This window comes from Bombina bombina, chromosome 4 (genome assembly GCF_027579735.1).
Source record: "Bombina bombina isolate aBomBom1 chromosome 4, aBomBom1.pri, whole genome shotgun sequence".
NCBI classification, from domain to species: domain Eukaryota; kingdom Metazoa; phylum Chordata; class Amphibia; order Anura; family Bombinatoridae; genus Bombina; species Bombina bombina.
The window spans coordinates 190,050,992-190,195,170 of NC_069502.1; positions in this window are offsets into that span (position 1 = coordinate 190,050,992).

The window sequence follows — 144,179 nt, forward strand, 5'->3', positions numbered from 1 at the left end:
AGGTTAGATTAATTTTATTTTAATATAGTTTAATGTAATTTTAATTTAAAAGATAGGTTGGATTTTTCATTAATTTAATATAGTTTTAATAGGGTAGGTTAATTAATAGTTTAATGTAATTTTATTATAATAGTTAGGGTAGATTAATTAATAGTTTAATATAGTTTAATTTAAATCTAAAGGTAAGCTTAAATTTATTATAAGATAGGGGTGAGTTAATATATAATGTAAGGTTAGCGGGTTGTTAGGTTTAGGGGTTAATAGTTTAATTTAGTTTATGGTGATGTGAGGCTGGCGGTTTAGAGGTTAATAACTTTATTTAGTTGCGGTGGGCTCTGGGAGCGGCAGGATAGGGGTTATTAACTTTTATTTAGGTGGCGGCGGTGTAGGGGGAGGCAGATTAGGGGTTAATAAGTATAATGTAGGTGGCGGCGGTGTAGGGAGCGGCAGATTAGGGGTGTTTAGACTCGGGGAACATGTTAGGGTGTTAGGTGTAAACGTTACTTTTATTCTACCATAGGAATCAATGGGATATCTGGCAGTATCGAACATAAGCTTTTGCTGCTTTCAGACTCCCATTGATTCCTATGGCATCCACGGCCTCCAGGGCGGTGGATTGAAAACCAGGTACGCTGGGCCGGAATAGTAGCGAGCATAACTGGTAGATTTTTGATAACTAGCAAAAGTAGTCAGATAGTGTTGAATTTGCATTCGGAGCATCTGTAGTGACGTAACCATCGATCTTTTGCCGGTCTGTAGGCTTTGATAAATACGGGGAATCAAGCTCTGCACAATTACGCTGCGGAATTGCAGTTGATGGCTTGATAAATAGGCCCCTAATAGTTTCTTAACATGAAACAGATTTTGGCATGATGTTTTACTTTCGTAATTCCACAGCACTATTCTGACTTCAGCTACTGTTTTAAGATGATTGCTTCCATGTACATGACTAGAATGGGTTATCATGCAGATCTCTAACTGTCAGCGTTTGACTACACATTCTCGTCATGCAGGTGGATCGCTGTTGTCAGCGACTCTCCATACCTCAGATAGGGGTCAGCACTCCCAAGGTTACAAGGGAGTGCTGGTGATGTCTCCACAAACGTGTGTGGTGCAAAGCAAAGCGGGGGAAACCAGGAAGTGACAGGCAGACAAGAGGGCTGGATGGGGGAGTTTGTTCAAATTCCTTAAACTCTGCTCCCTTACAGACCTCCAAGACCCTTGTAATATCATTGAATGTCAGACATTGCTTGGGAGCTAAGTGGATGAGCTCTGAACTTTAAACTGAACTATCTGTATTGATTGAATCTTTATATGGCGGTCCTCCTTTCTGAATAATAATTGAAGTGTACCATGTATATATTTTATCTTTCTTGCTTGATACCTCATATATTGAGGGTTACACATGTGAGTGGTATTCCACTAGTTTTTAGGATATTTGATTTTATCATTAAAGTATACAGTGTTGCACTATGAATTCTTTTCTGGTTCTCTTCCTTGTATATATATGACTGGGAGTTTCATTTGAACCTGCACACAAGCTGTAAAGCAAGACAGACAACCAGGTGTTAATACAGAGTTTACCACAACTGACATCAGGGGGAGATACAGCTCCGGTGATCCAGTTTCCATACTCCAGGAGGTGCCACTTTTTCGCTGAAACTAATCATCCTTACCTCATATGATTGAGGATTTTTAAGTGCACATCTGAGTGGGGGATATATAGGAGAAGATCCCACACCTGTCTACATCATCTTACATTTTCATATGAACTTTTTTTCTGTTAAAATACATATGAGATGTATATTTTAATTGTTCTAATATATGTACACCTATCTAGGCTATACATATATAATTTGAAGTTGATTTTAACATCATTATTAATATTATCAATACGATTTGCCTAATTTCACTTATATTTATATATAAGCGCCATCCAGGCTATTTTTTGTATTTATCTTTGAAAATAAGCGTGAGGGATGGGTAGTGCACGGACAACAGAGTCAAATCACCAGGGTGCAGAATATGCTCTATACATCCAAAGAAAGTCCACACTCTCTGAGTTTAAGTAGCTGACTCAAAGTTTTATTATGTGACAATATCTATCTATCTATCTATCTATCTATCATCTATCTATCTTTCTATCTATCTATCTATCTATCTATCTATCTATCTATCTATCATCTATCTATTTATCTATCATCTTTCTATCATCTATTTATCCACAGTATATATATTTACTATATCCCTTCTATTCCATTTTAAAACCTTTTTATCATTAATAAACCTTTGTTTGAATTGTGTTATTAATATTATTCTTTATTTATAAAGCGCCAACAGATTCCGCAGTGCTGCCAATGGGTACACGGAAAACAGTACAATGGAGAAACAATACAAAAAAAACTAAATTTTACAGACAGATACAGGGGGAATTGAGGGCCCTATTCCTGTGGGAACTTACAATCTAGATGGGTAGGAGAATGTGAAACAGTAGGTGGGGACTGCAAAGGTGAGAATGAAATTAGTGAGGAAATAGATGAGGGCAACTGTTAGTTAAGTGAAGTTAGTTTGTTAATGAGTCAGGTGATAAGGGATGGGTAGTGCACGGACAACAGAGTCAAATCACCAGGGTGCAGAATATGCTCTATACATCCAAAGAAAGTTCACACTCTCTGAATTTAAGTAGATCACTCAAAGTTTTATTGTGTGACAATATCTATCTATCATCCATCTATCTTTCTATCTATCTATTTATCTATCTATCTATCATCATCTTTCTATCATCTATCTACAGTATATATATTTACTATATCCCTTCTATTCCATTTAAAACCTTTTTTTATCATTAATAAACCTTTGTTTTAATTGTGTTATTATTATTATTATTTATTTATAAAGTGCCAACAGATTCCGCAGCGCTGCCCATGGGTACAAGGATAACAGTACAATGGAGAAACAATACAAAAATAACAAAATTTTACAGACAGATACAGGGGGAATTGAGGGCCCTATTCCCGTGGGAACTTACAATCTAGATGGGTAGGAGGATGGGAAACAGGAGGTGGGGACTGCAAAGGTAAGAATGAAATTAGTGAGGAGATAGATGAGGGTAACTGTTAGTTAAGTGAAGTTAGTTTGTTAATGAATCGGGTGATAAGCTTCCCTGAACAGAAAGGTCTTAAGCGAACTTTTAAAGGAGGAGAGGTTTTGGGCAAGTCTGACAACTTGAGAACGTGCGTTCCAGAGGGTTGGTGCCGAACAAGAGAAGTCCTGTAGTCTAGCATGAGAGGAGGTGATGGTAGAGGACGCAAGAAGCAGGTCGTTGTTGGATCTTAGGGGGGGGGCAGGAGTATATTTGTTGATGAGTGAGGACAGGTAGGGTTAGGCAGTTTTGGTGAGGGCTTTGTAGGTCAGGGTGATAATTTTAAATTTAACTCTGCTCTGAATGGGGAGCCAGTGAAGGGACACACAGAGAGGTGCAGCAGAAACAGAGCATCTAGAGAGGTGGATTAGCCTGGCAGATGTATTTAGGATGGATTGGAGGGGACAGAGGCAGGAGAGAGTGCGGCCAGTTAGTAAGTTGTTACAGTAGTCAAGTTGGGAAATTAACAGGGAGTAGATTAGCTGTTTAGTAGTTTCAGCACTCAGAAACGGACACATTTTGGAGCTATTGCATAGGTAGGTTGCGGCAGGATGAAGAGAGCAATTGGATGTGGGGAATGAAGGACAGATTTGAGTCAAGCGTGACTCCGAGGCAGCAGACTTGGGGTGATGGGGAGATAGTGGTGCCACCAACAGTGATGGAAAAATTAGAAACTTGAGTAGAGTTAGAGGGGGGAATTATAAGTAGTTCGGTCTTGGACATGTTTATTTTTAGGTGGTAAGAGGCCATCCAGGAGGAAATGCCAGAAAAGCAGTCGCTGATGTGAGAATTGAAAGAAGTAGAGAGTGCAGGGGTGGAAAGGTAGCTCTGGGTATCATCAGCATAGAGGTGATAGCTGAAGCCATAGCTGTTGATACGTTTACCCAGTGAATGTCAGGGTGCCAAGAATCAGACTGAGACAAGAAGTGCAAAAATAATCACACCTTTATTAATAACAAAAAATAGTAAAAAGTCCACAAGTCAAACAACAAGCCAGGAGTCAAAGCTAGAGCTGGTAGTCAGACGAGCTGAGTCAGGAGCCAAAGCGAATAGTCAGACGAGCCGGAATCAGGAACAAGGAGAACAGCAGAGTCAGGAACAAGCCAGGGATCAGGAACCAGGAGGGATGTCAGACAGCCAGGTAATACACAGGAACTGGAACTCACAAATAGGTCTGGGACAACACAAGGGCAAAGCATACTGAACAGAGGACCTTTAAATAATAATTGATGACATCACAATTCTGAGACTGCAACCTGTCTCACACGGATGATGTACACCAGTCTGGCCATAAGAGGGACAGGACAAAAGGACAAAAGGCTTTTTGGGGAAACGGACATGTAAGGCACGGAGGAGGGCAGGAGTATGAACATCAAAGGAGGGAACCCATGAATGCTCATGAATCAAAATTCTGCTGCCCCTCCCCCTCTAGGTTTTAGGCTGTTTTAGGCCATAATATTTTTTGGTCAGGGTATAATTTGACTTTTCCTTAGGAAATGTTCACAGGACTTGCATGTGTGTACAAATTTATGTATATACTGTGTATATATATATATATATATATATATATATATATATATATATGTACACATATATATATATATATATATATATATATATATATATATACATACATACACACACACAGTATATTTATATATAAATATATATACATACACACACACAGTATATATATATATATATATATATATATATATATATTATATATATATATATACACAAAGTATATATATATATATATATATATATATATATATGTTACGGTACCAACAGTGTACCAAGGTTAATATCAGATGAACAATGTCCTGCATAGGGAATCAGCAATTCACAACCCAGCCAGTTTTCAGGTTTAAAACAGAATGACATTTATTAAAAGGCTATGCCTAGTATTTATGCAGGTCTGACCCCCCCCCCAGATGGGGGTTGAAAAGCTGTTGTACATTACATGGAGGGAACAAGCCCTTTGACATGATACAATAGAATTATATTACTTAAACACTTCAACCACAATACACTCTTGGCCCTTCTTATCACTTAGGCGTTTTCTCTCTGGAGGTGATCAAACAATAGAATGCTTAGCACTAATTAGATTATAGCTGGAGCCAGCAACTCTGTCTTTAGAAATTAGTTTCTTAGCTAAACACAATTAACTCCTTCAGTCCTGACAGAAGGATCTGTCACATATCTCCCCCCTTGTGGAACACTCCGGCAGACCCGGCTTGACCCTTTGGCGGGTCAACCTGGGGATGACCGGACTAGGAGGTGGTAGGCATGTCAGTTTGCCAGGACAATCCATCTGTATTCCCGTTATGAGAGAGAATTCCTGTCCATACAAAGAAGGGTTCAACTTCCTCAGTGCCCAGACTAGGGCTAAACAGTCCTTCAAAATCCCATCAGCTTCTTTACGAGTTTTCTGTACCTGCTCTTTATAGGTATCCACAATCCCTTCATACTGACATAGGGTGCCCTTGAGTTGCTGCACCTCACTATGAGCCAGCGTCAGCTTCTCCTCAAGTGTCGCTAAGTTTGTCTTTAATGTTTCATGTCCCACTCTCAAGCTGGTGTTTTCTGCAGTCTGTCGGTGCAGCTTGTCTAGCAGAGATTCACGTTCTAAACGTGCTTTTTCCTCTGCGCTCCTCTTCTCCTTCATCAGCGCATTGTAACGGGACTTCCACGTATCAATAGCGGATAGAGATTTACTGAGCTCTGCGTCCTGGGGCTTAGCAGCAGGGGGGTCAGTCTCTGCTGCACGGGTAGTCACAGGGTTAACATCAGCGGGACCCATGGGAGCATAGGCAGAAACAAGGGGAGCCAAGTCATTTCCAAGAAGAACATCAGCAGGTAAGTCCTTCTTGACCCCCACATTCACAGGTCTAGCGCCCACTCCCCAATCCAAATGTACCCTGGCAACAGGTAGGCTGAACACATCGCCCCCTGCTACCCTCACAGCCACAGTGTCTCCAGTGTACTGTTTCTCAGACACCAAGTTCTTTTGAAGCAAGGTCATGGTAGCACCAGTATCCCGTAGACCACTGACCTTCTTCCCATTCACTTTAACCAGTTGCCGGTTATTCCGGTGGGCAGCTTGCACGGGGTCTGCTTCATGTAGGATGCCCCAGCATTCTTGCGCCTCTACGTAGCGGGCCGCAGGCTGAGAGTTACGTGGGATTCCGCCGGCGGGTCTTCTCCAGGACTGTGCTTGGTTCGCTGCATTTAGGGGACACTCTGGTCTTTTGTGCCCTAGTTGCTTACATCCAAAGCACCAAATAGGCTGTGAGTAGCCCCGTGAATTGAACCGGGCTCTCTGAGGGTAGTTCGTGGCCGGAGGCCGTGTGGTATAGCGGTGTGCCGGGGGTTGGTAACTGGCAGCTGCTGGGGTGACTGGGGGTCTGTACTCCACTCTAGCAGGGGGCTTAGTGGTAGCAGTGTCCAGTTTGCGGGCATCCATATACTCATCTGCCAGGCGAGCAGCTTCATGCAGGGTGGAGGGTTTACGGTCCCGAACCCACTCTCTAACTCCTGCTGATAACTTGTCAAAGCAATGTTCCAACAGGAATAGCTGCTGCACCTCTTCCCCAGATACGGCTTGGCACCCCGCTATCCAGTGAGCTGCTGTGCGGTGCACCTTACATGCCCACTCAACGTAGGAATCACCAGCTAATTTAACAGTGTCTCTGAACCGCCTCCGGTATGCCTCCGGTGTAACCGCATACCTGGAGAGCAGAGCCTCTTTCACAGTATTATAATCCCCAACCTCCTCATCTGGAATGGCCCGAAAAGCCTCACTGGCCCGGCCGGATAATTTTCCGGATAATATCGTGACCCAGTCCTCTGCGGGTACCTTGTGTAGTGCACATTGCCTCTCAAAATCCGCAAGGAACCCATCAATCTCTCCTTCTGTTTCCAGGAAGTTTTTAAAAGCTGCAAAATTTACTTTTCTCTTTTCCACTTGGGCTGCTGCAGCGCTGCTTTGGCGAAGTAGGTTGGCCTCCACAGCTGCTATGACCCGGTCGATAATTTCCGCAGATGGGTTGGGGCCATAATATGCCAGTCTTATTTTAACCGCCCGATCAAAGCTTGCTTCTTCAGGGGTTCTGTCTGATATGCTGGGCCCATTGGTTCCTTCTGTCCCTGGTACTCTTTCCATCTTAGTCAGTATTGTAATAATCCCCCTCTTCCTGAGGTTACTGGCTTGTGTAGTTGCTCTTCTGGGCGATAAGGTTCATTCCGTCGCTTGCCACCAATTGTTACGGTACCAACAGTGTACCAAGGTTAATATCAGATGAACAATGTCCTGCATAGGGAATCAGCAATTCACAACCCAGCCAGTTTTCAGGTTTAAAACAGAATGACATTTATTAAAAGGCTATGCCTAGTATTTATGCAGGTCTGACCCCCCCCCCCCCCCAGATGGGGGTTGAAAAGCTGTTGTACATTACATGGAGGGAACAAGCCCTTTGACATGATACAATAGAATTATATTACTTAAACACTTCAACCACAATACACTCTTGGCCCTTCTTATCACTTAGGCGTTTTCTCTCTGGAGGTGATCAAACAATAGAATGCTTAGCACTAATTAGATTATAGCTGGAGCCAGCAACTCTGTCTTTAGAAATTAGTTTCTTAGCTAAACACAATTAACTCCTTCAGTCCTGACAGAAGGATCTGTCACAATATATACATACACACACACAGTATATATATATATATATATATATATATATACATACAGTATATAATGTGTGTGTTTGTATATACTTATATATATATATTGTGACAGGGTGAGGGAAGGTATGTACATTAACAGGTGCTTAGAGAGTGCAATTTTCCCTTGCAACTAAAGAGTTAAATCACTTGGGTCAGTTTCATAGCTGCTCCCTCTTAAGTTAGCTCAGGCCTTTATAAACCGCTATCTAGGAATAGTTTGTGTCTCAGGGAGCAGGCTGTTTTCCCAGAGTAAAAGAGAGGCTGGAGACTTTTCTATGAAGTACTAAACTGGGTTCAGGTTGGCTGACCAGTTTATCATTAGTAAGGGAAATTATATGTATAGTTAGGCTCCTGACAGGAGTAGGCTTTTTATTTGTGTGCTTTGTTTTGCTGGCTGCTTTGAAGTTGCTGTATTTAAAGAGACAGTGCACCTATTATATTAAAAGAATTTCGGCTAGATTACGAGTTTTGCGCTATGAGGGGTGCGTTGCTAACTTGCACGTTATTGTCACCGATCACTTCCCTACCTGGTATTACAGGTTTTTGTGAAGAAAAGTGTGCGCAAGAGAGCACCAGGCTTCCCCAACCCTATAGTCTCTAACACATAGGGAAAAAAGAGAAATGTTAAAGAAAGTGTGTATGGGGAAGCGCTAAAAATCTAAAGGTGCACAGGTAAATCACAAGACAGATATATATATCGTAAATGGCTATGTCAAAATTTAATAAAACATATTCAAATAAAAGACATAAGGTGTAAAAATCGGACGTCTCTGATATAGATTAAAAACAAAAGTAAAACTGAAATTAGTACTGTTGCCACTTTGGGAGATAAAGTCTCTGATATAGTTCTGAGAATAGCGAACACAAAGAAAGTCTCACCAAACGAGATCCAGAATAGGGTAAAAGTAATACGTGTTACCTTCCTCCCAAGAGCTGTCTTTAATTCAACCGGCTTTCAGACTTGCACCTCCGTGAGGCGCGTGTGTGGCTTGTGATGTCACAGAACATAGGGGTTGTCTCCAGGCTAGGATCCTATTGGTCAGGATCGCTGAGTGTGAGATATAGCGGCCGCTATATTGTAGAGAAGAATTGAACAGGTATCAGCTCTTAGTGCAGGTATGCACGCAGGATCAAACTAGTCTTGTCACAAACGCCTTACAGCAGCTTTATGGGAACTTACAGCTTACTTTAGTTCCGATTTCTTCTGGCTGGTATTAGGCTCTGTGCTCCAGTGTCCAAACTTTATCTTGGACAATGTCCTTCTCAGCATAATATCAGTGCTTTTCTGAAGATATAATAAAACATAGGATAGCTGTGGCTCTTATCATCAATGCATTTCTCCCTCTTACAGGGCTTTTTCAAGATGATCTATCCTATGTTTTATTATATCTTCAGAAAAGCACTGATATCATGCTGAGAAGGACATACACGTTTATCAGGATTGAAAATCAGCCTAGCTTTTGAAGCACGACCTCCTGCTGTGTAAAATACAGACATTTTCCAAAAGGAACTAACTCAGTGACCATGCTCATTTGACTATATGCAGAGTTTTATGACTCTAAGACATTTGGTATACCCAATTTAAAACAATCACTTAAAAGGATAAAATCTAAAATAGTTGGATAAGCATAGTACTTACAGGAAACCCCTTTGATTATTTAGAATAAATTATCTGTGTTTTGGGTGGAGAATATGCTTGGGAGCCCTCTGGAATTTGTCACCTAAAGCTTTATAGGTTCAAAGTAAGACATACGTACTGCAGACCCACAGCTGGGGGGAAGGTGACACAAATAGAATTAAATACATTTTGCAAAGGGAACAATGCCAGTTTTCCATGTATGTTTTAAATTATTTATGATATATATATTGAAATTAAACACATCATATTAAATAGATAATTGCTGCAGGGGATATTTGTGTAGGAAATAGATTCAGAATTGGTATAGATTGGATAACCATTTTTATGGTCCCATATTTGGAGTACATATATATAAAATACTTAATCTTATTTCATATGGACCATAGACATATGAATGCTTTGATCATTTCTAACGGTTGTTTCCATTTCTATTGCAGGCATCAATTCATGTGTGCAGAGATTGTCGAAGACATAGAGCATGCTATATCATATGAAAATATATTAGATATATAAATGCCATAAATTTCAAAATAATTAGTAATATTAAATTGCCTTAATATTAATTAATATAATACAATATAAATAATGTTAGACACATGTTTCATATCAAAATGACCAGAGAGGTAATGTGATCTTACCCAGCTGCGATTGGTATTGCGAACTTATTAATATGAAGAAAATTATGGTAGTCATTACACATTTTAAAGAAAGATGTTTAAATGTATAGCTGTATTTTTTTTTGTCATGCTGCATTTATTCTGTGCTGTCTGTTTGTAATACTGCCACCCGATGGACAAGGTACGGTGTTGCAACACAGGTATTACAGCCAGGAGATGATTGGCTGTTAAAGAATGCATCTCCTTAGCAACGCACACTCACAAGGTGAGCCAATAGCAGGGACAAGGTTTCGAAGGGCCACCCATATTTCACACCAATGATTAGACAATAAGTTGTATGCAGAAGGGAAAAAAGAAACACTGGCTGCTGAGTTTTGGAAACTGACTGAAACTGTTTGCGTGGGACACAGTCAAACTATAAAACAAAGTGGGCCATACTTCTCCTCTTCCATTGCAATTACACTTATTTTATATGAGGTGGGAAAAGTCTTGAAGCTGAATATCATTTTGGTAACGTATATATATAAAAAGAAAAAGGGTTGCAATTAATATTTTAACACAGATATATGCATAATAGCTGTAATTTATATTGTTAAATATATTCCCTGCCATATACTCACACACAGTTTAGAGAATACTGCTAAGATTTTCATAAATATACTGATATATTGTAAGGAGGCACTGCTGAGATATTATAAGTAATTATCATATTGATATAGTATATTTGTGGTAAATAGAAATTATTATAGAGAGAGAAGAAATTTCATATTTCGAATTGATATTTTGAAAATATAAAAGTTTTTTTTTTGAAAATTGAAATATTGATTTTCGTGTTCAAGTTTGATATTAATATTGTGAAATATTATTAAAACTTAATTTTTGAAAAATTAATAAAAATATAAATTTTTCATATTAAAAAAAAATAATCAAAAATATTAATTTTCATATTTCAAAATTCATAAAAATATTAATTTTTCATATTTCAAAATTCATAAAAATATAAATTTTTCATATTTCAAAATTCATAAAAATATTAATTTTTCCTATTTCAAAATTCATAAAAATATAAATTTTTCATATTTCGAAATTAATCAAAAATATTAATTTTTCATATTTCAAAATTCATAAAAATATTAATTTTATCATATTTCAAAATTGATATTGATATTTTGAAGATATCATTTTTTTTCTCCCTCTCTCTTATTGGTCAAAATTGTATTAGCGTTTTACCTTATTAAGTACAAACACTAAAATAACGATGTCTTCAGCAAAAAGTAATGCTAGCGTTTCTGTGCAAGATGAAATTGTGTCCTCCCCAATGTCCTCCGTCAATGAAGTGATTCAGAAAAAAACGCTCAAATTAGATGCCATGAATCACATCATGACTAGACTTGATGTTGGGGACGATGTCTCCAGGTATATCAATGAGTGTAAAGATAAGGCCAAAGATTTAGTTAAAGATATGTTGTTTGAAGATGGGGAATTATACCAAATGTTACTGCAACTTAATAGATGCACAGAACTTGGGGGGCATGATGAGTTAATTTTCGAAACTTGGCAGATCCTAATGTATTTGAGTTGTGAGATGTCTAACCAAATGGCAGGACAGAACAGACAATTAGGGAGGCTAAGGGATGAAAATAATTCATTACGAGACTTTCAAGATGCATTTATTCAGGCAAAGACAGAGGTTTTCCATGCTAGCCAAAAGGCTTCTGATAAAAATAATCAGGAATTAATGGCTGATTTTAAAACTTTTGAAGAAGAATATCAAAAGTGCCAAGATGAAAATAAAACTTTAAAAGCTAGATATCATGAGGCTGAAAAAGCATACGAGCAGGCAATAAATAAATTACATAGACAAATTAGCAGCTATAAGGACTGGGACAGAAATGAGAGTCAAGATCCCAGGCGGGAGGATAGACAAAGATACCCAAACTATAGCCCTAATTCCGGCCCAGAGGTAACTTTTTCCCCTAGGCAACTACATAACTCTGGGGGACCAGAAAATTATTACGCCTCAGATGAAAGGCACTCTAGCTCAAACAATAAGTCCCCAGTAAGATCCAGTGATGTACCAAATAAAGTGTATGACACCACCACAATAATTAAATTCCTAAAGAATACAGTACGCCCATTTTCTAAAGGGGGGGCCACTTCCATAATTGAACACTTAGAGGCCTTTGAAAACGCATTATCTATAATGAGTGTTACAAGTGAGCAATTAAAAATTTAATTTCTACCCTGGGTATTTGAAAGTAAGCATCACAAATTCTTTGCTTCACTAAAGGATATGAATATTCGTTCCTGGAGTGAAACAAAACGACAATGCAGAAAAGAATTCGGACAACATCGCACTAAAACGGCAGCGAGAATAGCTGTATATGGTTTAAAATGTAGTGCGAATCAAAGTCCAATCGAATTCCTTTCTATATTGAAGAATGCGTACAGCATGGCTGAAGATGATCCCATATTTGAAGGTTCAGAGTTTGTGAATATATTTTTTGAAGCACTACCCACACCCATCAAAATCAACTTAGCTAGAGATTTTGAGGAGAACTGTTCATTGGAATGGCTGATCAAAGAGAGTACGAAGTTATACTCTATTCAGCAGTCCAGTGAACAGGGGGATAAAAGGGAGAAAAAGCCCAATCCTAAAATAGTGGCCAAAACTAGGGTGTCACCTGAACCCCTAAATTTGGAGTCTAAAAAGAAAACCTATGCAGAAGAGGCCAGAGAAAACGGGCCATCTCCACAGAGGTTTAACTCTACCCCTCCCCCAACACGGAATGAGGCGCAGAGAGACTATAACCAAAGGGGGGAACATACTCAGGCGAATAATTACGCCCAAAGAGAATACCCACAGAATAATGGGTACCCCCGAAAAGATACAATAGATGACAAAGGTATTCTCAGGATAAGCAGACACCCCAAGTAAATAATGCTTCCCAAAATAATAATGCAGAACAAATTGAACCCCAGGGGCAACCACGCCAGGATAGAAATAGCAGCTCTAATTCTGAGGGGAACCAATGGTCCAAGAATCATTATTATGGGGAATCAAGAGATAGGCCCAGGAGTAGGGGTAACTTGTACAATCAAGTAGATCAGCTTAGTACCCAGCTAATTCGGTTGAGCGAACAAGTCGCTAATATGAGTCAAAAACTTACGGCTCAGCAACCGAACAATACTTTTTTAGGGGTACAGCCAATGGTCAGCAGTGGACCACAGGCACAGTCATAAACACTGCGGTATCACCTGAAAGGGAGGGAAGAGATATACAAAATGAAATAATAAATGTCAATGATACTAATCATGTTCTCTCCCCACAGACCGGAAACGGACGATTTAGCCGTGATGACAAGCAACCTCATCCGGGAAAAATTAACAAATCTCTTCCTTTGCAGCACTCTCTTAACCTTATTTCCACAGATGCAGTACAAAAGAATCCAGCCGACCATGTCATAGAGGAAACAGGTAGGTATGAAGCTTCCTCTACACAGGAAAACGTGGCGAATTCAGGTAACACGTGGCGAAGCCCACAGATGTATGAGAATGCCAATTTTATGTGTGAAATGGTAGAAAATGCAGGAAGATATTATGTGTTAGTTGAGGTGCAAGATTCAGTCTCCAACCCTATCATGGGATTAGTCGACACTGGATCTCAGGCAACTATCTTATCCCACAGGTACTACACACAGCTAAATGAGCTAACACCCCACAAACCTAAAATAAGAGAATTTGACGGTTCTCTAATAGGAGTTGGGGGTGATTCTCTAAAAGTCTACGGTATGGCCTGGTTAAAATTTAAATTGGGGAACAGGGTCATAAGACACCCTGTCATTATAGTGGATCTGCCAACTGATCGTTTAATTATTGGGAGTGATCTCCTGAAGCGATTAAGCACCATAATTGATTGCATAAGTAATGTAATTTGGTCACAAGTTAAAAGGCCTATAAATTATGAAAAATCTGGTATATATCGCACCCGACATAGCTGTCACGTGCTGTGGAGATTCATTTCAGGAATAACTCTATACCTGAAATCACTATTCTACAAATAGATGATCAGACTCCTTTAAGTGGCTCTGATGGTAATACTTTTAAAATTTTGCCTGGAAAAATAGCGAATATTTCCCTAGATGGCGATGTGTTAACCATATCACTCCACAAGGGGGATCATAAAATCCCTAAGGGGGGAGGCCACGCTCAATACCTCACAGGGATTGAGAGATTTAAAGAGGATTTATTTATCCCTATACAAGTGCATGACCTTAGTAAAACCAAGTATGCTAAATTAAACTTAAAACAGGAAGCTAGCTATATAAGCGAAGGTTTATTAGCGCAAATAGCTGAACCTAAAGTGATTAAATATCTTTCTCCCCAAGACCACTGTGTCCACAACCTGGATGACAGGTTTGAAAGCTATAACATCACAGCTAAGTGCTTATTATCTATCTCTATAGGAAATAAGTCAGTGAAGCACCTGTTTTTAGTTTTAAATACTCCCCATAATCAAATATACATTGGCAATGATATCTTACATAGATATGCCATACAAATAGATTTGATTAACTCCTGCCTCTGGAGCAGGTTAAAGGGGGACCCTGAAGTATTTCAGGATGAAAATGCAGCCCTGAAGTCAAACCAGCAATTGCCATATGCTGTGAATATGCAGGTATCTAGCGATATTATAATTCCTGCTGGGGCTGATAAATTTCATTTACCCTTACAGGTAAAGAGAGGTCAGAAATTAAAAACTTCTGAAACACTGATTTGCCTCTCCCATAGAATACAAAATCTGGGTGTCACAGTAACCTACACTCCTATGGTGAATATTGGAACTGCTCCCATACATATTGTTGTGCATAACATGACCCCACAGGATATAACATTATCCAAGGGAACTACCATAGGATATGCACTGGAATCAAGTTATTACACTTTTGGATTCCAGAATAATGTAATTGGGCTAATACCTGAAGGATACTTAACTGACAAACAATTAATAGAACAATCCTTTGCATCTATGCCAGAGGGTCTATTTAATATTCAGTCTATTTATCCCTTCAGCTCAGAGGAAGGCATCTGTAAAATTGAAGAAGCCTCTCTAGTGTTTGATCAGCCAATCAAACAGCAAGATTACCCCAACACCCAGAGTCATGGGAGCAATGTAAATTATAACCAAGGGGATCTCACCTCTAGGTTGGAAGAAGCCTATGAAATAGGACAGCCTGAAATCTTTCCAGGATTTCAGCAAATAGTCGAAGAGCAAATATCCTTAGCTAATGGCTGTTCCAGCGATGATGAACGCCAACAGCTGCGAAAACTCCTGATGGAGTACAAGGATATTTTTGCTAAGGATTCTTATGACTGTGGTACCACAGACTTGCACATTGCAAGAATACAAACAGATCCCGATGCACCCCCTGTATTTGTCAAACAATACAGACTTCCCTTAGCCTCATATGATTCTCTTGCAGAGATCATAAGGAATTTGGAAGAAAGAGGTATTATCAGACAGGTGCACAGCTCTTATAATAATCCTATTCTAGGTGTCCTTAAGCCCAATGGACAATGGCGTTTGTGTGCTGACTTAAGACAGCTAAACAAACGAGTATACATGTCTGGCTGGCCTGTACCATACATTGACCAGTGCCTAGCACAAATGCAGGGATCCAAAATATTCACTGCCATTGATTGTGCACAGGGATACTGGACCATAAAGGTACATGAAGAGGACCAATATAAGCTAGCGTTCTCTTTCCAAAAGGTCCAATATGCATTCCAGAGACTTCCATTTGGATACATAAATTCTGGACATGAATTTGCTGTATTCATGCATAAGGCTATGCCTGATGCACTGGAAAGGGGGACCTTATCTTATGTTGATGATGTTTTAATCAAAAGCACAGACTTTGAAAAACACATTGCAGAGCTTAAACACGCCCTCAGCCAATTTAAAAGGGCAGGTGTCAAATTATCCCTACAAAAAGCTCAATGGTGCCGCACTTGTGTAAACTTCTTGGGACATGAAGTTACTTCTGAAGGATTAAATCCCCATAAGAAAAAGGTTGAAGCTATAGTAAATTCTAAAAACCCAACTTACTTAAAGCAATTGAGATCATTCCTGGGTATGACGAATTATTCTCGCAAATTCATTGATAATTATGCAGAGTTAGCTAAACCACTACTACTTCTTCTAAAGAAGGATATGAAATGGCACTGGAGTGAATCTCAAGAGACAGCCATCAAAGAGCTGAAGAGAAAACTCACACAAGCACCTTGCTTAGCATACCCTGAAGGTGGTAAACCTTTCTACTTAGAAGCAGGGTACACAGATGAAAGCATGAGTGCTGTTTTATACCAAAAGCATGATAATTTGAACAATGCCATTGCTTATGCAAGCAAAAATCTATCCCCAGTAGAAATAAAATTTAGCGATTGCGAAAAAGCCCTCTTATCTACTGTATGGGCTCTACAAAATTTCCGCAGCTATATACAGGGCGAGAAAATTAGTGTAGAAACGGCCCACCAGCCTTTGTATATATACAAAGTGAGAGAATAAGAGATGGGAATTTGTCAAATAGCCGCATAACAGCGTGGACTCTTTCCTTACAAGGCTGGCCATTAGAAATTCGTTACAAGCAGAATAAAAAGTATCCAGTCACACAAGGGCTTGCTGAACTCCACGACTGTACTGCTAGAGATCCTGGTGAAGAATTATCAGAAGATGATTTTCTGGAGGAACAATTGCTTTCCCCATATAAAATATACAATGAGGACCATTGTCAAACATTACCTTGGGTGTATGTTGATGGTTGTTCTTACCATGCCACTATAGATAATGAGCGCAGATTAGTCGCTGGCATTGGTATAACTTGGGCAAATGGATTCTCAAATATATCTATAGGTTTCAACATTGGACCAAGATCCAGCCAAGTTGCAGAACTAACTGCTGTTTTCAAAATCATTGAAATGGCTATTGAACATGGTATTCATGAATTTGTGATCATAACTGACTCAAATTATGTGCGTGACAGTTTTGTTGAATACCTGCCAACTTGGAAAAGAAATGGCATGCAGAAAAGCAATAACAAACCAGTCAAGCATGGCAAGTTGTTCTGCGAGATTGATAATCTGGTGGTGTCCAATGATTTAACCATACACTGGAAAAAGACCAAGGGTCATTCCAGGGTTCTAGGTCCGCATAAGGAAGGCAATGACCTTGCGGATTCATTAGCCAAACAAGGAGCCATAACTGGAGAACTCCTTAATATTGACCACTTAATGGGTGCAATTCAGGTAGAAGCCATCACCAGAAACCAGGCAAAACAACAGAGTGAGCCTAATTTGGTACAATGGAGTCAGGATTCTCATAGTGAGGACTTGATCACTAGCCAAAAGAAAACCCCCATTGTAGGCACCTTCTATAAACACATAGAAGATCCTGAAGGCAACCCCATCTCAAAAGATGATTGTATTTGCAAAGAAGATCTTAGAATCTTAATGAAATCCAGATCACAATTCAAGTTACAGGATGGTTTGTTAATTAGAACCTCCAAAACTGGCATTCAGCAATGGGTAGTACCCACCAAGTTCAGAGGTCTAACGCTTCAACATGCCCATGATGCTCCCACATCTGGTCATCGTGGTGCCAAACTCACGTACGAAATATTGCGTGACTACAATTTTTGGCCACACATGTTGAAAGATGTTCAAACCTACTGAAAATGTTGTTTAATCTGTCCATAGTTCCAACCCACGGCACCAATGAATAGAGCGCCATTGCAGAAAAGGGGGATGGTAATGCCATGGTCAGATATACAAATTGATTTTATTGGTCCGGTAACAAGGTCATCAAGAGGTAACAAATACATGTTAACAGTGACATGCCTGTTCACTAAATGGGTAGAATGCATTAGTGCACCTAACAATAGTGCTGAAACATGTGCAGCGTTGCTCATCAACCATGTATTTTCCAGATTTGGTTTACCCCAAAGAATTGAGTCAGATCGGGGGACCCACTTCACTAGCGAAGTGATGACCAAAATGTGGAAAATACTAGGGGTTAAAAGAAAGCTCCATATTGCTTATAGAGCTGCCTCAAGTGGTGGTGTAGAGAGTTACAACCAGTCCATTGTTAAAATCCTCAAAAAGTTTGTGAGTGAAACGGGTAAAGACTGGGATGTAAAACTACCTCTAGTCTTAATGGCATTAAGAGCAACTCCAAGTAATGCTACCAAGATGTCACCTTTTGAACTGATGACTGGTAGAAGAATGGTTCTACCTCAGCATCTGCTGTACCGTACATCAGACCAAAACTTGATAAACGCTGCCAATACACATCAATATGTGGAGAACCTAAGAAAGCACCTGCAATATGCATTTGCATTTGCTCAAAGGAATTTAGAAAGAGCCGCAACTGCCACTAAAACCTATTATGATCTCAAAACGTCCAAAAAGGAATATGAAATAAATGATAAAGTTTATCTTTATAACTTTGGAAGAGATCAGGTTAGGGAGAAGAAATTTCTTCCCTCATGGAAATGTCCTTTTGTCATTACTGACAAAATATCTCCAGTGGCTTATAAAATAAGGATCCCCAAAAATGAAAGTTTCATAGATAAATGGGTCCATATCAATCAATTGCGGGCATGTCATCCCAGATCCCAACTACAAGTCATAGAGGGAGAATGAAGTGTCATATCCCCAAATGAACTAAAGACATACTGTAGTTTAAAGATGCCCAACTGATAAACATGAAGGCTCAAAATAACAAACTTTCTACATAAGAGACTGTCTATGAGGTATACGGTTGATCCTCATCAAATACCACTGACTTTAAGCCAATTCAAATACATGTGTCCTATATCTATTTGAAGTTGGAAGGGGGATTTATGTCAGAGTATATGAATAGTATGATGAATATTACATATGTATACATATATATGTATATATACTGTATATGTATATTTTATACACTGTATATGTTAAATGAGACCTCAGGATTAATTGAACATGAGTTTGTTGAACACAGCTTCTAATCCACTGTGGTCCCAACCCCCTACCAAATGGGAGCTGGGTGAATACACGTTTATCAGGATTGAAAATCAGCCTAGCTTTTGAAGCACGACCTCCTGCTGTGTAAAATACAGACATTTTCCAAAAGGAACTAACTCAGTGACCATGCTCATTTGACTATATGCAGAGTTTTATGACTCTAAGACATTTGGTATACCCAATTTAAAACAATCACTTAAAAGGATAAAATCTAAAATAGTTGGATAAGCATAGTACTTACAGGAAACCCCTTTGATTATTTAAAATAAATGATCTGTGTTTTGGGTGGAGAATATGCTTGGGAGCCCTCTGGAATTTGTCACCTAAAGCTTTATAGATTCAAAGTAAGACATACGTACTGCAGACCCACAGCTGGGGGGAAGGTGACACAAATAGAATTAAATACATTTTGCAAAGGGAACAATGCCAGTTTTCCATGCATGTTTTAAATGATTCATGATATATATATTGAAATTAAACACATCATATTAAATAGATAATTGCTGCAGGGGATATTTGTGTAGGAAATAGATTCAGAATTGGTATAGATTGGATAACCATTTTTATGGTCCCATATTTGGAGTGCATATATATAAAATACTTAATCTTATTTCATATGGACCATAGACATATGAATGCTTTGATCATTTCTAACGGTTGTTTCCATTTCTATTGCAGGTATCAATTCATGTGTGCAGAGATTATCGAAGACATAGATCATGCTATATCATATGAAAATATATTAGATATATAAATGCCATAAATTTCAAAATAATTAGTAATATTAAATTGCCTTAATATGAATTAATATAATACAATATAAATAATGTTAGACACATGTTTCATATCAAAATGACCAGAGAGATAATGTGATCTTACCCAGCTGCGATTGGTATTGCGAACTTATTAATATGAAGAAAATTATGGTAGTTATTACACATTTTAAAGAAAGATGTTTAAATGTATAGCTGTATTTTTTTTTTTTTTGTCATGCTGCATTTATTCTGTGCTGTCTGTTTGTAATACTGCCACCCGATGGACAAGGTACGGTGTTGCAACACAGGTATTACAGCCAGGAGATGATTGGCTGTTAAAGAATGCATCTCCTTAGCAACGCACAATCACAAGGTGAGCCAATAGCAGGGACAAGGTTTCGAAGGGCCACCCATATTTCACACCAATGATTAGACAATAAGTTGTATGCAGAAGGGAAAAAAGAAACACTGGCTGCTGAGTTTTGGAAACTGACTGAAACTGTTTGCGTGGGACACAGTTAAACTATAAAACAAGTGGGCCATACTTCTCCTCTTCCATTGCAATTACACTTATTTTATATGAGGTGGGAAAAGTCTTGAAGCTGAATATCATTTTGATAACGTATATCTATAAAAAGAAAAAGATTGCAATTAATATTTTAACACAGATATATGCATAATAGCTGTAATTTTTATTCTGTCTGTATATGGTTAAACAAATCCTTGCTGCTAAATTATTTTATCTGTACAACTATAGAGTGATAACTCAGAATTGGGTTTTTACATAAATAATATATACAATTTCTGATGTTTTTAATAGAAGTGTATATTGTACTATTGCTTAAATTAGTACTGTAAATCATATTGCTGAATGTTTGTAACTGCTATTTTAGGTCTCATTGTAATATTTTAAATGCAGCTCTGAATGAAAGATTGGTTTTAAAGTAAATTGGCATGAGCTTTGCATAGCATATTTTAAATAGTTTTTGTTTTAACGCATATAATATTGACTCATATTCTAATCATTACAAATATTTATGTATCAACATGTTCATAGTTATTTACTAATAATAAAGAATTCAGATATTTAGATTAATTTTATTGTCTTAGCAAATGTATGTTTGATTGCAGGTTTAGTTTAAAGGAAGATTGTTAAATATATTCCCTGCCATATACTCACACACAGTTTACAGGGAGTGCAGAATTATTAGGCAAATGAGTATTTTGACCACATCATCCTCTTTATGCATGTTGTCTTACTCCAAGCTGTATAGGCTCGAAAGCCTACTACCAATTAAGCATATTAGGTGATGTGCATCTCTGTAATGAGAAGGAGTGTGGTCTAATGACATCAACACCCTATATCAGGTGTGCATAATTATTAGGCAACTTCCTTTCCTTTGGCAAAATGGGTCAAAAGAAGAACTTGACAGGCTCAGAAAAGTAAAAAATAGTGAGATATCTTGCAGAGGGATGCAGCACTCTTAAAATTGCAAAGTTTCTGAAGCGTGATCATCGAACAATCAAGCGTTTCATTCAAAATAGTCAACAGGGTCGCAAGAAGCGTGTGGAAAAACCAAGGCGCAAAATAACTGCCCATGAACTGAGAAAAGTCAAGCATGCAGCTGCCAAGATGCCACTTGCCAACAGTTTGGCCATATTTCAGAGCTGCAACATCACTGGAGTGCCCAAAAGCACAAGGTGTGCAATACTCAGAGACATGGCCAAGGTAAGAAAGGCTGAAAGACGACCACCACTGAACAAGACACACAAGCTGAAACGTCAAGACTGGGCCAAGAAATATCTCAAGACTGATTTTTCTAAGGTTTTATGGACTGATGAAATGAGAGTGAGTCTTGATGGGCCAGATGGATGGGCCCGTGGCTGGATTGGTAAAGGGCAGAGAGCTCCAGTCCGACTCAGACGCCAGCAAGGTGGAGGTGGAGTACTGGTTTGGGCTGGTATCATCAAAGATGAGCTTGTGGGGCCTTTTCGGGTTGAGGATGGAGTCAAGCTCAACTCCCAGTCCTACTGCCAGTTTCTGGAAGACACCTTCTTCAAGCAGTGGTACAGGAAGAAGTCTGCATCCTTCAAGAAAAACATGATTTTCATGCAGGACAATGCTCCATCACACGCGTCCAAGTACTCCACAGCATGGCTGGCAAGAAAGGGTATAAAAGAAGAAAATCTAATGACATGGCTTCCTTGTTCACCTGATCTGAACCCCATTGAGAACCTGTGGTCCATCATCAAATGTGAGATTTACATGGAGGGAAAACAGTACACCTCTCTGAACAGTGTCTGGGAGGCTGTGGTTGCTGCTGCACGCAATGTTGATGGTGAACAGATCAAAACACTGACAGAATCCATGGATGGCAGGCTTTTGAGTGTCCTTGCAAAGAAAGGTGGCTATATTGGTTTTTGTTTTGTTTTTGAATGTCAGAAATGTATATTTGTGAATGTTGAGATGTTATATTGGTTTCACTGGTAAAAATAAATAATTGAAATGGGTATATATTTGTTTTTTGTTAAGTTGCCTAATAATTATGCACAGTAATAGTCACCTGCACACACAGATATCCCCCTAAAATAACTATAACTAAAAACAAACTAAAAACTACTTCCAAAACTATTCAGCTTTGATATTAATGAGTTTTTTGGGTTCATTGAGAACATGGTTGTTGTTCAATAATAAAATTAATCCTCAAAAATACAACTTGCCTAATAATTCTGCACTCCCTGTAGAGAATACTGCTAAGATTTTCATAAATATACTGACAACCCCTAAACCTAAGTCTAACCCTAACCCTAACACCCGCTAACTATTAAATATAATTAAAATAAATCTAAAGAAAACCTACTATTAATAACTAAATAATAGCTTGCATTCTGTTGGCTGATTGGAACAGCCAATAGAATGTGAGCTCAGTCCTATTGGCTGATTGGATCAGCCAATAGGATTGAAGCTCAATCCTATTGGATGATTGCATCAGACAATAGGATTTTTTCAAATTTGATTCCGATTGGCTGATAGAATTCTATCAGCCAATTGGACTCTAAGGGATGCCATCTTTGATGACGTCACTTAAAGGAACCTTCATTTGTCGGGTAGTCGTCGGAAGAAGAGGATGCTCCGCGCCGGATGTCTTGAAGATGGACCCGCTCCGCGCCGGATGGATGAAGATAGAAGATGCCGTCTGTATAAAGACTTCTGCCCAGCTTGGTTGAAGACTTCTCCCGGGTTGGTTGAAAACTTCTCCCGGCTTCGTTGAGGACTTCTTGCCTCTTCGTTGAGGACTTCTCCCGGCTTCGTTGAGGATGAATGTCGGCTCTTCAAAACTGTAGATGGATCTTCAGGGGTAAGGTTTTTTTAAGGGATTATTGGGTGGGTTTTATTTTTAGGTTAGGGTTTGGGCAACAATGGAGCTAAATGCCCTTTTAAGGGCAATGCCCATCCAAATGCCCTTTTCAGGGCAATGGGGAGCTTAGTTTTTTTTTAGTTAGCTTTTTATTTGGGGTGTTTGGTTGTGTGGGTGGTGGGTTTTACTGTTGGGGGGTTGTTTGTATCTTTTTTTACAGGTAAAAGAGCTGATTTCTTTGGGCCAATGCCCCGCAAAAGGCCCTTTTAAGGGCTATTGGTAGTTCAGTTTAGGCTAGAGTTTTTTTTATTTTGGGGGGCTTTTTTATATTGAAAGGGCTATTATATTAGGGATTGTAATTTGTTTTTGATTTTTTTTGTAATTTAGTGTTTGTTTTTGTAATTTAGGTATTTTGTATTTAATTTTGTTAATTGTATTTAATTTAGGTAATTTATTTAATTGTACTGTAAGGTTAGGTGTTAGTGTAACTAAGGTTAGGTTTTATTTTACAGGGAAATTTGTATTTATTTTAGCTAGGTAGTTAGTAAATAGTTAATAACTATTTAGTAACTATTCTACCTAGTTAAAATAAATAAAAAGTTGCCTTTAAAATAAAAATAAACCCTAAGCTAGGTACAATGTAACTATTAGGTATATTGTAGCTAGCTTAGGGTTTATTTTATAGGTAAGTATTTAGTTTTAAATAGGAATTATTTAGTTAATGATAGGAATTTGTAGTTATATTTATTTTAATTATATTTAAGTTAGGGGGTGTTAGGGTTAGAATTAGATTTAGGATTAGGGGTTAATAAATTTAATATAGTGGTGGCGACGTTGGGGAGGCAGATTAGGGGTTAATAAATGTAGGTAGATGGCGGCAATGTTGGGGGCGGCAGATTAGGGGTTAATAATATTTAAATAGTGTTTGCGATGCGGGAGTGCGGCGGTGTAGGGGTTAATATGTTTATTATAGTGGCGGCAATGTCAGGAGCTGCAGATTAGGGGTTAATAATTTTATTTTAGTGCTTGCGATGCGGGAGGGCCTCGGTTTAGGGGTTAATAGGTAGTTTATTGGTGTTAGTGTACTTTTTAGCACTTTAGTTATGAGTTTTATGCTACAGCGTTATGTTACAGTGTAAAACTCATAACTACTGACTTTAGAATGCGTTACGAATCTTGCGGGATAGGCTGTACCGCTTACTTTTTGGCGTAAAAAAAAAAAGCTTGTAATACCGGCACAATGGAAGTCCCATTGAAAAAAAAATTATGAAAATTGCGTAAGTTAATTTGCGGTACCGCCAAGGGACAGCTGTACCTACAAGACTCGTAATAGCAGCGGTAGTAAAAAAGCAGCGTTAATGAGACTTAACGCTGCTTTTTTACTCATAACGCAAAACTTGTAATCTAGTCGTTTGTTTGAAAATACAGTTACCACACCATTGAGACTCTTCTTCCAGTGACCTTACCACTATATATATATATATATATATATATATATATAGTATATATATATATACACACACACAGTATATATATATATATATATATATATATATATATATATATATATATATGTAATGTGTGTGTATATATATATTTTTTTATATATATATATATATATATATATATATAGTATGTGTGTATATATATATATATATATACAGGGAGTGCAGAATTATTAGGCAAGTTGTATTTTTGAGGATTAATTTTATTATTGAACAACAACCATGTTCTCAATGAACCCAAAAAACTCATTAATATCAAAGCTGAATAGTTTTGGAAGTAGTTTTTAGTTTGTTTTTAGTTATAGCTATTTTAGGGGGATATCTGTGTGTGCAGGTGACTATTACTGTGCATAATTATTAGGCAACTTAACAAAAAACAAATATATACCCATTTAAATTATTTATTTTTACCAGCGAAACCAATATAACATCTCAACATTCACAAATATACATTTCTGACATTCAAAAACAAAACAAAAACAAATCAGTGACCACCTTTCTTTGCAAGGACACTCAAAAGCCTGCCATCCATGGATTCTGTCAGTGTTTTGATCTGTTCACCATCAACATTGCATGCAGCAGCAACCACAGCCTCCCAGACACGGTTCAGAGAGGTGTACTGTTTTCCCTCCATGTAAATCTCACATTTGATGATGGACCACAGGTTCTCAATGGGGTTCAGATCAGGTGAACAAGGAGGCCATGTCATTAGATTTTCTTCTTTTATACCCTTTCTTGCCAGCCACGCTGTGGAGTACTTGGACGCGTGTGATGGAGCATTGTCCTGCATGAAAATCATGTTTTTCTTGAAGGATGCAGACTTCTTCCTGTACCACTGCTTGAAGAAGGTGTCTTCCAGAAACTGGCAGTAGGACTGGGAGTTGAGCTTGACTCCATCCTCAACCCGAAAAGGCCCCACAAGCTCATCTTTGATGATACCAGCCCAAACCAGTACTCCACCTCCACCTTGCTGGCGTCTGAGTCGGACTGGAGCTCTCTGCCCTTTACCAATCCAGCCACGGGCCCATCCATCTGGCCCATCAAGACTCACTCTCATTTCATCAGTCCATAAAACCTTAGAAAAATCAGTCTTGAGATATTTCTTGGCCCAGTCTTGACGTTTCAGCTTGTGTGTCTTGTTCAGTGGTGGTCGTCTTTCAGCCTTTTTTACCTTGGCCATGTCTCTGAGTATTGCACACCTTGTGCTTTTGGGCACTCCAGTGATGTTGCAGCTCTGAAATATGGCCAAACTGGTGGCAAGTGGCATCTTGGCAGCTGCACGCTTGACTTTTCTCAGTTCATGGGCAGTTATTTTGCGCCTTGGTTTTTCCACACGCTTCTTGCGACCCTGTTGACTATTTTGAATGAAACGCTTGATTGTTCGATGATCACGCTTCAGAAGCTTTGCAATTTTAAGAGTGCTGCATCCCTCTGCAAGATATCTCACTATTTTTTACTTTTCTGAGCCTGTCAAGTCCTTCTTTTGACCCATTTTGCCAAAGGAAAGGAAGTTGCCTAATAATTATGCACACCTGATATAGGGTGTTGATGTCATTAGACCACACCCCTTCTCATTACAGAGATGCACATCACCTAATATGCTTAATTGGTAGTAGGCTTTCGAGCCTATACAGCTTGGAGTAAGACAACATGCATAAAGAGGATGATGTGGTCAAAATACTCATTTGCCTAATAATTCTGCACTCCCTATATATATATATACATATATACATACATACATACATACATACATACACACACACACACACACACACACACACACACACACACAATGCACACAGCATAAGTAATATTTCAAGCAGCCCATCACCTCTGGGAGCAAAGAGGTTAAAAAAAAACCCTGTGTTCTGCTGTTAGCAGGAGTGTGGGGGCTGGGGGTATTTATGACCTGTCCTGCAGCAGCAGACATGAATAACAAAGGACTTTCATCCCCCTCTTACCTTGTTCACTACTACAGACAGTACATTCTCCACTGCCCTGTCTTCAGCTGTGTGCAGATCCTTTAGCACCGCACTCGGGGGAGCCAAGAAGGAGGAGGGAAGGAAACGGCTAGATCTTGTCATGAATATTTATGAGTGCTGCTGACTTTAGCACTCAGTGTAACATGCTGTTAATCTCAAGTAAAAAGATTCTGTTTACCTCCAGTGTCCAGTCCCAACTAATGTGCAGAAAAGCATTAAGACACCAGTGGAATGCAACCCTACACCAGAAGGTCTGTGGTTGTGTCCCATGATATACACGGAGCAGAGCTGCAGACAGATACAAAGTAACACTGCCTGGGAACGTCAGGCTTGATGTTAGAAGCAGGAAATCAGAAGTACTTTGAATCACACAGATACAGCACAAGCACAAATGTACCGCTCGGCACATTAGCCATTAGCCACATATTCAGTGCAAAATCTGTCGCACTTGGCACCGGCCTTGTTGGCCTATGCCCTAATACGCCCCTGTGCTGACCTCATATTCTTCATTGTTGTCAACAGAGATAGGACGGGGACGAGGCAACACAGTGGTAAACCGATTACAAACCAATTGTTTCAAGAGGGAGACATGAAAACATTGGAGATGTGCATTGCAGGAGGAAGGTCAAGAGCGTAGGGCACAGGATTGACCCGTCGGAGTATTCAAAAAGGACCAACATAATGGGGAGCCAGTTTATTGGAAGGCACATGAAGGTTCAAGTTGCGGGAGGACAGCAAAAATCTCTCACCAACCTGGAAGGCACGGGCAGACACCTACGATCAGCCTGGAACTTTTGGCACTGCATAGAACGATGAAAGCAATCCTGAATTTGCACCCACGTGGAACGGAGTTGCCGGAGATGCTCCTCCAAAGCCGGAATACCTGGAGACATGAATGAATTGGGCAACAAGGATGGTTGAAACCCATAATTTGCCATGAACGGGGATAACTGGGAGGAAGCATTAATAGCACTATTACGAGCAAACTCTGCCCAAGGTAACAGTTCAGACCAATTATTGTGGTGATATGAGACATAGCAATGGAGGAACTGTTCCAGAGCTTGATTAGGCTGTTCTGCATCCCCATTGGATTAAGGGTGATATGCCGAGGAGATGGAAAGCTGAATCCCCATTTGAGCACAAAAGGAACGCCAAAATCTGGAGACAAACTTGCTACCCAGGTCTGACACTATCTCCTTGGGTAACCCATGTAAACAGAAGACCTCCCGGGCAAAAATTGAAGCAAGCTCCTGAGCGGTAGGCAGCTTCTTCAAGGGAATGCAATGTGAAATTTTAGAAAAACGGTCAACCACCATAAGGATAACAGTATTGCCATTGGAAACAGGGAATTTGACAATGAAGTCCATGGAAAGATGTGTCCAAGGACTCTCACCTTTAGCAGTAGGTTGAAGAAGACCCACAGGAAGACGTAGAGTAGTCTTATTCTGTGCACAAACTGAGCAGTCAACATACGCAGCAACATCAGAACAAAGACGTGGCCACCAGAATTGTTGAGTGACAGACCAAATCATTTGGTTCTTGCCCGGGTGACCTGCGGCTTTAGGAAAGTTGTAAGTGTGCAAAAGTTTAGTTTGAAGATTCTCAAGAACAAAACACTTACCACTAGGTTTCTCAGGTGGTGCATTGGTTTGTGCAGCCAGGATCTCCTGCCCCAAGGGAAAAGTCAAACTAGTACATATGGTAGCCAAAATATGGTCAGGAGAATAAACTGGAGTAGGTACAGACTCCTCTTTTGACAGAGGCGAAACTTGTCGAGAGAGGGCATCAGCCCTAACATTCTTACTACCAGGCAGGTATGAGACCACATAATTAAACCGAGAAAAAAATAGCACCCATCTGGCCTGTCGGGGCGACAAACGTTTTGCTTCAGATATATAAGTTTAATTCTTGTGTCAGTAAGAATGAGCCTTGATATACTAGTACCCTCGAGAAGATGCCTCCATTTCTTGAGTGCCAAAATTATGGCCAGTAATTCCCTGTCGCCAATTTTATAATTGCACTCCGCTGGAGACAATTTCTTAGAGAAGAAACCGCACAGATGCAAGGAACCATCAGGCATAGGACGTTGAGACAAGAGGACACCTACTCCAGTCTCAGAGGCATCGACCTCAACAACGAAACGCAGGACAGGGTTAGGATGTGCCAGAACAAGAGCAGCAGCAAAGGCAATCTTAAGACTATCAAAGGCCTTAATGGCAGTAGGTGACCAATGGAGTGGATCATTTTCTTTAGGGGTCATGTCTGTGATAGGTTTGACCAAGGAAGAAAAGTTTTTAATAGACTTTCTAGACTAATTGGCGAAGCCCAAAAAACATTGAACAGACTGAAGACCAACTGGACAAGGCCACTGCAGAACTGCACACAACTTGTCAGTATCCATGGAGAACCCTGCAACGGAGATAACATAACCTAGGAAAGTTACTTGAGTCTGATGGAACTCACATTTCTCGAGTTTACAAAACAGGCCGTTCTCACGTAGTCTCTGAAGAACCTGTGTAACATCAGAACGATGAGCCTCAAGTGTGGGTGAGTGTATGAGGATGTCGTCTAAGTATACCACAACACACTGTTGCAACATATCTCGTAGGACATCATTAAAACATTCCTGGAAAACTGCAGGAGCATTACATAGGCCATAGGGCATTACAAGATATTCATAATGCCCGCTCCTGGTGTTAAATGCTGTTTTCCATTTGTGACCCTCCTTCATCCTAACGAGATTGTACGCTCTTCTCAAATCAGGTTTAGAAAAGACCGTATCTCCCTTGAGGCGGTCAAAGAGTTCTGTAATGAGCAGAATAGGGTAAGCATTCTTAATGGTAAGATGATTAAGACCCCTATAATCGATGCATGGGGGTCTAGCTATCAAGTTCCGAATGGAGCTTGACGGCCCGTGTTTCTGGCAAGTCTTCAGACTCGCCAGAAACACAAGTTATGGAGCAGCAGGTCACAAAGACCGCTGCTCCATAACCCTGTCCACCTGCTCTGAGCAGGCAGACAGGAATCGCCGGAATTAAACCTGATCGAGTACGATCAGGTTGATTGACACCCCCCTGCTGGTGGCCTATTAGCCGCGAGTCTGCAGAGGGTGGCGTTGCATCAGCAGCTCTTGTGAGCTGCAGGTGCAATGCTGAATACAGAGAGCGTATTGCTCTCCGCATTCAGCGATGTCTTGCGGACCTGATCCACACTGTTGCATTAGGTCCGCAAGACATTTGATAAATAGGCCCCATGGTCTTAACTCGCCACCCTTTTTCTTCACAAAGAAGCCAGCCCCTGCAGGAGAGCAGGATTTGCGGATGATCCCCCGCGACAGAGCATCGGCAACATACTCCTCCATAGCACAATTCTCTGCAACAGACAGAGGGCCCGGCCCCGGGGAGGAATGGTTCTGGGTTGCAGGTCTATGGCACAGTCGTAAGACCGGTGAGGAGGCAACTTACCGGCACGCACCTTGTCAAAAACGAGAGAGTTGAAAATGGAGAAGAGTCTTTTAGGGTTTGAAGAGTGAGTGGATATAAGAGAAGAGAAGTAGGTTTGCTTAGCTAAGCAAAGGGCAGAGGTGTAAGAATAAAGAATGAACTTACAGTGCATAAAATAAGGTTAAAAGCGGGATTTCCTCCAGGCACATTCAGCAGTGCAGGAGCATTTTCGTAGGTGGCGTTTTTGTTGGGAGTGCCAGAGCTGGAGCTGACGACGTGGAGCTTTGCGAAGTTGGGGCGGAGCAAGAGTGTCAAGTGCAGCGGAGAGAGTATTGTTATAGTGGGTTATAGCAAGTTCATGGCAGGATATCATGGAAATGTGGGGGAGGCGTATTTGAATACGATTGAAGAGTTGGGGAGGGTCTACAGTGCGCAGATTTCTACTGGTGCGGGGGTGAGGGGGGGAGTAGGTTTAGCATGTATATTAGGATAAAGGTGAGCAGATGGTGGTATGAAATGGGAAATGGGCGACAGGCAACATCAGAGAGAGAGCAGAGATAGGAGAGTACCAGATCAATTGAGTGTCCATCATGGTGGGTAGGGAATAGGGTGGATTGTGAGAGGCAAAAGGAGTTAGTAAGTGAGAAAAGTTTAGAGGCAGCAGGGGCAGATGGGTTGTCAATGGGGATGTTGAAGTCCCTCAGAATTAGGGTAGGTGTATTTGTAGAGCGAAAGTGAGGAAGCCAGGCAGCAAAGTTGTCAAGGAATTGGGAGGTTGGTCCAGGGGGGCGATAGATAACTGCCACTCTGAGAGAGAGGGGGATAACAGGCAAATGCAGTGGACTTTATAGGAAGAAAAAGAGAGAGATTGAAATGGAGATAGGTAGTGATAGGAGCAGGAGGGGGAGCGTCTCTCACCTGGCCTAGGTGTGTGGCTAAAGTGAAGACCACCTTGAGTGAGAGCAGCAATGGAAGCAGTGTCAGAGGAAGATAGCCAGGTTTCAGTAATTGCTAAAAGGTTGGAAGCATTTAAGTATAATAATAACTTAAATTCTTTAATCCATATCATTTTCAAATGTTATGTTAAGCACTCTGTCTAGTGCTAATGGTTTACTTCAGGTTTCCAAAAGCACTAAATTTTACAGAAGTATTTTTGTATTGCACTCGAGAGAAACACTGAAAGGGACAGTCCACTCCAGAATTGTTATTTAAAAAGATAGATAATCCCTTTATTACCCATTCCCCGTTTTGCATAACCAACACGGTTATATTAATATACTTTTTACCTCTGTGATTACCTTGTATCTAAGCCTCTGCAGACTGCCTTCTTATTCAGTTCTTTTGACAGACTTGCATTTTAGCCAATCAGTGCTGACTCCTAGGAAACTCCACGGGAGTGATCACAATGTTATCTATATGGTAAATATGAACTTATGCTGTCTAGCTTTAAAAAAAAAAAAAGTCAAACTGCACTGACTCTGAGAGGGTCCGCTGGGCTATTAGAGGGTCTGCTGCCTTGATTATCTGTTAAAGTAAGATTGTCTGATGAACTAAGCAGTTAGCTAAACAGGTTAATTTTTACATTGTTTGCTGTGCAAGGGGTGGATTTAAAAAAAAAAAAAAAAAAAAAAACAACCTGTTTTTGATTGTTTCTACCCTTCATTTTTTTGTTTTTTGTTTCCTGTGTGGGTAATTAATAGAGGGATTATTTTCACCTGTTTGGGCCTACCTGTACTATAAATCAAGCACAGTAACTCTGCAAGCCTGCTCTGAGAGGGTCTACTGCCTTGATTATCTGTTAAAGTAAGGTTGTCTGTTTAAGTAAGCAGTTACCTAAACAAGGTAGTTAGGCACTCAAGGATTTACCAAGGGGAAATATAATTATTTAATATTTTTAAGTTAACCTTTTAGTAAGTATGTGTGAGAATCTCATTCAGTGTACAGCTTGCCACATGTTTGCATCACTGGAGTAGCCACTTCAGGGATTATATGTCTGTGGAAAATGTGAGCATATTGTCTATTTAGAAACTCGTATTGGAGTTCTGGAGGAACGAATTGCAAAACTGCATGAAATTCAGAGACTTGAAAGGGAAATGGATATGATTGAGCTGGTTCTAGCAGTGGGAATGGGGAGGATTCAGATGAGGAGACTCCAGAATGTAGCTGGGTCACAGTTAGAGAGCAAAGTAAAGGTAAGAGGAAGAAACAGGCCAGTTCTGAGCTGGCACACCCCAACAGATTTGCCAGCTTAAGTGAAGATGTTGGGGATATTCAGGGGTGACAGTGTCAGAGAGGGCTGTTTTGCCTAGTATAGTGAACACTCCTTTAGTTGTGGAAGAGGAGCATACTATGGTGGGCAGTCCTTCAGACATGGAAGAGGGACATACAAGTCAGGGCCTAAGGCAGATGTTGGTGGTAGGAGACTCTATTATTAGGAAGGTTGATAGGGTAATTTGTCATCCAGACCCTTTAAATAGAACAGTTTGCTGTCTTCCAGGGTCTTGTGTTAGACATATTGTGGAGCGCATTGGCAGATTGTTAGAGGGATGTGGGTCTGATCCTGCAGTCATGGTACATATTGGTACAAATGAAAGAATCAGTGGGAGATGGAGAGTCCTAAAAAAATACTTCAGGGAGCTTAAAGCAAGGACCTCTAAAGTAATATATTCGGAGATATTACCAGTGCCGTATGCTAACTCAGTAGGGCAGAAGGAGCTATGGTCTGGTAATTCATGTTTAAAACATGGTTTAAAAATGAGGGGTTTGAATATTTAGAGCACTGGGCTTACTTTTCACTTGGGTACAATTTGTACAGTAAGGATGGATTGCATCTGAATGACATGGGTGCAGGTGTGTTGGGGGAAAGGATGGTAGCACGTTTAGAGAATCTTTTAAACTAGGCAAAGGGGGGAGGGTCAGTTAGAACACAATAGAACAGAGAGATAAGTCTGTGAATATGTCTCTCCTATAATATCTTGAGGAAGGCATGACTTAAGAAATGTCACATTAGAAAGTATAGAGAAAAGCACACCAACTAGCAGCAGAAAGCACATGAAAATTCAATGTATGACAACAAATGTAATAAGCATGACAGGTAAAATGGGGGAGCTGGAGCTCTTAGTTGCAGAAGAGGACTATGATGTTATCAGTATAACTGAAACTTAGTGGAATGATTCACATGACTGGGCAGTTAACTTAGAGGGGTATACTTTATTTAGAAGGGACAGGAATAATAAAAGGGGTGGAGGAATCTGCATGTATATTAAACCTAACCTTAAACCTACAATAAGGGAAGATATTTATGATACAGGTGACAATGTAGAGACCATGTGGGTTGAAATAAAGAGTGGGGGGGGGGAATCCTATTTTTTTTTTTTACTTGGAACATGCTGCACGCCCCTCAACATTAGTGACCTGGAGGAAACTCAACTACTAATGCAAATAAGTAAGGCTGCTAATAACAGTGCTGTAATTATGGGAGATTATAACTACCCTGATATAAACTGGGCAAATAAAACTAGTAATTCAGCTAAGGGGGATAGATTTTGTCACAATTAATAGAGGAGCCAACTAGGAGTAAAGCTATTTTGGATTTAGTGCTATCAAACAATACAGATATAATATCAAACATAGAAGTCAAAGAACATTTGGGTAACAGTGATAATAACATGGTCACATTTGAAATCTCTTTTCATAAGCAGTGTCTTAAAGGTTTAACTAAGACTTTTAATTCTAAGAAACAAAACTCAGCAATTTAAGGAAATCATTTAATAACATAAATTGGAAAAAAGTATTCTCTAATAAAAATACAGAGGATAAATGGATAACATTTAAAACTTTGTTAAATAAATATACATATCAACAAATACCATATGGTTATAAAAATAAAAAAATCCAAGCCAATGTGGCTAGATACAAATGTGTTAAGAGAAATTAGGGAAAAATGTAGGGCAATTTAAATTATTCAAAGAAAATAGTACAGACTCAACATACCATATTTATAAGGAATATAAGTATGCAAAAAAGCAATCAAATTATCCAAAATTGAAAATGAAAAAATAAATTGCAAAGGATTCTAAGTCTAACCCTAAAAGGTTCTTTAAGTACATAAATAGCAAAATATCTAAGAAGGACAATATAGGTACATTAAAATGCATGGAGGGTAGTGACAGGGAGAAGGCTGAGGTACTAAACAAGTTTTTTTCTTCAGTATACACGAGAGAGGAACCAATGGACAATACTTTGGAACAAACTAGAACATGCCAGCCCATACCATTAACTGCATTATGTATAGAGGATATCAGAAAAAAACTGGATAATATTAAGGTAAATAAAACTCCAGGCCCAGATGGAATACACCAAAGGGTGTTAAAGGAATTTAGCACTGTTATAAAAACAAAACTCTACTATTAATTTTTCAATACTTATTATCCTCAGGCATCGTACCCCCAAATTGTCATAAAGCTAATGTGGTGCCACTCTTCAAAAAGTGAAGCAGGGATGATCCAGGAAGCTATAGACCAGTTAGTCTGACATCAATAGTGGGGAAGATATTTGAAGGGATTATAAAGGATTATATTGATGAGCATATTCGTGAAAACAAGATTATGAGTTTAAATCAGCATGGTTTTATGACAAATAGATCATGTCAAACTAATCTAATAAGATTATATGAGAAAGTAAGTAAAAATATAGATAAAGGGGAATCAGTTGTGCCACATGAGATATTAATGCACAAAATTAAGGGACTGGGAATAGCTGAAAATGTTAGCTCATGGATAAATACCTGGATAAAAGATAGGGAGCAACGAGTAGTAGTGAATGGATCATACTCAGATTGGACAAAGGTAATCAGTGGAGTCCTAATTAGTTGTGGTAGGTGGCGCAAACAAAGTTGCTATTCCCAATGTGTCTTACTGTAAATATGTGTGATAATATGTGGGCTCAATATATGTTAATGTTTTGATGAATACTATTTTATATTCTCTTATGGAAAAAATTGGATGTCGAAACTTTTTTTAAAAAAATATATATTATACTTTATTTGATTCCGGTAAATTTACCCAATAATAGTGATGCTAAAAGTACAATTAAACAAATATTATTACAAATTCCTTCAAAGTTTAAAAAAATGACACCGGTGTCTCTATATATCTATGTATAAAATGTACGTAATATATAAAAATATATGAATATATAAAAATTAAATTCAAATAATATTGTTGAAATCTTGCAATTTATACAGTTATAGGTTTATCACAAGTTGTAATTTCTAACAAAATGTTTGTAAATACAATTTAATAGTGGAAAAGACAATAGTTGCTGTATAGTTCATATAGGATACTTTGTTTCAAGTTCAGCTGTGCAATTGAGATCTTATCTTAGGTAACTATATATCAAATGTAGAGGTATGTTGGTGCGATTTTTATCACACTGTGATACAAGTATACAAATTAGTACCTTGAAGTGTATCTGTTTGATATCACTTTTGTGAGATGATTGTGGTTAAACGCCGCTATGCCAATAATTTGCTGGTGGCAGTTCTATATGGGCTGCTGGCAGTTAAATAAATGCCGCTTTGGTTTCCTCTTGTTAGGTGGGCTTATCTGTTTGCTGCGATAAAATTCACTTCTATATAAATGCTTGTGTAGTTGCCGTGGCCGCTTTGTTATCTTGTCCTTTGTCGGTCAGTGACCGATCGCGCTCTTAAGGATTTCTTGGTGGGATCTTCGTTGCGGTTAGGTGCTAACCGTTTGCTGATGTTTTTTAAGTATCTCCGGTTTTTCTATTCTGTGGCTTGTCTGTCGGTCAGTGACCGATCACGATGGTATGGTTGTTGGATGACCTCCTGATGTGGAATATTTGCGTGCCTCTCCGGTCCGTTGTTCCCAGGTTTCTTTGATGTCAGTTAGTGACCGATCTGGGTACTGAAATGTGGTTGTGGGATTAGTAGAAAGTTTGTGGGATAAGTAGAAAGTTTGTAGGATAAGTAGAAAAAGGAATTCTAGTTATCAATGTGATTTTTGCGGTTAAATATATGCCGCTAAGTAGGAACTTGAATATTTCACCAGGGTATAGCTGGTATTCTCTTTGTCTTCTCAAATCCTTTGCAGGTGTGCTCTGGTATCAACGCATTTCGGCTGGACAGCCTTTTTCAAGATACCAGATGTGGGGATTCAAGGCTATTTAAAGCCTCTATAATTTAGCAATTAAATCACTAATTGATGATATCCATAAAAATCAAAAAAGTTCAAGAACATTTAAAATTCTGCTTTATTATATAACATAGGTATCCTTGGGTCTTAGTTATAATATAGTAGGGTGACTTTATGTAACGATAAACATTTTATATGATTACTTTTAAAATAGAGAGAGATATTATATATCTTAATGTCAATCACTTTCAGAGTGTTTATTTTAATCACTCTATATAACAAAGGATATTGTTAAAAGGTTTCTGTAATTAGAGCGTAATATTAGAGTGAAATAATTTGCCTATACTTATCGTTGTATGGATGTTTAACCATAAAGTATAGTTAAAAACGGGGCCAATGGTGAATAAAAATTAGAAGGGCCAAAAGAGAATATAAAACTATAGTAAAGAACTATATGGAATCTAAAATAGCACTTTTAGACCATATTTAGATACATGTGTTTTAATAATCTTCTAATATGTTAAATCAATATATAGCTATACGTATTAGATTATCATGATCCAATGAGTGTGTTGTACCAATATTTTTCTAGTTTTTGTGGATATTAGTATTATCGGATGGGAGATTAGCCTTCTTGTATGAATTTTTAAAATTATTGTAGGAATTTTTAAAATTTCAAGTTGTGTGTCCTTAGACTGTAAAACTAAGTGGTAATTTTGTCAAATATATATATATATTTTTTATTTTAGAATTCTATTGTATTTAATCAACTTGGTTTGTTAGTGTGATGGCTTGGTTTTTATGATCTTTATCTTTAAAAAATAGCCTATGTGTTTGTTTGAATTTCAAGTGGTGTGTCCTTAGACTGTAAAACTATATACTTATTTTTTCTTGTTTTTTCTTGAGTAGTTTTATTATGTTACATCAATATGTTTTAATGGTGTCAAAAATATGTTTTAAAAATTGGATGTCGAAACTTTTTAAAAAAAAAATATAAATAAATAAATAAATGCCGCCAGCAGCCCATATAGAACTGCCACCAGCAAAATATTGGCATAGCGGCGTTTATTTAACCGCAATCATCTCACAAAAGTGATATCAAACAGATACACTTCAAGGTACTAATTTGTATACTTGTATCACAGTGTGATAAAAATCGCACCAACATACCTCTACATTTGATATATAGTTACCTAAGATAAGATCTCAATTGCACAGCTGAACTTGAAACAAAGTATCCTATATGAACTATACAGCAACTATTGTCTTATCCACTATTAAATTGTATTTACAAACATTTTGTTAGAAATTACAACTTGTGATAAACCTATAACTGTATAAATTGCAAGATTTCAACAATATTATTTTAATTAAATTTTTATATATTCATATATTTTTATATATTACGTACATTTTATACATAGATATATAGAGACACCGGTGTCATTTTTTAAACTTTGAAGGAATTTGTAATAATATTTGTTTAATTGTACTTTTAGCATCACTATTATTGGGTAAATTTACCGGAATCAAATAAAGTATAATATATATTTTTTTAAAAAAAGTTTTGACATCCAATTTTTTCCATAAGAGAATATAAAATAGTATTCATCAAAACATTAACATATATTGAGCCCACATATTATCACACATATTTACAGTAGGACACATTGGGAATAGCAACTTGTTTTGCGCCACCTACCACAACTAATTATAACTCTTTAAACTTTGGGATAAAGTTTACTTCAGGTGTGCTAGATTCCCCACCAGCTAGACAGTCTAACCCTACCAAACATTTATTACTAATTATCCCCAGACTGTCCAAACTGGTATCCTCTACGTTTTATACACAAGGATAATATACAGCATATATCAAGTCCATACAAACTCACTATGGATATTTTTGGCACTAGAGATAGCATATTGGATGATATACACAAAAAGATAGACCCATCAGACTCAACATATAATAAATACAAAAACGACACCATAAATGAAAGAGACACATTAAGGCCTAGATTTGGAGTTTGGCGGTAGAAGGGCTGTTAACGCTACGCGGGCTTTTTTCTGGCCGCACCATAAATTTAACTCTGGTATCGAGAGTTCAAACAAATGCTGCGTTAGGCTCCAAAAAAGGAGCGTAGAGCATTTTTACCGCAAATGCAACTCTCGATACCAGAGTTGCTTACGGACGCGGCCAGCCTCAAAAACGTGCTCGTGCACGATTCCCCCATAGGAAACAATGGGGCTGTTTGAGCTGAAAAAAAACCTAACACCTGCAAAAAAGCAGCGTTCAGCTCCTAACGCAGCCCCATTGTTTCCTATGGGGAAACACTTCCTACGTCTGCACCTAACACTCTAACATGTACCCCGAGTCTAAACACCCCTAACCTTACACTTATTAACCCCTAATCTGCCGCCCCCGCTATCGCTGACCCCTGCATATTATTATTAACCCCTAATCTGCCGCTCCGTACACCGCCGCAACCTACGTTATCCCTATGTACCCCTAATCTGCTGCCCCTAACACCGCCGACCCCTATATTATATTTATTAACCCCTAATCTGCCCCCCACAACGTCGCCGCCAGCTACTTACAATAATTAACCCCTAATCTGCCGAGCGGACCTGAGCGCTACTATAATAAAGTTATTAACCCCTAATCCGCCTCACTAACCCTATCATAAATAGTATTAACCCCTAATCTGCCCTCCCTAACATCGCCGACACCTACCTTCAATTATTAACCCCTAATCTGACGACCGGAGCTCATCGCTACTATAATAAATGGATTAACCCCTAAAGCTAAGTCTAACCCTAACACTAACACCCCCCTAACTTAAATATAATTTAAATCTTACGAAATTAATTAACTCTTATTAAATAACTTATTCCTATTTAAAGCTAAATACTTACCTGTAAAATAAACCCTAATATAGCTACAATATAAATTATAATTATATTGTAGCTATTTTAGGATTAATATTTATTTTACAGGCAACTTGGTAATTATTTTAACCAGGTACAATAGCTATTAAATAGTTACGAACTATTTAATAGTTACCTAGTTAAAATAATAACAAAATTACCTGTAAAATAAGTCCTAACCTAAGTTATAATTAAACCTAACACTACCCTATCAATAAATTAATTAAATAAACTACCTACAATTACCTACAATTAACCTAACACTACACTATCAATAAATAAATTAAATACAATTGCTACAAATAACTACAATTACATAAACTAACTAAAGTACAAAAAATAAAAAAGAACTAAGTTACAAAAAATAAAAAAATATTTACCAACATTAGAAAAATATTACAATTTTAAACTAATTACACCTACTCTAAGCCCCCTAATAAAATAACAAAGACCCCCAAAATAAAAAATTCCCTACTATATTCTAAATTAATAAATGTAAAAGCTCTTTTACCTTACCAGCCCTGAACAGGGCCCTTTGCGGGGCATGCCCCAAGAAAATCAGCTCTTTTGCCTGTAAAAAAAAACATACAATACCCCCCCCCAACATTACAACCCACCACCCACATACCCCTAATCTAACCCAAACCCCCCTTAAATAAACCTAACACTAAGCCCCTGAAGATCTTCCTACCTTGTCTTCACCATCCAGGTATCACCGATCCGTCCTGGCATCCGGTGCTGAAGAGGTCCAGAAGAGGGTCCAAAGTCTTCCTCCTATCCGGCAAGAAGAGGACATCCGGACCGACAAACATCTTCTCCAAGCGGCATCTTCGATCTTCTTCCATCCGGTGCGGAGCGGGTCCATCTTGAAGACCTCCATCGCGGATCCATCCTTTCTCTCTGACGACTAGACGACGAATGACGGTTCCTTTAAATGACGTCATCCAAGATGGCGTCCCTCGAATTCCGATTGGCTGATAGGATTCTATCAGCCAATCGGAATTAAGGTAGGAATATTCTGATTGGCTGATGGAATCAGCCAATCAGAATCAAGTTCAATCCGATTGGCTGATCCAATCAGCCAATCAGATTGAGCTTGCATTCTATTGGCTGATCGGAACAGCCAATAGAATGCGAGCTCAATCTGATTGGCTGATTGGATCAGCCAATAGGATTGAACTTGATTCTGATTGGCTGATTCCATCAGCCAATCAGAATATTCCTACCTTAATTCCAATTGGCTGATAGAATCCTATCAGCCAATCGGAATTCGAGGGACGCCATCTTGGATGACGTCATTTAAAGGAACCGTCATTCGTCGTCTAGTCGTCGGAGAAGAAGGATGGATCCGCGATGGAGGTCTTCAAGATGGACCCGCTCCGCACCGGATGGAAGAAGATCGAAGATGCCGCTTGGAGAAGATGTTTGCCGGTCCGGATGTCCTCTTCTTGCCGGATAGGAGGAAGACTTTGGACCCTCTTCTGGACCTCTTCAGCACCGGATGCCAGGACGGATGGGTGATACCTGGATGGTGAAGACAAGGTAGGAAGATCTTCAGGGGCTTAGTGTTAGGTTTATTTAAGGGGGGTTTGGGTTAGATTAGGGGTATGTGGGTGGTGGGTTGTAATGTTGGGGGGGGGGGGGTATTGTATGTTTTTTTTTACAGGCAAAAGAGCTGATTTTCTTGGGGCATGCCCCGCAAAGGGCCCTGTTCAGGGCTGGTAAGGTAAAAGAGCTTTTACATTTATTAATTTAGAATAGGGTAGGGAATTTTTTATTTTGGGGGTCTTTGTTATTTTATTAGGGGGCTTAGAGTAGGTGTAATTAGTTTAAAATTGTTGTAATATTTTTCTAATGTTGGTAAATATTTTTTTATTTTTTGTAACTTAGTTCTTTTTTATTTTTTGTACTTTAGTTAGTTTATGTAATTGTAGTTATTTGTAGCAATTGTATTTAATTTATTTATTGATAGTGTAGTGTTAGGTTAATTGTAGGTAATTGTAGGTAGTTTATTTAATTAATTTATTGATAGGGTAGTGTTAGGTTTAATTATAACTTAGGTTAGGACTTATTTTACAGGTAATTTTGTTATTATTTTAACTAGGTAACTAATAAATAGTTCGTAACTATTTAATAGCTATTGTACCTGGTTAAAATAATTACCAAGTTGCCTGTAAAATAAATATCAATCCTAAAATAGCTACAATATAATTATAATTTATATTGTAGCTATATTAGGGTTTATTTTACAGGTAAGTATTTAGCTTTAAATAGGAATAAGTTATTTAATAAGAGTTAATTAATTTCGTAAGATTTAAATTATATTTAAGTTAGGGGGGTGTTAGTGTTAGGGTTAGACTTAGCTTTAGGGGTTAATCCATTTATTATAGTAGCGATGAGCTCCGGTCGGCAGATTAGGGGTTAATAATTGAAGGTAGGTGTCGGCGATGTTAGGGAGGGCAGATTAGGGGTTAATACTATTTATGATAGGGTTAGTGAGGCGGATTAGGGGTTAAGTACTTTATTATAGTAGCACTCAGGTCCGCTCGGCATATTAGGGGTTAATAAGTGTAGGCAGGTGTCGGCGACGTTGAGGGGGGCAGATTAGGGGTTAATAAATATAATATAGGGGTCGGCAGTGCTAGGGGCAGCAGATTAGGGGTACATAAGTATAACGTAGGTGGCGGCGCTTTGCGGTTGGCAGATTAGGGGTTAATTATTGTAAGTAGCTGGCGGCGACGTTGTGGGGGGCAGGTTAGGGGTTAATAAATGTAATACAGGGCTCGGCGGGGTTAGGGGCAGCAGATTAGGGGTACATAAGTATAACGTAGGTGGCGGTCGGCAGATTAGGGGTTAAAAAATTTTAATCGAGTGGCGGCGATGTGGGGGGACCTCGGTTTAGGGGTACATAGGTAGTTTATGGGTGTTAGTGTACTTTAGGGTACAGTAGTTAAGAGCTTTATGAACCGGCGTTAGCCCAGAAAGCTCTTAACTCCTGCTTTTTTCAGGCGGCTGGAGTTTTGTCATTAGAGCTCTAACGCTCACTTCAGAAACGACTCTAAATACCGGCGTTAGAAAGATCCCATTGAAAAGATAGGATACGCAAATGGCGTAGGGGGATCTGCGGTATGGAAAAGTAGCGGCTGAAAAGTGAGCGTTAGACCCTTTAATCACTGACTCCAAATACCGGCGGTAGCCTAAAACCAGCGTTAGGAGCCTCTAACGCTGGTTTTCACGGCTACCGCCGAACTCTAAATCTAGCCGTTAGTGAGTTAGAGAACATCCTTTTTAAAGAAATCAAACACAAATTAGAACTAGCTTTTCTTAAAAAGTATATTAAAGAAAATATGGTCCCAAGGGGACTTAGGCTAAAAAAAGACTGCACCTTTGAACTTAATGAAGAACATCAAAAAGAGTGGTATGATATTCTAGAAACAGCTTCCAGCAAACTTATAAATGTAATCATAAAATCCAGAGAAGCCACCACACAAGACCTAGGGATAAAAATCCAAAATTGTAAAGAAACACTAGATAAGACAACACTGAACGATACACTAAATTCAAAACAACAAGAAATAGCTAAAAAAATTAGGCGATTTAAACAAAGATATTCTTGAAGTAAAATGGAGGAAATTCAACAGAGATTTAAGTGACATTAAGGGAATAGATAATCAAGACCCTGATACTAAATCCGAGAACCATAAACATCTAGTCAGCAGTAGAAAACCAATGAATGATATAGAAGCTTCTAACAACACAACATACCAAACTTCACGAAATGACCAAAGAGAAAGAATCACAAATAGAAACACTATGCAAAATAGGAATCCTAATGAGAGACAATATACTAACAACGATTGCAATAGAAATAATAGAAACAATTTCAATAGACAACATGACACTGATAACTACTATAACAATTACAGAGATCACAAATCACATAATTATGAATATAGAAACAACCACGATTATAGGAATCAAGGACACTGGAGATATAATTATAATCACAATAGAAATTATGATTTAAAAAATAGAGAACAAAGACATTTCTCTACACACTACAGCTATAGACATTTTAATGATAATCAACGAGACTATCAAAATCAAAACAATGATCAATATAGAAATGATGATTTTAGAAATGAAAGAGACTACAACAAAAATTCACATAATCACAGCAATAGGCGTTTTGATAAACACAGAGATATGAATAATAGACACAATGATGATAATATGCACACGAATTGGAGATACCAACACACAGAACAAAAAGATTGGGAAACACCAACTAACCACAGAGATAGGAATAACAGGCACAACGAAGACAATATGCACACTAACTGGAGATATCAGCACACAGAACAAAAAGATTGGGAAACACAGATAAATCACCAGAGGAAAACACATTCACCTAGACACAAAGAATCACACAACCACCAGACGGAAAGAAATATTGAAACTAATAACAGATACAGTTCATTAACCCACAAAAATGAAGATCACAGAACACCAGCAGTTCCAGTAAAAACACACAGTTCTAGGTTATCTTTTTTAGACGAGGGCCCAATCCAAACCCACGACCCCCCCAAAAGGCAAAAGAAGATTAGAGGACACAGAGGAAGAGGAGGTAGAACCAAAGAAAGCCACAAAAAAAATCCAAATAGAACCAAAGGGCATTTTTAATCTCAGTAAAACAGCTCTCAACAATGAACAGAAATCTGTATTAAGTAAAGGACTATCCTTCGCACCAACCAATAGAATCAACAAATTTGAGACTCTAATCCATGTCAACCAGTTCACAAGGAAACTAGCACTTAAAAAAAATATTTTCTAAAAAATCCTTTAGAAAGCATTATTAACTATACTTCCACATACATTCATACCAATCTCAAACAGAAATCTGATTTCAACCCCACACAAGAAAAAGGTAGTGCAATAGAAATATTCAAAAAAAAGGTAAAAGAAGATATTGAAAAAATAGATGATAAAAAAGACTTAAAATGGAATCTAACCAAAAAAGAAAATTTAGTTTTAAAAGATCTAAAAGAGAACAAAGACATAACGATTAAACAAGCTGATAAAGGTGGGGAAGTGGTTATAATGGACACTGTAAACTACCTTAATGAAGCATATAGATTATTGGGAGATGAGGCAACATATAAAAAATTGACTGGGAACCCCTTAGAATCCATGAAGAAAAACTTGGACAAAATGATACTTACAGCAAAAAACAAAGGTATTCTTAATAACCAAGAAAGTAGATTTCTAGCAATTGATCACCCAAGGACACCAGTCTTTTATTTCCAGCCCAAAATCCATAAAAGCATCACCAACCCCCCAGGCAGACCAATCATCTCAGGAATTGACTCCCTAACATCCAACCTATCGCAATACACAGATTATTACCTACAGAAATATGTGAAATCTATACCATCACATCTCAAAGACACCAAACATTTTTTAAATCTAGAGACAATGGTAGTCAGTGCACCCAGGTAGGTAAAGGAATACAAAGTAAATAGTATTTGATCCAACTCCTTTATTTGTAATGAATCACATTACAAGTGTATAGGCAGGTATATAGGCATCAAAAATAATACGGCTGGCAGCTCAGGTCAGGAAAAAACAACAATGGTCAGACGCGTTTCCTAGTGCATTAAGCACATTGTCAGCATTAGCTCCTCAGTGACCATAACGTGCACCCATAATTCCTAGGTTTATATGCACAGGTAAACTCCTCCTGGATAATTGCTTAACCAATTATGTGTAAGCAACAATGCACATGTAGGAAAAATTGGGTGCACACTAGGGGAAAATGTGAAAAAATAATACGCAAAAAATGCTACAGTCCCTAAAATAAAAATAGCCAAAAAAAGTTTTTTTACTACATGAATATATATATATTGATTAATATCTATAATATGCTGAAATTATTTGGGATCTGTGCACTATTAACATGCGTATAATTATTTACAAAAAAAAAAAAACAATTGAAGTCAAATATCATTAAATGCTGAATGTGATGAAAAATTTAAAGGTACAGCAATGAACAAATTAAATTTAAAGATTGAAAAAAAGTTTTGAAAAATAAAAATAAAAATAAAAAGGTATGCATAAATAGACATTCAAATCTGGCTTACTATTGATCCACATATAGCTTAACATCCCACTCTGAATTAAGACCAATTGGCATTCGAGTATCTAAATGAAAAATCCAAAAAACCTCTCTTTTACTGAGGGCTATCCCTCTATTACCCCCTCTGGGGTGTCTTGGGATACATTGGATACCCTGGAATGTCAAGAGGGAGATGTCAGAGTTGTGATATTTTTTGAAATGCAAAGATATTGGGGTAGTGGACTCAGAGTCCTCTATAGAGCGTAAATGCTCAAGAAAACGATCTTTCAAGGCTCGTGTAGTTTGGCCTACGTACTGCCTCGAACAACCCTTGCATGTCAAAAGATAGATGACATAACAAGAATTGCAAGTCATATGTTCCCGTATTTGAAAACTCTTATCATTCGCAGAAGATACAAAGCTTGTCCCAAAAGAAGCATAAGAACAAGATTTGCACCTCCTGCTACCACATTTGAAAAACCCTGGCTTAATTGAAAGCCAATTTTGTGTATGTGGTATCCTTGGCAGCATAGAAGGAGAGAGAAGATTCCCTAAAGTTGGTGATTTGCGTGACACAAAGCATGTACCATCTCTTGTAATGCTCTTAAGGCTCTCATCTGTGTCTAGAATTGGTAGAGCTTTCCGTACTATATCACAGATTTGCCCAAATTCAACACTATACGTAGTGATGAACTTGAGTTTGTTAAATCTACTCATTTTGGTTGATTTTTCTGATTGAAAGAAAGTTTTCCTGTCAAACTGGTCAACTTCCTGTTTGGTCCGTTCAAGAAGGTCCTTAGAATACCCTCTCTCAATGAGTCTGGATGTTAATTGTGCAGAGAATTTTGAATAAGTCTGTGGGTTACTGCAATTACGTTTGACCCTGATGTATTGGGACTTGGGTATGGAATTTATGGTATGTCTAGGGTGACATGACCGGGCATTCAAGATAGTATTTCCAGCACTGAATTTGTGAAACAATTGTGTTTCAATAGTGGAGGTTCACCTCCACTATTGAAACACAATTGTTTTGCAAATCCAGTGCTGGAAATACTATCTTGAATGCCCGGTCATGTCACCCTAGACATACCATAAATTCCATACCCAAGTCCCAATACATCAGGGTCAAACGTAATTGCATTAACCCACAGACTTATTCAAAATTCTCTGCACAATTAACATCCAGACTCATTGAGAGAGGGTATTCTAAGGACCTTCTTGAACGGACCAAACAGGAAGTTGACCAGTTTGACAGGAAAACTTTCTTTCAATCAGAAAAATCAACCAAAATGAGTAGATTTAACAAACTCAAGTTCATCACTACGTATAGTGTTGAATTTGGGCAAATCTGTGATATAGTACGGAAAGCTCTACCAATTCTAGACACAGATGAGAGCCTTAAGAGCATTACAAGAGATGGTACATGCTTTGTGTCACGCAAATCACCAACTTTAGGGAATCTTCTCTCTCCTTCTATGCTGCCAAGGATACCACATACACAAAATTGGCTTTCAATTAAGCCAGGGTTTTTCAAATGTGGTAGCAGGAGGTGCAAATCTTGTTCTTATGCTTCTTTTGGGACAAGCTTTGTATCTTCTGCGAATGATAAGAGTTTTCAAATACGGGAACATATGACTTGCAATTCTTGTTATGTCATCTATCTTTTGACATGCAAGGGTTGTTCGAGGCAGTACGTAGGCCAAACTACACGAGCCTTGAAAGATCGTTTTCTTGAGCATTTACGCACTATAGAGGACTCTGAGTCCACTACCCCAATATCTTTGCATTTCAAAAAATATCACAACTCTGACATCTCCCTCTTGACATTCCAGGGTATCCAATGTATCCCAAGACACCCCAGAAGGGGTAATAGAGGGATAGCCCTCAGTAAAAGAGAGGTTTTTTGGATTTTTCATTTAGATACTCGAATGCCAATTGGTCTTAATTCAGAGTGGGATGTTAAGCTATATGTGGATCAATAGTAAGCCAGATTTGAATGTCTATTTATGCATACCTTTTTATTTTTATTTTTATTTTTCAAAACTTTTTTTCAATCTTTAAATTTAATTTGTTCATTGCTGTACCTTTAAATTTTTCATCACATTCAGCATTTAATGATATTTGACTTCAATTGTTTTTTTTTTTTGTAAATAATTATACGCATGTTAATAGTGCACAGATCCCAAATAATTTCAGCATATTATAGATATTAATCAATATATATATATTCATGTAGTAAAAAAACTTTTTTTGGCTATTTTTATTTTAGGGACTGTAGCATTTTTTGCGTGTTATTTTTTCACATTTTCCCCTAGTGTGCACCCAATTTTTCCTACATGTGCATTGTTGCTTACACATAATTGGTTAAGCAATTATCCAGGAGGAGTTTACCTGTGCATATAAACCTAGGAATTATGGGTGCATGTTATGGTCACTGAGGAGCTAATGCTGACAATGTGCTTAATGCACTAGGAAACGCGTCTGACCATTGTTGTTTTTTCCTGACCTGAGCTGCCAGCCGTATTATTTTTGATGCCTATATACCTGCCTATACACTTGTAATGTGATTCATTACAAATAAAGGAGTTGGATCAAATACTTTTTACTTTGTATTCCTTTACCTACCTGGGTGCGCTGACTACCATTGTCTATGTTTGAATTTGGAGCACAGGTGGAACGTTCCTGTCTTCGCACCAGTCGGGTGAAGTTGTGACGTAATCACGACGCATTGGAGGGGGTGTGACTCTCTACGTGAAGGCCACTGCAGGGTTCCTGGTAACCTTTGCCGCTTCGAGTGCTGTGTCTGAGCGCTCCCTGGAACTTTTGACTATTTTTTAAATCTAATAGAAAATTTAAAATGGGAAGATAATTACATCCTAGTCACGTGTGACGTGCGTTCTTTATATACTTGCATAGAACATCAGAAAGGTCTAGAGGCTACTCATTCCTATCTATTAAGAGATACAGAAATGTCAAAAGTACAGCAAGAATTCATATTAGATTGCATGGAGTTTATTCTAAAGAATAACTATTTTTCATTTAATGGGCATTACTATTTGCAAAAAAGGGGCACAGCCATGGGCACGAGATTCGCACCCAGTTACGCAAATTTGTTCGTAGGGCACTTTGAAGAACTATTTTTGTCCGGAACACCGTGGGGTGCGAATCTCGTGCTCTACAAAAGGTTTATTGATGATATATTCATTATCTGGAAAGGTGATGAGGAACTACTAGAACAATTCATTTCAGATTTTAACACCAATGATTTCGGATTAATATTTACATATGAATATAACAAAGTAAAAAATAATTTTCTGGATATAGAAATATCTATAATAAATAATGAAATAACTACAACCACCTTTTTTAAAAAAGTCGATGCCAACAGCTATATTGATTTTAAAAGCTGCCATCACAATAAATGAAAAGAAACATACCAAAAGGGCAATTCTCAAGAATTAGAAGAAACTGCACACACCTTGCAGATTATGACTCACAAGCAGAGATCTTACACAACAGATTTTTAGAGAAAGGATACCACCCTAAACAACTACTAGAAACCAACAAACTAGTTAGACAAATAGATAGGAGGTCACTACTAGAAGACAGCAATATGACTAACAAGGCAGAAAAAGATCCATATGACATTCCATTTATCACATCATTTTCTAGTCAACATAAACTAATTGAGAACATTGTAAAGAAACACTGGCACATAGCCAGAAGTGACCCCATAATAGGGAAAAGACTAAAACATCGCCCTGATGTTATATTCAGAAAGGCCACCAATTTAAAGAATATCCTAGCGCCAAGTGAATTTAAATCAAAAACAGGTCCTCAGCAATACAACTTAAACAATGTAAAGCTATTAGGATTTTTTCCATGTCATGTATGCAAATCATGCAAATTTAGCACCAAAACCAAAAAGGTAAAATCTAATGTAACCCAGAAAGAACTGAAGATTAATGACACCATAAGATGCACTGACACCAATATAATCTATTTAATTCAGTGCTCATGTAAACTACAGTACCTAGGTCAAACAGGGAGGAAACTGAAAGAAAGAATAAGAGAGCATATCAGATGCATAGAAAAAGAAAAAGACAATACCAGACTTTATGCCCACTTTAAAGAATTCCACAAAGGTAACCCAAATGACATGAAATTCTGGGGCATTAAGAAAATAAAGACAGATGGTAGAGGTGGAAATATGGAAAAGAAGCTACTATACCATGAAGCAGAATTGATTTTCAAAATGAAAACTCTACACCCAAAAGGCCTCAATAGCGAACTAGACCTCAATGCAATTCTATAAGATAAATATCATAAAAACACACAAACACACCATTAAAACATATTGATGTAACATAATAAAACTACTCAAGAAAAAACAAGAAAAAATAAGTATATAGTTTTACAGTCTAAGGACACACCATTTGAAATTCAAACAAACACATAGGCTATTTTTTAAAGATAAAGATCATAAAAACCAAGCCATCACACTAACAAACCAAGTTGATTAAATACAATAGAATTCTAAAATAAAATATATATATATATTTGACAAAATTACCACTTAGTTTTACAGTCTAAGGACACACAACTTGAAATTTTAAAAATTCCTACAATAATTTAAAAAATTCATACAAGAAGGCTAATCTCCCATCCGATAATACTAATATCCACAAAAACTAGAAAAATATTGGTACAACACACTCATTGGATCATGATAATCTAATACGCATAGCTATATATCGATTTAACATATTAGAAGATTATTAAAACACATGTATCTAAATATGGTCTAAAAGTACTATTTTAGATTCCATATAGTTCTTTACTATAGTTTTATATTCTCTTTTGGCCCTTCTAATTTTTATTCACCATTGGCTCTGTTTTTAACTATACTTTATGGTTAAACATCCATACAACGATAAGTATAGGCAAATTATTTCACTCTAATATTACGCTCTAATTACAGAAACCTTTTAACAATATCCTTTGTTATATAGAGTGATTAAAATAAACACTCTAAAAGTGATTGACATTAAGATATATAATATCTCTCTCTATTTTAAAAGTAATCATATAAAATGTTTATCGCTACATAAAGTCACCCTACTATATTATAACTAAGACCCAAGGATACCTATGTTATATAATAAAGCAGAATTTTAAATGTTCTTGAACTTTTTTTGATTTTTATGTATATCATCAATTAGTGATTTAATTGCTAAATTATAGAGGCTTTAAATAGCCTTGAATCCCCACATCTGGTATCTTGAAAAAGGCTGTCCAGCCGAAACGCGTTGATACCAGAGCACACCTGCAAAGGATTTGAGAAGACAAAGAGAATACCAGCTATACCCTGGTGAAATATTCAAGTTCCTACTTAGCGGCATATATTTAACCGCAAAGATCACATTGATAACTAGAATTCCTTTTTCTACTTATCCTACAAACTTTCTACTTATCCCACAAACTTTCTACTTATCCCACAACCACATTTCAGTACCCAGATCGGTCACTGACCGACATCAAAGAAACCTGGGAACAACGGACCGGAGAGGCACACAAATATTCCACATCAGGAGGTCATCCAACAACCATACCATCGTGATCGGTCACTGACCGACAGACAGAATAGAAAAACCGGAGATACTTAAAAAACATTAGCAAACGGTTAGCACCTAACCGCAACGAAGATCCCACCAAGAAATCCTTAAGAGCGCGATCGGTCACTGACCGACAAAGGACAAGATAACAAAGTGGCCACGGCAACTACACAAGCATTTATATAGAAGTGAATTTTATCGCAGCAAACAGATAAGCCCACCTAACAAGAGGAAACCAAAGCGGCATTTATTTAACCGCCAGCAGCCCATATAGAACTGCCACCAGCAAATTATTGGCATAGCGGCGTTTATTTAACTGCAATCATCTCACAAAAGTGATATCAAACAGATACACTTCAAGGTACTAATTTGTATACTTGTATCACAGTGTGATAAAAATCGCACCAACATACCTCTACATTTGATATATAGTTACCTAAGATAAGATCTCAATTGCACAGCTGAACTTGAAACAAAGTATCCTATATGAACTATACAGCAACTATTGTCTTATCCACTATTAAATTGTATTTACAAACATTTTGTTAGAAATTACAACTTGTGATAAACCTATAACTGTATAAATTGCAAGATTTCAACGATATTATTTTAATTTAATTTTTAGATATTCATATATTTTTATATATTACGTACATTTTATACATAGATATATAGAGACACCGGTGTCATTTTTTAAACTTTGAAGGAATTTGTAATAATATTTGTTTAATTGTACTTTTAGCATCACTATTATTGGGTAAATTTACCGGAATCAAATAAAGTATAATATATATTTTTTTTAAAAAGTTTCGACATCCAATTTTTTCCATAAGAGAATATAAAAGAGTATTCATCAAAACATTAACATATATTGAGCCCACATATTATCACACATATTTACAGTAAGACACATTGGGAATAGCAACTTAGTTTGCGCCACCTACCACAACTAATTATAACTCTTTAACCCCTTAAGGACCAGCGATGTACCCTGTATGTCGCTAGCCTTTTTTTGGAACTTGATTGTTTTATAGTGCGGTCTTGCCACCAACGTTGAGACTGCTCTATTCCACAAAGCCTTCTGGAGGGAGGGCATTAATAGCATGTTCTTGCTAGACTTGTGCTTTTATGTCCTGAAAAAACCCTTAACGACCAGTGACATACAGGGGACATTGTGGTCATTAAGGGGTTAAACTTTGGGATAAAGTTTACTTCAGGTGTGCTAGATTCCCCACCAGCTAGACAGTCTAACCCTACCAAACATTAATCAGTGGAGTCCCCCAGGGATCAGTACTGGGCCTTGTTCTTTTTAATATTATTATAAATGACTTGGAGCAAGTATTAAATTGCGACATCTCTATTTTTGCAGATGATTCTAAGTTAAAGGGACACTGAACCCAAAATTTTTCTTTCATGATTCAGATAGAGCATGACATTTTAACCCCTTAATGACCGAGGACGTGCAGGGTACGTCCTCAAAAAAAAGGCAGTTAACGCCTGAGGACGTACCCTGCACGTCCTCGGTGTGGAAAGCAGCTGGAAGCGATCCTGCTCGCTTCCAGCTGCTTTCCGGTTATTGCAGTGATGCCTCAATATGGAGGCATCCTGCAATAACCATGTATGGCCATCCGATGCAGAGAGAGCCACTCTGTGGCCCTCTCTGCACCGGAGATCGGTGGCTTCCTTCGTTGGTGGGTGGGAGCAGGAACGGGAGGGGGGGTGGCGGCCATCGATGGCCCTGGAGATGTGCAGGGGGGCGGGATCGTGGACGGGGATGCACGGGGGCACGCACGGGCGCGCACGCGTGCGCGATATGGAGGGGGCGGGCGCGTGCACGGGGAGGGAGCGGGTGGGAACGCTGCACTATGGAAAATAGGATTAGTAATAGGATAGGTAATCAGGTATTAATGTTAATAACATTTTTTTAAAAAAGCTAAATCAGGGGGTGTTGGGTTGGTATGTGGGAGGGAAGCTACACTACAGAAAAAAAAAACTGTGAAAAAAACCCCCAGAAAACATTTTTTTCTGCAAACTGGGTACTGGCAGATAGCTGCCAGTACCCAAGATGGCCCCCAAAAAGTCAGAGTGGGACGGTTAGAGAGGTGTTTGGGGGGGGATCAGGGAGGTTGGGGGATAAGGGGAATACTACACAGCAGCATATGTAAATATGCTATACAATTTAAAAAAAAAAACAACAAAGATTCCCTTTATTTTTGTACTGGCAGACTTTCTGCCAGTACTTAAGATGGCGGGGACAATTGTGGGGTGGGGGAGGGAAGGGAGCTGTTTGGGAAGGATCAGGGGTTGTGATGTGTCAGATGGGAGGCTGATCTCTACACTAAAGCTAAAATTAACCCTGCAAGCTCCCTACAAGCTACCTAATTAACCCCTTCACTGCTAGACATAATACACATGTGATGCGCAGCGGCATTTAGCGGCCTTCTAATTACCAAAAAGCAATGCCAAAGACATATATGTCTGCTATTTCTGAACAAAGGGGATCCCAGAGAAGCATTTACAGCCATTTGTGCCATAATTGCACAAGCTGCTTGTAAATGATTTCAGTGAGAAACCTAAAATTGTGAAAAATATTACGTTTTTTTAATTTGATCGCATCTGGCGGTGAAATGGTGGCATGAAATATACCAAAATGGGCCTAGATCAATACTTTGGGTTGTCTACTACACTACATTAAAGCTAAAATTAACCCTAGAAGCTCCCTACATGCTCCCTAATTAACCCCTTTACTGCTGGGCATAATACACGTGTGGTGCGCAGTGGCATTTAGCGCCCTTCTAATTACCAAAAAGCAACAACAAAAGCCATACATGTCTGCTATTTCTGAACAAAGGGGATCCCAGAGAAGAATTTACAACCATTTATGCCATAATTGCACAAGCTGCTTGTAAATAATTTCAGTGAGAAACCTAAAGTTTGTGAACAAAATTGTGAAAAAGTGAACATTTTTTTTTATTTGATTGTATTTGGCGGTGAAATGGTGGCATGAAATATACCAAAATGGGCCTAGATCAATACTTTGGGGTGTCTTCTAAAAAAAAATATATACATGTCAAGGGATATTCAGGGATTCTTGAAAGATATCAGTGTTCCAATGTAACTAGCGCTAATTTTGAAAAAAAGGGGTTTGGAAATAGCAAACTGCTATTGGATTTATGGCCCTATAACTTGCAAAAAAAGCAAAGAACATGTAAACATTGGGTATTTCTTAACTCAGGACAAAATTTAGAAAGTATTTAGCATGGGTGTTTTTTGGTGGTTGTAGATGTGTAACAGATTTTGGGGGTCAAAGTTAGAAAAAGTGTGTTTTTTTCCATTTTTTTCTCATATTATATAATTTTTTTTTATAGTTAATTATAAGATATGATGAAAATAATGGTATCTTTAGAAAGTCCACTTAATGGCGAGAAAAACGGTATATAATATGTGTGGGTACAGTAAATGAGTAAGAGGAGAATTACAGCTAAACACAAACACCGCAGAAATGTAAAAATAGCCTTGGTCCCAAACGGACAGAAAATGGAAAAGTGCTGCGGTCATTAAGGGGTTAAGCAACTTTCTAATTTACTCCTATTTTTCCTAAATTTTCTTCATTCTCTTGGTATTTTTATTTGAATGCAAGAATGTAAGTTTAGATGCCGGCCCATTTTTGGTGAACAACCTGGGTTGTTCTTGCTGATTGGTGGATAAGTTCATCCACCAATAAAAAAGTGCTATCCAGAGTTCTGAACTAATAAAAAAGCTTAGATGCCTTCTTTTTCAAATAAAGAAAAATTGATAATAGGAGTAATTTAGAAAGTTGCTTAAAATTACATGCTCTATCTGAATCACAAAAGAAAAAAAATGGGTTCAGTGTCCTTTTAAGTAAGGTCATTAGGTCAGAGCAGGATGAACATTTCGTTACAAAGCGAAAATGAGATTTAATACGAGAAAATGCAAGGTTCTACATTTTGAAAGTAAAAATAAGCAGGCAACATATTATTTAAATAGAACAAGACTTAGCCAAACAGAGGAGGAAAGGGATTTGGGAGTAGTAATAGATAACAAGCTAAAGATGGGTGCACAATGCAGGGCAGCGGCTACAACGGCTAATAAGATACTAGCATGTATTAAAGAGGCATTGATTCAAGGGAGGAAAGATTAATTCTTTCACTATATAAATCCCTGGTAAGACCTCACCTTGAGTATGAAGTGCAGCTCTGGGGACCGATCGCAAAAAAAGATATTGCAGAACTTGAAAAAGTTCAGAGAAGGGACACAAAGCTATTAAGGGGAATGGAGAATTTAAGTGATAAGGAGAGGCTAGCCAAACTGGGTCTGTTTTCTTTAGAAAAAAGGCACTTGAGAGGTGACATGATAAATTTATATAAATATATTCCAGGCCCATATACAGAGATGGTAGAAACTCTGATTGTTCGAAGAAAATTTTTGTGACAAGAGGTCACAATTTAACTTTGGAGGAAAGGAGATTTAATCTCCTGTAACGGAAACGTTTTTTCACTGTAAGAACAATAACATTGTGGAACTCATTACCAAAGGAGTTAGTGAATGCCAATACCCCTGATACATTTAAAAATTGTTTGGATACATTTCTGTCTAGAAACAAAATTCATGGATATGATTGCTAGTATTAAATGGGTCACCTTTTAGTGTTATTATTTAAGCTTAACTGGAGCTTTTTGTAAGTATTTTAGATTTGTATATGTTGAACTCGATGGGCTTAAGTCTTTTTTCAACCTCATCTACTATGTTACTATGAGATTGGAGGCGACTTCAAGGGCTTAGAAATTACCATATGAGCATTTGAGACATGGCATGAGAACTAGCCCAGTGAAGGGTATGAGTCACGCAGCAATGGGCAGCATATATAAATATACACATATTAACACATACAGTAAATATATATATGTATACAGTATAAGTATATATATATTTTTTTTTTTTAAATAGTTTTTATTGTTTTAAAAGATAAATGAACATAAGAGCATCAAAAGCATGTACATACATATCAATAGTACATACAACAGGAATAACAAGATTAACCAGAGGTAGTATTATATAAAACAATCACATAAAATGAGGAGCACAAGAGAGAGAATGCTGGATGTTTAAGTCCATGTTTGGTGTCTGTTGGTCAATAATCTTATTCCCACCTCTCCATGGGAGGGTGCAAAAGTCCATTTGTTGTGGAAAAAGACCCATATTATTAATAACCCATATAAGTCAGCAAACTCCTTAGTGTATAGAGGTTTCATCATCATAAATGTTCATACCAAAATTATAGCTTAAACATAGAATATGACAATCAGAAATGTTAACCAGATTATACATAGAAAAAAGAAAAAAAAGGAAACTGTGTCAAGCTATCCAAAAAGGGGAAAAAAAAAAAAAAAAAAAATAAAGGGAGGGGGGTATACATCGACAAGGGATAGGAGCGGGGGAGATTGGGAGGGTTCAGATAAGGGGAAGAAAGGGGGAATGGGCAGGAGGACATTAGTAGCACCGGTTACAGCTAACCTGAGGAACCTAAACTCCCCAAAGTGTTTGTAGGGGGAATTACTTTGGGCGAAGTGCCCAAATTTGGGACTGAAGGTCTGTGGACCCGGGGACATGGGAGACATAGGACTCCATTCTTTTAACAAAATCCAGTATGTCCATCACTTGTTCCCACGAAGGGACAGTGCGTTGCAGCCACATACGCGCTACAGCTAATTTAACAGCTAGAAATAGGTAAATACAGAATAGTTTCTGAGGTAGAGTCAATTTCCTAGGCAAGATGTGGAACAGGCATGAACTAGGGGACAGAGGTAAGTGGATATTCCCTGAAGAGCAGTATCGGATTGATTTTTGCCAAAGCGGCTGAATCTGACTGCAAGACCACCAAATATGTTGGGGCGTTCCCAACTCCTCGCAGCCCCTCCAACATTTGGGTGAATTGACTGCCGAGATTTTAAACAAGCGGATGGGAGTCATATGCCATTGTAGCATAACCTTGAGAAATAACTCGTACAGGGTTATGCAGTGTATAGCTTTCTTGGTTAATTGGACAGCCATCCGCCATTGTTGTGGTTCGTTTGAAACCATCAGGGTAGATTCCCATCGCCTTACTGGAGGGGATTTATAGAAAACTGGAGGCTTCATGAGCGTGAGATACGAGATGGACAGAAGTTTACCGGGGGATGTCATAGAGTCCCAGCGAACTTCCCAAGCGGTTTTAGACCTTAGTGGGCCCGCACCAAAGCCCCACGAGAGGAGAAGGCTACGTAGTCTCCAGAATTCAAAGTGCAATCGAGGAGGCGGATTAAACTTCCGAAGAAAGTCCTGGTAGTTTAGTAGCTTATCCCCTGCATAGAAATCTGCTATTCTAGTCAGCCCCAAAGCGATCCATAAGTTGGGATGGGAGTCTGGCAATGACAATAGCAGCCCCCTAAGGGAATGCGATGGCGAGGGATGCGGCGCTACGGTCGAAAGGTTGCGAACCTTATCCCAAAACTGCAAATTTGATTTGACAATAGGATTAGTCAAAAGGGCTGGCGTCCTAGAGTGTCTAGGGATCCACACTAGATCTTGTAGGGTGAATCCAGCCGGAAGGGATGCTTGTTCAATCTCTGCCCATCGGCTCTCCAACGGCAGCTTCCATTGGGTTACATGAGAGAGTCTGGCAGCCTCATGGTATTTTAGGATATTGGGGGCAGCCGCCCCACCAGCCAGAAGAGGTTGTTGTAGAATATTAGTAGCAAGTCTCGGAGCCTTATTGCACCAAATGAATTTGTTACATAGTTGTTGGAATTTGTAAATTGTAGATCTGGGAATCGGGATGGGTAGGGAGCGGAATAGGTAGGTAAGCTTTGGTAGGAGGCTCATTTTGAAGGCCGCGATTCGACCCAGCCATGACAGTGACAGGACATTCCAAGTGTCGGTCGATTTTTCAATAGTTGACAGTAAGGGATTGAAATTCAATTCTATCATCTTCGGAATACTATGTGAGAGATAAACCCCGAGATGTTTGATATGAGTCGTAGACCACGCGAACTTATAAGTGCGTTTCAGTTCATTAAGAGTCCCGTCTGAAATGTTAATAGCATACGCCTCAGTCTTGAGGACATTTAGCTTGTAGTAACTGACTAAGGAGAATTTATTCAGTAGGGAAAATAGATGGGGAAGAGAAGTAATAGGATCCGACACAAGCACCGTTAGATCGTCTGCAAACAAAGCAGTCTTCTGCTCCGTGTGATGGACACATACCCCTCGGATTAAGGGGCATGACGGGATGGCCTCGGCTAAGGGTTCCATCATGAGGGCAAAAATAAGTGGGGACATTGGACATCCTTGTCTCGTGCCGTTCGTTATTGAGAAAGTTCTGGAGCAAAACCCCAGACCCCTGACTACTGCCGACGGGGTAGAGTAAAGAGCCGCGATTGCCGTGATGAAGGGCTCCGGAAGACTAAAGCGCCGCAGCACAGCAAACATATATTTCCAGTTCACCCTGTCGAAGGCCTTTTCAGCGTCCAACGACAGGGTGACACAGGGCAAGTGGGAACCATGAGCTTCAAGGTAGACATTCAGGAGACGTCTTGTATTGTCTGGGCCTTGCCGATGTAGGACAAAGCCCACTTGATCTGCTCTGACCAGTGCTGGTAGTAAAGAATTGAGGCGCGAGGCTAAAATCTTAGCGTACAACTTAACGTCTAGGTTCAACAGTGAAATCGGCCTATAGCTGCCACAAAGGGTCAAGTCCTTTCCCTGCTTCGGGAGAGTAATGATAGTGGCCTGTAAAAATTCGGTCGCAAAGGTGCCCCGTTCGCTTGCTAGCGTAAAGAAACGTCCTAGAACGGGAAGTAGTTGGGTTTGAAACTTTTTATAAAATAGGTCAGAGAAGCCGTCTGGTCCTGGTGATTTAAAGGACTTAAGAGATTTAATAGCTTTTTTAATTTCTATTAGTGAAATGGGGTTCTGCAAAGAGTCAATGCAGTCTTGTGGGGCCGAAGGGAGGTTCAGCGAGGCTAAAAATGTCTCAATATTCTCAGATGTTGGAGGGCTAATTGAGCCGTCCTGTTGTAGATTATAGAGGGCGGCATAGTAATCTGCAAAAGCATTGCCAATATCTGTGGGTTTTATAACACACCGTCCATCTATCTTCAGCATGGGGATGCGAGCTGCCGCCGTTTTCTGGCGTAATCTATTGGCCAATAATCTATCAGCTTTATTACCCTTATGGTAGTATAATTCTTTAAGCCGTAGGAGTCTCACGGCTGTCCTCTCGGACTCCAACTGTACTATACGAGCCTTAAGATCCACTAGTTGTTTGGACAGTGTATCTGTGGGGTTCATTTTATGTTCCCCAGAAATCTTTCGGAGGCTCATAGTGAGTTGTGCAAGGGTTTCTCCTTTGCGTTTTTTCTCGGCTGCTGCTATTTTTATAAACAACCCTCGGATATATGCTTTCAGTGCAGCCCATAAAGTGAAGTCGTCAACTTCACCATTGTCATTAGAAGCTAGAAACTCGGTAATGTCTTCAGCAATGGAAGCCTCCGTTCCAGGATTGGAAAACAAGTGAGGATGCAAGTGCCATGTTGCCGCTCGTTGAAGTTCTATGGAGGATCGTAAATTAATATATACAGGATCATGGTCGGACCATGGGCATTGAGGAATCCAAGTACGAGTCACACCATCCAGAAGACCCGGGTCACAGAAGAAAAAATCTATCCGCGAATATGAGCGATGTACTGGAGAGAAATAAGTATAATCCCGAGCAGTCGAGTTAAGGGCACGCCAGATGTCAAATAGATTGAAGCGGTAGATTAAGTGTCGGAATTGGTGCGATAATTCAGCCATTGGCTTAGGGAATTTGCGGGGGGTGTCCGATCGTCTATCCAGATTGGGGTCCCATATAAGATTGAAATCCCCGGCGAGGAGCAAAAGGCCCTGACGCAGAGTCTCCAGTTTCTGGAGAAACTTGCGTAGAGACCGAATGTGTTGTTTATTAGGTCCATAATAAGAGGCTAGCGTATACAGCGCACCGTCCAGTTTACAGACTAGAATCAGGTATCGTCCCTGAGGGTCAGAGTCGACAAAAATTTTCTCATAAGAGACATCTTTATGTATGAGGATAGCCGTTCCTCTTGATTTCTGAGAGAAACTGGCAACTATCGGATACAATTTAGACTGGATGGGTGTCTTTGTACCTTTTACCCAGTGGGTCTCTTGAAGGAAAACCAGGTGGGCCCGAGCCTTGGCTAAAGATCTAAGGCAGAGACTGCGCTTAGTCGGAGAGTTGAGTCCTCTCACATTGTGAGTGACACAACAGTATGGCATAGTTACAAATGTGCGTCCTCTCGCTATAGACTGGGGTCGGGCGGATTGTCAGGACAGTGGTGGGTAGTTGGGGAAGGGACAAAAAGGGCGGAGGACACGAAAGGAAGAGGGGAAGAAAAAAAAAAAAAAAAAAAAAGGATTGCTTAGGATAAATACAATTCAACACAGTCTCATAAATAAAAGAAAATAATACTGGTATAAACAATATTCAAGTTAAAACGTACAAACAGTCAAATAAGAGTACAAGGTGCGGTATATAATCAAGATAAACCGCGTATGCAGTCTCTAGAATACTTTTCCAGAGTACTTTAAGTGGGGGGAGTGGTAGCCAGTGCTAGCTGGCAATTTAGTTATTAAATCTGCATCATTGGGAGAGCTTGACAGGGGAAAGAAAGAGTAAAGTGTGAATGGAAGAGAAGAGGGAGGGGTAAGTACACACACAGGCCCCGGATCCAGGGGGGAAAGATTGACAGAGTGGGTAGAAAAGAAAAGAGAGGGTCAAGATGGGATAAAAGGAAGAGGGAGAAGAGAAGAAAAAAAAAAAAAAAAAAAAAAAAAGGGGGGGAAGAGAAGAGGGGGAAAGTGGGGGGAAATAGCATCAATTTCGGACCAAATCTATTAATGCAATAATAGTGAATGTTAAACATCGTATAAGTATATTTTTAAAATAAATAATAAACTATACTTCAATTTGGGGCCAATTGAGGCACTTTTAAAAAATTAACCAGAGGGCTTGTAATGGCTGGTTATTTATTGCAAGTTCTTAAATGGGCAAATTTGCCCATTTACAGGCACGCAATAAATTATCACTCCCCTTGTAATCTGGTCGTTTGTGTTATTATTTGCGTAGAACTGAGTAGAAGATAACACAACATGTGCCAACAATTGCATTCCCCTTGTAATCTAACCTAATATGCATCATGTTCAAACACACTGGCAAAGTCTTTGTATTTCAAGGTCATCTCTGCTGTTGCTTATTAATGTCATGGCAAATACTAAAATGATAATATCACCATTGATTACTCATTTGGCTGGTACACATTTTTTTACATTGGCATTGTATTTGTATATATTTTATATGTATAATATTTATCTATATATAGTAATTTATGTCAATTTTTTTTTGTGTGAAGGGACATAAATGCCCAGGGACATTTCTACACAATCGGCTTGCAAGGCAAAATTCGAAGATGCACTCCCAATTAAAAAAAAAAAGTGTGACCTTCCCGCTCATTGTCCTTTTATGTCTCAGCAATGCTCCCTCTAAGGACAAGATTAGAAGTGGAGTGTTATTTAGTGCTCTCGCTTAAGCGTAAACATCGCCAGAAGTAATATTTTTGTGCTCGCTGGTTAGCGTGCGCATTACAAGTTAAAAGTAAAAGTTTTGCGCTCAAGCAAAACCCAATGCTAGTTAACTTCAGGACCTCGGATACCGTGACCGAGCTAACTTTTTCTAACCATAGACTTTAATGGAGAGTGCAAAATAAGAATACTTAACACTTATCGCTCGCACTCTAACCTGAGAGGAGTTATTAATAGAGGTGGCCCTCGTTTTACAACGGTTCAATTTACACCGTTTCAGAATAACAACCTTTTTTTCCAGTCATGTGACTGCTATTGAAAAGCATTGAGAAGCAGTGCATTTATTAAAATAGCCAGTAGGTGGAGCTGTCCGCTTGTGTTGAAGCAAAGCCAAGCAAGCTGAAATTAATCAGCTTAACCAGACCTGAGCTATCGAGCAGATTTCAAAGGAACAAGATCTTCCCTCACTTCCCATTGACTTACATTATAAACTGGGTTTCAATTTACAACGGTTTCGATTTACAACCATTCCTTCTGGAACCTAACCCCGGCGTAAACTGAGGGCTACCTGTATTTCAAGTTACAATGTTCTCCACATACAGAACAATGTTATTTTTATTTTAAATACATATTTCTATATATAGCTGTAAATGTGTTTATCCATATATTTATCCCCATAAATATAAAGGTATAGATACATATTTTATATTTTGATTATCACATATGTAATATATAGAAATATATATTTAATAATAAAAATGTAATTTGTTTTCTATGTAAAGAACATACGAATGTAAAAAATGCATAATGCACTTCGGGTTTTGTAATTTAGGTCTATCACAATGTCAGGTTAATGCACATGAAGAATTAGTTATCTTAAGGCACGTTATGGAACTAATAATTATAACTAAAAAAAAATTATTATAGATGTACTAAAAAATTATAAATAATACATAGAACATGTCTTTATATATATATATATATATATATACACAGTATATATATGCAGTATATATATATATATATATATACTGTAAATATATATATATAAATATATATATATATATATATATATATATATATATATATATTTATTAACAGTATCTTTAAACATTTTTAATAATTGTTAATATTTTTTAAAATTTGTATTTAATATTTCAATAATGCGCCTTTAGATAACTAATTTTCAGTCACCAATTTTTCATGTTCGCTAACCCGACATCAAAATAGACCTGATGCGTGAAGCCAAAAGTGTGTTGCGCTACGTTTACATTTCTATGTTTATCACACAGAAAAAAATGTGATTCTTCTTCTTCTTATTATTATTATTATATATATATTTATATATATATATAGATATATATATAGATATAGATATATATATAGATATAGATATATATATATTTGAAGCATAAGTTAAAGCGAGACATCGAAAATAGGGTAAATCTTCCCTTATAATTCCAAAGCAAGGGAATTCAGGACTTTTTAAATCTTTAACATGGGCATTTTAGTATTCACATCTTTTTCAAGTCAGCCAACTGGCTATTTAATATTTTTACTGAGAACTCAGTTTGCGTTTGCTCTAATTGTGTATGCATTTGTTTTTTTGCTATTATGTTTGCATCTTGATACCTACAGGGGCACTATACAAGTAGGTTGTTTATGGTTGATTAAGTAACTTACTAGTTTGATGCGTTGTTGTAACTTTTACGCAGGTGTTTCTTTGTATCAAGTGGCTGACTTGAAAAAGATGTGAATAATAAAATGTCCATGTTAAAGATTTAAAGAGTGCTGGATTCCCTTACTTTGGAAGCATAAGGTATGATTTTCCCTATTTTCCGTGTCTCACTTTAACTTATGCTTCAAATAATTATTTCAAGGGTCTGCACCAATTCTCCCACATTTGATAAATTGGAGATTTGAAATAGTGGGTTTAAAATAACGGATTATATGCTGGATTAAAAGGTCTCTCTCCACTACTTTGGAGATGAAGCGCATGTGAGCATGCGGGAAACGCGTCAGTTCCAGCCCTGCACACTGTGACTGTGTCTTTCACTTGTCTGCTCATTAAACTAACCACTTTGGAAAAGAGTCTGCAGTTCCTCGTTTTTCTTTCTTCTAATACTATATATATATATATATATATATATATATATATATATATATATATATATATGTATATATACTGTATATAAATATCTGTGTGTGGGGGGATAATGTTAATGTAAAATATATATCTATAGGGATTGATATATAGGTATATATATACACACACACATTGGAGCCCTTCCCAGTCAAACACTTGGCCATATATTATAGCCCTTTTAACCTTTTTAAAACATTTTTATTAATATTAATGTGATATATCTTTATTTAAAAGTGTACATATCTGTGAAATACATTATTTAAGGAGTTTTACATGTGTTTTGTGCAACTTTCTTTTTAACCCTTTCACTTTACGTCAGGCTTGAAGTTGCGCTAAATATTCTAGAGCAGTTTTGGCTTTTGCTCGATCCCAACATATAAGTTTCAACTTGTAATACCAGAACATTTTAGCGTGGTTGTGATATCCATTGTAAGCATAGGCTGTGCTCAAGCGAACTAGCCTGCGCTAACCCTGCTATGGTTAACACGCTTTGCCATGGACTTGTAAAATATAAAGGTATTTCAAGTCCCTTTAAATGTGTATTTGTTTTATTTAAGCTTCATGTAATCAAACAAGTAAGGAATTAGCCCTCTTTAAAGCCTTTGGGGCATATTTATCAAGGTCTGTCGGACCTGATTGCCGTACTCGGCATTGCACCAGCAGCTCACAAGAGCTGCTGGTGCAACGCCACCCCCTGCTGACTCGTGGCCAATAGGCCGCCAGCAGGGGGGTGTCAATCAACCCGATCGTACTCGATCCAGTTGATTTCCTGCGATATCTGTCCGCCTGCTCAGAGCAGGCAGACAGGTTATGGAGCAGCGGTCTTTGTGACCGCTGCTTCATAACTGCTGTTTCTGGTGAGCCTGCAGGCTCGCCAGAAACACGGAGCATCAAGCTCCGTTCGGAGCTTGATAAATATGCCCCATAGTCTATAAAAATGCATTCTCTCTGCAGAAATGTAATTCTAACTTTACTGTCAATTTTTTTTCACAGCCAAAGAAAAGTATCTTTTTCTGAAAGTAATTGACTAAAAAGTTTGATTGATCTACGTAATGTGACAAAACAGAACAGAGTTGTTTGATTCTTTTGAATTAGTTAAATGGTACATTATGGAACAATTTATTTTTGTGATTTCTAGTGTTATGCCAATACCAATTTAAATATATCTACAGGGAGTGCAGAATTATTAGGCAAGTTGTATTTTTGAGGATTAATTTTATTATTGAACAACAACCATGTTCTCAATGAACCCAAAAAACTCATTAATATCAAAGCTGAATATTTTTGGAAGTAGTTTTTAGTTTGTTTTTAGTTTTAGCTATTTTAGGGGGATATCTGTGTGTGCAGGTGACTATTACTGTGCATAATTATTAGGCAACTTAACAAAAAACAAATATATACCCATTTCAATTATTTATTTTTACCAGTGAAACCAATATAACATCTCAACATTCACAAATATACATTTCTGACATTCAAAAACAAAACAAAACAAAATCAAATCAGTGACCAATATAGCCACCTTTCTTTGCAAGGACACTCAAAAGCCTGCCATCCATGGATTCTGTCAGTGTTTTGATCTGTTCACCATCAACATTGCGTGCAGCAGCAACCACAGCCTCCCAGACACTGTTCAGAGAGGTGTACTGTTTTCCCTCCTTGTAAATCTCACATTTGATCATGGACCACAGGTTCTCAATGGGGTTCAGATCAGGTGAACAAGAGGCCATGTCATTAGATTTTCTTCTTTTATACCCTTTCTTGCCAGCCACGCTGTGGAGTACTTGGACGCGTGTGATGGAGCATTGTCCTGCATGAAAATCATGTTTTTCTTGAAGGATGCAGACTTCTTCCTGTACCACTGCTTGAAGAAGGTGTCTTCCAGAAACTGGCAGTAGGACTGGGAGTTGAGCTTGACTCCATCCTCAACCCAAAAAGGCCCCACAAGCTCATCTTTGATGATACCAGCCCAAACCAGTACTCCACCTCCTACTTGCTGGCGTCTGAGTTGGACTGGAGCTCTCTGCCCTTTACCAATCCAGCCACGGGCCCATCCATCTGGCCCATCAAGACTCACTCTCATTTCATCAGTCCATAAAACTTTAGAAAAATCAGTCTTGAGATATTTCTCGGCCCAGTCTTGACGTTTCAGCTTGTGTGTCTTGTTCAGTGGTGGTCGTCTTTCAGCCTTTCTTACCTTGGCCATGTCTCTGAGTATTGCACACCTTGTGCTTTTGGGCACTCCAGTGATGTTGCAGCTCTGAAATATGGCCAAACTGGTGGCAAGTGGCATCTTGGCAGCTGCACGCTTGACTTTTCTCAGTTCATGGGCAGTTATTTTGCGCCTTGGTTTTTCCACACGCTTCTTGCGACCCTGTTGACTATTTTGAATGAAACGATTGATTGTTCGATGATCACGCTTCAGAAGCTTTGCAATTTTAAGAGTGCTGCATCCCTCTGCAAGATATCTCACTATTTTTGACTTTTCTGAGCCTGTCAAGTCCTTCTTTTGACCCATTTTGCCAAAGGAAAGGAAGTTGCCTAATAATTATGCACACCTGATATAGGGTGTTGATGTCATTAGACCACACCCCTTCTCATTATAGAGATGCACATCACCTAATATGCTTAATTGGTAGTAGGCTTTCGAGTCTATACAGCTTGGAGTAAGACAACATGCATAAAGAGGATGATGTGGTCAAAATACTCATTTGCCTAATAATTCTGCACTCCCTGTATATGAAATAGACTTTTTTATACCTGAATAAGTGGCATTTTCTTTGTGTAAGTTCTTAATGCAAAACTCTACTTGTATCTTAATTGTTTTATATAAATGGTATTTATAACTAAAATGTATATAATAACCAAAATAATCGTTAAAGGTAATATCAATATTCTGCTTCAAATATTGATAAAACAAAGCAATCTTAGTATTGTTGTTACACCAAAAGTCATAAAGTGGTAACAGCAAAGTTTTATTAATAGCTGCATTTGTCAAAATCAAATAATTATTATTAAGTCAGAACAGGCTTTTTGCAACTTCGTACAGCTGATAGCAATGATAATTATAGTAAGAAATGTATTATCTTAGCCCCAATAAGCACTGATGCCTAAATTTCTGATTCTAAAAACTCACAGGGACTGCCCCAAGGAAATTCTATAAAAGGGTTTGTCCCTGCAAGTTGTGCGTAGGTTTGCCAACCTTTCCTTATTTTCAAGGATCTCCTGGTTTTTTTACGTTATATCTTAATTTCAAACATTTAATATTGCTCTCTTGAACTCTTATTTAGTTTTGATGTTTTTGACAGTTCAATGTCTTTACTTCTACTGTGCCTTAAATTGTCTCGCCAAGAGGAGTTTCACTAGACCTCACTGTGGGAGGAGAGGGTTCTTTTGCCACTATTATATGTTAAAAGCAGTTTACCAATGTGCAGCGAGGCATTAATGTTATCCCTTTAGACAGTAATGAACCATCCTCCATATTGCAAAATAATTGTAGTATACATTTTCTAAGAAACAAAATTATAGGGTTGATCACAATCCTTTAGAAAAACTTGTGAAATGATCTACAAAAATCTGGCCTAAATCATAAGAAACATTTTCTAAAGGATTATAATCAAATTTGCTACTTTGCAACACCAATCTAAAATAAATCCTCTCCTCTTTCATTGCCATTATCCTCTGGCAACAGTAGCATGGTGTAGACGTGTACCAGCAACATGAATGTGTAGATGAGCAGCAACTCCAAAGAAGAGGTTGTCTGCCAGAAGAAGAGGTTGTCTGCCAGAAGAAGAGGTTGTCTGCCAGAAGAAGAGGTTGTCTGCCAGAAGAAGAGGTTGTCTGCCAGGCATAAAAAACAAAGAAAAACAAACAAACTAACTCTGATGAAAAGTTAAAATGTGGTCCAAAAAGAAAAAAAAAAAAGAATTGAAGATTGTAGTGCCAAAGCTTCTCCAATTAGTAATTCTCTGCTCCAACTGCCAGTGCATCCTGCCCCATTAGCCAGCGTATGCAGCACTACCTGTGCCACTCATACCTTAGCTTCCAGTGCTTCCAGCCTCACAAACAAAGCTCTCTCTTATTCACTGGTCATCCCAAGAGTGAGCGGATTAGGAATAATTTAGTAAGCAACAACTGTAGCACAGAGGAAGTCAAGGCAAAATCTATGCACTCCTATCTGGACTGATTACAGATCTGTAATGTGTAGAGGATTTGGACTGTGATATTGATTCTGTGTTGATTGATGTCGGCTACATAAAGCATCACAATTAATTCTTAGAAGCAGCAGCACTTTGTCAGTTCAAAGTCTCATCCACTTTCTTCCAGCACCTGTGTTCCCATTCAAAACACCTCCTGGCACAGCATCGGTACCACATATGGCCTTGAAAATTAGAGAAATAGCACTACTTTATTGTCCTACTTAGCATGTAGTGCTTCATTGGGTGGCTTGTGGCATGGCAAGATGTGGCAACATTTTGTCAGTATGACAGATGGGTAAGCTGCAAGATACGAGTTGCGTGGAAGGATTGGGAGCCAGAGAAAAGTGTTGGGTCATTTTACAAGATTAGGGATGAGCCAACACCTGCTCATTCACCACCAAACTGTGTTATTTAAATAGAATAACAAAAAGGGTTAAGCAGTACCCAGCACAACAAGTCAAATGCGCAACAAAATATAATTTGTGGATTGATATCACAATTTTATAAAATATGTAATAATAAAAGTAAGCAAAAAGTGTTGAATAGTCCAATAAATTGCGGTGTTATTCCCAGTATATAGGTAAAATATGTATTTAAGCTGTTGCAATACTTAAAGTAAAACAAATGTTATCTGTGCTCAAGCAGAATGTAATAAGTCAATTCTAATAGTAAAATAATAGGAATGCTACTATCACATATAGTTATTCACAAACTATGTGTACTGTAAACAGTTATATCAAAGTCACAAAAACATTGATAAGCAAGCTGTGTTAACAGTTTCAAAACATGCAGTGACTACGTGGCATGAACACACACTCATTTAAGTAGAGGATAATTGTGTAAAGGCTCTGGTGATGATACCGAAAGTAACTCAACACTCATAAAAAGCCCCAAACTCCCTGTTACTTGATGGTCCACTACTACTTACTACTTCTCTCATCCAATGAGAAAGTGATGTCATCATACTTGGATGGGAGACGTCTAATGACTCCCAAAGACAGAAAATATCATAACCAAAGAAGTGTCCAAGCTATAAAAAGGAGAACAATAAATTCAGTCCATGTAAAAGCAAAGGTAAAATCCATAAAAGAAATACCAAACAGACCCCTATTGTAGAAAACCTACCTGTATTGTGCCAGTAATTCGGCACTTCATCAGGTCTGTTTGGTATGTATGTCACTGATTTCACTTTTGCTTTTACATGCTCTAAATAAAGGTTATGTTTTACTGTTCCCTTTTCATTGCTTGCATCACAGAATACCCCTAGACACCAGGGTAGTCGCTAGCCAGCCAGAGTGTTGAATAAAAGAACTGTCCTTTATTTCTAACAATCACATGGTCACAAACACAAAAAGAACAGAAGTCTCAGGTAAAGATCAGCACTCACAGATTCTAGACAGCTGTGCAGGCGAGGGGGGGCAGCTGGTCTGTAGCTCAGTGGGGAATACTTGAAGCTGAACAGCTCTGTTACAGAAAGAGAGAGACTTCCTGCTAGCCCTGAACATTCATTATGTCTTATCTCTGACCTCATCAGAAGTTGACCCGTTAATTCATGGTGATGATTTGAGCATCATAACCTGGGGACTTTCTGTTTCCTTCCTCCAGAGGCTGAATTCTTTACAGTGCTTCTATATCCTTTCCCCTCTACAGCACAACACACAAGCATCTATAACTTTTCCTCTAAATTGCAACATATGAGCTTTTATATCCTCTCCTCTATAGTACTACACATGAGCTCTCTTTTGCTGCCACTCCTGCCCATTTTCTTAATACTGTTACAGGTATCATTCACAGCTTAGACACTTCTTTCATTTTAACAAGCCAATTGCTTTTAAGTCCCCCCATAATAACAACTACTACCACAATAACAAGCTCTATAACAGAATAACAAAAGAAAGAGGCGCCGCATATGTGTATCAATCAGTTGAGGAATCTTGATAAAGTACAAGACGATACAGGGTACTCACATTTAGGAAAGGCACTCTATTATGCCAACAGGTGCAGGCTGGATCTTAATCAGCAATCCAGCTGGCTGAACTCCGGCACTGCTGGAACACAGGATCCTCAGCATGTGGTAAAAGCAGGGCTAGCTCTCCAGGTAGCGTAGGCTTAAAGGTTAGCACAAGACGCTGAGTGTATTGTAAAAATGTAATACGTTTATTCAAATATTAAAATATATAAAAACACTCATGATAAAAACTGTGTAATCCAAATATAAAACACTGCAACATGTTTCTCGGTAAGAAGTTTCCTCAGGCATATTCTGTAATTAAAAATAGGGCTACGGTATCTGTTAATTCTAGTCCCACCCCTTCCCAAAGGCTTGCAAGCCAAACCCTTCATCTTAAGTTTAAATAGTGAATTCACTTGGAACACATATATAATTATGCAAAACTAAGAGACACCTATCTACAATTGTGTCCAATAGAAACGAATGTGTGTACACAGCCGAATAATTAGACTACAGTGTCAGAGGATAATGTTTGCAAATAGACAAAACAATCCCCTCGGTTCACATAGCAACACACAGGACGATCAGAGCACAAAGAGTATTTGGCCTTTTAGATAATAAGTATTTAGCCATCAGAACAGGCAAATAAGTGTAACATAGTAGCCAAGCGTTTTCAAATGTACAAGTGATGTTTATAAAAGTTGATACAGTAAACTGCCTGGCATACCGAGTTGTAAGAACATTTGTAGCAAAATCGCAAAAGCGGTCAGTGTATACTAATTTATAGTGTTATATTCAACTTACTGTTTATGCCGTAATGCTTGTGAGAGGCTGTGGGCTGATAACTTTCTATATCGATTGGATCACAACATCTATCCCGCCTCCATGAAGTACCATGATAGGTTATACGTCATAGTGACGGTGTAGATTATGAGTTTTTGTTGGTAAAAACTTGTGGTGCTAACGCACAGTATATCCTCACCACTCACCTACAGTAACACTGGTATTACAGGTTTTTTTAAACCCGGCGTTAGCTGGAAAAAAGGGAGCGGAGAGCAAAATTTAGCTCCACATCTCACCTCAATACCAGCGCTGCTTACGGTAGCAGTGAGCTGGCTAAACGTGCTCATGCACGATTTCCCCATAGGAATCAATGGGGCTGATTCGGCTGAAAAAAAGTCTAACACCTGCAAAAAAGCAGCGTTCAGCTCCTAACGCAGCCCCATTGATTCCTATGGGGAAATACATTTTATGTCTACACCTAAATCCCTAGCATGACCCCGAATCTAAACACCCCTAATCGTACACTTATTAACCCCTAATCTGCCGCCCCCGACATCGCCGACACCTACATTATATTATTAACCCCTAATCTGCCGCTCCGGACACCGCTGCCACCTACATTATACTTATGAACCCCTAATCTGTCGTCCCCAACATCGCCGACACCTACATTATACTTATGAACCCCTAATCTGTCACCCCCAACATCTCCGACACCTACATTATAATTAGTAACCCCTATTCTGACGCCCCAATGTTGTCGCAATGTCGTCGCAACCTACCTACAATTATTAACCCCTAATCTGCCGCCCCCAACGTCGCCACCACTATATTAAAATTATTAACCCCTAAGCCTAAATCTAACCCTAACCCTAACCCCCCTAACTTAAATATAATTTAAATAAATCTAAATAAAAATACTATTATTAAATAAATTATTCCAATTTAAAACTAAATACTTACCTATAAAATAAACTTTGTATTTATTTTAACTAGGTACAATAGTTATTAAATAGTTATGAACTATTTAATAACTTCCTAGTTAAAATAAATACAAATATACCTGTAAATAAATCCTAACCTAAATTACAATTACACCTAACACTACACTATAATTAAATAAATTACCTAAATTAACTACAATGAATTACAATAAAATAAAATAAAATACGAAAAACAAACATACACTAAATTACAGAAAATAATAAAATAATTACAAATAAAACACTACCCTATACTAAATTACAAATAGCCCTTAAAAGGGCTTTTTGCGGGGCATTGCCCCAAAGTATCAGCTCTTTTACCTTTAAAAAAAAAAAGACAATACCCCCACCCCAACATTACAACCCACCAACCCCCCAAAATAAGAAACCTAACTCTTAAAAAAACCTAAGCTACCTATTGCCCCTAAAGGGGCATTTGAATGGGCATTGTCCATAAAAGGGCATTTAGCTCTTTTGCATTGTCTTTTAAAGGGCATTTCCTCTTTTTTCAAAGCCCAAAGCCCTAATCTAAAGAAAAAACCCACTCAAAATAACCCCCAAAAACTAATACTAACCCCAGAAGATCTACTCACGGTTCCTAAAGTCCGGACATCTATCTCCATCTAGGCGGCAAGGTCTTTATCCAGACGGCAAGGTCTTCATCCATCTCGGGGGCATCTTCTATCTTCATCCCGGTGGCACGGCGCAGAACGGAGCGAAGCCATCCTGGAACCTGATGACATCCTGTGCGGGCAATAGGAAGAGAGCTACTGAAATCCTATTGGCTGTTCAAAACAGCCAATATAATGAGACCTACTGAAATCCTATTGGCTCTTCAAATCAAATAATTGTTTAACTGTTTTTATTTTTGATAATTTTGTTTATTTATTTTTGTAATCTTAGTGTTTTTTATTTTTCGTGATTTTAGTGTTAATTATTTTTGGTAAACTTAGATTTTTTTAATTTTTCGTAGTTTTTTTTTAGTTTTTTAAATTTTATTAGAATAGTTATGTTAGGTTCATTTATAGTTCAATGTTAGGTTTATATTTATTTCACAGGTACCAGTAAGTTTTTATTTATTTAAATAGAGTTATATTGTAAGTTTAATTTAAAGTTAGGGGGGTGTTAGGTTTAGGGGTTAATTGTTTAATTTAGTGTTTTGCGATGTGGGGGGGGGCAGTGGTTTAGGGGTTAATAGGTTTATTTAGTGGTGGAAATGTGGGATGTCGGAGGTTTAGGGGTTAATAACTTTATTTAGTGGCGGCGATGTTAGGGATCGGCAGAATAGGGGTTAATAACTTTATTAAACTGGTGGCAATGTCGGGGTGCAGGGAAATAGGGGTTAATATATTTAAATAGTGTTAACGATATGGGTGGGCGGCAGATTAGGGGTTAATAACTTTATTAAATAGTGGCAAAGTGGGTGGGCAGCATATTAGGGGTTAATAGGTTTAATATAGTGTTTGCGATGCGGGAGGGCGGGGTTTAGGGGTTAATAGGTAGTTTATGGGTGTTAGTGTACTTTGTAAAAGTTTAGTTATGAGTTTTGTGAAACATTTTTGTTACACAAAATCCATAACTACTGCTCTCTGATAGCGGTGTGGATCGTGCCGCAAGCATTTTAGCCTCAACGCACAACCTGTAATACTGGCGCTATGGAAATCCCAAGCAAAAACAGGCTAAAATGCTTGTGGTATAGCTATACCGACACAACCCAATAGTGCGTTACTGCTTTTACACTGAAATTGCCATTTTTTCAGCGTTAAAAGCCTCAACGCAAAACTCGTAATCTAGGTGTTTGTGATTTGCGGCATGACAGCATAAAAACCAATGATATCCGCACTGACATCGTGTTTCAATAATTAGTACCAAAATATAAATAATAATTGTTAGCGTTGTAATAGTACGGGAGGAATAACAACTCTAATGTGTAAATACCAAACATTAGAGTATAAATAAATTAACCATGATAATAATAAAAATGGGAAAAAACACCAATGTTAATTGTGATAAAGTGTTGGTGATCAAACTAATGTAATAGGTGTAATAATAGAATAATACAATACATATATCTATGTGTGAAATAAGACTAATAATAATAGTCTTACCACTAATGAAAAACATGAATATAAACTGGTGGTAGACCTAATACTTGATGTAAACTCATAAATTTGATTATGAAAAAACTAAACTAATAGTGTATATAACATTGTGAACGTAAAAATTTAAACCTAATTTTTTTTTATGGCTTACTATAATAAATAAAAAGACAATTGTGATTGGAATATATGGCCTCATGAATCACTTTAATTAAGACTCCAGTTTACAAGATAGTCTATATTGAATACATTCAAAATAACCAAAGTGAATCATAACACCTAGTGAAAAATAATAATAATAAAGATGAAAAATAATAATAATGGGATGATAATACATCTAAAAATATATAGATACCTTGAATTTTGTTGAATTTTTTGGTGACATTCCTAAGATGCTCACTCCATCTTGTCCGGATTTTTCTTGAGGTGCGGCCTATGTACTGTATTACACATGTGCATGTGAGAGCATAAACCACAAAAGTAGAATCACATGATAGTCTCTCCTTTATGGGGAATTCCTCCCCCGTGGTGTTAGAAATTAAAGCAGAACAACCATGTGTAATGTATTTACACATGAAGCATCTCTTTTTTCTGCAATTATATGTTCCTTTTTTCCCATGTGAAGGTGGAAGGGTATTCCCATTATTTCTGGTTTTCTTAGACATCACCACTTTGCCAGGACCAAGTTTCTGTTTCAATGTAGGGGCTCTTTTGTAATCTTTTCTAATTATGGTTGTTTAGACAGGGTTTTTTTTCAATATTGGATCCTTTAGTAAAATAGGCCAATGTTTTTTCAAAACCTTACCAACGGCGCTATGATTGGAGTTATATTGTGTTACAAATAATGGCTGTTTGATAAAGTCAGTATTGCCCTTATATTTCTTATTTTTTTATTTTAACATAAATGTTCTGTCCAGATTTCTAGCTTGTTCACAACTACTTTAATTCTTTTGAATATAATTCTTGATTGTTCATTGAATTTCTCTATAGAGCTGCAGTTCCTTCTGACCCTGCAGAATTGGCTAAAGGGGATATTTACTTTCCAACTTGTAAGATGATTGCTTGAAAAATGTAAAAAGTTATTACAAGGGGGTGGAGTCAACCGCTGAAGGGATCAGTCACACAAAGCAAGAGTTCCTGATTCTTTATCAGGAAAACCTGAATATCACGTTATTTTGCTAACCTGGAAGATAGCCCAGATAATACTGATACCTATCCAGTAACTGTACATATATGGAACGTTGACACTGAAGAAAACCTACATCGCATAGCTTGCGGCAGAGGCGCGAATCACCATCTTGGATTACGGATGCTCTTGTCTACTGATTGGGCTATGTATATAACTTGCTTTCTCATGACCCGTTATCGACTAACCACCTAGAGGTGCATATAGTGCTACTGTAACAGTATAGCTGTTGTCAGACTGATACCGCACATACCAACTAGACTTGAGGTTTGAGTAATACGCTATCCTAAGCACCCTCACAGCATAATGGAGAGCCTAAATAGATGGGAGTGTGAAATGACACAACTCTTTGATGACCATTTCAAGGAATTACAAAAAGACTCAAGGACCATCTTTGACAGGCTGTATGTATTCTCACCTCCCCAGATGCAGGTTACAGAGCCATCCGAGCCTACAGATTACCCTCCTTCACAGAGAATTGTTGTGGACACCATAGACGATCCGTATGTTACACAAGGAGATGCAGCTACTGGATTCTGTGTTCGATACCATGAGGTAATGTCTAACAGCCTGCACAGTCAGTTACGGGATGATGGCGATCAGGGGACATATATAACAGCCCTACTTTGTGTCTCAGATGGCGAATGCAACTACATTGAGTCACCTGAGCTCTTATTTCCCCCCACAAAGTTTCCAGGCATGCAGTGACTTACCGGACACTGCTATAGTCGGTACTCTGGGGCCAATGGGGGATACACAATCTATGGAGGCAGCGGATGGCTGAGTGGTCATTGGGTTGGCAGGCGCAAATCCCTGGATCATCCATTCGCACATTGCTGTAGACAGAGAGATGAGATAGGTTGTGGATGTTTGCACTTCTGTTCTCGCAAAGTGGTGGGCATTGGATGAAACAGTGGGACACATTACAGTGAATGAGAGACTTCAGATCTCAATATCTCGGAGTACCTTATCTCTTGTCTACAATGTTATGGTCCTGTTTTCTGGTTATTCTTTCATAAGATTTTTTGTTATACCTATGACTTGATACTTGCAACCTTACTAGTATTCAAGACTGTTCTTTTAAGATCTCCTAACTTTGCATGTACTCACTATGTATATTTTCTTCCACTAACCTATACCTTATACCTCCTACAATATGTTACAGTTCTTTATTTGAGCTACTTATTCCGCATAGTTATGGTGCCCAGCAATGAGCAGAAATTATTTATAGATATATTTTGCAGCATATCTATATACGATTGCAGCTAGGAGCTATTCTTATTTTTATATTAAGATTTATAAGATGTTCCTATAGTTTGGTTCACACTATCTGTTCTGTGTTGCTAATTTAATTTTATAGCTAAAGAGATGGTTCAGCTGAAAATTACCTTCCAGTGTTAAATGTTAGCAGCTCTGATGTCATTGGCTCTGCTGGACTCTCACCAAGATATATTAGTCAAGCCCTTAGATTACTTATTAAATGTTCTAACAATTATTATATTTATGAAATAGACTGCTGGGAGACTATCTCAATCCCCTAACAGGAGAAACCTAGTCATAATTGCCTGCTGACCTGTATACTAGCTAATCTGTTGAATGCTATAGTTGACATGGCTGAATCTTAATCTTAAACTAATACACGTTTTCATGCACTCTATTGTGTATGAACCCTTTATACTCTAACCCGAGTTCTATATTTAATGGGTACTCATGGGTTCAACTGATATATGTAGATGAGGCATATTAGAGTTTGTCCTATCTAAAGTTATATATGTTCTCTAGAAATATGAATCTCTGCTAGTTTCATAATGCAGCTTTATATTATATATAGGTTCAGATTTAATTTTGGAAGACAGTATAACTATGTAATGGAATGTCCTCTTACCAGAGTATCTTAATGTACTAAATTGGCTCCACAATATACAGCATTGTTTATAGGGGGCACTAATAAATTACTTCCAATGTCTGCTAGATGGCACAGCAAATACAGTCCTACTGATAATTTTTACGGATAGAACGTATGGTTCATATTAAGCTCACTTGCTATTGTTTATTATACTGTACCCTATAACTTTGTCTGAATGTTAGCTTGTAATGTTCAATAGTAGGTATAGCTATGCCATATATGAGAATATTACTAATGTTCCCAATTTGAGCACTATCTGTATTTATTGCAGGCCTTTGTATAATACAGCAATTAACAACGCCCATGTAACTACCAAGTCCTTATCTTGTCTATACAACAGCCATAAATATGTTTACATTATACTGAATGGTCGTAATAGTATTTTTCAAGGATGAAGATCTGCTGTCTGCGGCCGGGACGGCAGACCTGTATTTATTTGTATACTGTTGCCTTGCTACTAGGCTAAAACTGCATTATTCATAGTTGTAGAACCTCCAATCGGTACTTTGATAATCGACTTAGCAGCAATACTTCCCGCAGCATACCAGGTCTTTACATAGTTGTATTAATTTATGTCATATATACATTTGGTTACATGATATGTTTAGAACAGGCAAAACATTGAACATTTTTAGTTCTTCGGTACCTTAAGGAAAATTATAATAAAAGAGACAGGAAATATATCTCCCCTCACCCTTTCCCACTCTGCTTGTCAGAGTGGATCATATCCAACACCCCTTTTCCATCCTGTCCAGTGGTGACAACAATCCCAGAGGGGGGATACAACTTATATCCCTTTCCATATCAGTTTAGTGCCAATAAAGTCCTGGAGGGGTGATATATTTAACTGTGTATTTTACGTGGCTAAAAATCCATGCCTAGTTTTTATTTCTCCTTGCAATGTTATATATATATTCTTTACTTGCCCAGCCTCAGAAGTTTATCTCTCGGCTCTGTCCTACCCCCCCCCCCCACTCCCTTTCTCCCTTTCCCCCTTATACCTTTTCCCCTTTCCCTTTTCTTCCTTTGTAAGCAAAGGAAATTCTTCTCCTGACCTAAGGGGTAATTTTTTTCTAAGACCATTTAAACTGAGCCGTTTTACCAAATATTACCCGTACCTTCCCACCCCACTTCTTTACACCTTTGAGCTTACTTTGTAAGCCGCGGAAAATGAATCCTATAGAAATTCACCTTGGTTTTCATACATGTCTGTATGTTGTATTATCAATAATTATTACAATTTAACTATGTTCTTTTATATATGCTAATGTAATATGCAACTATACTTAATAACAATAAGGTCCATAATAGGCATACTCCTACTGGATATATTACCGAATCCCATTGCTAATGTGACATACTACTTGTGTCTGTTAAACGTTTTGATACAGTAAGAAATATTTATGCAAATATTTTCAATAACTTGACACCTTGTATACAACGATATTGGATGAATACTTGTGCACTGGTTGTTATCTTGTATACATTCATGTTTGATGATTATGTGTCTGTATATGCAGAAAATTCTTTCAATAAAAAAAGTTTTTGGGGAAAAAAAAAGTTATTACAATCCAATTAGTTAAAATAAGTGGAAGTACATATGTGAGCACTAGGTTCCCAAGCTAAAACAACATCTAAAAAATTAGATTTGTTCCTGCAAATTGGAAGTGAAACATATCCCCATATTGTTACTGTTGAGTGTGGATACAAACTCTAAGGCCTCTACCGAGGAGCCCTCAAACACAAAAATGAGGTCATCGATATAGCGGCCATAGAGCTAAAGATTGCCCCTCCATTTTGAATTATATATATAAAGTTCTTCAAATACCCCTATAAAAATTTTTCCAAAACTAGGGGCAAATTTATTTATCACAAGCTGAGTTTTTGTAATGACAGTATTCTTCACAGTGGGGCATGTTCTATATGCTAAGAGGTGAATGGTTATAAATGGAGATGCTATTCAATTCATTATAATGCACGATGGTTAACAACTTGCTAATGTGATTAGAGATGGGTACAAAATCTTTTTCAAATCTGTATATCTTGCCATTTTTCCTGTAACATAAGGCCATTATGTATGTGACACTACAGAACTTTGGAGTGGGGGGCACAGCATTTGGAACTATGTTGCTATTTACAAGCAGTCATCTACCTGTCCCAAATTTTTAACAGTTGGAAATATTTATAAAGTGGAAACTAATAAGAGTCAGTGTCTCATAAAGCTGTTAAAATTAAATTAATAAGAAAATCACATTTACATGTCTCTAATTGTGACTACCTTTATAAACTACCCACTTAGTGACACCTTATTTCTAACCTCCCTTTGTACAGACAGACTTCCCACTAATGTGGATAATTGCTGTTTCCAATATGGATCTATTTATTTTTTACCTGATTATCGTATTATCCTCTTATCTGGTTTCCCCTTAATCCATTGGGCTGTACTCCAGAGATACACTGTAATACATATAATCCACTAATTGAAAAGCATTTGGCACATAATGTGTGGTACATATTCCCTGAACTGAAGTGACAACTATGCTTCTATAAATTCAAGGAAAGTATACATGGCTGCAGAAATTATATATTTTGTATAAATATATTTTTCCAAGTGTATGTTGGTGGAATATTTTTAATGTTAAAATTACACTTTTCATTTTGGGATTAATTTACTGTTTTTGTTTCAGATTTTAATTCCTGTGTAACTTAGTTTCTTAAAATATTTTTTAAGACATGTTTGTCTGAATGTAATAATTTGTGGGGCATGCAAAAAAGCCCATAGACTCAATTTTACAAAACATTTAACTGACGTTTTAGATAAAAAGTGGCGTTTGACCACAGCGTATATGATAGTTATCAGTATATTTAAAAAAAAAGGAAATGACCTCACATTCTAGTTTAAGCATGGCTAAGCAAGAGTTATTGAGAATTGACTGATTGAAACAAACCTTCATGTAAATTTGGCAATATGTGCCTATGGACATGCTCATGTTTAATGTTATCATTTCTTTGACTAGTGAAAAAAACTGTGCTCCAATTAGTTTAATGTAATCAGCATTTTTGAGGTTGTGAATGCTATTGGAGGCACTCTTATCTGGAAGAAAACACAATAGATGAAATGTAATGAATGAGTAAAGAGAGGCTATATTTGCATACCCTAACAATTTGTTGATTATGTGAACAACTTGTAATGATTAATGTCTTGATGTGTGTGCTTCTTCAACAATCTTAATCAGAATCCAGAGGAAGCAGGGACATCTGAATCAGTAATGGATACTGTATATCACAGATATTTTTTACAAAGGTTTTGGCTGTATCATTACCCTTTACAACAAGATCAGAGACTCTCTTAAAACACTCAGGGCATGGATCTAGGCCAGTAATGGCTAACCTTGGCACCTCAGATGTTTTGAAACTACATTTCCCATGATGCTTTAGCACTCTGCAGTATAGATGAGCATCATGGGAAATATATTTCCGAAACATCAGGAGTGCCAAGGTTAGCCATCACTGATCTAGGCCATTCCTGTTAGACTGAACCTGTTGGACTTCCTTTATTTCATGGCCACTGGATCATTTTAGAGTGATAGAAAAGTCAAAATTATACTTGCCTGATTCAGATAGAGGCTGTAATTTTAAGATCCTTTTAAATTCACTTCTATTTTCAAATGTGCTTCATTCTCTTGGTATCCCTAGTTGAAAAAGATTACGCAGATAACCTACACTAGTGGAAGCTAGCCGCTGATTGGTGTTTGCACACATTTGTCTCTTGTAATTGGCTAACTAGATGTGTTCAGCAAGCTACCAGTAGTGCAATGCTGTTTCTTCAGCAAAGTATATTAAGATAATGAAGCAAATTTGATAATAAAAGTAAAATGGAATGTTGTTTAAAATTGTATGTTCTATCCAAATCATAAAAGACAATTTAGGGGTTTCCTGTCCATTTAACTGTTGTCTAGGCCGATCATAGGGATAAGTCAGTTGACCTTTTCTTGGAACTTGAACAAATATGTGTGTCTGTCTGGCAAAAATGAATTTTCAACATCTTTATTTTATATTATTTTAAATGTATTATAGTTTATGTCCATGCCATTAAAGAGATGTGAACAATTCATGATTTCAAATTAATATAATTACCAATTATATAACGTTTAATGTATGTATTGCTAAAGGTCATTAAGTTATGTATCCCCTTAAGGACCAGCGACGTACCCTGTATGTCACTGGCCTATTTTTGGGACTTGATTTCTTTATAGCGCGGTCTTGCCACCAGCGTTGAGACTGCTCTATTCCACAAAGCCTGCTGAAGGGAGGGCATTAATAGTGTGTTCTTGCTAGACTTGTGCTATTATGTCCTGAAAAAACCCTTAATGACCAGTGACATACAGGGTACATTGTGGTCATTAAGGGGTTAAAAATGTAGAAAGTTTTCCCTTTGTAACATTTCCATCTATGGAAAACCTCTTTATCTGTGAGAGTAATCGATTGGCATTTTCATTATATATAGGTATATATAGGTATATATATATATATATATATATAGGTATATATATATATATATACTGTATATATATATATATACTGTGTATATATATATATATATATATATATATATATATATACTCCTGGAAAAACGGATACACTCTCAGGTCTTTTTAGTGAAGAAAAAAATCTTTAATGTAACGTTTTCAGGGACTTCTTCCCCGTCATCAGCATGCTGATGACAGGGAAGAAGTCCCTGAAAACGTTACATTAAAGATTTTTTTCTTCACTAAAAAGACCTGAGAGTGCATCCGTTTTTCCAGGAGTATCCATTGCATGTTTGCACCCAGGCAGATGTCCCAAGGAGGGTAACACTGTATTGTGAACGGTATTTTTTATATATATATATATATATATATATATATATATATATATATATTTATTTATTTATTTCACATGCCTCAGTTCATCATTACTCACTATACTGTTTTTTTGTTCACTGATGTAGTATTTTGGTCACTGATGTAGTGTTAAAAGCATAATTTCCTATTATACCCCCATTAAAGGGACAGCGAACTGTAAAATTGGTTTCCCCTCAGTGTGTTCCAACTTATTTTTTATACCAGCTGCAGAGTAGAAAGTGTATAATACATTTCTCCTTTGTGTTTTTTTTTTGTAAATTAAATATCTGGATTTGCTCTTTCAAACTACAACCATCAAAATAGGCTAAGTATGTAGGGAGATCAACCATACTTATCACTAAAATGTTTCCTTATCCTATCTCTTCCTGTATACAGTACTTAGAAATAACAATTTTAGCAAATAATCTCTCCTACACCCCAGTGGGAGTGTCATTTATTATTCTCTGTTTGCATAGCTTGTTTATTGTCAATACTTAAATATTGAAACTTTCAGTATAGGTGGGGATACAACAGGTAAAATCAATATTTTCAAATGGCAAAATAAAGTTAAAGAAACTATTTGTAAACTATTAAATATAGCTCAGCAGGTAAAATGGATCATAATGAACACATTAAAGGCAAGACATTTTTTAGTACTTAGGATCATTAGTTTGTTTTTAACCTACAGGGAATCATAAGATATTTTATATATATATATATATATATATATATATATATATATCTCACAGTACTACGTATGTCTTCAACTCTGCACATCTGCTGGCTTTTATTTCCATGCATATAGGATCCTCAGATCCGTTTACCTATTACTAATATAACTTAAGCTTTCTCTCCAGGGTTATTGAATTGCCTTTAAATTGCATCACATTCTATATATATATACATTTATAAAAATTGATGTCCTAAGACTGTCTGAGACTTCCATTTGCCAAAATTGTATCTAAGTAGCTAACACCCTGACCCTATGACTAGGGTTTCAAAGTGACTTTGTTTCTCATTCTGTTCTAAACTGTATCTGATTATCAAATGTGTGGAATATTATAAGCTTGAAAATTAAAGGTAAAGGCAAACTAAAGTTACTTTTACATAGTGCCACATTTATAAGATAATTTTTTACTAATTAAATTACACAGCTAAAATGACTTGATAACCCCCTAGACAGCACTTTTTTTCAAAGTATTATATTACCCCTTAAAGGGACAGTCAAGTCCCAAAAAAACTTTCATGATTTAAATAGGGCATGCCATTTTAAACAACTTTCCAATTTACTTTTATCACCAATTTTGCTTTGTTCTCTTGGTATTCTTAGTTGAAAGCTAAAACTAGGAGGTTCACATGCTAGACCTTGGAGACTGCCTCTAATCTGAATGCATTTTGACCACTGGAGGGCATTAGTTCACCTGTTTCATATAGATAACATTGAGTTCATGCACGTGAAGTGACCTAGGAGTGAGCACTGATTGGCTAAAAGGCAAGTCTGTCAAAAGAACTGAAATAAAGTGACAGTCAGCAGAAGATAGATACAAGGTAATTACAGAAGTACAATGTGTATTATTATAACTGTGTTGGTTATGCAAAACTGGGAAATGGGTAATAAAGGAATTATCTTTCTTAATTAACTACACAAATTCTGGTGTTGACTGTCCCTTTAAAGGGACATGAAACCCAAACATTTTCTTTCATGAATTAAATAGAACATACAATTTTAAGCAACTTCCAACTTTTATTATCTAATTTGCTTCATTCTCTTGGTATCCTTTGTTTTAAAACATACATAGACAGGAACAGGAACAGCAATAGTGGCTGCACATATATGACTCTTGTTATTGGTTCACTACATGTGTTTAGAAAATTCCCAGTAGTGCATTGCTACACCTTCACCAAAGGATACCAAAATTTTTTAGCAAATTTGATTATAGAAGTAAATTGAAAATATGTTAAAAAAGGAATGCTCTATCTGAATCATGACAGAAAAATGGGTTTCGTGTCTCTTTAAAGTTTTAGAATAAATAATGAACTTTGCGAATGTGCAAAATACACTATCTATCTATCTATCTATCTATCTATCTATCTATCTATTGGGTACTTGTAAAGCGCAAACTAATCACCCGTGAGGGTCTCAAGGCGCTATGGGGGGGGAGAGGGGGGCTAAGGGAAGACGATTCAGTCGAAGAGCCAGGTCTTGAGGTCCTTTCTGAAGTTTGTAAGGGAGGTGGATTGTCTGAGTTGCAGCGGGAGGAAGTTCCATTACCTTGCTGCCATATAGGAGAAGGATTTTCCTCCAGCTGTTTTTTTCTTGATGCGGGGGATGACTGCGAGTGCTTGGTCGGCAGAGCGGAGTTGTCTGGAGGGGGTGTAGAAATTGACACGGTGGTTGATGTATTCAGGACCGATGTTGTGGAGGGCCTTGAATTCATGGGTTAGGAGCTTGAAGGTGATTCTCTTGTTGACGGGGAGGCAGTGTAGGTTCCTTAGGTGTTCGGTGATGTGGTTTTGGCGAGGTATGTCGAGGATGAGTCTGGCCGAGGTGTTCTGGATGCGTTGGAGTAGTTTCTGGAGCTTGATGGTGGACCCGGCTTAGAGTGCATTGCCGTAGTCCAGTCCACTACTGACGAGGGCATGGGTGACAGATTTTCTAGTTTCAGTGGGGATCCACTTGAAGATTTTTCGCAATAGGTGGAGTATGTGAAAACAAGTCGAAGAGACGGCGTTGACTTGGTGGTCCATGGAAAGTGATGAGTCGAGGATGATGCCTAGATTTCATGCATGGTGTGTTGGAGTTGGAGGTTGTCCGAGGGCTGTGGGCCACCAGGAGTCATCCCATGCAGATTTGGTGGGTCCGAGGAGGAGGATTTCGGTCTTGTCAGTGCTGAGTTTGAGACGGTTGTTGTTCATCCAGGTGGCGATTGCTGTAAGTCCTTTGTGGACATTTTTCTTGGCGGTGGCGGGGTCTCGGGTGAGTGAGATGATTAACTGGGTATCGTCGGCGTAGGAGACGACGTTGAGGTTGTGTTGTCGGACGATGGCGGCGAGGGGGGCCATGTAGATGTTGAAGAGGGTGGGGCTAAGAGAAGAGCCTTGGAGTACGCCGCAGCTGATTGCTGTGGGATTAGAGGAGAAGGGTGAGAGTCTGACTTTCTGGGTTCTGCCGCTGAGGAAGGAGGTGATCCATTCCAGGGCCTTATTGCGGGCCTTACTGACATAATCTCCATTATATTCAGTGACATTAAATAGCAACATCACTGCTTGGATACAAATCAGTTAAAGTAAAGAATAATAATAATAATAATTAACCAATTTAATAACCCTCCCAACAGTAGTGACCCGGAGGAAACTCAACTACTTATCCAAATAGGTAAGGCTGCTAATAACAGTGCTGTAATTATGGGAGATTTTAACTACCCTGATATAAACTGGGCCAATGAAACTAGTAATTCAGCTAAGGGGGATAGATTTTTAAATGTTCTCAGGGATAACTTCTTGTCACAATTAATAGAGGAGCCAACTAGGAGTAAAGCTATATTGGATTTAGTGCTATCAAACAATACAGATATAATATTAAACATAGAAGTTAAAGAACATTTGGGTAACAGTGATCATAACATGGTCACATTTGAAATCTCTTTTCATATGCAGTGTTTTAAAGGCTTAACTAAGACTTTTAATTTCAAGAAAGCAAAATTCAACGATTTAAGGAAATCATTAAATAATATAAATTGGGACAATGTATTTTCTAATAAAAATACAGAGGATAAATGGATAATATTTAAAAATGTGTTAAATAAATATACATATCAATACATACCATATGGTTATAAAAATAAAAATAAAAAAAATAAGCCGTTATGGCTAAATAAAAATGTGTTAAGAGAAATTAGGAAAAAACGTAGGGCATTTAAATTATTAAAAGAAAATAGTGCAGACTCAGCATACAATATTTATAAGGAATGTAACAAAGCATGCAAAAAAGCAATCAAATTAGCCAAAATTGAAAATGAAAAATTAATTGCCAAGGATTCTAAGTCTAACCCTAAAAGGTTCTTTAAGTACATAAATAGCAAAAAATCTAAGAAGGATAATATAGGTACATTAAAATGTGTGGAGGGTAGCATGATAAATAATGACAGGGAGAAGGCTGAGGTACTAAACCAGTTTTTTTCTTCAGTATACACAAGAGAGGAACCATTGAATGATACTTTGGAACAGAATAGAACATGCCAGTCCATACCACTAACTGGGTTTTGTTTAGAGGATATCAGGAAAAAAACTAAAAAATATTAAGGTAAATAAAACTCCAGGCCCAGATGGAATACACCCAAGGGTGTTAAGTGAATTTAGCACTGTTATAGACAAACCTTTACTCTTAATTTTTCAAGACTCATTATCCTCAGGCATGGTACCCCAGGATTGGCGTAAAGCTGATGTGGTGCCACTCTTCAAAAAGGGAAGCAGGGATGATCCAGGAAGCTATAGACCAGTTAATCTGACATCAATAGTGGGGAAGATATTTGAAGGGATTATAAGGGATTATATTGATGAGCATATTTGTGTAAACAAGATTATGAGTTCTAATCAGCATGGCTTTAGGAGAAATAGATCATGTCAAACTAATCTAATTAGATTCTACGAGGAAGTAAGTAAAAATATAGATAAAGGGGAATCAGTTGATGTGATATACTTAGATTTTGCAAAGGCATTTGATACAGTGCCACATGAGAGATTAATGCACAAAATTAAGGGACTGGGAATAGCTGAAAATGTTAGCTCATGGATAAATAACTGGATAAAAGATAGGGAGCAACGAGTAGTAGTAAATGGATCATACTCAGATTGAACAAAGGTAATCAGTGGCATCCCCCAGGGATCAGTACTGGGCCCTGTTCTTTTTAATATTTTTATAAATGACTTGGAGCAAGGATTAAATAGCGACATCTCTATTTTTGCAGATGATACTAAGTTAAGTAAGGTCATTAGGTCAGAGCAGGACGAACTCTCGTTACAAAGGGATTTGCTAAAATTAGAACTATGGGCAAGTGAATGGAAAATGAGATTTAATACGGAAAAATGTAAGGTTCTACATTTTGGAAGTAAAAATAAGCAGGCTACGTATTTTTTAAATGGGACAAGACTTAGCCAAACACAGGAGGAAAGGGATTTGGGAGTAGTAATAGATAACAAGCTAAAGATGAGTGCACAATGCAGGGCAGTGGCTTCAAAGGCTAATAAGATACTAGCATGTATTAAAAGAGGCATTGATTCAAGGGAGGAAAGCATAATTCTGTCATTATATAAAGCCCTGGTAAGACCTCACCTTGAGTTTGGAGTGCAGTTCTGGGGACCGATTGCTAAAAAAGATATTGCAGAACTAGAAAAAGTTCAGAGAAGGGCCACAAAGCTAATAAGGGGATTGGAGAAATTAACCTATGAGGAGAGGCTAGCCAAACTGGGTCTGTTCTCTTTAGAAAAAAGGCGCTTGAGAGGTGACATGATTACTTTATATAAATATATTCAAGGCCCATATACAGAGATGGCAGAAGCTCTTTTTATTCCAAGAAAATTGTTTCTGACAAGAGGTCATAATTTAAGGTTGGAGGAAAGGAGATTTAATCTCCTGCAACGGAAACGTTTTTTCACTGTAAGAGCAATAAAATTGTGGAACTATATATAAACAAAATTCATGGATATGATTGCTAATATTAAATGGGTCACATTTTAATGGGGTTATTTAAGCTTAACTGGAGCTTTTTGTAAGTATTTTAGATTTGTATAGGTTGAACTCGATGGACTTCAGTCTTTTTTCAACCTTATCTACTATGTTATGTTACTATGTTACATGGGGCACGATCCAATATAAATCGTAGTTTGCGGCGCAAGCGAGGGAACTCCCGCCGCCCGTAGTTTCAGCTTGCAACTCGAGTTATCAATATACCCCGCCGGCAATTGCTAAAGTGCCGTAAGTCAGATAAACCAGCCATGTCCAGAAATCTGCGTAAGTACAAATTTCTGGAGTCGCCAGTGACTTACGGCACTTTAGAAACTGCCGGCGCCTACAAAACCTGACTAAGTTATAAAATCTCCCGTACTGTCTAACACGCCTCCCAAACATAGCCCGACACGTATACCCCTCTATCCGCTATCCCCCCTGACTCTCCTAATAATAAATGTATTAACCCCTAAACCGCCGCTCCCGGACCCCGCCGCACCTAATAAAGTTATTAACCCCTAAACCTCCACTCCCAGACCCCGCCGCCACCTACATTAACTACCCCCTAATGTGAGCCCCTTACACCGCCGCCACCTACATTAACTACCCCCTAATGTGAGCCCCTTACACCGCCGCCACCTACATTAACTACCCCCTAATGTGAGCTCCTACCCTGCCGCCAGCTATATTAAAATTATTAACCCCTAATCTAATCCCACTATAACGCCGCCACCTATATTAAATTATTAACACCTAATCTAATCCCATTATACCGCCGCCACCTATATTAAATTATTAACCCCTAATCTAATCCCTCTATACCGCCGCCACCTATATTAAATTAATTAACCCCTAAAATACTAAACTATCCCTACCACTAAACCTAGCTCTAACCCTACAAATAGCCCTGAAAAGGGCTTTTTGCGTGGCATTGCCCCAAAGTAAACAGCTCTATTGCTAACCCTTAAAAGGGCTTTTGCGGGGCTTTGCGCCAAAGTAATCAGCTCTTTTACCAGCCCTTAAAAGGGCTTTTTGCGGGGCATTGTCACAAAGTAATCAGCTCTTTTGCCTATAATCTAAATCCCCCTATACCGCCGCCACCTATAATAAATGTATTACCCCCTAATCTAATCCCCCTACACCGCCACCACCTATATTAACTATATTAACCCCTAATCTAATCCCCCTACACCGCCGCCACCTATATTAACTATATTAACCCTAATTATATTAGGGTTAATATAGTTAATATAGTTATATTATATATATATTAACTATATTAACCCTAATTATATTAGGGTTAATATAGTTAATATAGTTATTATATTATATATATATTAAGTATAATAACCCTATCTAACTCTAACACCCCTAACTAAATTCTTATTAAAATAAATCTAATTAATATTAATATTATTAATTAAAATATTCCTATTTAAATCTAAATACTTACCTATAAAATAAACCCTAAGATAGCTACAATATAATTAATAATTACATTGTAGCTATTTTAGGGTTTATATTTATTTTACAGGTAACTTGGTATTTATTTTACTAGGTACAATAGCTATTAAATAGTTAATAACTATTTAATAGCTACCTTGTTAAAATAATTACCAATTTACCTGTAAAATAAATCCTAACCTAAGTTACAAATACACCTACACTATCAATAAATTAAATAAACTGCAAATATCTAAACTAAAATACAATTAAATACACTAAACTAAATTACAAAAAAAAACAAACACTAAATTACAAAAAATAAAAAAAAGATTACAAGAATTTTAAGCTAATTACAGCTATTCTAAGCCCCCTAATAAAATAATAAATCCCTACCCTATTCTAAATTAAAAATGAACCAGCTCTTTTACCAGCCCTTAAAAGGGCTTTTTGCGGGGCATTCCCCAAAGTAATCAGCTAATCGGATTGAACTTGGATCAGCCAATCGGATTGAACTTGAATCTGATTGGCTGATTGAATCAGCCAATCAGATTTTCTTACCTTAATTCCGATTGGCTGATAGAATCCTATCAGCCAATCGGATTTCGAGGGACGCCATCTTTGATGACGTCATTTATAGGAAACTTCATTCGTCTTTCAGTCGTCGGGCCAGCTGGATGTTCCGCGTCGGAGGTCGGAGGAAAGAAAATTGAAGATGCCGCTTGGAGGAAAACTTCGCCCCGATGGAGGACCTCTTCTTTGCCGCTTGGATGAAGACATCGCCAGTATGGAAGACTTCTTCTTTGCTGCTTGGATGAAGGCATCGCCGGATGGAAGACTTCTTCTTTGCCACTTGGATGAAGACATCGCCCGGATTGGATGAAGAGTTCGGCCCAGCTGGGTGAAGACGACTCAAGGTAGGGAGATCTTCTGGGGCTTAATGTTAGGTTTTTTTAAGAGAGTTTGGGTGGGTTTAGAGTAGGGGTATGTGGGTGGTGGGTTTTAATGTTGGGGGGTGGTATTGTGTTTTTTTTACAGGCAAAAGAGCTGATTACTTTGGGGCATGTCCCGCAAAAAGCCCTTTTAAGGGCTGTTAAAAGAGCTGGTTAATTTTTAATTTAGAATAGGGTAGGACATTTTTTTATTTTGGGGGGCTTTATTATTTTATTAGGGGGCTTAGAATAGGTGTAATTAGCTTAAAATTCTTGTAATCTTTTTTTTATTTTTTGTAATTTAGTGTTTGTTTTTGTAATTTAGTTTAGTGTATTTAATTGTATTTTAGTTTAGATATTTGCAGTTTATTTAATTTATTGATAGTGTAGGTGTATTTGTAACTTAGGTTAGGATTTATTTTACAGGTAAATTGGTAATTATTTTAACAAGGTAGCTTTTAAATAGTTATTAACTATTTAATAGCTATTGTACCTAGTTAAAATAAATACCAAGTTACCTGTAAAATAAATATAAACCCTAAAATAGCTACAATGTAATTATTAATTATATTGTAGCTATCTTAGGGTTTATTTTATAGGTAAGTATTTAGATTTAAATAGGAATATTTTAATTAATAATATTAATATTAATTAGATTTATTTTAATAAGAATTTTGTTTGGGGTGTTAGAGTTAGATAGGGTTATTATACTTAATATATATATAATATAATAACTATATTAACTATATTAACCCTAATATAATTAGGGTTAATATAGTTAATATATATAATATAATAACTATATTAACTATATTAACCCTAATATAATTAGGGTTAATATAGTTAATATAGGTGGCGGCAGTGTAGGGGGATTAGATTAGGGGTTAATATAGTTAATATAGGTGGCGGCGGTGTAGGGGGATTAGATTAGGGGGTAATACATTTATTATAGGTGGCGGTGGTATAGGGGGATTTAGATTATAGGCAAAAGAGCTGATTACTTTGTGACAATGCCCCGCAAAAAGCCCTTTTCAGGGCTATTTGTAGGGTTAGACTTAGGTTTAGGGGTAGGGATAGTTTAGTATTTTAGGGGTTTATTAATTTAATATAGGTGGCGGCGGTATAGGGGGATTAGATTAGGGGTTAATAATTTAATATAGGTGGCGGCGGTATAGGGGGATTAGATTAGGGGTTAATAATTTTAATATAGCTGGCAGCGGGGTAGGAGCTCACATTAGGGGGTAGGTAATGTAGGTGGCGGCGGTGTAAGGGGCTCACATTATGGGGTAGGTAATGTAGATGGCGGCGGGGTAGAGGCTCACATTAGGGGGTAGGTAATGTAGATGGCGGCGGTGTAGGGGCTCACATTAGGGCGTAGGTAATGTAGATGGCGGCGGTGTAGGGGCTCACATTAGGGGGTTATACATTTAATGTAGGTGGCGGCGGGGTCCGGGAGCGGCGGTTTAGGGGTTAAAAACGTTATTAGGGATTGCTGCGGGGGATCGCGGTTGACAGGTAGATAGACATTGCGCATGCGTTAGGTGTTAAGTTTTATTTAGCAGTTAGCGGTTGACAGGTAGATAGACATTGTGCATGCGTTAGGTGTTAGGTTTTATTTTGCAGCTAGTTTAGGGAGTTACGGGGCTCCAATAGACAGCGTAAGGCTTACTACGCCTGCAATTTGTGGCGAGGTGAAAATGGAGTAAGATTTCTCCATTTTCGCCACGTAAGTCCTTACGCTGTATATTGGATACCAAACTGCGCTGGTTTGGTATACCTGTCTATGGGCCAAAAAACTAGAAATATACAAGCGTAACTTCTAGGTTACGCCGTATATGTGATACCAAACCAGCGCAAAATTTGGCGTCGCCGGCTTTTGCGGGCGACGCTGCATATCGGATCGAGGCCCTGCTCACTATACCAATAATGTTCCTGTTCAAATGCCTTAAAAATGCAAGTTATAGGGACAGTCTATAGCTCAGTAATCTTAAGGTCTTACCTTACATTAAGTTACAAATAGCTTCTTGCACCCTTTCTATATCATGCAGTAGGAACAGTAAAAAGGTTGTTTTAACCCCTTAATGACCACAGCACTTTTCCATTTTCTGTCCGTTTGGGACCAAGGCTATTTTTACATTTTTGAGGTGTTTGTGTTTAGCTGTAATTTTCCTCTTACTCATTTACTGTATCCACACATATTATATACCGTTTTTCTCGCCATTAAATGGACTTTCTAAAGATATCACTATTTTCATCATATCTTATAATTTACTATAAAAAAAATATAAAATATGAGGAAAAAATGGAAAAAAACACACTTTTTCTAACTTTGACCCCCAAAATCTGTTACACATCTACAACCACCAAAAAACACCCATGCTAAATAGTTTCTAAATTTTGTCCTGATTTTAGAAATACCCAATGTTTACATGTTCTTTGCTTTTTTTGTAAACTATAGGGCCATAAATACAAGTAGCACTTTGCTATTTCCAAACCATTTCTTTTCAAAATTAGCGATAGTTACATTAGAACACTGATATCTTTCAGGAATCTCTGAATATCCATTGACATGTATATATTTTTTTTTAGTAGACAACCCAAAGTATTGATCTAGGCCCATTTTGGTATATTTCATGCCACCATTTCACCGCCAAATGCAATCAAATACAAAATATCGTTCACTTTTCACAATTTTTTTCGCAAACTTTTGGTTTCTAACTTAAATTATTAACAAACAGCTTGTGCAATTATGGCATAAATGGTTGTAAATTCTTCTCTGGGATCCCCTTTGTTCAGAAATAGCAAACATATATGACTTTGGTGTTGCTTTTTGGTAATTAGAAGGCCGCTAAATGCCACTGCGCACCACACGTGTATTATGCCCAGCAGTGAAGGGGTTAATTAGGGAGCATGTAGGGAGCTTTTTGGGGTAGTTTTAGCTTTAGTGTAGTGTAGTAGACAACCCCAAGTATTGATCTAGGCCAATTTTGGTATATTTCATGCCACCATTTCACCGCCAAATGCGATCAAATTAAAAAAAACGTTAATTTTTTCTTAATTTTAGGTTTCTCACTGAAATTATTTACAAACAGCTTGTGCAATTATGGCACAAATGGTTGTAAATGCTTCTCTGGGATCCCCTTTGTTCAGAAATAGCAGACATATATGGCTTTGGCCAGGGCCATCTTTAATATTGACTGGACCCCGGGCAAACATTTTCTTGGGCCCCCCCTCCCATGCAATTTCGCTCTCCACCCCAACATCCCAAAAAACAACTAAATCAATTTATTTTTATTTATTTTTTTAAATTATTAGCCCAGCAGTGGATCATCCACTGCTGGGCTAATCATTAAAAAAAAAATTGCAATATGTGAAACTGGACCTAAGCAGTACTAATAAGTAAATAAATATATAAATTCCTCCACTTTGGATTAATTTAATATGCTTTTGAATGTGATTCTGGTGTGAGGTTAGCTGGTTAAAGAGATTTAGAGCAGCCAACAGGAGCAAAGCAAGGTAAAGACTGAGGCGGAAGCATAGAGGTACAGACAGATATAAGTTTACTGACTGGAACAGTAGAACTACTATGGGAAGCTGTAAAATCTGAAACAGAGAGAAATAAAAACTATAAAAATAAACCTTACCTTAATGTGTGAAGTATCAGCATGACACCATACATCAGCCACAGCAGCACATGTCACTACTTTGCTAGGAACAAGTTCCCTCTCATCCTGCACTAGACAATGCTGCATGGGGGAGGGGCATGTGTACACTCACTTATTCTTCCCACTGACACCTTTCTACAAAGCACTGTTTTCCTAACAAACTTCAGTTAGTTGACCTTAGAGCCACAGCAGAAAGAGCAGGGATAAGGGGACCAGCAGACTGCATGTTGTCTGCCCAAGGCTGCATGGATACAGATGAGTCACACAGCCTCAAGACTGAAGAGAGCAGTGTGTGCAGCTGCACAGATGCTCAAATCCTCACGTGCCTGACACTCCAGCTTTCGGCTGCATGCGCCTATAGTCAGCCCTACCCAGAAACAATCCCCACCACCAGAGCAGTTACCTGGTAACAGTGGTAACCCCAGCAGGACCTTTTCTGATGCAGTGGGATTGACTGGATGCCTAGTTAGGGCTTAGCATCCAGTGCTGCACAGTGCACATCTAAAACATCACATGGCACTAGCTTGGAATGTCACATGACATTGGCACGGTCTGGCACCTTTTCTCACAAATAAATATAAGCAGAGAACGTTTGACTGTGACAATATTAGGACTGACTGTGTGTGTCCCCCATGTTACATGACATCAGCAGTCTGGCATGAATTTAAAAAAAAAAAAAAAAATTTTTTTTTTTTTAGGACTATAGGGCCCCTCAACAAAGACTGGGCCCAGGGCAGCTGCCCCTTTTGCCCTGTGTTAAAGACGGTTCTGGCTTTGGCATTGCTTTTTGGTAATTAGAAGGCCTCTAAATGCCGCTGCGCATCACACGTGTATTATGGCTAGCAGTGAAGGGGTTAATTATGTAGCTTGTAGGGAGCTTGCAGGGTTAATTTTAGCTTTAGTGTAGAGCTCAGCCTCCCACCTGAAACATCAGACCCCCTGATCCCTCCCAAACAGCTCTCTTCCCTCCCCCACCCCACAATTGTCCCCGCCATCTTAAGTACTGGCAGAAACTCTGCCAGTACTAAAATAAAAGGTATTTGGCCCTTTTTTAAAAAAAAAAAAAGCATATTTACATATGCTGATGTGTAGGATCCCCCCTTAGACCCCAACCTCACTGATCCCCCACCAAACAGCTCTCTAACCCTTCCCCTCTGCAATAATGGGCGCCATCTTGGGTACTGGCAGCTGTCTGCCAGTACCCAGTTTTGTAAAAAAAATTGCCTTTTTCTTTAAAAAATACCCTTTTCTGTAGTGTAGCTTTCCCCCCCCCCCCCACCAAGACCAACCCCCAAACCCTTCCAGGTCCCTTAGTTTATATTTTTAACATTTAAATTGTATAAGTGTTTTTAACTTTTCACTTTATTTTTTTCTGTAGTGTAGCAGTTCCCACCCGCTCCCGCCTCGTGCACGCAGCCCGCCCACCACCCCCCGTGCACGCGCGCGCTCCCGTGCGCGCTCCCGTAGCTCCCGCCCCCCTCCACTCCACACAGAGCATCGATGGCCGCCCACCCGCCTCCCACGTAAGCTCCCACCCACCAACGATACCGGCCATCGATGTCTGGTGCAGAGAGGGCCACAGAGTGGCTCTCTCTGCATCGGATGGCCAAGGGGGGTTATTGCAGGATGCCTCCATATCGAGACATCACTGCAATAACCGGAAAGCAGCTGGAAGCGAGCAGGATCGCTTCCAGCTGCTTTCCAGACCAAGGACGTACGTCACACGTCCTCGGTCATTAACTGTATTTTTTTTGAGGACATGTGGCATACGTCCTTGGTCGTTAAGGGGTTAAAATGAATATTTGTTTCTAGCCAGTTTGAAATAGCTGCCAAGCTCAGCGCACTGATGACATCATAATCTGGGCTGCATCTAGGCACATTGCTGAATAGCATTGACAGTCTGTTGAATCCAACTAGTGAGCCTTTTGTGATTGGACGCCATATGTAGCCTAGATCATGATGTCATTAGTGGGCTGAGCTTGGCAGCCATTTCAACCTGGCCAGCAACACTATTCATTTTTATATCTCTTTTTTACTGTTCCTGCTGCATGATATAAAAAGGGATGCAGGAGGCTATTTGCAGCTAAATCTAAAGTAAGACTTTAAGATGACTAAGGTGTAGACTGTCCCTTTAATTGCACACATCACTACACGCTATTAAAAGGCATAAAGCAACATTCATGCCCTTCATCCTGTGATTGTGTAATTGCAAACCCAACAAATCACCATTTTATTTGTCATGGTTTATTTGGATTTTTGGATTGCAACAACTTTAAACTTCAAGGGTATTAATGGCAGAAACATTTTAGGATTGTGATTAGTAGAAAACCACAATATTGTCTGCTCTTCAGAAATCTGTATCTTCTGAAAACAAGCTCAAGATTGTGATTAACTGCTAAATGTTTTACAAACATTTAATGCTTTCATTTTGCTACTCCTTTAAAAACATCTTGAGTTTGTTTGCCTTTTCTTCTTTTGGAGACAAGTTAGGGACATATATAAATATGCTTCAGTGCTATCTTAGCTTTCAATAACTTTCAATAACTCATTTGTGACACTAATATCTCATAAAAAAAAAATTGACACAGCATCACAACCTGACAATTGCAGAATAATAGAGGTAGTTATTCCTACCTCTCTTATGGAAGTCGGACAAGTACAGTTTTCACAAGTTATTACAGCAAAATTAGGCAAAAAATGTAATGAGTATACTGTATATTTTTAAATTGATTTTTAACACCCTGTAGTACTTAATGGAATTCAATGTGTGTTTTTTTTTTAAAAGAGACAGCCTACACTAGAATTGTTAATGTTTTAAAGGATAGATAATCCTTTTATTACCCATTCCCCAGTTTTGCACAACCAACACAGTTATGTTAATATACTTTTTACCTGTGTGATTACCTTGTATCTAAGCATCTTGTGACAGCCCCCTGATCACATGACTTTTTATTATCTGTTGACGTGCATTTTAGCCAATTAGTGCTGTGTTGTGCTGACTCTTAAATAACTCAACGGTCATGAGTACAATGTTATCTATATGACCCACATGAACTAGCAGTCTCCTATTGTGAAAAGCAAATAAAACAGCATGTCTGTAGTGGCTAAGAAACAGGCAGAAATTTAGAGGTCTAAATGTTATAAAAGTATATTAATATAACAATGTTCGTTATGCAAAGCTGAGGAATGGGTTGTAAATAGAAATGTGCAATTCGTTTCGGATCGATTCGGAAATTCGGCCGAATTCGTAAAATTCGGGATTCTGATCGATTCGAATTTCCGAATTAAAATAGTGTCGAATCTACCGAATAAATACAAATTAGTTCAGATTTATTCAGATTTATTCAGTAGATTCGGATGGCCATGGATTACACTAGTATTGTACAGTATATTAGGTTATATCACTCTGCTATGGGTTACACCTAATATACAGTACATAATACTAGCCTAATACACAGCACATCCCACACTTACCGAAATTCCGAATGTCTGAACCGAACCAAATCCAGCCGAATTTATTCGAATCCGAATAAATCTAAAACAAATTGATTTGAATTTTTCCGAATTCGAATCGATCTGAACCGAAATTCGAAAAAATCCGAATCGATGCGAAGCGAACTGAATTTTTTCGCCATGCACATGTCTAGTTGTAAAGGCATTGCATATATTTTTAAACAATAACAATTTTATTGTTGATGGTCCCTTTAAATTTGTTTATTTGTCATTTGCACCTAAGAAACCATCATAATAAATTATTATAAATGTTTAATATTACTAAAATGATCTCTTCAATTAATTGTAGCCCAGTTAATATTTTAATTTGTGCCATACATGGTATCACTGTATCTCTGTATCACTATTACCTAAGAATATTGAGTGCCTCAATCTATTCAATAGCAATTGTCACTAGATTTGTAGAATAAGTGCCCCAGTCCTAATTCATTAAAGGGACACTGAACCCAAATTTTTTCTTTCATGATTCAGATAGAGCATGACATTTTAACCATCTTTCTAATTTACTCCTATTATCAAATTTTTTTCATTCTTTTGGTATCTTTATTTGAAATGCCAGAATGTAAGTTTAGATGCTGGCCCATTTTTGGTAAACAACCTGAGTTGTCCTTGCTGATTGGTGGATAAATTCATCCACCAATAAAAAAGTGCTGTCCAGAGTTCTGAACCTAAAAAAAAAAAAAAAGCTTAGATGCCTTCTTTTTCAAATAAAGATAGCAATAGAACCAAGAAAAATTGATAATATAGGTAAATTATAAAGTTGCTTACAATTGCATGCTCTATCTGAATCATGAAAGAAAAAAATTTGGGTTCATTGTCCCTTTAATTCTAATGCTCTGAGCCTATTTTATTTTTAAAATGTGATATACATATGCCTACCTCAGGCATACCTTAGACAATGACACATTTGTTTTATATCTAACAGCCATATATATTGTTTCTGTTTTCAGGTTTTAACTTTGATAACCACTAATATTGATGTAAAAAAAATTGATTGAGGTAATTTAGAAAGGAATAAACATTTGTGGTTTTAAACACACACACAAACACATACAGATACACACACATACAAACACACATACACACACCCCAATACACACACAAACAACAAACACCCCCAACACACAAACACACACACATCAACACACACACATACACACACACACAAACACACAAACACACACACACACACCAACAGACACATACACACACACAAACACACACACACACACACATCAACACACACAAACATACACACACACACATACACACACACAAACACACACACCAACAGACACATACACACATACAGACACAAAAAAACACACACACACACATCAACACATACAAACACCTACACACACACACAAACACACACATATAAACACACACACACACACACATACACACACACATACACACACATATAAACACACACACACACACACACATACACACACACAAACACACACACACACACCCCAATGCACACACACACACACACACACATCAACACACACAAACACATACACACACACAACGCATGACAATCTTACAACAAACAAAAGGGAAAATGGTTTAATTTGAATACTTCCTTTGATTTCTTACTTTTCCATATTTCACATTTCTTCTTCCAGTCTATTGTTGGTGTGATGATTTAATTGATCTAAATCTAAGGTACCTGAAAGGGACAGCATAGTAAATATGTACTTTCATGATTTAGATAGAGTATGCGGTTTTCAATAGCTGCCAATTTACTTTTATTATCTCATTTGTTTTGTTGAAAAAGCATACCTAAGTAGGCTCAGAAGCAGCATTACTGGGAGCTAGCTGCCGATTGGTGGCTGCCATATATTCCTCTTGTCATTGGCTCACTCATTATGTTCAACTACCCCCTAGTAATGCCTTCCTGCTCTATCAACAAAATATATGAAGAGAATGAAGCAGAACATAACATCTTATATTAAATGCATCTATGTCACGCTCATACTATATGATTACAGTGAGGATTTATATGATTCACTTGGAGTAAAGTAACTTAAAATTTATGAAATTTCATTCATTTTTTAACTGTCTTTAATATCTCTTAAATATAATTGTATTTTCTTTGTAAGCTTATCCCATTTTACTTTGTCTATCTGACATTAAATAGCCACTGGAGTCAAAATTAGAATTAAATGATAGAAATGCTTGTGCAATGATAAATGCCGACAGAGTATTGATGTGTGTCCGCACATTAGTAAATCGGCCCCCTCGTCTCAACTCTCTGACATTAACCCCAGTTGTGTTAGCTTGATCTTGGTATTTCAATGTGGTCCTTTTCATTTTGGATGTCACACACTCCAGTAACCCACCTCCCTACCTGTAATATTGGTTAATTAAATTCCTTGAAGGATCATTATTAACATAGCATGAAAATATGGAATTTTGTCATAAGAATGCAATGGTTTATAACAAAAATGCACACATTTGAGTTATGTAAATAATAGCTATTTAATATCTCAATATATTTATTTGGCCCTTTAGTCTCATGTCTATGCAAGCAATTCATTGACACTAATATGAACAACATCTTAACCAAACCATATTGTTTAGCAAATAATATCTCACTATCATCAAACCAAGAATGCATAAACAATTTACAAATCTATGACAATTTGGTTAGAGAAAAGCTTACAAAGGAACTCGGAGTCTGAGTTTTGCAGCTATATTATAGTCAACTGATAAAAAAGGGGGGTCAAAATAGTACCCTAATAAATTCCCTGGATACTTTGACTGTTGAGATTAGTGATGTCGCGAACCTAAAATTTTCGGTTCGCGAACCGCGGACTCAAACTTCTGGTATTGTTCGCGAACACGCGAACCGCGCAAACCGCCATTGAATTCAATAGGCAGGCGAACTTTAAAACCTACAAGGACTCTTTCTGGCCCCAATAGTGATGGAAAAGTTGTTTCAAGGGTACTAACACCTGGATTGTTGCATGCTGGAGGGGGATCCCTGGCAAAACTCCCATGGAAAATTACATAGTTGATGCAGAGTCTGCTTTTAAGCCATAATGGGTCTAAATCAACTAACATTCCCAAAGTGGCTGTCTCAAAACATCCCGGACAGAAGTTAGATTGATAGTGATAGATAGGATAGATAGATATACATAGATTGATAGTTAGATTTTCTTAGCACTTTAATCCCTGTTCCCCCCCCCCCCCCCCTATCGGGGGAGTTCTATATGGCCTGCCAGATTACCCTGAAAAATTATAATAATAAGACATGTGGTCTGCTACCTATTTTAACGAGGTTGTGTTTTAAGTACTACCATTCTTAGCACTTTAATCTCTGTAACTCCCCCTATTTGGTGAGGTCTATACGGCCTGGATGATTACCCATACAAAATATAATAATAAGACATCTGCTCTTGGTCTGCGACCCATGGTAACTATGTTGTGTTAATTAGTAATGTCCTTCGCATTTTAATAGCTGTTACTCATACTCACCCTATCGGTGGAGGTCTATATGGCCTGCATGATTACCCTTACAAAATATAACAACCAAACATATGCTCTGGGACCCATGGTAAGTAGGTTGTGTTAAGTAGTACTGTTCTTTGCATTTTCATACCTGTTACAACACCAAATGGTGGCAGGTCTATCTGGCCTTCATGATTAGCTGCACCCAAACCCAAAAAAAAGCCGAGTGGTCTTAGACTAACACCCATGGCTAACTCTGTTGTTTCAATTAGTACTATTCTTATCACTTTCATCCCAGTTACGGGCGGTCTACATGGCCATCATGATTAGCCGAACAAAATACTACAATCCAACCTTTGCTCAGTCTTCATAGGCCCTTCATTGTCTGTATTTTGATAGTACAGTTCTTATTATTTTTATAGCTGATACAACACCGAATGTTGTCAGCTCTATATGGCCTGCATGATTAGCTGCACCCAATACAAAAATAAATCCAAGCGGTCTTGGATTAACACCCATGGCTAACTCTGTTGTTTCAAGTAGTACTATTCTTAGCACTTTCATCTCATCATCCCTGTTACTTCCAGGACTCTCGGTGGTGGTGGTCTACATGGCCATCATGATTAGCCTAACCAAATACTACAATCCAACCTTGGCTCAGTCTTCCTAAGGCCCTTCATTGGCTGTATTTTGGTAGTACTGTTCTTATTACTACATGGTGGTCTACATGGCCATCATGATTAGCCTAACCAAATACTACAATCCAACCTTGGCTCAGTCTTCCTAAGGCCCTTCATTGGCTGTATTTTGGTAGTACTGTTCTTATTAGTTTAATAGCTGATACGACACCAAATGTTGTCAGCTCTATATGGCCTGCATGAATAGCCGCACCCAAAGCCAAAAAAAAGCCAAGCGGTTTTGCACTAACACCCATGGCTAACTCTGTTGTTTCAAGTTCTAATATTCTTAGCTCTTTCATCTCATCATCCCTGTTACTTCCAGGACTCTCGGTGGTGGTGGTCTACATGGCCATCATGATTAGCCTAACCAAATACTACAATCCAACCTTGGCTCAGTCTTCCTAAGGCCCTTCATTGGCTGTATTTTGGTAGCACTGTTCTTATTAGTTTCATAGCTGATACGACACCGAATGTTTTCAGCTCTATATGGCCTGCATGAATAGCCGCACCCAAAGCCAAAAAAAAGCCAAGCGGTTTTGCACTAACACCCATGGCTAACTCTGTTGTTTCAAGTTCTACTATTCTTAGCTCTTTCATCTCATCACCCCTGTTACTTCCAGGACTCTCGGTGGTGGTGGTCTACATGGCCATCATGATTAGCCTAACCAAATACTACAATCCAACCTTGGCCCAGTCTTCCTAAGGCCCTTCATAGGCTGTATTTTGGTAGTACTGTTCTTATTAGTTTAATAGCTGATACGACACCGAATGTTGTCAGCTCTATATGGCCTGCATGAATAGCCGCACCCAAAGCCAAAAAAAAGCCAAGCGGTTTTGCACTAACACCCATGGCTAACTCTGTTGTTTCAAGTTCTACTATTCTTAGCTCTTTCATCTCATCATCCCTGTTACTTCCAGGACTCTCGGTGGTGGTGGTCTACATGGCCATCATGATTAGCCTAACCAAATACTACAATCCAACCTTGGCTCAGTCTTCCTAAGGCCCTTCATTGGCTGTATTTTGGTAGTACTGTCATCCTTTTGAATAATAGATTACAGGAAAGGCATTGATTTTAGAATCCCAGAGATCATTTATATGACCCGTAAAATAAAAAAAAAATTCATTAGATACCCGTTACATAATTATTTATCCTCAGGCCTTTTTAATACGAGGGTCCCGGAGCCTCAACCGAAACAACAGCATGATAGAGGAGATATGTCATCCTTTTGAATAAAAGATTACAGTAAAGGCATTGATTTTAGAAACCCACAGATCATTATTTGCAACCGTGAAATTAGAAAAAAACATTGATTACACAGCCGTGACACTTATTTATGCTCAGGCCTTTTTAATACGAGGGTCCCGGAGCCTCAACCGAAACAACAGCATGAAAGAGGAGATATGTCATCCTTTTGAATAAAAGATTACAGTAAAGGCATTGATTTTAGAAACCCACAGATCATTATTTGCAACCGTGAAATTAGAAAAAAACATTGATTACACAGCCGTGACACTTATTTATGCTCAGGCCTTTTTAATACGAGGGTCCCGGAGCCTCAACCGAAACAACAGCATGAAAGAGGAGATATGTCATCCTTTTGAATAAAAGATTACAGGAAAGGCATTGATTTTAGAAACCCACAGATCATTATTTGCAACCGTGAATTTAGAAAAAAAAATTGATTACACACCCGTGACACTTATTTATACTCAGGCCTTTTTAATACGAGGGTCCCGGAGCCTCAACCGAAACAACAGCATGAAAGAGGAGATATGTCATCCTTTTGAATAAAAGATTACAGTAAAGGCATTGATTTTAGAAACCCACAGATCATTATTTGCAACCGTGAAATTAGAAAAAAACATTGATTACACAGCCGTGACACTTATTTATGCTCAGGCCTTTTTAATACGAGGGTCCCGGAGCCTCAACCGAAACAACAGCATGAAAGAGGAGATATGTCATCCTTTTGAATAAAAGATTACAGTAAAGGCATTGATTTTAGAAACCCACAGATCATTATTTGCAACCGTGAAATTAGGAAAAAACATTCATTAGACAGCCGTGACACTTATTTATGCTCAGGCCTTTTTAATACGAGGGTCCCGGAGCTTCAACCGAAACAACAGCATGAAAGAGGAGATATGTCATCCTTTTGAATAAAAGATTACAGTAAAGGCATTGATTTTAGAAACCCACAGATCATTATTTGCAACCGTGAAATTAGAAAAAAACATTGATTACACAGCCGTGACACTTATTTATGCTCAGGCCTTTTTAATACGAGGGTCCTGGAGCCTCAACCGAAACAACAGCATGAAAGAGGAGATATGTCATCCTTTTGAATAAAAGATTACAGTAAAGGCATTGATGTTAGAAACCCACAGATCATTATTTGCAACCGTGAAATTAGAAAAAAACATTCATTAGACACCGGTTATACTTATTTATCCTCAGGCCTTGTTAATACGAGGGTCCCGGAGCCGCAACTGAAACAACAGCATGAAAGAGGACATATGTCATCCTTTTGAATTATAGATTACAGGAAAGGCATTGATTTTAGAAACACTGAGATAATTACTTGCAACCGGGAAATAAAAAAAAACATTGAACAGACACCCAGTACACTTTATTAACCATAGGCCTTTTCAGCAGAGGCTCCAGGACCCTCAACAAAAACAAGAGCAGGGAGCTGAGGGAGCTGGGCATAGGAGTACAATGGAGTGTGACAATAATAATCTGAAGGTGAAGATTGCATAGATGTGGCATTTTAATTTTGTTATCGTGGGAACTTAGTACTTGCAATGACCTTGCTCTGGTGAATCCATATTGCAAATGTGTTATTTAAGGCACTGTTTGTCTATTTTTTGGAATATCAGCATTTGGTAAATGAAGCTCAACTTAAGGCTGGTGAGAAACGACCTTTCTTCTGGCTGTTTGCAAATGTTGTGGCTCTGGACAAACATGTGAATAAGGGGCCATCAGCCATATTCTGCACGCAACCCCTTTGATGATTGACGATAAACATGTGTCACCTGCAAGCAGAGCTCGTTACTTCTGTCTAAATCATCTTCCTGGTATGGACAGGCCACTGTTTCCCACAGCAAGTACGAATATTGAAATACAAGATTGTCTTGAGTATGGTAGGAAACCAAAGTTTATTTAATTCTGTACTATCTATCACCACAAAAAATGAACTTCTTGAAGCAACGAAAATGCCAGCAATTTCATGTGCTTATGGATGACAAGGACGTCCTGTCCTGTGGTGCACAGAGATGGAGACGATTTTTGCCCTCCCTGTACACTACCCAGATGTCTCAAACATCACCAGAAACACAATACAGCCACTCTTGTGAAGTTCCTGGAGTGTTACGGTAGCCATCTCCTTGCGCCCCAAAAGGAATTCTTTATTGTTGTTTTTGTATACATCCGACAATAGCTTCGGAGACTGTGGTGACGCACATGTTAGTTACTGTTGTTCCAGCTGTGGCAATATCAATTGGCATTAAAAAGGTAAGATTTGGGTGGGCGGAGCCTATAGCTGTTGCGGTAGGACGTGTGTTTGAGGAGCTCCAGGTCTTACAATTTACTTAGGAGTAATTTTTCAACCTTAATTTAATTTTCTTTTTGGGATTCATACTCACACTTTCTGGGGCTATCCAAGAGGAGCCTGGTAAAAGCACTAGTGGTCACCCCTTATATCAACGGGTACCGAGACCTGTTTTTTGCCTTTCCAATATTGCGCCGTACCCCAAACTAATCCTGAATGAAAAAAAAAAATATTAAAATTTGGACTAGTGACGCACATGTTATGCACGCTGTGGCAATTGCAATTTGCAATAAAAATAATCTGCTAACAACAACCACTACCTACGACCACACCTGACTCCTGAAGTCATGCTTCAGTTATTAAGTCAAGTTAAATTAATTTTTTTTTCTTTATTATGCGCAGCAGAGGCTCCAGGACCGTCGACAAAACCAGCAGCAGCAAAGAGGACATATGGCATCCTTTTGAAAAAATGATTATAGGAAAGGCATTGATTTCAGAAACACAGAGATCATTAGTTGCAACCGGTAAATCGAAAAAAACATTGATTAGACACCCAGTACACTTATTTTTCATTAGGCCTTTTTAATAAGAGGCTCCCGAAACAACAGCATCAAAAAGTACATATGGCATCCTTGTGAATAATAGATTACTGGAAAGGTATTGATTTTAGAAACCCATGGATAATTTTTTGCAAACGTGAAATCTAAAAAAACATAGATTATACACCCAGTACACTTCTTTATCCTTAAGCCTTTTTAGAAGAGTCTGCCGTAGCCTCAACAGAAACAACAGCATGAAAGAGGACATATGGCATCCTTGTGACTAATAGATTACAGGAAAGGCATTGATTTTAGAAACCCAGAGATAATTTTTTGCAACCGGGAAATCTAAAAAAAAATGGATTAGACAACCAGGACACTTATTTATCCTTAGGCCTTAGTAGCAGAGGCTCCAGGACCCTCAACAAAACCAGCAGCAGTAAAGAGGACATATGGCATCCTTTAGAAAAATAGATTTCTGGAAAGGCATTGATTTTAGAAACACAGAGATCATTAGTTGCAACCGTGCAATCTCTAAAAAATTGGATTATACACCAAATACACTTATTTATCCTTAGGACTTTTTCGCAGAGGCTCCAGGACCCTCCACAAAACCAGCAGCATGAAAGAGGACATATGGCATCCTTTAGAAAATTAGATTACAGGAAAGGCATTGATTTTAGAAACACAGAGATCATTAGTTGCAACCGTGAAATCGCAAAAAACTTCGATTATACACCAAGTACACTTATTTATCCTTAGGCCTTTTTAGCAGAGGCTCCAGGACCCTCCACAAAACCAGCAGCATGAAAGAGGACATATGGCATCCTTTAGAAAATTAGATTACAGGAAAGGCATTGATTTTAGAAACACAGAGATCATTAGTTGCAACCGTGAAATCGCAAAAAACTTTGATTATACACCAAGTACACTTATTTATCCTTAGGCCTTTTTAGCAGAGGCTACAGGACCCTCCACAAAACCAGCAGCATGAAAGAGGACATATGGCATCCTTTAGAAAATTAGATTTCAGGAAAGGCATTGATTTTAGAAACACAGAGATCATTAGTTGCAACCGTGAAATCTAAAAAAACATAGGTTATACACCCAGTACACTTCTTTATCCTTAGGCCTTTTTAGAAGAGTGTCCCGGAGCCTCAACAGAAAGAACAGCATGAAAGAGGACATATGGCATCCTTTTGAAAAATAGATTACAGGAAAGGCATTGATTTTAGAAAGACAGAAAAAAATTGTTACAAACGGGAAATCTAAAAAAACATTGAATAGACACCCAGTACACTTCTTTATCCTTCGGCCTTTTTAGCAGAGGCTCCAGGACACTCAACAAAACCAGCAGTAGGAAAGAGGACATATGGCATCCTTTGTGAAAAAAATATTATAGGAAAGGCATTGATTTTAGAAACCCGTGGATAATTTGTTGCAACCGTGAATTTGAATCAAAAAAATTGATTGGATGGACACCCAGTACAATTCTTTCTCCCTAGGCCTTTTTATAAGAGGGTCCAGGACCCTCAAACAAAACACCAGCAGGAAAGGGGACATATGGCATACTTTTGAACAATAGAGTAAGAGTACAGGAAAGGCATTGGTTTTAGAAACCCATAGATAATTTTTTGCAAATGTAAATTTGAATAAAAAAAATTATTCAATGGACACCCAGTACACCTCTTTCTCCTTAGGCCTTTTTATAAGAGGGTCCTGGACCCTCAAAAAAAACACCAGCAGGAAAGAGGACATATGGCATACTTTTGAAAATTAGATTACAGGAAAGGCATTGATTTTAGAAACACAGAGATCAGTTATATGACCCGGGAAATAGAAAAAAATCATTGATTGAACACCCAGTACACTTCTTTATCCTTAGTCCTTTTTATAAGAGTGTCCCGGAGCCTCAACAGAAAGAACAGCATGAAATAGGACATATGGCATCCTTTTGAAAAATAGATTACAGGAAAGGCATTGATTTTTGAAAGACAGAAAAAATTAGTTACAACCGGGAAATCTCAAAAAACATTGAATAGACACCCATTACACTTCTTTATCCTTAGGCCTTTTTAGCAGAGGCTCCAGGACACTCAACAAAACCAGCAGTAGGAAAGAGGACATATGGCATCCTTTGTGAAAAAAGATTATAGGAAAGGCATTGATTTTAGAAACCCGGGGATAATTTTTTGCAACCGTGAATTTTAACTAAATAAAAAAATTGGATGGACACCCAGTACAATTCTTTATCCATAAGGCCTTTTTATAAGAGGGTCCAGGACCAGGACAGTCTTTAACACAGGGCAAAAGGGGCAGCTGCCCTGGGCCCAGTCTTTGTTGAGGGGCCCTATAGTCCTAAAAGTTCATGCCAGACTGCTGATGTCATGTAACATGGGGGACACACACAGTCAGTCCTAATATTGTCACGGTCAAACGTTCTCTGCTTATATTTATTTGTGAGAAAAGGTGCCAGACCGTGCCAATGTCATGTGACATTCCAAGCTAGTGCCATGTGATGTTTTAGATGTGCACTGTGCAGCACTGGATGCTAAGCCCTAACTAGGCATCCAGTCAATCCCACTGCATCAGAAAAGGTCCTGCTGGGGTTACCACTGTTACCAGGTAACTGCTCTGGTGGTGGGGATTGTTTCTGGGTAGGGCTGACTATAAGCGCATGCAGCCGAAAGCTGGAGTGTCAGGCACGTGAGGATTTGAGCATCTGTGCAGCTGCACACACTGATCTCTTCAGTCTTGAGGCTGTGTGACTCGTCTGTATCCATGCAGCCTTGGGCAGACAACATGCAGTCTGCTGGTCCCCTTATCCCTGCTCTTTCTGCTGTGGCTCTAAGGTCAACTAACTGAAGTTTGTTAGGAAAACAGTGCTTTGTAGAAAGGTGTCAGTGGGAAGAATAAGTGAGTGTACACATGCCCCTCCCCCATGCAGCATTGTCTAGTGCAGAATGAGAGGGAACTTGTTCCTAGCAAAGTAGTGACATGTGCTGCTGTGGCTGATGTATAGTGTCATGCTGATACTTCACACATTAAGGTAAGGTTTATTTTTATAGTTTTTATTTCTCTCTGTTTCAGATTTTACAGCTTCCCATAGTAGTTCTACTGTTCCAGTCAGTAAACTTATATCTGTCTGCACCTCTATGCTTCCGCCTCAGTCTTTACCTTGCTTTGCTCCTGTTGGCTGCTCTAAATCTCTTTAACCAGCTAACCTCACACCAGAATCACATTCAAAAGCATATTAAATTAATCCAAAGTGGAGGAATTTATATATTTATTTACTTATTAGTACTGCTTAGGTCCAGTTTCACATATTGCAACATTTTTTTTTAATGATTAGCCCAGCAGTGGATGATCCACTGCTGGGCTAATAATTTAAAAAAATAAATAAAAATAAATTGATTTAGTTGTTTTTTGGGATGTTGGGGTGGAGAGCGAAATTGCATGGGAGGGGGGGCCCAAGAAAATGTTTGCCCGGGGTCCAGTCAATATTAAAGATGGCCCTGTCCAGGACCCTCAAACAAAAAACCAGCAGGAAAGAGGACATATGGCATACTTTTGAACAATAGAGTACAGGAAAGGCATTGATTTTAGAAACCCATAGATAATTTTTTGCAAATGGAAATTTGAATAAAAAAAATGATTCGATGGACACTCAGTACACCTCTTTCTCCTTAGGCCTTTTTATAAGAGGGTCCTGGACACTCAAAAAAAACACCAGCAGGAAAGTGGACGTATGGCATCCTTTTGAACAATAGAGTACAGGTACGGCATTGATTTTACAAAACCAGAGATAATTTTGGTCAAATGAGAAATAGAAAATAAAAATGAGTGGACACCCAGTACACCTCTTTCACCTTAGGCCTTTTTATAAGAGTGTCCAGGACCCTCAAACAAAATACCAGCAGGAAAGAGAACATATGGCATACTTTGGAACAATAGAGTACTGGTACGGCATTGATTTGTGAAACCCACAGATAATTGTTTGTAAAAGTGAAATAGCCCCAAAAACCATGCTTGGACTCCCACTCCAGGTCGTTCTCCTTCAGATTTTTTATAAGAGGGTCCAGCACCCTCAACAGAAACAACTGCAGGAAACACCACCACATATGCCATCCTTTTGCACAAGCGAGTACAGGTATGGCATCCATTTTAGAAACCCAAAGATAATTGAGAGGAACCAGGAACATTTTTCTAAAAACTGGATGGGGCACCCATTACTACAGGTTGTTCTCCTTCAGCCTTTTTATATCATGGGCACGACCCGCAACAGGCACAACAGCATGAAACACAACATATGCCACCCTTTTGCACAATAGAGTACAGGTATGGCATAGATGGAACACGGAGATAATTTAGAGCAACCAAGAGACATATAAAGATGCTTGGTCGGTCCTACTCTTTCAAATTTGTTGCATTTTGCGTTCAATTGAATGGTCCACCGGATATGAGTGGTGTGTAAAGTTGTACAATTTGTAACAGTTTAATCACTAGTGTTATGTGCCTTATTTTTTTTATTTGAGTTTTGTACCCACAGAGATGCAGCAGAGGTCAGAAAAATTAGGAATGTACAAATGACTGAAAAATTGGGGTATTGTAGCAACTGCTGTAGCAGCGGCCAGAAAAATTGATGTTTGTAAAACATTTATAAAGTGCCCTAAAAGCTTGTGGCTTGAACACTAGTTGCTGGCGGATAAGTCAAGCAAGTCCTCCGTCTTTATAACAAAAAAAAAAATGCCAGCCTGTGTACCAGTTGTAGCCCAAGCCAGCTCATATCATCATCAGTAGTTTTTTATTCAAATGTATCGCCCAATGTCAGTCCCTTCGGGATCCAGCCCTCATTAATTTTTATAAAAGTGAGATAGTCAAGGCTTTTTTGACCTAGGCGACTTCTCTTCTCAGTGACAAAACCTCCTGCTGCACTAAAAGTCCTTTCGGACAGGACACTTGAAGCGGGGCAGGCCAGAAGTTCCATTGCAAATTGGGATAGCTCAGGCCACAAGTCCAGCCTGCACACCCAGTAGTCAAGGGGTCCATCGCTCCTGAGAGTGTTGAGATCCGCAGTTAAAGCTAGGTAGTCTGCTACCTGTCGGTTGAGTCTTTCTCTAAGGCTGGATCCCGAAAGGCTCTGATGGTGCATGGGAGTTAAAAAGGTACGCATGTACTCCATCAACAAGACGTCAGGAAAGCGCCCGGTCCTTGCCGCCGTGGTCGTGGGAGGAGGAGGATTAATTTCATCTCTTCCCCTGTTACATTCCCGTGGTGCTGTGACATCACCCTTATACGCTGTGTAAAGCATAGTTTTTAATTTATTATGAAAATGCTCCATCCTTTCCGACTTGCGGGAATTTGGTAACATTTCAGGCACTTTATGCTTATACCGGGGGTCGAGGAGCGTGGACACCCAGTACAGGTCATTCTCCTTCAGCTTTTTTATACGAGGGTCCCTCAACAGGCACGACAGCATGAAAGAACCCATTTGAACAAGGTTGGATGCTGAGCTAATCATGTTGCGTTCCTCCTCCTCACTGATCTCACTGATGGTATCTTCTTCCCCCCAGCCACGTACAACACCACGGGTACCAGAGAGGTGACAACAACGAGCACCCTGGGATGACTGTTGTGCTCGGTCTTCCTCCTCCTCATCCTCCCCAAAGCCACATTCCTCCTCTGACTCCTCTTCCTCACAATCCTCTTCCTGCGTTGCCGCAGGTCCAGCAATCAATGCTGATTCGGCTGTTTGCGGGGGTGATGGACACCACAAATCTCCCGCTTCCTCTTCACGCTCATCTACTGCCTGATCCAGCACTCTTCGCAGGGCACGCTCCAGGAAGAAAACAAATGGTATGATGTTGCTGATGGTGCCTTCGGTGTGACTGACAAGGTTTGTCACCTCCTCAAAAGGACGCATGAGCCTACAGGCATTGCGCATGAGCGTCCAGTAATATCCCCAGCTCCCCAGAGGCTGGCCTAGCACCCCGGTCATACAAATACTCATTAACAGCTTTTTCTTGTTGGAGCAGGCGGTCAAACATTAGGAGTGTTGAATTCCACCGTGTCGGGCTGTCGCAAATCAAGCGCCTCACTGGCAGGTTGTTTTGACGCTGGATATCAGACAAGTGCGCCATGGCCGTGTAGGAACGCCTGAAATGGCCACACACCTTCCTGGCCTGCTTCAGGACGTCCTGTAAGCCTGGGTACTTATGGACAAATCGTTGTACAATCAGATTACACACATGTGCCATGCACGGCACATGTGTCAACTTGCCCAATTTCAATGCCGCCACCAAATTACTTCCATTGTCAGAAACAACCTTGCCAATCTCCAGTTGGTGCGGAGTCAGCCACTGATCTACCTGTGCGTTCAGGGCGGTCAGGAGTGCTGGTGCGGTGTGACTCTCCGCTTTCAGGCAAGTCAACCCCAAGACGGCGTGACACTGCCGTACCCGGGATGTAGCATAGTACCTGGGGAGCTGGGGGGGTGCCATAGATGTGGAGCAAGATGCAGAAGTTGAAGAGGACTCAGCCGAGGAAGAGGTTATGGAAGAGGATGGAGTAGGAGGAGTAGAGGAGGTAGCAGCAGGCCTGCCTGCAAGTCGTCGCGGTGTCACCAACTCTTCTGCAGAGCCACGCATTCCATGCTTGTCAGAAGTCAGCAGGTTTACCCAATGCGCAGTGTAGGTGATATACCTGCCCTGACCATGCTTTGCAGACCAGCTATCCGTGGTCATATGGACCCTTGCCCCAACGCTGTGTGCCAGACATGCCATAACTTCCTTTATCACAACAGAGTACAGGTTTGGGATTGCCTTTTGTGAAAAGAAATTTCTGCCAGGTACCTTCCACTGCAGTGTCCCAATAGATACAATTTTTTTGAAAGCATCAGACTCCACCAGCTTGTATGGTAAAAGCTGGTGGGCTAAGAGTTCAGACAAGCCAGCTGTCAGACGCCGGGCAAGGGGGTGACTTTGAGAAATTGGCTTCTTACGCTCAAACATGTCCTTGACAGACACCTGACTGTGGGCAGATGACCAGGAACTGCTACGTAAGAGAGACTGAGTGGAGGATGGTTGAGAGGGGGCAAGGAGGACAGCACTGGTTGACGTGGCTGAAGATGCTGGAGCAGGAGGAGGAGGGCGGCTTTCACTTTGTGTGCTGCTTCTACTCATGTGTTCTTCCCATCGGCCTTTGTGATGGGAGACCATGTGCCTTCGCAAAGCAGTTGTACCTAGGTGGCTGTTGGACTTCCCACGACTCAGTTTCTTTTGGCACAGGTTGCAAATGGCATCGCTGTTGTCAGAGGCAGACACACAAAAAAAATGCCACACTGCTGAGCTCTGCGATGATGGCATTCTGGTGGTGGCAACAGCATGCGTTGATGGGCGTCGGCGGGCTGTCTGGCTGACCCCTGGTGACGATGCATGCTGTCTGACTGTGCCACTAGCTCCTTGAGACGACCTCCCCGTGCTTCCAAATCGTCTCCTCCTCCTCTCTGTCTCCCCATCTGAACTTTCCCCCTCTTCTTCTTCTCTTCTAGCAGGCACCCACGTGACATCAACCGACACATCATCATCAACCGCTTCACTTGTATCTGAAACATCAAGAAAGGAAGCAGCAGCGGGTACAACATCATCATCATCATCACACCGTACCTCCATGTCGGTAATGCTGCCTGACTGAGACTGATCACTATTATCTACATCCTCTGTCAATGATGGTTGCGCATCACTCATTTCTTCAAAATGATGTGTCAATAACTCCTGTGACAGATCAAGTGAAGCGGCTGTGGTGCTAGTGTTGGTGGTGGCGACAGGCGGCGGAGTGGCACTGGTCACTTGAGACCTGCCCAAAGCACAGCTGGACTTAGATGGTGTGTCAAGGTTAGGAGGACTAGCAGCAGAAGCTGAAGAAGATTGGGTTTCCTGTGTTAGCCATTCAACTAGGTCCTCCTCAGAAGTTTTTGCATCCCCCCTGGCACCCGGCGTCTGAACAATGTGCATATTTGTAGGGTCTAAAGGAATCACAGCACCACGACCACGACCACGGAACCTGCGGGGTGGCCTGCCTCTGCCTGTCATTTTTTTTTAAATGGACACTAACAATACTATTACACCAATTGAGTGGTGGCACTGTGAAAGTGGGCACAGTATACGCTGTGAGACTGACAACAACAAAAAAGACAGATGTTTTAAAAATCACAAATTGTAAATTTTTTGAAATATTACTAGTACTGTGGCAACAAATATGATTGTTTGGCACTATTTGGCAAATGAGCCTGTCTGGCACACACGCTGGGAGAAAGGAAACTGCAATTCAATGGCACTAGGAGACTGAAGAATCACAGTCAAAACAGTTATGATTAACAAAAATTCCAATCCTGTTACAATAAATATGAGTGGTGGCACTAATTGGCTAGTTGGGACTGGCACACAGGCAGGCAGGCAGGAGGAAAATGCAATTCAAGGGCACTAGTAGACTGCAGATTGACAGTCAAAACAGTGTTGATTGACAAATTTTGCAATACTGTTAAAAGAAATATGATTGCTAGCACTAATTAAATTAGTTACAACCGGGAAATCTAAAAAAACATTGAATAGACACCCATTACACTTCTTTATCCTTAGGCCTTTTTAGCAGAGGCTCCAGGACACTCAACAAAACCAGCAGTAGGAAAGAGGACATATGGCATCCTTTGTGAAAAAAGATTATAGGAAAGGCATTGATTTTAGAAACCCGGGGATAATTTTTTGCAACCGTGAATTTTAACTAAATAAAAAAATTGGATGGACACCCAGTACAATTCTTTATCCATAAGGCCTTTTTATAAGAGGGTCCAGGACCAGGACCGTCTTTAACACAGGGCAAAAGGGGCAGCTGCCCTGGGCCCAGTCTTTGTTGAGGGGCCCTATAGTCCTAAAAGTTCATGCCAGACTGCTGATGTCATGTAACATGGGGGACACACACAGTCAGTCCTAATATTGTCACAGTCAAACGTTCTCTGCTTATATTTATTTGTGAGAAAAGGTGCCAGACCGTGCCAATGTCATGTGACATTCCAAGCTAGTGCCATGTGATGTTTTAGATGTGCACTGTGCAGCACTGGATGCTAAGCCCTAACTAGGCATCCAGTCAATCCCACTGCATCAGAAAAGGTCCTGCTGGGGTTACCACTGTTACCAGGTAACTGCTCTGGTGGTGGGGATTGTTTCTGGGTAGGGCTGACTATAGGCGCATGCAGCCGAAAGCTGGAGTGTCAGGCACGTGAGGATTTGAGCATCTGTGCAGCTGCACACACTGCTCTCTTCAGTCTTGAGGCTGTGTGACTCGTCTGTATCCATGCAGCCTTGGGCAGACAACATGCAGTCTGCTGGTCCCCTTATCCCTGCTCTTTCTGCTGTGGCTCTAAGGTCAACTAACTGAAGTTTGTTAGGAAAACAGTGCTTTGTAGAAAGGTGTCAGTGGGAAGAATAAGTGAGTGTACACATGCCCCTCCCCCATGCAGCATTGTCTAGTGCAGAATGAGAGGGAACTTGTTCCTAGCAAAGTAGTGACATGTGCTGCTGTGGCTGATGTATAGTGTCATGCTGATACTTCACACATTAAGGTAAGGTTTATTTTTATAGTTTTTATTTCTCTCTGTTTCAGATTTTACAGCTTCCCATAGTAGTTCTACTGTTCCAGTCAGTAAACTTATATCTGTCTGCACCTCTATGCTTCCGCCTCAGTCTTTACCTTGCTTTGCTCCTGTTGGCTGCTCTAAATCTCTTTAACCAGCTAACCTCACACCAGAATCACATTCAAAAGCATATTAAATTAATCCAAAGTGGAGGAATTTATATATTTATTTACTTATTAGTACTGCTTAGGTCCAGTTTCACATATTGCAACATTTTTTTTTAGTGATTAGCCCAGCAGTGGATGATCCACTGCTGGGCTAATAATTTAAAAAAATAAATAAAAATAAATTGATTTAGTTGTTTTTTGGGATGTTGGGGTGGAGAGCGAAATTGCATGGGAGGGGGGGGGCCCAAGAAAATGTTTGCCCGGGGTCCAGTCAATATTAAAGATGGCCCTGTCCAGGACCCTCAAACAAAAAACCAGCAGGAAAGAGGACATATGGCATACTTTTGAACAATAGAGTACAGGAAAGGCATTGATTTTAGAAACCCATAGAAATTTCTTTTTAAATGGAAATTTGAATAAAAAAAAAAATTCGATGGACAGCCAGTACACCTCTTTCTCCTTAGGCATTTTTATAAGAGGGTCCTGGACCCTCAAAAAAAACACCAGCAGGAAAGAGGACATATGGCATACTTTTGAACAATAGAGTACAGGAAAGGCATTTATTTTAGAAACCCATAGATAATTTTTTGCAAATGGAAATTTGAATAAAAAAAATGATTCGATGGACACTCAGTACACCTCTTTCTCCTTAGGCCTTTTTATAAGAGGGTCCTGGACACTCAAAAAAAACACCAGCAGGAAAGTGGACGTATGGCATCCTTTTGAACAATAGAGTACAGGTACGGCATTGATTTTACAAAACCAGAGATAATTTTGGTCAAATGAGAAATAGAAAATAAAAATGAGTGGACACCCAGTACACCTCTTTCACCTTAGGCCTTTTTATAAGAGTGTCCAGGACCCTCAAACAAAATACCAGCAGGAAAGAGAACATATGGCATACTTTGGAACAATAGAGTACTGGTACGGCATTGATTTGTGAAACCCACAGATAATTGTTTGTAAAAGTGAAATAGCCCCAAAAACCATGCTTGGACTCCCACTCCAGGTCGTTCTCCTTCAGATTTTTTATAAGAGGGTCCAGCACCCTCAACAGAAACAACTGCAGGAAACACCACCACATATGCCATCCTTTTGCACAAGCGAGTACAGGTATGGCATCCATTTTAGAAACCCAAAGATAATTGAGAGGAACCAGGAACATTTTTCTAAAAACTGGATGGGGCACCCATTACTACAGGTTGTTCTCCTTCAGCCTTTTTATATCATGGGCACGACCCGCAACAGGCACAACAGCATGAAACACAACATATGCCACCCTTTTGCACAATAGAGTACAGGTATGGCATAGATGGAACACGGAGATAATTTAGAGCAACCAAGAGACGTATAAAGATGCTTGGTCGGTCCTACTCTTTCAAATTTGTTGCATTTTGCGTTCAATTGAATGGTCCACCGGATATGAGTGGTGTGTAAAGTTGTACAATTTGTAACAGTTTAATCACTAGTGTTATGTGCCTTATTTATTTTATTTGAGTTTTGTACCCACAGAGATGCAGCAGAGGTCAGAAAAATTAGGAATGTACAAATGACTGAAAAATTGGGGTATTGTAGCAACTGCTGTAGCAGCGGCCAGAAAAATCGATGTTTGTAAAACATTTATAAAGTGCCCTAAAAGCTTGTGGCTTGAACACTAGTTGTTGGCGGATAAGTCAAGCAAGTCCTCCGTCTTTATAACCAAAAAAAAAATGCCAGCCTGTGTACCAGTTGTAGCCCAAGCCAGCTCATATCATCATCAGTAGTTTTTTATTCAAATGTATCGCCCAATGTCAGTCCCTTCGGGATCCAGCCCTCATTAATTTTTATAAAAGTGAGATAGTCAAGGCTTTTTTGACCTAGGCGACTTCTCTTCTCAGTGACAAAACCTCCTGCTGCACTAAAAGTCATTTCGGACAGGACACTTGAAGCGGGGCAGGCCAGAAGTTCCATTGCAAATTGGGATAGCTCAGGCCACAAGTCCAGCCTGCACACCCAGTAGTCAAGGGGTCCATCGCTCCTGAGAGTGTTGAGATCCGCAGTTAAAGCTAGGTAGTCTGCTACCTGTCGGTTGAGTCTTTCTCTAAGGCTGGATCCCGAAAGGCTCTGATGGTGCATGGGAGTTAAAAAGGTACGCATGTACTCCATCAACAAGACATCAAGAAAGCGCCCGGTCCTTGCCGCCGTGGTCGTGGGAGGAGGAGGATTAATTTCATCTCTTCCCCTGTTACATTCCCGTGGTGCTGTGACATCACCCTTATACGCTATGTAAAGCATAGTTTTTAATTTATTATGAAAATGCTCCATCCTTTCCGACTTGCGGGAATTTGGTAACATTTCAGGCACTTTATGCTTATATCGGGGGTCGAGGAGCGTGGACACCCAGTACAGGTCATTCTCCTTCAGCTTTTTTATACGAGGGTCCCTCAACAGGCACGACAGCATGAAAGAACCCATTTGAACAAGGTTGGATGCTGAGCTAATCATGTTGCGTTCCTCCTCCTCACTGATCTCACTGATGGTATCTTCTTCCCCCCAGCCACGTACAACACCACGGGTACCAGAGAGGTGACAACAACGAGCACCCTGGGATGACTGTTGTGCTCGGTCTTCCTCCTCCTCATCCTCCCCAAAGCCACATTCCTCCTCTGACTCCTCTTCCTCACAATCCTCTTCCTGCGTTGCCGCAGGTCCAGCAATCAATGCTGATTCGGCTGTTTGCGGGGGTGATGGACACCACAAATCTCCCGCTTCCTCTTCAAGCTCATCTACTGCCTGATCCAGCACTCTTCGCAGGGCACGCTCCAGGAAGAAAACAAATGGTATGATGTTGCTGATGGTGCCTTCGGTCCGACTGACAAGGTTTGTCACCTCCTCAAAAGGACGCATGAGCCTACAGGCATTGCGCATGAGCGTCCAGTAATATCCCCAGCTCCCCAGAGGCTGGCCTAGCACCCCGGTCATACAAATACTCATTAACAGCTTTTTCTTGTTGGAGCAGGCGGTCAAACATTAGGAGTGTTGAATTCCACCGTGTCGGGCTGTCGCAAATCAAGCGCCTCACTGGCAGGTTGTTTTGACGCTGGATATCAGACAAGTGCGCCATGGCCATGTAGGAACGCCTGAAATGGCCACACACCTTCCTGGCCTGCTTCAGGACGTCCTGTAAGCCTGGGTACTTATGGACAAATCATTGTACAATCAGATTACACACATGTGCCATGCACGGCACATGTGTCAACTTGCCCAATTTCAATGCCGCCACCAAATTACTTCCATTGTCAGAAACAACCTTGCCAATCTCCAGTTGGTGCGGAGTCAGCCACTGATCTACCTGTGAGTTCAGGGCGGTCAGGAGTGCTGGTGCGGTGTGACTCTCCGCTTTCAGGCAAGTCAACCCCAAGACGGCGTGACACTGCCGTACCCGGGATGTAGCATAGTACCTGGGGAGCTGGGGGGGTGCCATAGATGTGGAGCAAGACGCAGAAGTTGAAGAGGACTCAGCCGAGGAAGAGGTTATGGAAGAGGATGGAGTAGGAGGAGTAGAGGAGGTAGCAGCAGGCCTGCCTGCAAGTCGTGGCGGTGTCACCAACTCTTCTGCAGAGCCACGCATTCCATGCTTGTCAGAAGTCAGCAGGTTTACCCAATGCGCAGTGTAGGTGATATACCTGCCCTGACCATGCTTTGCAGACCAGCTATCCGTGGTCATATGGACCCTTGCCCCAACGCTGTGTGCCAGACATGCCATAACTTCCTTTATCACAACAGAGTACAGGTTTGGGATTGCCTTTTTTTTTTCTGCCAGGTACCTTCCACTGCGGTGTCCCAATAGATACAAATTTTTTGAAAGCATCAGACTCCACCAGCTTGTATGGTAAAAGCTGGTGGGCTAAGAGTTCAGACAAGCCAGCTGTCAGACGCCGGGCAAGGGGGTGACTTTGAGAAATTGGCTTCTTACGCTCAAACATGTCCTTGACAGACACCTGACTGTGGGCAGATGACCAGGAACTGCTACGTAAGAGAGACTGAGTGGAGGATGGTTGAGAGGGGGCAAGGAGGACAGCACTGGTTGACGTGGCTGAAGATGCTGGAGCAGGAGGAGGAGGGCGGCTTTCACTTTGTGTGCTGCTTCTACTCATGTGTTCTTCCCATCGGCCTTTGTGATGGGAGACCATGTGCCTTCGCAAAGCAGTTGTACCTAGGTGGCTGTTGGACTTCCCACGACTCAGTTTCTTTTGGCACAGGTTGCAAATGGCATCGCTGTTGTCAGAGGCAGACACACAAAAAAAATGCCACACTGCTGAGCTCTGCGATGATGGCATTCTGGTGGTGGCAACAGCATGCGTTGATGGGCGTCGGCGGGCTGTCTGGCTGACCCCTGGTGACGATGCATGCTGTCTGACTGTGCCACTAGCTCCTTGAGACGACCTCCCCGTGCTTCCAAATCGTCTCCTCCTCCTCTCTGTCTCCCCATCTGAACTTTCCCCCTCTTCTTCTTCTCTTCTAGCAGGCACCCACGTGACATCAACCGACACATCATCATCAACCGCTTCACTTGTATCTGAAACATCAAGAAAGGAAGCAGCAGCGGGTACAACATCATCATCATCATCACACCGTACCTCCATGTCGGTAATGCTGCCTGACTGAGACTGATCACTATTATCTACATCCTCTGTCAATGATGGTTGCGCATCACTCATTTCTTCAAAATGATGTGTCAATAACTCCTGTGACAGATCAAGTGAAGCGGCTGTGGTGCTAGTGTTAGTGGTGGCGACAGGCGGCGGAGTGGCACTGGTCACTTGAGACCTGCCCAAAGCACAGCTGGACTTAGATGGTGTGTCAAGGTTAGGAGGACTAGCAGCAGAAGCTGAAGAAGATTGGGTTTCCTGTGTTAGCCATTCAACTAGGTCCTCCTCAGAAGTTTTTGCATCCCCCCTGGCACCCGGCGTCTGAACAATGTGCATATTTGTAGGGTCTAAAGGAATCACAGCACCACGACCACGACCACGGAACCTGCGGGGTGGCCTGCCTCTGCCTGTCATTTTTTTTTAAATGGACACTAACAATACTATTACACCAATTGAGTGGTGGCACTGTGAAAGTGGGCACAGTATACGCTGTGAGACTGACAACAACAAAAAAGACAGATGTTTTAAAAATCACAAATTGTTAATTTTTTGAAATATTACTAGTACTGTGGCAACAAATATGATTGTTTGGCACTATTTGGCAAATGAGCCTGTCTGGCACACACGCTGGGAGAAAGGAAACTGCAATTCAATGGCGCTAGGAGACTGAAGAATCACAGTCAAAACAGTTATGATTAACAAAAATTCCAATCCTGTTACAATAAATATGAGTGGTGGCACTAATTGGCTAGTTGGGACTGGCACACAGGCAGGCAGGCAGGAGGAAAATGCAATTCAAGGGCACTAGTAGACTGCAGATTGACAGTCAAAACAGTGTTGATTGACAAATTTTGCAATACTGTTAAAAGAAATATGATTGCTAGCACTAATTGGATAGTTGGGCCTTGCACACAGGCTGGCAGGCAGTAGAAAAGTGCAATTCAATGGCACAAGCAAAATGAGGATTAAGATCAACAATCAAGATTTTTTTTATTTTAATTAGTAACTATACTGTGACAACAATTAGGATTGGTGTAAATAGTTGGCAAGACGGCCTGGCACAAAAGGATGACAGGCAGGAGGGAGATGCAATTCAAGGACACTAGGAGACTGATTAATGACAGTCAAAACAGTGATGATTGAAAATTTTTGCAATACTGTTAAAAGAAATATGATTGCTGACAACAATTGGCTAGGTGGGCCTGGCTCACAGCAGGCTGCAAGGCAGGAGGAAAGTGCTATTCAATGGCACCAGCAAACTGAGGTTTCAAATCACAGCAACTATTACCAAAAATTTTAATTTTTAATTATTAGAATACTGTCACAACAAATATGATTGGTGTAAATATTTTTTAAGTAGGCCTGGCACACAGGCTTGGAAGGCTGTAGAAAAGTGCTATTCTAGGGCACGAGCAAACTGAGGATTAAGATCATCAACAATAAAGATTTTTTTAATTGTAATTAGTAACTATACTGTGACAAAAAATTAGGATTGGTGTAAATAGTTGGCAAGACGGCCTGGCACAAAAGGATGGCAGGCAGGAGGGAGATGCAATTCAAGGACACTAGGAGACTGATTACTGACAGTCTAAACAGTGATGATTGACAATTTTTGCAATACTGTTAACAGAAATATGATTGCTGACAATTGGCTAGGTGGGCCTGGCTCACAGCAGGCTGCAAGGCAGGAGGAAAGTGTTATTCAATGGCACCAGCAAACTGACGATTCAAATCACAGCAACTATTACCAAAAATTTTAATTTTTAATTATTAGAATACTGTCACAACAAATATGATTGGTGTAAATATTTTTTAAGTAGGCCTGCCACACAGGCTTGGAAGGCTGTAGAAAAGTGCAATTCAAAGGCACGAGCAAACTGAGGGTTAAGATCAACACTAAAAATTTTTTTTATTTAAATTAATAACTATACTGTCTGACTGTGACAACAATTATGATTGGAGTAAATAGTTGGCTAGACGGCCTGGCACAAAAGGCTGGCAGTGGCAGGCAGGAGGTAAATGAAATTCAATGGCCCAAGGAGACTGAATATTTGCAGTCCAAAAAATTATGTTTTTTTTTATTTTATTACTGTTACAAGAATTGTGAATGGTGCCACTAATTGGCTACTTGGGCCTGGCAGACAGGCTGGCAGATATGAGTTGTGGATGGTAGGTAGGGCAGCAATTTAACACAGTATGCTGTGTAAGTGACAAAAACACAGGACTGATAGAAAATTAAGTTACATTACACTAGCAAAATATTTTAAAATTTTAGATTTTAATATTAAAATTATGTTAAGAAGTGCAATGCACATATGACTCTATGAGTGGTCGCACTGGCTGGCTGCTACGTAGGGCAGCAATTATAACAACAGTATGCTGTGTAAGTCAGATAGACAGTTAGACACAGGCCTGATAGAAAATACAATTAGATTACACTAGCATAATGATTTAAAGACTTTTTTTTGGAAATTTTAAGAAAAAGGTTAAGCACATACATATGAGTCGTGGCTGAAAGCCTTGGAAGGGCAGCTATTAAAAACAGTAGGCTCTGTATGTCGGATACACACACGCCTGATAGAAAATACTATTAGATTACACTAGAAAAATGATTAAAATTATTTTTTGGGGGGGGAAATTAAAAAAAGGTTAAACACATATGAGTCGTGGCTCATAGACTAGGGAGGGCAGCAAGTAAACACAGTAGGCTCTCTATGTCAGCAAAACACACAGGCCGGATAGAAAATTATATTACATTACACTAGCAAACAAATTTAAACTTTTTTTTTTTTATATATTAAAATTAAGGTGAAAGAAAAATAGATATGAGTGCTGGGTGGCTGCCTGGCACAGACCAATTAACCAAAAGACTGAAAAAAAAGAGGTATATTAATGCTGAGTGAGCCTGACAGACACAGGCATGATAGTAAATGTAATTGGATTACACTAGAAAAATATTTTTTTGTGTTTTTTTTTTAAAATTAAAAATAATGTTATAAACGGATATTAACACTGCTGGCTGCTGGCTGGCACAGAGCAATGAACCAGAGTATATGCTGTGTGACACTGGCCTGATAGAAAATGAAAAAAAATTACACTAGAAAAATAATTATATTTTTGGGTTAGTTAAATTTAAACTAATGTTGTTAGGGAGATATCAGTGGTGGCAGTAGTCACAGCATATGCTGTGAGCCTTAAACACACAGCTGAAAGCCAGGCAAATGCTAATAAAAAAAAAAAGAAAAAAAAAAAAACGGCACGAAATATAGCCCTAAAAAGGGCTTTTTGGGGTGCTGTGCTTGCAGCAGAGATGAGTGGAGTCCTTCTGGACTGTAAATACACTAGCCTAGCTATGTTTTTCCTATTAATGTCAGGAGCAAAAACACAACACGTCCTCTCATTAAAAAAGCAAGGTTGTTATGAGTCTAAAATGGCAGATTCCGAGTAGCTGGGAGTGTCTGTGAGGGAGTGTCTGATGTTGATTGGCTCTAATGTGTCAGGCGGCTGTGACATAAAGGGTCAAAGTTTCCACAATGATGACACATAGGGGCGGATCGAACATCGCCATGTGTTCGCCCACAAACGCGAACGCGAACAACCTATGTTCGCTGTGAACCGTTCGCGGGCGAACAGTTCGGGACATCACTAGTTGAGATACACTTTATGCTTTTTAGGGACACTCCAAGATAAAAAACAACTTCCCAAAAGCATGTGAATATATAACTGATTCTGTTGCTTGTTTTTAAGGAGAGAAAAATTAATTATCTAGGAGATGGATTTCTCAAAGTCAAAACTAAACTAGTGAAAAGTTTGTTTTCAGTTCTCTGCAAATCTCAAACAGAAAACATTTAAACATAAGAGGCAACAGGAATAATCAGACCCCATATCCCGCATCTACTGCGTTAATTTGGACTAAAGCTAATTGTCAGCTTGGTCTGTACCTTTGCAATTTACAAACAAAGCATTGAAGTAACATGGGTTTTATAGGCTATATAGATATATCAGTCCAAAAATCATCACATATATATAGAAAAATATTTTTTTATAAATAAATAGAACATATTCTGTTACGAAAACATTTTCACAATATGAAAAAAATTGCATTTTCATGTACACTTTTCAAGGAGACTACGTCATGGTCTTTGCACAACATATTAGGATTTTTTGTGTGTTTTTATTTCTATTTGTCTTCTCCATTGACTTCTATGGGGAATACGTGAACGCGCACGCAATTTGGCTGTTTGCATTACGCAGCTTAACGCACGTGCAAAATACGTTATTTTGCAACTTGTAATAGCTGCACAACCCCAAATGCGAAAAAGCCATAACGTGCGCTGTATTTTCGCAACTGATTTGCCACGCAACTTGTAATCGTTCCCTAAATGTTTTAGTATCTAAAGGACCAGTAAATACAGTAGATTTGCATAATCAACAAATGCAAGATAACAAGACAATGCAATAGCACTTAGTCCGAACTTCAAATGAATAGTAGATTTTATTCTGACAATTTTCAAAGTTATGTCTATTTCCACTCCCACTGCATCATGTGACAGCCATCAGCCAATCACAAATGCATATACGTATATTCTGTGAATTCTTGCTCAGTAGGAGCTGGTGACTCAAAAGTGTAAATATTAAAAGACAGTGCACATTTTGTTAATGGAAGTAAATTGGAAAGTTGTTTAACCCCTTAATGACCACAGCACTTTTCCATTTTCTGTCCGTTTGGGACCAAGGCTATTTTTACATTTTTGCGGTGTTTGTGTTTAGCTGTAATTTTCCTCTTACTCATTTACTGTACCCACACATATTATATACCGTTTTTCTCGCCATTAAATGGACTTTCAAAATATACCATTATTTTCATCATATCTTATAATTTACTATAAAAAATATTATAAAATATGAGGAAAAAATAGAAAAAAACACACTTTTTCTAACTTTGACCCCCAAAATCTGTTACACATCTACAACCACCAAAAAACACCCATGCTAAATAGTTTCTAAATTTTGTCCTGAGTTTAGAAATACCCAATGTTTACATGTTCTTTGCTTTTTTTGCAAGTTATAGGGACATAAATACAAGTAGCACTTTGCCATTTCCAAACCACTTTTTTTCAAAATTAGCGCTAGTTACATTGGGACACTAATATCTTTCAGGAATCTCTGAATATCCATTGACATGTATATATTTTTTTTTAGAAGACATCCCAAAGTATTGATCTAGGCCCATTTTGGTATATTTCATGCCACCATTTCACCGCCGAATGCGATCAAATAAAAAATGTTTTTTACTTTTTCACAAATTTTTTCACAAACTTTAGGTTTCTCACTGAAATTATTTACAAACAACTCATGAAATTATAGAATAAATGGTTGCAAATGCTTCTCTGGGATCCCCTTTGTTCATAAATAGCAGACATATATGGCTTTGGCTTTGCTTTTTGGTAATTAGAAGGCTGCTAAATGCCACTGCGCACCACACGTGTATTATGCCCAGCAGTGAATGGGTTAATTAGGGAGCATGTAGGGAGCTTCTAGGGTTAATTTTAGCTCTAGTGTAGTGTAGTAGACAACCCCAAGTATTGATCTAGGCCCATTTTGGTATATTTCATGCCACCATTTCACCGCCAAAAGCAATCAAATAAAAAAAAATTGTTCACTTTTTCAAACTTTAGGTTTTTCACTAAAATTATTTACAAACAGCTTGTGCAATTATGGCACAAATGGTTTTAAATGCTTCTCTGGGATCCCCTTTGTTCAGAAATAGCAGACATATATGGCTTTGGCGTTGCTTTTTGGTAATTATAAGGCCGCTAAATGCTGCTGCGCATCACATGTGTATTATGGCCAGCAGTGAAGGGGTTAATTAGGTAGTTTGTAGGGAGCTTGCAGGGTTAATTTTAGCTTTAGTGTAGAGATCAGACTCCCACCTGACACATCCCACCCCCTGATCCCTCCCAAACAGCACTCTTCCCTCCCCCACCCCACAATTGTCCCCGCCATCTTAAGTACTGGCAGAAAGTCTGCCAGTACTAAAATAAAAGGTATAAAAAAAAATAAAAAAATTTTAAGCATATTTACATATGCTGCTATGTAGGGTCCCCCCTTAGCCCCCAACCTCCCTGATCCCCCCAAAATAGCTCCCTAACCCTCCCCCTCTGCCTTATTGGGGCCATCTTGGGTACTGGCAGCTGTCTGCCAGTACCCAGTTTGCAAATAAAAATGTTTATTTTTTATTTTTTATTATTTGTTTCTGTAGTGTAGCTTCCCCCCCACAGTCCAATACCCCACCAGCCAAACTGATCACCAAAATAAACATATTAACCCCTTTGATCCCCACTTCTAGCAAAAAAACTTTCTGTAGCGTAGTGGTTCCCACCCGCTCCCTCCCCGTGCACGCGCCCGCCCGGCCTCCCCGTGCACGTGCACGCGTCCGTGCGCGTCCCCCCGGTCGTCCCCGCCCCCGATCCCGCCCCCCTCTGCATCACAAAGGCCATCGATGGCCGCCACCCACCTCCCACACCGGCTCCCACCCACCAACGAACGTAGCCGTTAATGTCCGGTGCAGAGAGGGCCACAAATGGTTATTGCAGGATGCCTCGATATCGAGGCATCACTGCAATAACCGGAAAGCAGCTGGAAGCGAGCAGGATCGCTTCCAGCTGCTTTCCAAACCGAGGACGTGCAGGGTACGTCCTCAGGCGTTAACTGCCTTTTTTTTGAGGACGTACCCTGCACGTCCTCGGTCATTAAGGGGTTAAAACTGCATGCTCTATCTAAACATGAAAGTTTAATTTTGACGAGTGTTCCTTTTAAAAAAATTTTTAGTGTGTTTAGCTTAAAGGCCTACACAATTGTCTGGGTAAGTGAGTGGAATTGGACTCTTGAATTGTGAAAAGTTTGGACACAACTGATTTATATTTAAATTAATCTTTGCACTTTAACCCCTTCTCTACCGAGACTTTCAGAGAAGAACTTGCCAAAAATACCAGAGAATGTTTGGCATTTTGCTTTCACTCCCTTTAAACTGAAATAGAGCCTTGTTTGTTTTGTATTTATTTGTCAAAACTATATATATACATATTTTATGTAGAAAACCCAAGGTATTGATCTAGAACAATTTTGGTATATTTCATGCCACCATTTCACTGCCAAATGCAATCATATAAAAAAATGTTATTTTTTTTCTCAAACTTTGGTTTTCTCACTGACATTATTTACATACTGCTTGTGGCTTATGCAATTATGACACAAATGGTTGTAAACACTTCTCTGGGATCCCCTTTGTTTAGAAATAGCAAACATACATGGCTTTGCCATTACCTTTTGGTAATTAGAAGGCTGTTAAATGCAGCTGCGCACCACAAGTCTAAAATTCCTGGCAGTGAGGATATGTTGTAAGGTTAATTTTAGCTTTAGTGTAGAGATTACCCTCCCACCTGACATTTCCCACCCCCTGATCCCTACCTGATTCCTTTCAAACAGCTGTCTTCCCTCCCTCACACCTCAGTCATCACCACCATCTTAGGTACTGGCAGACAGTCTGTCAATATGAAAAGGTATTTTTTTTTATTACATTTTTTATTATTATTATTTTCTATTTCCTGCAGTGTAGGATCCCCCTTACCCTCCAATCTCCATGATCCCTCCCAAACTGTTATCTAATCCTCCCCCCTCTAAATAGTGTCTGCCATCTTAGGCACTGGCAGCTGTCTTCCAGTACCTATAAAAGCTTTTTTTATAAATATAATATATATATATGTTTTTTAAACTTTCTGTAGTGTAGTGGTCCTCCCCCCTCCCACGATCGGTATATAGAGACCCCCCCCACATTTATTTAGTGTAACTCTCTAAACCCCCCCTCTCCCATTATTTATTTTTATCTGCAGTGTAGGGGCCTACCACTCCCTCCCCCTCCACAGCTGGACCACCCACCCACCTCCCGGATTCCCTCCTACACCTTCCACCAGCACCAGCAGATGATCGTTACAGATGGTGATACACACAGTGTCAACACTTGTAATGATCTGGGATCTGCCTTCACGATCATGCTCCATTTCCATATGCAGGCAGATGCATGGAGTTTAAGAAATTAACAGGCTAAACTGCTGGAGCTTCCTGCAGCTCTGAAGTATATATACGTAGTGTGGTATAATAAGCAAAGTACCGCACAACGTATAGCCAGTAATCACTATATAGCTCCCAGTAGGGTATTGTTGCTCCTGAGCCTATCTAGGTATGAATTTCAACATAGGATACCAAAGCAACAAAGTAAATATGAAGATAGAAGTAAATACAAAGTCTCTTAAAATGGCATGCTCTATCTGGGTCATGAAAGTTTAGTTTGGACTTTTATGTCTCTTTAAAGGGGCAGTAAACCCCTTAATATTTTTATATAAAATTATAAGTTATGCATAATGAACCAACTTTGCAGTATATTTTCATTATTTATTTTGGCCCCTCTTTGTGTAATTTAGCTCTGAAAATTGAGTATTTTCTCATGCTCAGAACTTAAAAAAGGAACCCTGCTGACTTCTCAATGCTAACCCTGCTACTTATCTTCCCCTAATTGTCTTTTAAATGATAACAACTGCAAAAAAAATGATATTGCATTTCTGACCCTGGATAGCCTTGTTACCTGCAGACTAAAGCATGCATTTGCTACTCCAGATAAGGCATATAGTGGGTAGAGTTCTGTTACAGAAAAACTATTGCAATAAATATATATACCAATATATATATATATATATATATATATATATATATATATATATATACATATACACATACAACAGCAATTTAAAATATGGGGAGGCGAAAAGTGAGTTTAAAATCCTCCACTAAAACCAAAATGTAGAGAAAATAACTCATTGTGTAAACCATTTACAAATCTAAACAAGTCAGAAGACTTGCTTATACCCCAGAAACTCTCTGATTACACTGTTTCCAATGCAGCAAAGGACTCTGGGGGAAGATATGCAAATGAGGTTCACAATGACTCACTTTTTTACTTCTAGCCTGCTTTTTAAGGCAGACTTCCCTTTACATCATAGCATTGCTCGATTACACAGCTTCTAAGCTTAGCTAGGGTCAGTACAGTGATTCAGACCAATCCCAGGACAGCTGTTTCGGGGTTATTGCCACTCATCAGCTGGGAGAAGGTTGAATCCCTGGTTGGTAAAATTGTTTTCTGGGGGAAATACAACAGCAATTTAAAATATGGGGAGGTGAAAAGTGAATTTAAAATCCTCCACTAAATCCAAAATGTAGAGAAAATAACGTATTGTATAAACCATTTACAAATCTAAACAAGTCAGAAAACTTGCTTATACCCCAGAAACTCTCTGATTACACTGTTTCCAATGCAGCAAAGGACTCTGGGGGGAGATATGCAAATGAGGTTCATAATGACTAACTTTTTTACTTCTAGTCTACTTTTTAAGACAGACTTCCCTTTACGCCATAGCATCTCTGCATTACACAGCTTCTAAGCTTAGCTAGGGTTAGTACAGTGATTCAGACCAATCCCAGGACAGCTGTTTCATGGTTATTGCTGATGGGTATATATGTGTGTATGTATGTATATGTGTATATATATATATGTATATATATATATATATATATATATATATATATATGTGTGTATATATATTATATATATTATGTTATATGGGTAATTTGAATCTCACATATTAAGCATATTGAGGGTAACTTTAAATCTTGTATTAAATGTTTATAAAGCAGCATTCCACAAGTTTCTTTCTGTATAAGTTGTAACATATGGTTCCAATATATGATCCTCTCTATAAATGGTTATATGAGCATATTCTGTTATGTGCTATAACAACATTCTTATTTCCTGTGGGCCCCTTATGCAGATGTGAAGTTAACTATGTTTTTTATATATTTCCTGTGACCTCATGTATGACGTATACATCACTATAAATTCTTTGTGTGTTCTTCAAATAAACGGGACTTTTGTGAAAACACTCAGTTGCATGTGTGTGTGATTTCAGTGGTCACCCCAGGGCCCTGAAGAAAACGTGTGCCGCACCCTTATCAGCCAGAGCAGAGCTAAGGAACAAAAGAAGTGACCCTACAAAACTGGTGTCAGAAGTGGGATGAAACAGGGAACTCTCGGAAGGTGAGTTGAACAAAGAGTCTTTTTATTCTGACCTTTTTTCTCTTACCACGAGACCCCTTAAGTTTCATTTTACATAGGAATAGTTGGGGAATATATATATGTGAATCTTTGGTAGATTCTAAAAGAGGAATAGTAGATTTTTTTTTGTAAAAATCAGGTTAAATATATATATGAATCTTTGGTAGATTCTAATCAAATCTTTGATTAAAAATAAAAAAAATAAAAAGGGAATAAGATTTCTTTGGTAGAAATCAGGTTATATAAAGTCTGGCTGAAGGGTTAAAACACACGTTTTCTTACTGCTTGCTTTTGAAATATTGCTGTAGGCTAACATTGCTTTAAAGTTATAAGATAAATACTGCATTGTTTATATGAATTTTCTTGCTGCTTGTTTTTAAATATGCTGTATGGCAAAATACTGTTTATTTGTATAAAGTGTTAAGGAAGTAAAATACTGCTTATTGTTTAAAGTATTAAGAAAGTAAACTGTTGCTTATATGTATTGCTGTTTCTGAATGTTAGTTAAAAGGCTACATTTTTTCTGGTGAAGGGTGACCTTTGACCTAGAGATAATTAATGCCAGAAACTACTGAAAGGATCAGCATAGTGATATTTTTTTTCTTTCTCTTGTTGTAAACTTAAGCATTAAGCACAATAACTGGTAACGGAGTACAACCATTCTAGTTAATGTGTTTTTTTTGCAAAAAGATTCAATAATTAATTGCTCTTAACATAGTAACATAGTAACATAGTAGATAAGGTTGAAAAAAGACTGAAGTCCATCGAGTTCAACCTATACAAATCTAAAATACTTACAAAAAGCTCCAGTTAAGCTTAAATAACCCCATTAAAATGTGACCCATTTAATACTAGCAATCATATCCATGAATTTTGTTTATATACAGAAATTTATCCAGACTATTTTTAAATGTATCTATGGTATTGGCATTCACTACCTCCTTTGGTAATGAGTTCCACAATTTTATTGCTCTTACAGTGAAAAAACGTTTCCGTTGCAGGAGATTAAATCTCCTTTCCTCCAACCTTAAATTATGACCTCTTGTCAGAAACAATTTTCTTGGAATAAAAAGAGCTTCTGCCATCTCTGTATATGGGCCTTGAATATATTTATATAAAGTAATCATGTCACCTCTCAAGCGCCTTTTTTCTAAAGAGAACAGACCCAGTTTGGCTAGCCTCTCCTCATAGGTTAATTTCTCCAATCCCCTTATTAGCTTTGTGGCCCTTCTCTGAACTTTTTCTAGTTCTGCAATATCTTTTTTAGCAATCGGTCCCCAGAACTGCACTCCAAACTCAAGGTGAGGTCTTACCAGGGCTTTATATAATGACAGAATTATGCTTTCCTCCCTTGAATCAATGCCTCTTTTAATACATGCTAGTATCTTATTAGCCTTTGAAGCCGCTGCCCTGCATTGTGCACTCATCTTTAGCTTGTTATCTATTACTACTCCCAAATCCCTTTCCTCCTGTGTTTGGCTAAGTCTTGTCCCATTTAAAAAATACATAGCCTGCTTATTTTTACTTCCAAAATGTAGAACCTTACATTTTTCCGTATTAAATCTCATTTTCCATTCACTTGCCCATAGTTCTAATTTTAGCAAATCCCTTTGCAAAGAGAGTTCATCCTGCTCTGACCTAATGACCTTACTTAACTTAGTATCATCTGCAAAAATAGAGATGTCGCTATTTAATCCTTGCTCCAAGTCATTTATAAAAATATTAAAAAGAACAGGGCCCAGTACTGATCCCTGGGGGACGCCACTGATTACCTTTGTCCAATCTGAGTATGATCCATTTACTGCTACTCGTTGCTCCCTATCTTTTATCCAGTTATTTATCCATGAGCTAACATTTTCAGCAATTCCCAGTCCCTTAATTTTGTGCATTAATCTCTCATGTGGCACTGTATCAAATGCCTTTGCAAAATCTAAGTATATCACATCAACTGATTCCCCTTTATCTATATTTTTACTTACTTCCTCGTAGAATCTAATTAGATTAGTTTGACATGATCTATTTCTCCTAAAGCCATGCTGATTAGAACTCATAATCTTGTTTACACGAATATGCTCATCAATATAATCCCTTATAATCCCTTCAAATATCTTCCCCACTATTGATGTCAGACTAACTGGTCTATAGCTTCCTGGATCATCCCTGCTTCCCTTTTTGAAGAGTGGCACCACATCAGCTTTACGCCAATCCTGGCGTACCATGCCTGAGGATAATGAGTCTTGAAAAATTAAGAGTAAAGGTTTGTCTATAACAGTGCTAAGTTCACTTAACACCCTTGGGTGTATTCCATCTGGGCCTGGAGTTTTATTTACCTTAATATTTTTTAGTTTTTTCCTGATATCCTCTAAACAAAACCCAGTTAGTGGTATGGACTGGCATGTTCTATTCTGTTCCAAAGTATCATTCAATGGTTCCTCTCTTGTGTATACTGAAGAAAAAAACTGGTTTAGTACCTCAGCCTTCTCCCTGTCATTATTTATCATGCTACCCTCCACACATTTTAATGTACCTATATTATCCTTCTTAGACTTTTTGCTATTTATGTACTTAAAGAACCTTTTAGGGTTAGACTTAGAATCCTTGGCAATTAATTTTTCATTTTCAATTTTGGCTAATTTGATTGCTTTTTTGCATGCTTTGTTACATTCCTTATAAATATTGTATGCTGAGTCTGTACTATTTTCTTTTAATAATTTAAATGCCCTACGTTTTTTCCTAATTTCTTTTAACACATTTTTATTTAGCCATAACGGCTTAGTTTTTTTATTTTTATTTTTATAACCATATGGTATGTATTGATATGTATATTTATTTAACAAATTTTTAAATATTATCCATTTATCCTCTGTATTTTTATTAGAAAATACATTGTCCCAATTTATATTATTTAATGATTTCCTTAAATCGTTGAATTTTGCTTTCTTGCAATTAAAAGTCTTAGTTAAGCCTTTAAAACACTGCATATGAAAAGAGATTTCAAATGTGACCATGTTATGATCACTGTTACCCAAATGTTCTTTAACTTCTATGTTTGATATTATATCTGTATTGTTTGATAGCACTAAATCCAATATAGCTTTACTCCTAGTTGGCTCCTCTATTAATTGTGACAAGAAGTTATCCCTGAGAACATTTAAAAATCTATCCCCCTTAGCTGAATTACTAGTTTCATTGGCCCAGTTTATATCAGGGTAGTTAAAATCTCCCATAATTACAGCACTGTTATTAGCAGCCTTACCTATTTGGATAAGTAGTTGAGTTTCCTCCGGGTCACTAATGTTGGGAGGCTTGTAGCATGTTCCTAGTAATATTTTTTTAGGATTTTTCCCCCCACTCTTTATTTCAACCCACAGGGTCTCTACATTGTCACTTGTATCATAAATATCTTCCCTTATTGTAGGTTTAAGGTCAGGTTTAATATACATGCAGATTCCTCCACCCCTTTTATTATTCCTGTCCCTCCTAAATAATGTATACCCCTCTAAGTTAACTGCCCAGTCATGTGACTCATCCCACCAAGTTTCAGTTATACTGATAACATCATAGTCCTCTTCTGCAACTAAGAGCGTCAGCTCCCCCATTTTACCTGTCATGCTTCTTGCATTTGTTGTCATACATTTAATTTTCATGTGCTTTCTGCTGCTACTTGGTGTACTTTCCTCTATACTTTCTAATGTGACATTTCTTAAGTCATCCCTTCCTTGAGATATTAAGGGAGTGACATATTCAGACACTGATCTCTCTGTTCTATTTTGTTCTAATTGACCCTCCCCCCCTTTGCCTAGTTTAAAAGGTTCTCTAAACGTGCTACCATCCTTTCCCCCAACACACCTGCACCCATGTCATTCAGGTGCAATCCATCCTTACTGTACAATTTGTACCCTAGTGAAAAATCAGCCCAGTGTTCTAAAAAGTCAAACCCCTCATTTTTACACCATGTTTTTAGCCATGAATTAACAGACCTTAGCTCCTTCTGCCTTACTGAGTTAACACACGGCACTGGTAATATCTCAGAAAATATTACTTTGGAGGTCCTTGCTTTAAGCTTGCTACCTAACTCCCTGAAGTCATTTTTTAGGACTCTCCATCTCCCACTGATTTCTTCATTAGTACCAATATGCACCATGACTGCAGGATCAGACCCGCATCCCTCTAACAATCTATCAATACGCTCCACAATATGCCTAACACGAGCCCCTGGAAGACAGCAAACTGTTCTATGTAAAGGGTCTGGATGACAAATTACCCTATCAACCTTCCTTATAATAGAGTCTCCTACCACCAACATCTGCCTCTGGCCCTGACTTGTATGCCCCTCTTCCATGACTGAAGGACTGCCCACCATAGTATGCTCCTCTTCCACAGCTAAAGGACTGTTCACTATACTAGGCAACACGGCCCTCTCTGACACTGCCACCCCTGAACTGATATCCCCAACATCTTCACTTAATCTTGCAAATCTATTGGGGTGTACCAGCTCAGAACTGGCCTGTCTCTTCCGCTTACTTCGCCCTCTAACTGTGACCCAGCTACATCCTGGAGTCTCCTCATCTGAATCCTCCCCATTCCCACTGCTGGAACCATTAACAACCAGCTCAGTCCTATCCATTTCCCTTTCAAGTGTCTGAATTTCATGTAGTGTTGCAATTCGTTCCTCCAGATCCCCAATACGAGTTTCTAAAGAGACAATATGCTCGCACTTGCCACAAAAGGTAAAGGTATTGTATTTTTTTATTTTTATTATTTTTTATTATTTATTTTTTTTTATTATTTTTTTTGTATTGTATTATATTTTGTTGTAAATGTTTTAAAAGATAAGTTAGGAGTTGAGAATGGGCAAATCCCAGTCTAAACAATTTCCATCACCTATGCAAGGAGAAAAATTTAAAGATTATGTGGGAAAATATAGCAGATTGGACAGAAGCTATGAGAAGCTCTGATCCATTCCCCAGAGAGGGGGATAATGATAAATTTCATATGAATATGGTAAAAGGGTTTTGTCTAGGTGATGAAGAGGCATTTCCATGGTATAAAGGTGATCCAAGATGTAATATGGATTATATGAAAAAGGGTGGGGAAAATTGGCTGACTGTTGCTCCATACTGGCGATATATTGATATAGATGGGAATAAAAAGAAGGGTAAAAGTGAGAAGCAAAGACAGAAAGCATATTCACCCCCCCCTGCCCCATATAATGCCCCTCACCTACCTTTGCCATCATATAACAGACTATATCCTAGCCTCCCATCCCCTAGTGACATAGATCTAGAGACTATTGCTATTGCCTCTGCTCAGGTACCCCAGGAATGGACCTTGCCAGGACCTTCTGTAACTCCCCGATACCAGGTCACTAAACCCCCAATTATGCCCAAACCCCCGATTAAGGTTGAACCAGTAACACCTTCCTACCCCCCTACAATAACCCCACAATATAAAAGAGGGAATGAAGAAGTAGAGGAGGAGGAGGCAGCTGTACCAGAAGCTAGTATGCCATTTCTTACTGTGGGAGACCAATTAATTATTAAACCTTTGTCCCCGGGTGAATTAAGGGAAATTACCAAGGGAGCCCCAAATCCCCGTCAACATCCATCAGCTTGTATTATGTATTTAAAAAGAATGTTACAAGGACAAAACATGACACAGACAGATATAAGAATTATTATTGATGCACTTCTAGACTATGACCCTGAATCAGGTTGGGAGTGGGGTAATGTAAAGAGTATTAGTAAATTGAGTCGAGATCCAACAATTAACTATGCCCTAATCACACGTGAAGGACTTGATGAAATGTAGACAGAATTAAGTATAGAAATGCATAGAATATGGAAGGATAAACAAAGTATGTCAATTGCACTAGCGTGCAAACAGAATACAAAGGAAACAGTAGTAGAATTTGTTAAGCGTTTTTATAAATGCTGGAAGGAAGAGGCTGGAATGGAATCAGGAGATGCAATGGGCTCTCTGAAGGTCCAGACTTGCATTAGTAATATGCAACCTCAGCTTTCTTTGTTGGTGAAACAACTTGTCTCTGATTGGCCAGAGTTGACTCCAGCAGAATTCTTGAAAAGAATTCATGAAAAAGAAGGGGCAGGTTGTTTTGACATCAGGAAATTAGAGGGAAAAAACGCTGCTTTTTATCAAAAGCAGAGTTTACAACATTGTGATCCATTCCAGGCCAGGGAAAGGGATAATACAGGGAGTAATAGAATGTTTGTGAGAGGTAGAGGGAGAGCTAGAGGAAGAGCTAGAGGGAATTATACTTCAAACAGAACACATTGTTTTAACTGTGGGGAACAGGGACATTGGAAAAATGAATGCCCAAAACCCCCTAATAATTCTGGCCCCCCTTACAATCCCCGACAGTATAACAGACAGCCTTACATAGCCCCTGCACTCATGGAGGCACCCAAACACAACATACAATGGCCATAGGGGTGCCTAGAAGGTAGCACTCCAATTTTTCCAGTGGTGTCAACAAGTTATCATGAGCAACCGTACTTAGTCCTAGAAGTAGAGGGAGAACCCCTACCATTTCTAGTAGACACAGGAGCTACATGCTCTGCCTTATGCTCAGATATGTATGATGGCATTACTGGAAAATCTGAACCTTCTCTAGGGATTAATGGAGTGCTGACTCAGACTCGCATCACACCGCCGCTTGAAGTTAGGGTACCCTGTACTGGCCAACAACTTTTGCACCCATTTCGTATTATAACTGTGTGTCCCCTTAACCTTTTGGGTCGTGATCTTATGGGTCCCCTTGGTTTGAAAGTAGCTGTCACTAGACAGGGTGGGTTAGACGTGAGTCTAGGGTCCACTAACCTGTGTTTTTTTAATGACATATTGACAGATGTCCCATCCTCTGTATGGGCATCTTCAAAACTTGACGTTGGTTTAGTTCAGTGTACCCCATATAAAGCCAGATTAAAACCTAATACTACTCCAGTGTTTATTAAACAATATCCATTGTCTAGAGAAAAGAAAGAAGGGATAAGACCCATGATAGAGGAATTCCTTAAACAAGGAATCCTCCGTCCAGTAGTTTCTCCCTATAATACCCCCATAAATCCGATCCCAAAGAAAGACAATGAATATAGGTTAGTACAAGACCTAAGGGCAATTAATGAAATAGTAATCCCAATTGCCCCAATTGTCCCAGATGTTACAACTTTACTCACAGCCATTCCACATGATGCCTGTATATTTACAGTCATTGATTTAGCTAACGCATTTTTTTCAGTCCGATTGGACCCTGAGACACAGCTACTTATGGCTTTTTATTATGATGGGCGTCAGCTTACCTGGACACGCCTCCCTCAAGGCTATGTGGCCTCACCTGCGGTCTACTCGCTGGTGCTCCAACGTACCTTGCGGTCATGGACTCCCAGCCACGGTTCTGTCCTCCTTCAGTACGTCGATGACCTACTGTTGTGTAGTCCTAACCAGGAGGCTAATACAGTAGATACAATAAGTCTGTTAAAACACCTTGCTGCTGAAGGTCATAAAATAGCAAAACATAAGCTACAAGTAGGAGTGACAAAAGTGGATTACCTTGGTTTTGTGCTTTCCCAAGGCCACCGGTCCATTAGTCCCAAACGAATCCAAGCGATTCAACAGATCCCAAAGCCAGTTACTAGAAAGGACATGCTCACCTTTCTAGGTATGATTAATTATTGCAGACAATGGATTCCTGAGTGCTCCCATCATGATTCCATTCTAAGGCAAGCCACAAAAGGGGATAGCCCTGAACATATACAATGGACCACAGACATGACTAAATCCTACATAGCTCTGAAGACTAGCATTATTAGTGCCCCTGCTTTAGGACTACCTGATTATTGTAAACCATTTCACTTGTATGCGAGGGACAATTGTAAAACCATGGCTGCTGTCTGTGCCCAAGAGCATGGTGGAGGCAATATGCGTCCCATAGCTTTCTTTTCCAAAGTAGTTCCAATACCGGTACAAGGGATGCCGGCGTGTCTCTGAGCATTGGCAGCTTGCGCCATGGCTGTAGAGATGGTTGAAACAATCACATTAGGCCATCCAATAGTACTACACACTAGTCACCAAGTTTTACATCTTGTAAAAAATGTCACTACCCAACACATGACTTCTCAAAGACTTTCTGGTTATGAATGTATATTACTGAATAATACAAATCTGACTATTAAATATAGTAGTGTATCCTCAGGGCCAACTCAGATACTTAGTGCCTTACTTACAGGATCACCAGACTTTCCAACAGATCATGATTGTATAGAGGAAATACACCACATTACCACACCAAGACCTGACTTGATGGATAAACCTTTTGACCATGCTGATAATGTGTTTGTTGATGGTTCTTGTTCCCGACCTAGTGATGGTATTTATAAGACAGGCTATGCCGTTGTGCAACTACCAGACATTGTTCTAGATGCAGGCCCCATTCCTTATCCTTCTGCACAAGCTGCAGAATTAATAGCACTTACAAAAGCATGTAAATTGTTTGAAAATAAATCTGTTAACATTTACACTGACTCTCGCTATGCTTTTGGGGTTGTGCACGATTTTGGTATGATATGGAAACAACGTGGTTTTGTTTCAGCAGATGGCAAGACCATCTCTCATACAGACCTGATTAATGAACTTTTAGAGGCCATACAACTCCCAAAGGACATAGCGATCATACATTGCCGTGCACATACATACAAGTCTGACCCTATTTCCTTGGGTAATGCACTTGCAGATAAAATTGCTAAAGAGGCTGCTTATGTTTCTCATACACCCAAATCCACCATCCGTATGTATGCTGTTTTAGCCCCACCTTCATGTCCTACAGACCATATGCTTCTTGAACTCCAGGGACATGCCACTCCTAGTGACATATCTTTCTGGACTACTAATGGGTTAGCTTTAGATGAGAATGGTTTGTTTTCTAAAGAGGGGAAGGTGGGCATACCGGAAAGCAGTGCACCACTCTTTATAGCACAAGCCCATGGTGTTGGACACCTAGGTATAAAACCAACAACTAACTTGTTGAAGCAATCTTTCTACATTAGAGGTATAGGTGATCATTGCAAGGCATATATTAATAGATGTGTATATTGCTTACAGACCAATGCAACCATTCCCAATAAAGCCCAGCATGACCACTTACCCCCACCTACAGCCCCATTTACACATCTACAAATTGATTTTACACATATTCCAAAAACTGGCACTAAACAATTATATCTGCTTGTAATAGTTGACCAATTTTCTAAGTGGCCAGAAGCTTTTGTTACCCAGAGGGAAGATGCAAAAACAGTCGCTAAAATTTTAGCCACTGAAATAATTCCCAGATTTGGTTGTCCACTTCAGATTAATTCTGATAACGGTCCAGCGTTTATTAGTAAAATCACACATGAGTTAGTAGAATGGTTACAGATTAATTGGAACTTTCACATTCCCTACCATCCTCAAAGCTCAGGGATTGTAGAAAGAATGAATCGCAATATCAAGGAAAAACTTTTAAAGGCAACAGCAGGTACATGGGTTAAATGGCAAAACTATTTACCTGCGATTTTAGCAGAAATCAGAATGACCCCAAATAGGACAACCAGGTTGTCTCCATTTGAGGTCCTAATGGGTAGACCATTCCCAACTCCATGGGTAAAAGGCCCACTTATCATTAAAAATGGTGATTTAGATTGTATTAAGGAACAATATGTAAAACAATTGATTGATAAATTGAATGGCATCTATGGTGATGTGTCTTCCCGTTTACCTCTTCCCTCACAGGAACCAACCCATCCTTTCAAGCCTGGAGATCTGGTCTGCATTGGCCAGCTAAATAAAGCAAAGAAAGGAGGTTTCCCGTTCAGCAAGCCAGTCACTGTGATCGCTGTAACCAGGACTGCCGTACTGACTGATGATAAGGACATCTGGATACATGCTTCACGAGTGAAACTCTGTCCAAAGAGAGGAGAAGCGGGTGACAAGCTATCGGTCACCCCTCACAAAGGAGAAGTGGGTGATAAGGTATCGATCACTCCTCACAAAGACCAGGATGACCATCTCAATCATGGATCCAAGACATTTCTGCAAGATCTTCCTTTTCCTAATGGGGATATTGATATTTGTGTATATCCCAATAGTATTAATAACGGCATGTTATTACTCACCTGAAGATGCTGAACACTTTAAACCTATTTGTTTACTATTATTAACATTGTTTAACTGTTACATGTCTTGTACTTTAGGAAAGAAAATATCAGGTATGATACAAGATGCAGAAAAAGTTCAACTGCAAAATTTAATTAGAGGTAGACCCAGATAGTTTATATTGTAGGAACATTACAGATTATGTGATCACGATGTGATCAAAGAGGGGAATGATGGGTATATATGTATGTATGTATGTATATGTGTATATATATATATGTATATATATATATATATATATATATATATATGTGTGTATATATATTATATATATTATGTTATATGGGTAATTTGAATCTCACATATTAAGCATATTGAGGGTAACTTTAAATCTTGTATTAAATGTTTATAAAGCAGCATTCCACAAGTTTCTTTCTGTATAAGTTGTAACATATGGTTCCAATATATGATCCTCTCTACAAATGGTTATATGAACATATTCTGTTATGTGCTATAACAACATTCTTATTTCCTGTGGGCCCCTTATGCAGATGTGAAGTTAACTACGTTTTTTATATATGACCTCATGTATGACGTATACATCACTATAAATTCTTTGTGTGTTCTTCAAATAAACGGGACTTTTGTGAAAACACTCAGTTGCATGTGTGTGTGATTTCAGTGGTCACCCCAGGGCCCTGAAGAAAACGTGTGCCGCACCCTTATCAGCCAGAGCAGAGCTAAGGAACAAAAGAAGTGACCCTACAATTGCCACTCATCAGCTGGGAGTAGGTTGAATCACTGCTTGCTAAAATTGTTTTCTGGGGGAAATACAACAGCAATTTAAAATATGGGGAGGCGAAAAGTGAGTTTAAAATCCTCCACTAAATCCAAAATGTAAAGAAAATAACTCATTGTGTAAACCATTTACAAATCTAAACAAGTCAGAAGACATATCTTCCCCCAAAGTCCTTTGCTGCATTGGAAACAGTGTAATCAGAGAGTTTCTGGGGTATAAGCAAGTGGCAATAACCACAAAACAGCTGTCCTGGGATTGGTCTGAATCATTGTACTAACCCTAGCTAAGCTTAGAAGCTGTGTAATGCAGCGATGCTATGGCATAAAGGGAAGTCTGCCTTAAAAAGCAGGCTAGAAGTAAAAAAGTGAGTCATTGTGAACCTCATTTGCATATCTTCCCCCAGAGTCCTTTGCTGCATTGGAAACAGTGTAATCAGAGAGTTTCTGGGATATAAGCAAGTCTTCTGACTTGTTTAGATTTGTAAATGGTTTACACGATGAGTTATTTTCTCTCTCTCTCTCTCTCTCTCTCTCTCTCTCTCTGTATATATATATATATATATATATATATATATATATATATATATATATATATATTATATTATAAATGTTGAGACTTGTATGAAATGTTATTCTATAGCAGCACAATAGATAGTCTTGTAATTAAAAGGTGTTTACTGCCCCTTTAAGCACTTATTTTCTGGTGTGTTCCACATAAGTGTCTGAAATCTATATGTGTGGGGAGTTGGTTATTTTATTGCAACTGAGTTATAGTTATTTTTTTACATTAACCAACATTAAGCTTCAGAAAAGCAACAAGCTAATGAGATTTGTTTGCAGTGTGGGAAACCAAAACTCATTAAACTTCTAGAACAGGCTATGAAATATTTAGGTTGTGCAAAATTATAAGATAATTGATGTTTAGGTACATTTTGGCACATTAAACAACATTAGGCTATTCTACATTAAACAATTTAGAATGTCCCTCAAGAAAATTTGGTTTCTATAGTAAGAATTCTAAATCATTTTTCAAGCCAAGAATACCTTACTATAAAGATGAAAATGTGATTACTCTGCTTTATTCCTAGGCACTGTGTTACTGAGCAAATTTTATTTTCAAGGCAGTGACATTTCTAGCAAGTAATTAGCATTCAAAGACATTGCACTCAAGGGCACAATCTAATTAAAGGAATTTTGTTCCTTTGACATAATGATATGTACCACCTATGGATTAATTAGGAATGTAAACATATGTATCTATAGGGCACACATTGCTAATTATCACTTTTACAAAAAAATGTTGTCTCTCTGGTTAACTCATCTCTAAAACTCTTCTCCTGCTATTTTTACTCATAACATTCAATAAGAAATATATTTATTCTATTTAAATGATCTTAAACGTCTCTTTTTGGCTAAGTATGTTAACCAAGCAAGACTGTGGCTGACCAAGCAGTCAGATTCAGACTGACTACTATTTGGGTTTAGAAGAACCAGAACGCTGTGAGGATTGGATGGAATAAGGCCTGTTGCTGCTGACCAGAGGAAGTTGAATAAATAATGGACTTCACGAAGATCAAAAAGATTTTTAACTTGTGCTGAAGCATTTCACACCCTTGTGCTAATTCCATATTAGACAACTGAACTAATTACAGTTACATCATCAGCCTCACTGCATTTTGTGTTAGTTACCAATACAAATTATACCTAAGCAGTTTTAAAAAGTAATATATATTTTTTTGCTCAACCATAGGAAAAAGTTCCTATACTAGTGTATGGCACAGCGTGGCAACTGTACACATCAGCATTTGTCACTAGGACACCTCCAGTCCCTGACTGATCACTCCCATTCTGTTTTTCTGCTGAAGGACAATATAATGTCATCCTCTGCACAGAAACTAAATGCAAATGAAAATACTGTGTCGTATTCCATATTCAAGATGTTAAAAATTGTTTTTAATGTTGTTGTAATCTCAGAGGATTAGGCATTGGGGTTTTATTTTTAAATGGGGTAGTTAATTATTTGTAGTTGATCATTTATAAGAAGAGGTATCTATGATGAGATTTACTGGGACATTACAAATGGGAAGTGCTTGTGTTGGAAGATCTCATTTGTGAGAGCTTAGTGAGCTTTAAAGGGATAGTAAACACCAAAAATGTTTATGTTCAAAAAGATAGATAATCCCTATATTTACCATTTCCCAGTTTTGCATAACCAACATGGATAACAAAATATAATTTTTACCTCTGTAATTACCTTGTATCTAAGCTTCTGCAGACTGCCTCTTATCTCAGATCTTTTGACAGACTTGCATTTCAGGCAATTGGTGATGACTCCTAAATAACTACACAGGCGTGAGCACAGTCATTTATATGAAACACATGAACTAACGCCCTCTTGTTTGGAAAAACTGTCAAATGCATTTAAATAAGAGGTGGCCTTTAAAGGCTTAGAGATTAGCATATGAGCCTACCTTGGTTTAGCTTTCAACTAAGAATACCAAGAGAACAAAGCAAATGTGATGATAAAAGTAAATTAGAATGTTGTTTAAAATGACATGCCCTATCTGAATCGTGAAAATTTTATTTGGACTTTAATATAGGGATATTATGTTAAGAATGTAGTGATGGGCTATTAGAGTACCTTACATAAGGTGAAAGTGATTATTAGGGTTAATTGCTTTAGAGTTAATGACTTAGCACTTAGGGTTATTTGTGGTGGTGTGAGGATATGAGGGGGGGGGGGTGGAACTCAGAATGCAGGAACAGATGCACAGAACAAATGCAAGTCTTTCTTGAAAGTTTCACTGACTGATAAATAAGCATACACAGGTATCAAGGTAAGTATGCTTGGTCTCAGGAGCAAGGTGAGCACACACAGGTAACAAAGTAAGTATGCTAGAGCAATAACTCAGCCCAGAGTGATGGACTGATTCAGTCCAGGGGGGAGTTCCTATAATCAGGGGATGGTGGGCACAGAGAACTGCAGTCACAGCTGCTATACAGATGAATCTCGGCATCCCTCCAAGTGGAACGTCGAAAAGGAGTGCGACACCCTCCGTGTTTGCTGAGACTGGGTCCTCCAGACCCAGTGAAGGTAATTCATCTTACAGGTAGATTGAGGTCTCAGTTACAGCTGCACTGGGGATGGTTATGATACAACAATATGTGCTATAGGTTTGTGAGTAGTGCATATCCTTTTTTATTTATCCTCTTACAAGATTGTACTAGGCCATATTGTGCCTTTGTGTTTTCTTCACCTTGCAGATTTCTTAGTCTCAAGAGCAAGGTAAGCATACACGGGTATTTTATT